General features: G+C 44.4%; 1 protein-coding gene across 1 annotated transcript; it reads right to left on the bottom strand.

The window, feature by feature from the left end:
* Nucleotides 1–35743: 35743 nt before the first annotated feature.
* LOC137320601 (neuronal acetylcholine receptor subunit alpha-7-like) lies at nucleotides 35744–126323 on the bottom strand. Its single transcript, XM_067982285.1, has 5 exons — nucleotides 126269–126323; nucleotides 107517–107711; nucleotides 94267–94353; nucleotides 76123–76232; nucleotides 35744–36265 (listed from the first exon to the last, which is right to left on the bottom strand). The coding sequence occupies exons 1-5, from the start codon at nucleotides 126321–126323 to the stop codon at nucleotides 35744–35746; spliced, it is 969 nt and encodes a 322-aa protein (XP_067838386.1).
* Between the last annotated feature and the right edge of the window lie 17856 nt (nucleotides 126324–144179).

Below are 144179 nucleotides of genomic sequence, written 5' to 3'. Positions count from 1 at the left end.
GCGGAGTGTAGAAAGCCATGCCAGGAATAGCACCAGGCATACCTTAGAATGAGGTACCATCATTAATGAAGCTACCATACAGGGCTCCCTGCATGCTAAACACCAAAAGCAGCAGACTATAGACAAAGCTAATGGATCAGAGTAAATCTCTGTAGCCCTACCACATCTAGTCAAGAATGATAGTGGACAATGAGGCAACTAACAGGAGGAAGAGACTCCATGAACAACCACATCCTCAAACATTATGGAGCCCAGCACGTATGTGTAAGAGATAATTTTCAACTTCACTGCCTGGGCAGTAACCTGACAGAGCAAATCACCCGCCCGCTGCAGAATCCACCTGACTTTTGTTGCGTATATTTTCACATCTGAGTGTACTTGTGTAATCCAGATGTGATAAAACAGTATGGGGCCAATTTTCGGATGGCCGAGCGGGTGCGTTGGGGGCTCGTAAAATGGGGGAATCCCGGAGGGGGTCCAGAGCCCGGCTCCAACTCGCCCACTTCCGGGTTCCCAAATGACGCGTTCGGGTCCACGCACAGCTCCCGCATGCGGGACTCCAACCGGCAATTAAAGCCGGCTGGATGACAATTCACATACTTACTTAGATAGTTGAGGTCCTTGACAGACCTCATTGACAGGAGATTTTGGCAGGGGTGCAATTTTCAAGGATCCTCAGCATGTTTTCCGTGCTGTGGGAAACATTCCCTGTTGGAGCAGACGTGTTTCAGCCAGCAGCCAGTGGGAGATGCAAAGGATTATTTGACAGTTGGGGGGAATACCTCATTTATTGCAGCAGGGCACTCTGTCACTTCAGACAAAGTTTTGGCTGCAACACCTTTCTCTTTCCACTCAAAATTATTCATTTATACCCTAAACTCTGCTGTGCAAACACAGTTACCTACTTTGCGGACCCCCTCAAACTCACACCATCAGGATGGGGAGCGCCATGGCTCCATTCATCACTTCATCCGAGGACGAGCAACATCACCAGCCTCGCCAGGCATGCCGTCCACCTCCGCCATGTGGAGATCCACAACATACTGCTGTGCCGCATGCACTTGCTCAACAGCACAGAGGGCAACAACAGAGATGCGTCGCAGGAGGCACTACCCTCGCCACAGGGTCTACAGACCGAGGCTCAGTTTCCTGGACCTTTCTGAGGAGCAGTGCATACGGAGGCTCAGACTCAGTCGCCAGGTAGTCGCGGACATCTGCAGCCTCCTTCATGCCGAGCTGCTCCCGGCTGGCCCGAGCAGCATCTCCTTACCTGTCGCTGCCAAAGTCGCCATTGCCCTCAACTTCTTCGCCTCCGGATCGTTCCAGGGTGCCACTGGGGACATTGCCGGGGTCTCTCAGTCGTCTGCACACAAGTGCATAAGGCAGGTCACCGACGGCTTGTTTTGCAAGGCCTCGCACTATATCAACTTCCCCATGGATGACCTCAGCCAGACGGAGAGGGCAGTGGGATTCCACGCTGTGACTAGCTTCCCACGGGTGCAGGGTATAATCGATTGCACACATATAGCAATACGAGCACCTCCACACGAGCCAGGACTGTTCATCAACAGGAAGGGCTATCACTCCATCAACACTCAGCTCATCTGTGACCACCGCAAGAGATTCCTTCACATGTGCGCCAGATACCCTGGCAGCTGCCACGATCCCTTCATCCTCTGGGAGTCCAACATCCCGCCCCTCTTCCACCCACCCAACACCCGCAAGGGCTGGCTTCTCGGGGTCAAGGGATACCCTCTGCACATGTGGCTCATGACACCTCTGAGGAACCCCACCACCAAGCAACAGCGTTGATATAACGACAACCACATCACTATCAGGTCCACAATTAAGCATGCGATAGGGCTGCTCAAGATGCACTTCAGGTGCCTTGATCATTCTGGGGGAACACTTCAATACGCACCAGACAGAGTGGGACGCATTATAGTTGTGCCCTGCACAACATGGCACAACAGAGAGGGGTGCCGCTGGAGGAGGCCCCATCCACATCTGCTACCCATATTGAGGAGGAGGAGGAGGATGTCGAGGAGGAGGAGGATCCCATGGGCTGCTCGTGAGGCCAGGGAGTCACTGATATGTGAACGGTTCTCCTAACATCAGATAGTGTGAAGCGTCCTGTCCTCACGACCTGGACAGAGGAGCGGCCACACCAGCCCCCTCCCCCGCTCCCTGCACAAAACAGACCTGCAACTACACCTACACCCAACTGTAGAGTGACCCAATGGGTGGCATTAAGTGTGGGTGTTCATGGTGAACCCCATGAAAGGGACTTATTGCACAAGCCAGTCAAGAATGGACAAGACATGGCAGTAGTGGTGATAATAATAAGATTTATTGTGAGTGGAAAAAAAAATCAAATATAAATAATAAACATGACAAACCGTCAAACACCCTTGTGCATCCCCTTTGTGCTTACAAAACCTTTGCCTTACGCTTCCGGCTACTCCTACATGGTGCATCCCCTGTGGCTGCAGCAGAGGCAGTGGCAGGTTGCTCTTGTTCATGCCCTGACCGATTAGATGCTTTGGGCCTACACCCTCTGGGTTTCGGTGCCCATGAGGACCCCTCCAAAGACTGCTCCACCTGAACCTGCGCAGGGGCAGACTCGGCCACCCGGAGAGGAGGCAGCATTGCGGGTACTCGTTGAGGGGGGCAACGGGTGAGACGTGGAAGCGCTTTGAGTGGCGTCCTCACTTCCATGCCCCCTTTCGCCATCATCCCTCTCCTGGGCCAGGCCCACATCAGTCCTACCACCCTGCTGGACGACAGTTTGGAGGACATGTGTGAAGCCTTGTAACAACAGTGCTAGTGTATCTGCCTGCCTGTTTAAGGCGGCAGAAAGTTGCTCACCCTGAGTCCGAACGGCCGTTGTCAGGGCCTCAGTGGCCTCATTGATGAGCCGTGCTCGAAGCACCCATTTTTCAGGCGCTATGCAGCCTCCTAAGGCCTCAAAATGGCAGGCAGGAAACGTGGGGACACTTCCAACTGGAAGTGTGCCACCTGCCATAATGGGTAAGGACCAACAGGAGGCGTCCTTTACCCATGCCTGAAGCAGGCATTTGGCCCTTTCCATATGCAAATAAGGAACCGAATGCCTGCTTCAGGTCCCTGCTGCAACATTGGTTTGCCCTGAGATAGCCAACTCCAAAAATAAATGCTCCAGAATTTCTCCCCCATCAGGTTTGCCCTTTTCCTATTTTGCTGACTATCGGAGCCAGGGAGCAGGCAGAGCAGCTGGCAGGGTAATATTCGATTATCTGGAACACAACATGTGGCTTCTGTACTTGCCACAGAAGACTACTTCTGTCTCTAAGAAAGGACCACTTGTTTCAGTATTTTTTTCCCAAATGCCAATAAGATCATCTAATTGATTATACTTCACGGGCACACTGTGACCTTTTCAGTCATTTGGGACATCAGCATGTTGAAAGTGAATGGCATTCTTTTTCATTTTCTTTGGGAGGGGGTTGAAGGGTGAGATTCTCAGCCTTCCCTCCGGGAGCATTGAACAAAACACCCACACGTGGCTGCCTGGAGCTGCCTCTAAAGTTTAGGGCAAAATACCACGGATGCTGGAAATCTGAAATAAAAACAGAAAATGCTGGGGAAGCTCAGCAAGTGAGGCGGTATCTGCAGAGCGAGCAAGGTTGGGTTAACGTTTCAGGTCGATGACCTTTCGTCAGAACTCTGAAACATTAACTCTGTTTCTTTCTCCACAGATGCTGCCTCACTTGCTGAGCTTCTCCAGCATTTTCTGTTCTTATTTCTAAAGTCTAGCTTGTATGAACTTAACATGGGCCTTCAGCACAACTTTACACCCAAAAGGAAAAGAATGGGTTTCTGCGGTCATTCAATAACAAAGAAGCATGCATTTTTAAATTAAAAAATCTCTTTTCTCCCCCATCCACATGCAAAGCCTGCCACAGCAATCTCCCAGTTTGTCTACTGCTTCAAAAGTAACATCACTATAACTGTTGGGAGCGACCAAAGAGAAATTTGGTGGATTGATGCCATCCATTTTGTCCCATTCTGAATGAGAGCAGGTTAAGATGATGCAAAATATTTGTGTCATTTAACATGCAGTGCTTTGTGTGTACCTTTATCCAGTATGAGTCGACTGCAAATGATTTCTGCTCAGCCAGCTATGACACCTAAAGCATTGGGTAAAACACCAAAAAAAGGCATTTATTTATTATATGCAATACCTATAAATTAGACTGTGTGATCCCTGTAGGGATCAATATCCAGTTTACAGACAGCTCAATTCAATTTGAGTCGGTTCATTGCAATGGTGCAGAATGGATTATTATTATTATACTTCTGGTATATTTTGTACCGATCAGTCATTTTGTTCAGTCATTTTGTTCAGGTTCATACAATGGAAAGCAGATTCAGTCAGTTGTGCTGTATTTGGACTCTGCTGCTTAAAGCGGTCTCCTGCTGAACTGAGTGCCCCACACTGAGAAGAGTGAATGTTATCCTGTTACACAAGCAATTGAATTCACTTCAGATCTATTAATGTGAGCTGGCTTCAATCTTCCAATATTTTCACAGCACCTTTTCTCTCCAGCAATGCAGGCAATGGACTATGGTAAATAAACTAGTCTGAGGCATCTACTAAGGCAAGGAAGGATAAAGAGTGGAACAACATAAGCATTTGAATCAAGCTGTTTACTCACCGTTCATTTGAATCGCTTTTACTTTGCAGTAAGAACAGATTAAATTTGGACACTTTCATATGGTTCATTTTAAACTAATAAAAGAAGATTTTGTACAAAATGATTTTAAACCAATAATTCAATCTATTATCAATCTGGCTGAATTAGTGCCTAAAAAACTAATTCTATTCAAGAATACCTCAAAATCTTTCAATTCATATTTTTGTGCAGTTGATGCAGCCCCTCTTCCTGCACCTGATTTACATCTGGTTTAGTTGGTAGCAGAGACCTAAGTCAACAAAAGAAAATGTCAATGACTCTGCCACTGGGATGAAGATGATGGAAATGCCAGGAATGTGGAACCTGACCTGAACATTATAAAAGTGGCTAAAGAAAAGTCAGGAATTCTCCGGGCGTTATCGCCAATATTCCTCTTTCAACCAACAGCACCAAAAGTAGATTAACTGGTCAGCCATCTCATTGCTGTTTGTGGGGTCCCACTGTGTGCAAAAAAGCTACCATTTTTTCCCACATCACAGACACTGCACTTCAAAGTAATTCAGTGTGAAGCACCTTGAAATGTTTCTGAGGTATAATAAGGCACTATATAAATAACAAGTCTTTCTGATCTGAAGAGGACACATAGAAGAAAGCTACCCAGAACCAAAAGGAAACAATAGGAACAGTGATGGAAGAGTACATTAATAGATTTTCTGTAACCTCATCACACTCCTATTTTGATCAAAGTTGGAATTCTTTACAAGTACTCTATGCTTTGCAGGCTTTCTGACAGATCAATCAGAAGCAGTATGCAAGTGTATAGACTTGTCACAGATCTGATAATGATTTGTAAGAGGCAAACAGAATACCCAGAATGGAAGCCAGATTTTCAGATGAAGCAACTGATATTTTGGTGAAGGGAAGACTCAAGCGGGATTAGATATCGAAATTCATACAGAAGTGCATAAATTACAGAGCAAGACATATACATTCTTTATTATAGAAATGTGAGTGCATGTTAATGAAATATATAGTGAACTATCCACTGTAGAATTGTTTATATTCACCAGAGGAAAAGTCTGCGACCACATGCCTGTTCATGGAAACTTAACATGGCACTATACACACCATCCCACATACTGTATACAGATCCATAATATTCTAGGGTGAGAACATTTTTGTGGGTCAGGACGTCCTATGAAAAGTGCAAAAATCTCCCTATTGTTAATATAATAAGACATGCCAACCTAGAAAACTAGAAAAAGCTGACATGTACTCAAAAAGAACAGCAATTCAAAAATGACCCTGAATATGGGCTCTGACATGTGAAAATGATTGATTACACTGAAAGGGCAGTGGGACACGGGATTGTTGTACCTCCAGTGTCCTTCACTCATATTGGAAGAAAAACATATGTGAAAGCCTGAAGTGTTGGGAGCACAAAATTGATTTTCTCAGGAGATCTGTGGAAAATGTTGATTTTCAATTCCTTATTTAATGGATCTTCCAGCATTTTGGAGTCGACAGTGGATCAACTGATCCATTGCTCCTTTCCTTGTGGAATTGCCTCCCCAATCTTCCTGGTTTGATACATTATTATGAATAAATAATGGTTAACTTTAATTAAATAACATTTAAATATTAAAAGTGATAAAGTTTAATCAAACTAATAAATGTTCATGTTTTCTAAAATAAAACAAAACCAAAAAATTTAAAATATGCTTATCTGAACTATCAGCACTTTTAAATATATGGTTATGATTTATTGCTCTTTTCCTAATATTTTTGTTAGAATTATCAGCAAATCTGATTAGATGGTGCAATTATTAAATTGAGTATTTCTTCCTGATTAATGGGGTTGTGGGAACCCTCTCCTTCTCCACTCTGTGCTAAATGCTCAGGGAAGAGCTGCACTTGGCAAAGAGAGAGGTGACTCCCCTAAATCCATTAAGCACTCCAAGGCAGGAGAGTTTTAGTCCTGATGATGTTTCTGTTTCAGCTTGGCCTTCTGCTGGTGCTCGTGGGTTGCTTTCTGCCTTAGTCCTCCGCAATCCAAAGGTACTGGGGGCACGGGCAGTGCTGTCAGCCAGATACCTTGTGCCTCTTCTGCCACGCCTCAAATCCGTATTGCTTGTGCCGTGCACACTTGGGATCCAAGGACTAACTGCTACCCAACTTCTCTCTCTGTGCCTTCAATTCCCATGTCCCCCCAGCAGCACCTTCCATTCCTAGAAGCAGAAATTACCATTGAGATGCACGAACCAGAGGAGGCTCGTGTGGAGCATAAATACTGGCATAGACCTGTTGAGCCGAGTGGCCTGATTGTGTGCTGTAAAATTATATGTAATTCTATGTATCTCACCTGCTGACAGAATTATTATACCCACATCCATTTTCATATAAATTGTAACTTTTCCTTAGTGCCAAAAAGTTGACAAATTCATAGCAGCCAAAGAAAAACAACTTTTATGCTGTAGACACCAGCCTTATCTACAACCATGTTGTTAGGGAAATCCAATCCTGATCCTCACTGAGTGTGGGAGTCATAGGAAGTGGCAGGAATGTGCATTGCAAATGAGCAATGATGGCTCATAGACCTATTTCTACAGAGCACAGGAAGTTTGAATCCACACCGATTTTCACCGCACATGTCAACAAGCAGGCATTAGGTCTGAAATGTTGAATTTTGCATAAAATGCAGACTATTGGTATGTATGGATCCTGTAGCTCTTACCTGTGACAACTTCAGCTTGACACGTTTTCTAAGAAGAGATTTTTAACAAAATCAGGATGACCTGGAGATGCTTTCCCCTCTGACATTCGATTAGCTCTGGCCAAGTTACTAATTATTGACTAGGTTATTATTATTCCACAACTTCCTAATGGTACTTTTCTCATACAACTTTTGATCTCTCCTTTGAGTTATGTTTCAAGGATCTGCTTCCTACTTGAATCCGGTAGATTTTAGCCCTCGGCCTGTCTTGCACATCAAAACTTTTGGCACAATATTGCGACACAGACCTACCGAAAATAAATACCAAACAATATTGTGATCTTTCACCGTTCTTCCAAATGACTTTCCCTGTCTATTGATCTGTTCCATGACATACAGGAAACACGCAATGTTTTGCACCTGTGCAGAAGAGTTGAACCATGGAAACTCATGTTAACTCATGGGACAACTTAGGAAACGTGCAGGAATTTTGAATTCCTGTTTTTTACAAGCCACAAGCTTGAATACAGGGTCCACACATTGATTGTCCATGGAAAAAGCAGACAGTTTCCATTTATTAACTAGTTCTAGGGCAACTTGCTTTGCCCCAAGTGCTACCAAAAAGATAACTAATTTTGATGAAGAGCAGGCATTTTGCACTTCCTGAACTCAAATACTACCTGCAACTATACTGCAACAGTTAACTGTTTACATTGGAAATTCCCATTAAAAATGTTTTCATAGGCAGATTCAGTTATGAATGTTGGCATAAAAGCATTATCAAAAATTGTAACAATAGGAAGTTGAACAAGTTGTATGCAGGATGTGTGTGCATAAGCAAGGCTTTTATACATACATTTTTGAGCCTCAAAACATTTGAGGTAAGACATTTATTTTTTTAAATGGCCCACTTACCATGTCATGTATGTAGCCATCCTTAAGTCTCAAAATGACCATCCAAGTCAGAGTCTTATCTCTAGGTTGTCCTATGATTTCTTTGGTTTCTCCCTTATTGCTTCTAGGAGCATAGGAACTTAGGAAGAGGAGTAGGCCATTCAGCCCCTTGAGCCTTTTCTGCCATTCAATTAGATCATGGCCAATCTGTATCTTAACTCCATCTACCCACTTTGGCTCTATAACCCTTGCCTAAAAAAAAATTATCAATCACAGTTTTGAAATTTTCAATTGACCCCCCAGCCTCAACAGATTTTTGGGGGAGAGAGTTCCAGATTTCCACTACCTTTGTGCAAAGAAGAGCTTTCTGACATCACCCCTGAACAGCCTGGCTCTAATTTTAAGGTTATGCCCCCTTGTTCTGGACTCTCCCACCAGAGGAAATAGTTTCTCTCTATCTACCCTAGCAAATCCTTTAATAATCCTGAGCACCGCAAATAGATCATCCCTTAATCTTCTATATTCACGGGAATACAAGCATCGTCTGTGTAACATGTCCTCATAACTTAACCCTTTTAGCCCCTGGTCTCCTGACCAGTTTTCTGGCTTGCTAGCCTTTACATATGCTTTATGTCAGTATCTGACAAATATGAGACACACTGTCATATAACATCAGGTGTCAGTGAATAAGCTTCTACTGCAAATAGAAACATATTTCTGGTGAATATCAAAGGTTAAAGAAGCACAGCCCTCATGAAAACAGTATATTAGTAAAGGAGGGATAAGAACCAGAAGAACTGCATATTATTTTTTGTTATGATGAGTTGCATTGATGTGTTTCAATGTCGTTTATGATCATGTCGTCATGGCTTTGTAAACAAAGCAGAACAAGGTTTGCCGAATGGTTTGCTGTGGACAATGGCTCTTTAAATAAAGAGGTAAAAAATATTTTTTTTGATTACTGATACTTCAGTTCAAAACATTGCATCCGAACATTGTTAATATAACTGAATATGACATTTCTATTAAAATTAAAATAATACGATACATTTCTAAGTTTGTTCATTAGCAATCATAACTCCATAAATATTATGATTCCTTTGTATTTATAACTCACAGTCTGTTTGACACATTGGCAAGGGTTGGTTAAGACTTTTTTCTCTGATTTTGCAAAGACTACAGATTTGTCTGGATTTAAACATCTGTGTTGCCTCTTTTCCTTGACATTTTCTGTTTTATGCCCCTTTTTACTGTACATTAAATTTCCGCATTCAGCACTGATGCCTCACTTCATGTGAAATGAGGTGTAGATGACTGAAAGCATGCTTTGCGATAAGCTTCCAAGCTTAGTGCTGTTGGTGCAAAGACTGAAAAATCTTTATTATAACATTTCAGTGGTAAATCTGTTAACACCATTCCACAATACAATAAAAGTAATCATTTCGGAATAGTATAAGATAGCAATGAACTGACAGAAAATGGATAAAGGCACTTTGTTAATGCGAAAACATGATTACTTCCATATTATCTTGAGATACTTCCAATCATTTTCTATGTTCCACTGAAGCAAATATTGCAAAATGGCACAAACCCACCCAATGGGCTTCCATTTGTTAAAAATAATGGATGGAAAATCACAGGCTGGCTGTGCAAATCTGCGATATAAGCTTTCTGCATACGCTGGGAGAACAGAAGTGGAATTTTTACCTCATGAAAATTGAGTGGGTTCTGCAACATGCGGACAATACGTTCTGCCAGATTATAGCCCTGGCGGTGAAGGTGAAAATTATCCTCAAATTCTTTGACTGATGCGTACTGATAGCTGGTGTTAATATTTTACTCCTTTGAATCATAGAATCACAGAAAGATTACAGCACAGAAGGAGACCATTCAGTCCATCAAATCCGTACTGGCTCCATGCAAGAGCAATCCAGCTAGTCACACTCCCCCGCCCTATCCCCGTAACCCTGCAATTTTTTTCCTTTCAGGTACTTATCCAGTTCCATTTTGAAGGCCATGATTGAATCTGCCTCCACCACTCCCTCGGGCAGTGCATTCCAGATCCTAACCACTCGCTGCGTGAAAAAGTTTTTCCTCATGTCATCTTAAATCTATGTGCTCTGGTTCTTGACCCTTCCACCAATGGGAACAGTTTCTCTATATCTACTCTGTCTAGACCCGTCATGATTTTGAATACCTCGATCAAATCTCCTCACAACCGTCTCTGTTCCAAGGAAAACAACCCCAGCTTCTCCAGTCAATCGATGTAACTAAAGTCCCTCATCCCTGGAACCATTCTAGTAAATCTCTTCTGCACCGTCTCTGAGGTCTTCACATCTTTCCTAAAGTGCATGCCCAGAACTGGACACAATACTCCAGTTGTGGCCGAACCAGTGTATTATAAAGGTTCATCATGACTTCCATACTTTTGTACTCCATGGGCTCGATTTTCGCGTCGGGTTCCCTGCGGGTTTCCAGCGAGGGGGCCCCGAAAATCCCGATAACCGGTCACGTGACCGGATCGCGCCGAAATCCCGCCCACTTCCGGGTACCGCGCTGACGTGCGGGGCTGCGCGCGCAAGCCCGGCTGGTGGGAATCCCGCAGGAAATTAAAGCCAGCGGGGTTCCACTTGAGAGTACTTACCTTGCTTGTTGTGGTCAGTTAATGAGCTGAAGCAGCTGTCAAAAGAGGAAGTGTGGGATTTTGGGATCAAGGCAGTGAGTTTCCCACACTGGGGGAAACAGTCTCTCTCCAACCAGGCGTGTTGCAGCCAGCAGCCTGTGGCAGGTGCCAAGGTGCACTCCACGGGGGAGAGCCCTCACCCACGCAGGAGGCCACCGTGTCACATAGGGCAACCCCTGCCCTCCACCACCCCCCGCCAAGCCAGAGGACAGACCGACACGAAACCGCAGCCCCAGTCCGAGGAACCACCCACCTACCCTGCACAACCCCTCAGACCAACACCTGCCAGATGGGTGGTGCGTGGACACCCTCGGAGGACGAAGAGCATGACCAGCCCCAGCAGCCTCGCAGTCCACGCCGTCCGCCGCAGAGACGTGGAGCCCCCCAACACGGTGTTGTTGCACGCCCACCTGCACAGCAGGAGGGAGGGCTACCGCAGGGAGAGACGCATCGCAGAGGGCACTACCCTCGCCGCAGGGTCCACAGACCGAGGCGCAGCTCCCCGGACCTCTCCGAGCAGCAGTGCACAGGGAGGCGCAGATTCGCTCAACATGTAGTCGTGGAGATCTGCAGGCTCTTTCATGCCGAGCTGCTCCTGGCTGGCCCCAGCACCAACTGCTTACCTGTCGCTGTCAAAGTCACCACTGCCCTCCACAACTTCTCCGCATCCTTCCAGGGTGCAGCCGGCTGCACCGCCGATGTCTCTCAGTCGTCTGCGCGGAAGAGCCCTGCAAATACACCTGCACCTACTCTGCAGTAACACGATGGGTGGCATCAGTGGTGGGTCCTCATAGTGATACCCAGGAGCGGGCATTATTGGACACAACGGACAGGATTCGCGGAGACATGGCAGTGGTGGTGTCAATATAATGTGTGCTGTTTGTTGCTCTGAAATTCAATATAGGTAACACCCAGGACAAACCCTCAGACACCCTTGTGCACCCCCTTCATGCTCACGACACGTTTGCCTTACGCTGCCTACTGCACATATGTGATGCATGCCCTGTGGCTGCAGCACAGGTGGTGGCAGGTTGAGTGAGGCTGGCCGTGAGGGAGATGCACGAGAGGGTGAGTATGGGATGGAGCAATGAGATTGTATGAGGATTGGGCCGCGTGTTAGTGGCAGGATGAGTACTGGCGAGGTGAGTAGGTGGAGGTAAGATGAGGATGGGGTTTGAGTGGGTATGAAGGGTGATGTGACAGAGTAGTGTTGGCGGTGCCGAAGGAGATGTGGGGTGGGGGCAGTGTTGTGGCAGACGGAGTGTAGGGGAAAGACTTCGTGTTCTCACTGTGGCTGACCTACTGCGGTCATTGCAGCGCCTCCTGCACTGTATGCAGGTGGGCGATATGTTGGTGGCGCAGGTGACCCCCTCTGCCACCTCGAGCCAGGCCTTCTTGGTGGCAGAGGCAGGCCGCTTCCTCCCGCCCGCCGGGGGGAAGATCTGTGTCCTCCCCCTCCTCCTCACCCCATCTGATGATACCTGGGGTTGAGGCATCATTAAACTGGGAGCAGCCTTCCCCCTGGGCTGCTCCATGCTGCAATTTGTCCCATTGGTTGCAGCATCTGTCAGTGGAGGACTGCCCCTTTAACTAGAGAGCCTCCAGCTGACTGATCTTACTGCGCATGCGCAGCCCGCCCGACGCGCAGACCAGCGGCGTGGACTCCGGAGGAGCAGGTAATTGATTCCTATTAGTGTGTTGCCTGCTACGATCGCGCGGGCAACCCACTAATTTCGCCGAGCGTGTTGACCACGCTCCCGGGGGACCACCCGCTGGGAACCCGCAGGCCTGCTAAATTCGAGCCCTATGCCTCTATTTATAAAGCTCAGGATCCCGTATGCTTTTTTAACCACTTTCTCAACCTGCCCTGCCACCTTCAATGATTTGTGCACATATACCCCCAGATCTCTCTATTCCTGTACCCCTTTTAGAATTGTGCCCTCTAGTTTATATTGCCTCTCCTCGTTCTTCCTACCAAAATGTATCACTTCGCAATTTTCTGCGTTAAATTTCATCTACCACGTGTCCGCCCATGCCACCAGCCTGTCTATATCCTCTTGAAGTCTATCACTATCCTCCTCCTTCCAAGATTTGTGTCATCTGCTGATTTTGAAATTGTGCCCTATACATCCAAGTCCAAGTCATTAATATATATCAAGAAAAGCAGAGGTCCCAACACCGACCCCTGGGGAACACCACTGTACACCTTCCTCTAGTCCGAAAAACAACCGTTCACCACTACTCTCAGTTTCCTGTCCCTTAGCCAATTCTGTATCCATGTTGCTACTGCCCCCTTTTATTCTATGGGCCGCAATCTTGATGATAAGCCTACCATGTGGCACTTTATCAAATGCCTTTTGGGAGTCTATATACACCACATTAACTGCATTGCCCTCATCTACCCTCTCTGTTACTTCATCAAAAAACTCTATCAGGTTAGTTAATGTAAGAATTCTGGGAATTCCACCTTTTCCCTGAGTATGTAAAACTTTGGCCATTGACCAAAATCCTAAGATGGAAGGATAGGTGAGAGGTCACCAGACGAATCAACAACACACACAGTGGAATGTGGGAGAATTACTGCTTCAGACATGTCTCTGTTGTAATGCAAAACCTACAGCAGGTGGTCAACACTCGGCACTAATTCGAGAGGCAGTCGGCCATTGAGAGAGGCAACTGCTCCAGACATGGCGGAGCCATGCCTCGGTTCTGATGCAAAACCAATCGACACCTAGGACATGGGATGAAAAGTGAGCCTTGTGTGGCAAGTGCTCGACCGTCGGAATGAATTCGTAGAACAACGACCCATCGAGAGAAGCAATTGCAACATGATGAGAGACCATCAAAAGCCATCAAGGACTCTTAAGGACTTTGTAAGAACTGTTTAAACAGACATGGAATGACGAAAACTATTGTGAGAGGGGTATATAAGTGGAAGCTCAAAACCTCTCTTGTTTTGCTCTCTTGCTTTTGGTCTCTGGTTCTTGCTGTCTTGCTTCTTATCTCTTTTCCAGCTCTCTCTCTCTCTCTTCCTCTTAGTTCCTGTTCTTCTTTCCTTTTTTTTCACCCGAGTTCTCCAGGGAGGAGAGCAGCTTCCAGTGAAACCAACCAACCCTATGTGAGAGAACCGGTTGGCCAGACCTGCAAGTGCAAAGGATTGGTGAGCCTCGACCATACGTGTGTGTGTGTGTGTGTGATAGGTATCTCCACGGTCCCCACCAACCTCTTAGTTTGGCGGGATAAAGTTCTGTAGTGGGTGTGTGTAACTCAATGTACTATGTAGGACCATTTTTATCATTATTTTCTTCGTGCTGACGGTATAATAAAACCAACATTCCAATTCAATTCAAACACCGAGTTTGTGTGTTCTCTGTGCTATTCGGCTATGTGATCCATCACCAGGCGCGTTAGCATAAGTCCTGTTTTCCTGAAACCCCGATCCGTGAGGTATAAGTATTCCTTGGCTAGACCAGGGACCAGATATCTGCACTGATCAATAGGGTGAGAACAACCCCAAAACACCCTACATTAAACACGATTTGCCTTTAACAAATCCCTGCTGGCTTTCCCTAATCAATCCACACCCAATTAACAGAGTGACTGTTAATTCTGTCCCAGATTATCGTTTCTAAAAGTTTCCCCACCATTGAGGTTAAACTGATTGGCCTGTAGTTGCTGGCTTTATCCTTACACCCTTTTTTGAACAAGGGTGTAACATTTGCAATTCTCCAGTCCTCTGGCACCACCCCCGTATCTACGGATGTTTGGAAGATTATGGCCAGAACCTCCACAATTTCCACCCTTACTTACCTCACCAACCTAGGATGCATCCCATCCGGACCAGGTGACTTATCTACTTTAAGTACAGCTAGCCTTTTAAGTACCTCTTCTTTATCAATTTTAGCCTTTACTGAGACTCTGGCAGCATCTTCTTCTTTGGTAAAGACAGATGCAAAGTATTCATTTAGTACCTCGGCCATCCCCTCTGCCTCCTTGAATAGATCTCCTTTACAGTCTCTAATCAGCCCCACCCCTCCTCTTATCACCTGTTTACTGTTTACATGCCTGTAGAAGGGCTTTTGGATTCCCTTTTATGTTGGCTGCCAGTCTATTCTCATACTCTCTCTTTGCCCCTCTTATTTCCTTTTTCACTTCCCCTCTGAACTTTTTATTTTCTGCCTGGTTCTCACTTGTGTTATCAACCTGACATCTGTCATACGCCCCTTTTTTCCGTTTCATCTTACTCTCTATCTCTTTTGTCATCCAGGGAGCTCTGGCTTTAGTTGCCCTACCTTTCTCCCTCGTGAGAATGTACCTAGACTGTACCTGAACCGTCTCCTTAAAGGCCGCCCACTGTTCAATTACAGTTTTGCCCACCTGTCTTTGATTCCAATTTACCCGGGCCAGATCTGTTCTCATCCCATTGAAATTGCCTCTCCTCCAATTGAGTATTTTTACTTTAGAATGGTCCGTGTCCTTTTCCATATCTATTCTAAACCTTTTGATAATATGATCGCTGTTCCCTAAATGCTTCTCCACTGATACTTGCTCCACTTGGCACCTCGATCCCCAGAACCAAGTCCAGCAATGCCTCCTTCCTTGTTGGGCCGGAAACATACTGGTTAAGAAAGTTATCCTGAGCACATTTCAAAAATTCTTCCCCCTCTTTGCCCCTTATATTATTACTATCCTAGTCTATATTAGGATAAATGTAAGGAATCTTACAACACCAGGTTATAGTCCAACAATTTTATTTTCAAATCACAAGCTTTCGGAGATTATCCCCTTCGTCAGGTGAATGAGTGAAAGGTTCTCAAATCGCATATCTTATATTAGGCTGGGACATCATCACACCAATCAAAAGGTGTCGTTGGTGTTCAAACAGGCCAGTCACGGAGAACAGCACGTCCCAGTACACTGAATATACATTGTGTCAATTACACAGACAGAGAGAAAGAGACCCAAAAGGCAGAGAGAGAGAGAGAGAATTAAAAACAGATAACTTTTTTTTCCCCTTGCTGGTGGGGTTACGTGCAGCGTGACATGAACCCAAGATCCCGGTTGAGGCCGTCCTCATGGGTGCGGAGCTTGGCTATCAACTTCTGCTCGACGATTTTGCGTTGTCGTGTGTCTCGAAGGCCGCCTTGGAGAACGCTTACCCGAAGATCAGTGGCTGAATGTCCTTGACTGCTAAAGTGTTCCCCGACTGGGAGGGAACCCTCCTGTCTGGCGATTGTTGCGCGGTGTCCGTTCATCCGTTGTCGCAGTGTCTGCATGGTCTCGCCAATGTACCATGCTCTGGGGCATCCTTTCCTGCAACGTATGAGGTAGACAACGTTGGCCGAGTCACAGGAGTATGAACCATGTACCTGGTGGGTGGTGTCCTCTCGTGTGATGGTGGTATCTGTGTCGATGATCTGGCATGTCTTGCAGAGGTTGCCGTGGCAGGGTTGCGTGGTGTCGTGGACGCTGTTCTCCACATCATATATTAGGATAGTTGAAGTCCCCTGTTATCACTACTCTATGGCTTTTGCACCCCTCTGTAATTTCCCTGCAAATTTGCTCCTCTATATCCTTCCCACTAGTTGGTGGCCTATAGAATACACCCAGTAGTGTAATGGCACCTCTATTGTTTCTTAACTCTAACCAAATAGATTCTGTCCTGAACCCCTCCAGGACACCCTCTGTCTCCAGCACTGCAATATTCTCCTTAATCAATACTGACATCCCCCCCCTTCTTCCCTTCCCTATCTTTCCTGAACACCTTGTATCCAGGAACATTTAGTACCCAATCCTTTCCTTTTTTGAGCCAGTTCTCCGTTATCGCCACAACATCGTATTCCCATGTGGCTAATTGTGCCTGCAGCTCTCCAACATTGTTTAACACGCTTTGTGCGTTTACACACATGCACTGCAAACCAGCCTTAGACTTTCTCGTACTCTCTCTTAGTCTGATCCCACCTAATACTACACTATTACTTGTTCTAGTGCTATCTTTCTCCCACGATCCTTTGTACCCCTTGTTTCTCCTTTCCATTGATACACCCTGGTGCCCATCTCCCTGCCAAATTAGTTTAAACCCCCCCCCCCCCACAGCACTACGAACCTCCCCGCGAGGACATTGGTCACAGCTCCGTTGAGGTGCAACCCGTCCAGCCTGTACAGGTTCCACCTTCCCCAGAACTGGCCCCAATGCCCCAGGAATCTAAAGCCCTCCCTCCTGCACCATCTCTCCAGCCACGCATTCATCTGCTCTATCCTCCTATTTCTATGCTCACCAGCACGTGGCACCGGGAGTAATCATAGATTACTACCTTTGAGGTCCTGCTTCTTAATCTCTTTCCTAACTCCTTAAAATCTGCCTTTGGTCTGTTTATAGGATGCAAAATGAAGAAAAAATATATTACCTACCTGGTAAGACTCCTTAATTCATCCTCCACACACCATGATCTACCCATCCATCACCTCAATGATGCAGTACTTTGGGGAGGGAATTATAGTAAATTACGTGTTGGCTTCAGGTCAAAATGAATTGGTGCAATAGCGTAGGCCCTGGGGCTTTAAGCAATGCAGGGTTACGCGTTTGCAGCATCTGCAGTACCATCTATCTGCAACATCGTGACAAGCTGAGCACATGGTTCCCAAAAATCTGTCAAACAAGGCTATACTCCTATGCTGTATGGAGAATGCATATCATTCAAAGAATGAATTAGACCGTACCAGATAGACAAAAGTATCTGCCCGTGCACTTCAGATATGAACAGTTTACCCAGGAAGGGCTTGACGTCCTGTCAAACTTGTTTGCAGGTAGCAGGCACATTGTAATCTCTTTTCTAATTGAGATTATCAGGACATGTTAGAATAACTGGCATGGGAACATCAACAATGTGCTGAGCCAGTTAACAAATAAAATTGGATTGTGTGTATTTACCTGACCATTTGCTGTGGTCACTGGTGCGGCCTTCTGTGTAACAGTCAGGGATAATTAGCAATCTGATAGACTATGACACAAAGAACCAGCAGAGAATGGAAGTAGTAGAGGGTAATATGACACCACAGTATGAATAGTCCTTCTGCTCTCCAGCTGACAAGTCTATGCAGATAGCTGGGAATTAGTGCTATTTTTCTATTAGCCATTTCAAAGCAATGTTTGAAAGATGCTGGATCAGATGTAATAGCGATCTATTCTTTGAGACAGATTAATATATTAGCCTCAAAATTGTAAGACTCTACTTCAGTCCTAATCCCTCATCTATCCGGATAATTTTTGTGTCACCAAGTAAAACCACCTGAACATATATCCATATGCTTGTGCAAAGATCCACAAGTGAATAATTGTGACCGGTTAGCCTAACATCAGTAGCAGGGAAAATACTAGAGTCTATTACAAAGGATGCGATAACAGGACACTTAGAAAATATCAACGGGATTAGACAAAGTCAACATGGATTTATTAAAGGGAAATCATGTTTGACAAACCAGTGAATGTGGTGTATTTGGATTTTCAGATGCCTTTGATAAAGTCCCACATAAGAGGTTAGTGTGCAAAATTAAAGCACATGGGATTGGGGGTAATATACTGGCATTGATTGAAAATTGGTTAACAGACAGGAAACAGAGAGTAGGAATAAATGGGTCTTTTTCGGAGTGGCAGGCGGTGACTAGTGGGGTACTGCAGGGATCAGTGCTTGGGCCCCAGCTATTCACAATATATATCAATGATTTGGATGAGGGAACTAAATGTAATATTTCCAAGTTTGCTGACGACACAAAAGTAGGTGGGATTGTGAGTTATGAAGAGGATGCAAAGAGGCTTCAAGGTGATTTAGACAAGTTGAGTGAGTGGGCAAATACATGGCAGATGCAGTATTACGTGGATAAATGTGAAGTTATCCACTTCAGAAGGAAAAACAGAAAGGCAGAGTATTATTTAAATGGTGATAGATTGGGAAATGTTGATGTACAAAGAGACCTGGGTGTCCTTGTACACCAGCCACTGAAAGTAAACATGGAGGTGCAGCAAGCAGTTAGGAAGGCAAATGGTATGTTGGCCTTCATTGCAAGAGGATTTGAATACAGGAGCAAGGATGTCTTACTGCATTTATACAGGGCCTTAGTGAGATCACACCTAGAATATTGTGTGCAGTTTTGGTCTCCTTACCTAAGAAAAGATATACTTGCCAGAGAAGGAGTGCAGCAAAGGTTCACCAGACTGATTCCTGGGATGACAGGACTGTCTTTTGAGGATAGATTGGGTCGACTCGGCCTGTATTCACTTGAGTTTAGAAGAATGAGAGGGGATCTCATTGAAACGTATAAAATTCTGACAGGGCTAGACAGACTGGATGCAGGGAGGATGTTTCCCCTGGCTGGGGGGTCTAGAACGAGGGCTCACAGTCTCAGAATACGGGATAGGACATTTAGGACTTAGATGAAGAGAAATTTCTTCACACAGAGGGTGGTGAACCTGTGGAATTCTCTAAGACAGAAGGCTGTGGAGGTCAAATCACTGAATGTATTTAAGAAGGAGCTAGATAGATTTCAAGACACAAAAGGCATCAAGGGGTATGGGGAGAGAGTGGGAAATGGTATTGAGATAGAGGATCAGCCATGATCATATTGAATGGCGGAGCAGGCTTGAAGGGCCAAATGGCCTACTCCTGCTCCTATTTTCTATGTTTCTATGTGAGCACATATGCTTTGTAATGTACTGAAGCTATAATGGGACACTTTAGGGCAGATAATATGGTCCTGATGCAATGCCTCTAGAACTGTTGCTCCCCAGGCCTTACACGAGCAGTGAGCTCACCTCACTAGATAATGCAAGGGCAGTTCATTTAAATATTTTTGTGGAGTGTAGTGCATAATACATTCAGAGCACCACATGGGTTGGGGCTGTAATGTCAGATGCCATTGGCCAGAGAATGGCTACTGGCTGCCTTTATAGTACCGCCATTTAAAAAAAAAATTAAGGCAGTGCGGACCAATGTTCCCTTTCAAGGTTTGACCTTTGGAGACCCTAAAAACCAAGGCCAACAAAGTAAGATGGCCCTTTAACAAAGAGGGGGACACCCAGGAGCAAATGCTGGCCTCCCCTGAAACACCAATCCAAATGAGTGCTTGGCATCTGAAGTATCACTCAGGTGCTTGAGCTGCACTATGGGGAGGCCCTTTAATTTGCCTGGAATTCAGGGATGTGAGCCGAGTGTACAGTGTGTGCGCTGGCTCCCAGTGCACCACACACTAGCTAACCACATAGGCAAGTGCTGAGCACATCGGGGATGTAGTAGGCGTCAGGCATCTGTGCCTGATAATATCAGGCCTTAACTCGCTTTATCGTCCCCTTTATGTAAAAGTAACCCTCTCTTGAAGGGTGCATTTACACTACAACTGCTGAATGAGTATAAAGTTGCAGTTACAACATAAATACAGCCTGAATCCTGTGTCAGAGACTGTCCTAACACTGGTGGATGGCGTCTTACTAGGATTTGCTTTGCACCATCATACCAAATTTACACTCCAAGTTTAGCATCGGTGCAAAGTGGTTTTGACTGTTGCATAATAGATGGTTGTGAGGCATCCAAGTTGAAATAACCTGTTGGCACTCACTGTGTAGGTTCTGGAGATCTTCCAGTGTTGATCGAACTGTACCCCAATATGAGTGAGCCTTTCAGGTAGAGGGAAAAAAAAGAACATATATAAATACATATACAAGGCTACGGACCAAATGCTGGAATATGGGATTAGAGTAGACAGGGCTGATGGCCGGCGCGGACACGATGGGCCGAAGGGCCTCTATCCGTGCTGTATAACTCTATGACTCTATGACTCTAAATGTTTCTTACACATAAGGGCTATAGGGCATCATTAGGCTTTGCTGTAAATCAGTGTTTTATGCATTGAAATGATATTAAAGTTTATTAACTTGTTTGATATGCATCAGCCTTCAATTTTTGTATTAAGTTATGGTGGTATTAATATGATCTTGACAGTGACTAAATAATAGGATACCTTTATGGATTTTTAATATCTTTGATCAATTTAAACTTAATTATCCTTCGACGTCGGCTAATCAGCCTGTGACTAGAGATAGGAGCTTCTAACGACAGTAAATGTTGAGCAATGTACTGCGATATCTGTCACCTTGGTCCATATCCCTCGCAAGCTACCTGGAAAATCAAAGGCTGAGCACAAGGAGCTGACCGATTGAACTGAGAAAAATAATCACGTATTTTGCATGTTGGAGTTCATTCTATCCAAAATAAATTTGCGTTAATATAACAGCGGTGCTGCCTGTGGATCTTTCCTCAATGACCAGCAGTGTTGATAGTAGATTCCAGTACTCCTTGGAACAGAGAAGGTTGCGAGGAGATTTGATAGAGGTATTCAAAACCATGAATGGTCCAGATAGAGTAGATAGAGAGAAACTGTTCCCATTGGCAGAAGGGTCAAGAACCAAAGGACATAGATTAAAGGTGATTGGCAAAAGAACCAAAGGTGACATGAGGAAAAACTTTTTTACACAGCAAATGGTTAGGATCTGGAATGCACTGCCAGAGGGTGTGGTGGAGGCAGATTCAATCATAGCCTTCGAAAGGGAACTGGATAAGTACTTGAAAGGAAAAAAATTGCAGGGCTATGGGGATAGGGCGGGGGAGTGGGACTAGCTGGATTGCTCGTGCATAGAGCTGGCGCAGACTCGATGGGCCGAATGGCCTCCTTCCGTGCTGTAATCTTTCTATGATTCCATGATTCTACTTGGCACACAGGAATGTGAGGACTGCCATCTGATTTTTTTATGCCTGACTATTTCTTTCAAAGAGCTTAGATCTTCTAAAAATAGTATTTAATGGAACTCCCTCCAAGGTGTCCCCTGTAGTGTAACTCAATTAAGCAGTAAAGTCCATAATGAGATGGAGTACAAGGCAGTAAAAGGCCAATTGTGCTTGATAGGACTGCAAACTGAATTCAGGAATCTTTTATCCTATAAACTTGATTACATTCAATTGGGAAGAAACAAATATTGCTCTACTCCATAAATCAAGAAAAATTTACCAGTTTATTCCTGTTGTATGACGTAAGATATTCCATGAAAACTTAGTGAACGCTTAAGGGCATTCAGTGGACTGGCTTCTCATGGAAATCAGGAGGTTTGGTTGCACTAATATGCAGAGAGGGAGTGGCCTTAGATAATGGAGAATATTACTGTCCTGCTGGGTCCATCAGAGCAGAGGGGGGACCACCAACAGGGGAAGGGTGAAAAATTAAAGAACTGGACCTCAGTTGGGAAGAAATTTCAAGGCAAGAGATTTGAGCTTGTTGCTATGCTCACATCTGAGAACAGTTACACCATGAGATCAGCACCGCTAAAAATTTAGAAGAGTGCATTTCGTGTCAATATTTCTACCAGAATCCCAAGTTCTTTTCATTTTTCTTGACTTGTGTGCTCTTCCTTAGTTGGAATGAGGTCGAACAAGTGGCAGACACACAACTTATTTTAAAGGGCACTTTTGCCTAGTGAATCATATTTTGCCTTATTTACAAACAGGAGTGGAATTAAGTGAGCAACAATAATGACAACTTGGGCAGAATTTTCATTTCCAGCCGGGAAGGGAGCGGTGGGGTGGGGGGCGGGGGGAAGATTTCCGGGAGCGAAACCCGGAAGGTAAGTTGGCGCTAAATGAGGCCAATAAATTTTACTTCTGGGTTTCGCACCCGGCAGCCAGCCTGATTGACAGGGGGCCGGGGAGGAGTTTGGTGGGCCAGGAAGAAGATTGGGGGGCCGGGAAGAAGCTTGGAGGTCACTGGAGGTCAAGTGAAGAGTCGGAGGTAGGTGGGGGTCTACCATGGGGTGGGGGCTCCACCGTCAATGTGGGGGGGGAGGCAGAACTGGGGGAGGGGTTCCTGTCGGCCAAGTGAGCTTGTTGGGCCTGGATGAAGCATTCCTGCTCCTCCGGGCCCACAAGCAGTGCAATAAAAGCACTTACCTCATGGATCCGGCCCTTCTCACCTGCTTTCACCTGACGTGAATCAGAAGCGATGGGAAACCCAAACAGGTAAGGTTAAATTCACTTTAATTTTCCAATACACAAGATATTAAATACCTCAAGTGTTTCAATGAGTTAAATTGGGGTAAATTTAACACCCAAGAATGGGTTGGAGATTAAAATAACAGGTTTTTGGAGCTGGATCGCACACACTAGGAAGCCCCACCCCCTATTTAAAGCCGACGGGCCGACACTTAAAATGGCAATGTACCTCATTGAAATACTTGAGGTATATTTTGTGTCTATCAGGCTGGCTGCCAGACGCGGAACCCGGCAGTAAAATTTATTGGCCTCATTAAGCGCTAACTTACCTTTTGGGTTTCGCTCCCGGAAATCATCCCGGCTGGAAGTGAAAATTCTGCCCATTGCCCTTTTAAGTATCGGCCCGCCAGCTTTAAGTAGGGGCGGGGCTTCCTGGTGGCTTAACAGCAATGAGAGGAAAATCTGCCTTTTTTATCTGCTGTGCCTGCGGAAGCCAATATAATGGGCTCGATTTTGAATGGGTGGCGGGATGGCAGTGGGGCGAGCAATGGGCCCGCGGGTAGCCCGACTAATAAAATCCTACTGTTTCCCATGCGATCGCAATTTAATTGGTGGCCCTTTCTGGGTTTGCCGTCGGAAAGCTGCGCAGTGGGCGGACTGCGCACCCGCATGACGGACTGTCAGCTGGAGCGGCTCTATTTAAAGGGCCATTGCTCCAATGGCTTTTGCTGCAGCAAAGACCAAAAACACACAATATGGAGCAGCACAGGGGCAAGGCTGCTCCAAGGTCCAGTGATGCCTCACTGCAGCAGCTACTGGATGGGGTGAGGAGTAGGAAGGAAGTCTTTTACCCTGCGGACGGAAGGAAGCGCCCTGCCTCTGCCACCAAGAAGGCCTGGCTCGAGGTGGCAGAGGAGGTCACCAGCAGCAGCAACATCTGCCGCACCTGGATCCAGTGCAGGAAGCGTTTCAATGACCTAACTAGGTCAGCCAAAGTGAGTACACTTACTGATTCTCCTGCATTCCGTGTTCCACATCACCGTGCCCCCACCCAACTCATTCTGCACTGCCAAGACTACTCCATCACATCACTCCTCACACCCACTTAAGGCTCATCCTCAACTTACCTGCACTTCCTCACCTCCCCATTAGTCACCCCACCACTACCACTCAACCCAATCCTCATCCAATGTCATGGCTCTGTCTCATACTCACCCTCTGATGAATCTCTTTCATGGTCAGCCTCACCCAAAGCAATGCATTCACGGGCTGGCTACTTCACCATCCCTCACTCACACGTCTGTACTTTCTCCTCGTCTAGAAGAGAGCGCAAAATGCATGCATGAGGACGAGGACTGGAGGGGGGCCACAACAAATAGTGGTCCTCACAGACGCGGAGCAGGAGGCCCTGCAGATCAGCCATGCCCTCGAGTGCCAGTCCCTCGGGGACGCTGAGACTGGCACCCCACAAACGTCCAGTGACACAACTTTAACATTCATCACACACAACATGAATTGACGTTAACAATGATTGGCATGTTGATCACCTCAGTATGCTCATCGCAACATTACATATCTGTGATGATGCTTAATATTCTTCTGTTCTATTACGGGCCCTTCAACGACCACAATGACGGCAGTGGGCGATTCCTCAGAGGAGCTCCAGGCCTCTGAGGGTGCACCATCACATCTTAGCGAGCCATCCACCAGTGCAGATACTCACACCACGGTGAGTCCTAGTAGTCAGTTAGTTGGGTTGGCAACTGGTGAGTCACCACACACAAGTGATCACGAGCAGACACTGGTGGCAGGGGCAGCTGTGGAGAGTCAGCGTCGGTGGGCGCACTCCTCTCCAGGCTCTGCACAGCTGGACACAGATGCTGAACCCTGGGGGCCATCCTTTAAAAGGAGAATGATTGAGGGACAGCAGCACATTTGCGAGGTATTGGAACAGATGCCACGCGCACTCTCCACAATAACACAGAGGATGGAGGAGTCCAATTCCTGCATGAGTGCAAAGGTGGCACAGATACGGGAGGGAATCTCTGAGATAGTGTCGCAGGGACGTGAGCAACTGTCTGGGATAGTGTTGCATGTAACTGCTGATATGTCTGAGATAGTGTCGAAGGTAAGTGCGGGAATGTCTGCGATTGAGAGAATGGCAGCCTCCGTTGAGCTTCAATCACGGCTCACAAATGGGTCCATTCAGGCCCTGTCAACGGCGTTTGGACTCAGGGTGAACAACATTCTGCCACCTTAAACAGGCTGACACGTACTTTAGAAGTGGCCTTCCAAGGCATCGCATATGTCCTCCAAACTGTTGTCCAACAGGGTGGTAGGAGTGATGTGGGCCTGGGCCAGGAGAGGAGTAATGGCGAAAGGGGACAAGGAAGTGGGGACGCCACTCAAACGTTCCCATGTCTCACCCATTGACCCCCTCGCAACAAGTTCGCGCAATGCTGCCTCCTCTCCAGGTGGCCGAGTCTGCCCCTGCACAGGTGCAGGTGGAGCAGTCTTTGGAGGGGCCTTCATGGTCTCCAAAACCCAAGAGCGTAGGCCGAAAGCATCTAAACAGTCCAGGTATGAACATGAGCAACCTGCCACTCCCTCTGCTGCAGCCACAGGGGATGCACCACGTAAAAGTAATAGGAAGAGAAAGGCTAAGGTTTTGTGATCACGAAGGGTATGCACAAGGGTGTCTGACTGATTGTTATGATTTTCATTTATATTTTTAGTTTTTGTTATATTCACATTAAATGTGATTCTCACCACTACTGCCACGTCTTGCCCATTCTTGACTGGCTTTTGTGATTGGGCCCTTTCATGAAGTTCACCATGAACGGCGACATTTGATGCCACCCAGTGGGTCACTTTACAGTGGGTGTATGTGTAGTTGAAGGACTGTTTTGTGCAGGAGGGGAGGGGGCTGGTGTTGGTGCTGCTCTTTCCAGGTGGTGAGGACTGGACACTTCAGACTTTCTGATATTAGGAGAACCGTTCATATATGAGTGATTCCCTGGCTTCATGAGCAGCCAGGTGAGCCACTGCTCCGGCCATGGGTTCCTCCACCTCCGCCTCCTCTGCCCCCTGCTCCTCAATGTGGATGGCAGATGTGGATGGGGCCTCCTCAAACGGCACCCCTCTCTTTTGTGCCATGTTGTGCACGGCACTAAACTCGACTATAATGTGTCCCACTCTGTCTGGTGCGTATTGAAGCGTTCCCTCAGAACGATCAAGGCACCTAAATTGCATCTTGAGCAGCCCTATAGCATGCTAATTGTACACATGGTGGTGATGTGGCTGTCGTTATATCGACGCTGTTGCTCGGTGATGGGGTTCCTCAGCAATGTCATGAGCCACATGTGCAGGGGGTATCCCTTGTCCCTGAGCAGCCAGCCCTTAAGGGTGTTCAGTGCATGGAAGAGGCCTGGGATTTAGATTCCCTCAGAATGAAGGAATCGTGGCAGCTTCCAGTGAATAGAAACATAGAAAATAGGAGCAAGAGTAGGCCATTCGGCCCTTCGGGCCTGCTCCACCATTCAAAGTGATCATGACTGATCGTCTAACTCAGTAACCTGTTCCCGCTTTTTCCCCCTATCCCTTGATCCCTTTAGCGTTAAGAAATATATCTATCTCCTTCTTGAATATATTTAATGACTTGGCCTCCACTGCCTTGTGTAGTAGAGAATTCCACAGGTTCACCACCCTCTGAGTGAAGAAATCTCTCCTCATCTCATTTCTAAATGGCATACCCCGTATCCTGAGACTGTGACCCCTGGTTCTGGACTCCCCAGCCATCGAGAACATCCTCCCTGCATCTAGTCTGACTAGTCCTGTTAGAATTTTATATGTTTAGATGAGATCACCTCTCATTCTTCAAAACTCTAGTGAATATAGGCCTAGTCGACCCAATCTCTCCTCATATGTCAGTCCTGCCATCCCAGGAATCAGTCTGGTAAACTTTCGTTGCACTCCCTCCATGGCAAGGATATCCTTCCTCAGATAAGGAGACCAAAACTGCGCACAATACTCCAGGTGTGGTCTCACCAAGGCCCTGTACAACTGCAGTAAGACATTTCTGCTCCTCTACTCAAATCCTCTTGCAATAAAGGCCAACATACCATTTGCCTTCCTAACTGCTTGCTGCACCTGAATGCTCGCTTTCAGAGACTGGTGTACAAGGACACCCAGGTCTCGTTGCACCTCCCCTTTTTCCAATCTATCACCATTCAGATAATAATCTGTCTTTCTGTTTTTACAACCAAAGTGGATAACCTCACATTTATCCACGTTATACTGCATCTGCCAAGTTCTTGCCCACTCACCCAACTTGTCCAAATCATATTGGAGCCTCTTTGCATCCTCCTCACAGCTCACATTCCACTCCAGCTTTGTGTCGTCTGCAAACTTGGAAATGTTACATTTAGTTCCCTCAACCAAATCATTGATATATATTGTGAATAGCTGGGGCCCAAGCACTGATCCCTGCGGTACCCCACGGGTCACTGCCTGCCATCCGGAAAAAGACCCGTTTATTCCTACTCTCTGTTTCCTGTCTGTCAACCAATTCTCAATCCATGCCAGTATATTCCCCCCAATCCCATGTGCTTTAATTCTGCACACTAACCTCTTGTGTGGGACCTTATCAAAAGCCTTCTGAAAATCCAAATACACCACATCCACTGGTTCTGCCCTATCTATTCTACTAGTTACATCCTCAAAAAACTCCAGTAGATTTGTTAAGCATGATTTCCCTTTCATAAACCCATGCTGACTTTGTCCAATCCTGTTAATGCCCTCCAAGTGTTCTGTTATCACATCATTTATAATAGACTCTAGCATTTTCCCCACTACTGATGTTAGGCTAACTGGTCTGTAATTCCCTGTTTTTTCTCTCCCTCCTTTTTTAAATAGTGGGGTTACATTTGCCACCCTCCAATCTGTAGGAACTGTTCCAGAGTCTTTAGAATTTTGGAAGATGATCACCAATGCATCCACTATTTCCAGGGCGACTTCCTTTAGTACTCTGGGATATAGATTATCAGGCCCTGGGGATTTGTCAGCCTTTGGCCCCATTAATTTCCCTAGCACTATTTTTTTTTACTAATACTGATTTCCTTCAGTTCCTCCCTCTCACTAGACCCTTGGTTCCCTAACATTTCTGGGAGGTTATTTGTGTCCTCCTTTGTGAAGACAGAACCAAAGTATGTGTTTAATTGTTCTGCCATTTCTTTGTTCCTCATTATAATTTTCCCCATTTCTGACTGTAAGGGACCTACATTTGTCTTCACTAATCTTTTTCTCTTGACATATTTATAGAAGCTTTTACAGTCAGTTTTTATGTTCCCTGCTAGTTTACTCTCATACTCTATTTTTCCCCACTTAATCAATCTCTTTGCCCTCCTTTGCTGAATTCTGAACTGCTCCCAATCCTCAGGCTTGCCGCTTTTTCTGGCAATTTTATATGTCTCCTCTTTGGATCTAGGACTGTCCCTAATTTCTTTTGTAAGCCACGGTTGAGCCACCTTTCCTGTTTTATTTTTGCGCCAGACAGGAATGAATAATTGTTGTCATTCCTGCACACGTTCTTTAAATATTAGCCATTGCCTATCCACCGTCATCCCTTTTAGTAAAGTTCCCCAATCTATCATAGCCAACTCGCACCTCATACTTTCGTAATTTCCTTAATTTAGATTCAGGACCCTAGTTTCTGATTCAACTACTTCACTCTCCATCCTAATGAGAAATTCTATCATGTTATAGTCGCTCTTCCCTAAGGGACCCCGCACAACAAGATTGTTAATTAATTCTTTCTCATTGCACAATACCCAATCTAGGATCGCCTGTTCTCTAGTTGGTTCCACAATGTATTGGTCTAGAAAACCATCGCATACACACTCCAGGAATTCCTCCCCCACAGTATTATTGCTAATTTGGTTTCACCAATCTATATGTAAATTAAAGTCACCCATGATTATAGTTGTACCCTTCTTGCATGTGTCTCTAATTTCCTGTTTAATGCCCTCCCCTACATCTCCACTACTGTTTGGGGGCCTATAGACAACCCCCACCAATGTTTTCTGCCCCTTGGTGTTTCTTAGCTCCACCCATACAGATTCCACATCGTGATTTTCCGAGCCAATATCCTTCCTCACTATTGCATTGATTTCCTGCTTTACTGAAAACGCTACCCCACCTCCTTTCCTTTTTTGCCTGTCCTTCCTAAATATTGAATACCCCTGGATGTTCAGTTCCCATTCTTGGTCACCCTGCAACCATGTCTCCATAATTGCAACTATATCATACCCGTTAATAGCTATCTGCTCTGTTAATTCATCTACCTTATTGCGAATTCTCCGCGCATTAAGACACAATGCCTTTAGACTTGTCTTTTTAAGATTGCTAGTCATCTTAGTATTATCTTGCACTATGGCCCTATTTGTTTTTTGCCCTTGTTTTCTCTTCCTTCCACTATTGCTTCTTCCCTTTCTGTCTTTTGTTTCTATCCTTGTTTCCCCCTCCTCTGTCTCCCTGCTCAGGTTCCCATCCTTCTGCCATTCTAGTTTAAACCTTCCCCAACAGCAGTAGCAAACACCCCTGCGAGGACATTGGTCCCAGTCCTGCTCGGGTGTAACCCATCCCGCTTGTACAGGTCCCACCTTCCCCAGAACCTGTCCCAATGTCCCAGGAATCTAAATTCCTCTCTCCTACACCATCCCTGCAGCCACACATTTATCTGGTCTATTCTCCTGTTCCTATACTCACTAGCATGTGGCACTGGTAGTAATCCTGAGATCACTACCTTTGAGGTCCTGCTTTTTAATTTATCTCCTAACTCCTTAAATTTACCTTGCAGGACCTCATCCCTTTTTTTACGTATGTCGTTGGTACCGATATGGACCACGACTACTGGCTGTTCACCCTCCCCCTCCAGATTGTCCTGCAGCCGCTCCGTGACATCTTTGACCCTAGCACCAGGGAGGCAACATACCATCCTGGAGTCACGCTTGCGGCCGCAGAAACGCCTATCTGTTCCCCTTACAATTGAATCCACTATCACTATAGCCCTGCCACTCTTATTCCTCCCCTCCTGTGCAACAGACCCACCCATGGTGCCACGAGCTTGGCTCTTGCTGTTTTCCCCTGATAAGCCATCTCCCCCAACAGTATCCAAAGCGGTATATCTGTTTGAGAGGGAGATGGCCCCAGGGGAGTCCTGCTCTACAGTCCTTCTACTCTTCCTGGCGGTCACCCATTCTTTTTCCTGCGTAATCTGGCGCACGCGTGAAGGAATCTTTTGCGATGGGTCACAAATGAGCTGAGTGTTGATGGAGTGATACTCCGTTCTGTTGATGAACATTCCTGGCTCGTGTGGAGGTGCTCATATTGCTATATGGGTGCAATCGATTCAACCCTTTACCCGTGGAAACCAGCCACAGAGTGGAATCCCACTGCCCTCTCCATCTGGCTGAGGTCGTCCATTGGGAATTTGACGTACTGTGAGGCTTTGCGTAACAAGCCGTTGGTGACCTGCCTTATGCACTTGTGTGCAGATGACTGAGAGACTCCGGCGATGTCCTCAGTGGCACCCTGGAATGATCTGGAGGCGAAGAAGTTGAGGGCAGTGGTGACTTTGACAGCGTCAGATAATGAGGTTCCACCAGGTCCAGCTGGGAGCAGCTCGGCATGAAGGAGGCTGCAATTGTCTGCAACCACCTGGCGACTGACTCTGAGCCTCCGTATACACTGCTCCTCAAAGAGGCCCAGGAAGCTGAGCCTTGGTCTGTGGACCCTCTGGCGAGGGTAATGCCTCCTGCGACGTCGGTCCCACTGTTGTTCCCCTCTGTGCTCTTGTGCAGGCCCCTGTGCTGTAGCACTGTGGTGTGGAGCTGCAAGTGGTGGAAGTGCACACCGTGCCTGGCGAGGACGGTGATTTTTTTTTTGTTCGTTCATGGGATGTGGGTGTCGCTGGCAAGGTCAGCATTTATTGCCCATCCCTAATTGCCCTTGAGAAGGTGGTGGTGAGCCGCCTTCTTGAACCGCTGTTAGGAAGGGAGTTCCAGGATTTTGACCCAGCGACGATGAAGGAACGGCGATATATTTCCAAGTCAGGATGGTGTGTGACTTGGAGGGGAACGTGCAGGTGGTGTTGTTCCCATGTGCCTGCTACCCTTGTCCTTCTAGGTGGTAGAGGTTGTGGGTTTGGGAGGTGCTGTTGCTCATCCTCGGATCTACTGGTGAATGCAGCCATTGCGCCCCCCACTATCCTGATGGTGTCAGTTTGGGGGGTCCAAAAAGTTGTTAATTATGTGTGAACGGACGAATTCTGAGTGTAAACCAAGAATTTTCAGTCTAAACACAAAGATCTCTCAGCCAAAAGTTTGTCTGAGAGAACTGAGTGCCCTGCTGCAATAACTCACCTTTTATCCCCATCTGTCAAACAGGCATTTAAATGTCCAACTGGCTGCTGCCTGAAACACGTCTCCTTGAATATGGAGTGTTTCCCACAGCACGGGAAACACGCTGAGGTTGAATTGAAATCTCACCCCTGCCTCGATCTCCACAAAATTAACGACTTCAACAAAATTAACGATGTGAATAAGTGGTTTAAGTATCGTCCCGCCGGCTTTAATTACTGGTGGGACTTCAGGATTCGTGAAGGTGCGCACACAGGTGCGTCTGTGGCAACCCCGGAAGTCGACAGGTTGGAGCCGACTTCCGAACCTGCTCGGGATTTTTGCCATTTTCGCAGCCCCCAACGCACCCGCAATTTGATTTTAAAATTGTGCCCAATGACTATCCTACTGAGTGTTCAGGACATCCTACTCTAGGAACTGAGCCTGCCTGAGAACTTGCTCATATTTGGAATACTGTGCGCAGGTTTGGATGTTGATACTTTGAAGGTTCAAAGAACTGATACAAGAATGATTCTGGAACTTAGAGCTTCAAGTTATGAATAGAACAAAAGAATGAAAACAATCGCATTGATATCACACCTCAAGTCTGAGAGTGGATCTTGTTTCTACAATTTTCTGGCTTTGAAGCAAGCTTGCAACCCAAGTGAGCCAAACTGACAACTTGAGACTTCCTGTTTTTAATCAGAGCAAAGACTGAGAGGTTTCATTATAAATGCTGAGAGGAATAATAGCATAGACGTATGCAGATTATTCGACTTTAATTGCAGATGAGGATGAGGAACAGTAGACATGGGAAGTGGACTGTCATCAAAAGCAGTTTATGCTTTGTAGTTAGGAACATGTTCAAAGGAAAGGTTAAAGGACAAATATAGGCAGAGATATTCAAATACACTGGGACCACACATATGTCATGTCATGCTTTGAGCGCAACTGGTCAAAGATAGATGGTGAGAATTAAATTTGGATTAATATCCTAGGGTTTTGCACAATTACATTTATAGATCAGAAACAGGGCAATTTGAGCAATTTATTGCTGTTTTTAGTTCCCAACTGCCAAAATGTGTATGAAAAATGATTTACCTTATTCTCCCGATGCACCGTTGTTCCCATCTTTGGAAAATGTTCCCATTTTTAGTCTCCTGGTAAATGTTTACCGGGGCTATTTTGACTCCTTCAGGAAACTGAGTGAGTTGCGCAGAGCCCAGGATTAAGAAATTGTCCGTGAGGGAGTAGTCTTGATAGGGTAAATCATCTTTTAGCATTGCATGCTTCCTTAGGTTAAAAAAACATCACTACCCTATAAAAATGGAATGAAAAGCTGTAGGCCACTGTATGTGCTAATCAAACCATTTATCATGGGAAGGATTCCTGCAGCCCGTGGTATTCAAGTGTAGTGAGATGTTCAGTGGATCTGACACGCGTCTTAACTTTTACCGACAGATCCTCACCAAAACCAAGTAAAAGTTAAAACCATTCAAAATGAATCCTTTTACTTGATTTTCATTTACACAAAACATTAAGCAGCAATAGGTGTCACTTGTTAACTTTAATTGAACATTGAAATAATGATATACCAAATACAAATGAAACTCACAGTACTTTTAAATCCTGCTTACTAGATGAGGCACTCATTAAATGGTACATATTACTTGCCAGTCACTATGTAAAGCAGCCAATCGTTTTTTTTAAATCTACCTGAGACTATTTCTTAAATGAAGTGGTTTATTATTATACCAGCACATTGCATGAACAAACACCTTTAGAGCCAAGTGAGTTAGATAGAAACAAAGGGACCAATTAGCTTTAACAATGCACAAGCTTATAGTCTGCTAGATAATTAAGTAAAACTTTTATATGACACCTATACACAGTCACATTAACTGGAAGAAGTGGACAGAAAGAAGTCGGCAAATACATGAAACTTCCAGCACAATTACCAGAAATCTAAACACCACCAAAGGTTTAGCAGTTTGTTAGGAGTTGATCAACACAGTACATAAGATTAGCATTCAATGTAGTGAAATCGCACAGAGGGTCAGAGTGGCACCAGGTCTTCAGCTCGACATGAGAGTGAGAGTGAAAGAAAACACAACTAAATGTAATGAAGTGTAGATGACAACACAATTCCAGCAGCTGCTGAGTGTCAGCAGTGCAATGCTTGTGGCTAAAGACAGATCTTGGCTATAATGCAACACTATTCATCAAATGAATGGACACCAAGGACTTTCTCAGTGTATTTTTTCATTCAAACAAATGATGAAATAAAATGCACATTACAAGAGAAACCTACTCTCACACTTTGTAACACTATGGATTTTGACAGGTGTCACACCAGACCAGATGAATTACTACAGTGACAACAGGTTTATTTGATCAGAAGCATGAATATGAAGTATTAACCAACCTTTAAAGTGGTCAGTTGCCCCTATACATGACAATTACCTGTGTGCTAACAATGTGCACTTCATTTACTGCCATCTTTAATGAACGCTTCAAAATCTTACTTTAGATTTTCACAGAAGGATATATGGTTCGAGAACTACACCACATTGGTCACTATAGCACAAACTAGCTACTAATCAGGACTGGATCAGTTCACTCTGTAACTAGCTGAAGGCCAATTACTTTCTAGCTGCTAGAAATAGAAAAAACAGTTTGAAAATGTAAGTAATATGAATGTGTCTTTTTAGCCCCTTACAGCTCTTCTCCATCCCATCTGATGCTCATTCATCATTCAAAGATACGTTATTCCTTTTTTTAAGGAGTTTGCACCCTCTGGTTTAAGTAATTATTCTTTTAAGGACTTTTTGCAGAAATTGTAATGGGAAAATAGGAAAGTGCTGAATTCAGATGCACATATTTGTTCAAATTATATGATAGTTACTGTAGAGAAAGAAAGAACATGCATTTATATAACACCATTCACAACCTCAGGGTGTCTTAAAGCACTTTACAGCCAATTAAGTATTTCTAAAATGTACTCATTGTTGTAATGGAGGAAACGCAGCAGCCAACATGCACATAGCAAGGTCCCACAAACAGCAATGAGATAATGATTAGGTAATCGGTTTTAATGATGTTGGTTGAGGGATAAATATTGGCCAGAGCACTGGGGAGAACTCCCCTGCTCTTTTTCGAATAATGAGATGGGATCTTTTACGTCTACCTGACAGGGCAGATGGGGCAGACCTCAGTTTAATGTCTCACCCTAGAATATATATATCTACATATATTGGATTGATGTATGAGTTGTACTCCACTTTCAATCATCAATTTGGTAAGACTCCCATAACATTTCATGTAATTTAGTTCATTCTCTGGGTTTGATGGACTGTTTCTCTCCCTATTGATTGTTTTAGATCGGCCATATCCAAAGTACTACATCTCACCAGCCACGGTCAGTCCCAAATGCTCTTATCAGTCGCATTAAACTCCCCAATAGCTCAATTGTATCTGCAGCACGTACAAATTGCAGGTCCTTCTCAGTCACCGTCAGTCACTCACCTCTGCCAAACAGCCTTTTATATATTAATATATTTAAAGACAATATTACATATTCCATCAAGACGACTATATTCCCTCCTTGAAGGATCAAATATTGACTAAGGAAAGATACCTTGGGAGAAAGGGACTATATTGGGAATATAATTACTCTCACGAATATTTTCAATATGGAATTTAGCCATTTCCCAGTATCACTGTGTATTTTTTCTTTCTCTTTTCCTATTCTCAAATGTTTCAGTCCAGAAGTTCCTTCTTTAACCAAAAAAGGAGCATGTTTGTCTTTCTCTGTAATTAGCTATCCACTGATGAAATTGTTTTGAAACATGCAGTTTTTATTTATTTGATTTTTTTAATGGTTATAGAGAAAAATAGACATCCCCTGTTTTTCGGTAATGGAAGAATTTCATCTCCAAATTGCATTGGTCAGGTTCTTGTTGTCATTATAATTACAGTGGGGAGTAGACGAGTCCTGGCAGTTGCAAATTAGCAAGTGATTACAGAATGGTAACATTATTAGGCCATGTCACCAAAATCTTTTCTGGAAACACAAGTATGTTTGAAAATCGTTAAAATGTGCCAATAGGCAAGCAATTGTTTTCACAACAAATGTGCCTGCTTTAAATGCAAGTGTAAAATGAATGGCCATTACATTAAAAAGACACGGTGAGAAGAATGAAGGGACTGTGTGTTGGGCTTTCTGTGGAATGACTTCCCTTAACATCCTTTGTTCAGTAATGGTGCATCCAGCTCAGCATTTTTCAAAATTTTGTGTTAGCTGACCTCTGAAGGTTTGCTGAGAAATACATCTTACTGATTTAAATCATGCCTCATGCAAAATCTTTCGAAACCGCTTCTATGAAATTAGGGGCTGACATTAAAATGGCAAATGTACAAACTATAGAAAAAACTGTAAATGCCATGAGGCACAGTCTGTCAACCACGGCGGCAGCAAACTTCCACTCGCTGCAGATGGCTTCGCCCTCGTCCTGATCCTTGAAGCGCCTGGTGATGAACTGAAGCTCCTCCAGGATGTTCATCACCTCGGGAGGGCTGCAAACCAGAGGTCTGCTCTGAGCGATGCCGTTGTCCTTGGTGGGCGAGCAAGTGATCCGGCCGCACATCAGGCCCGCGTCGCTGCTGGGAGGGCAGCAGGGGTTCTCCACGGTGTGGTAGCCTAAGTAGATCATGTTGCCATTGCTGGACCGGTGCCCGGGAAGTCCGCTCATCTCCATGCTGCTGACGCTCTGTTGCTGTTGCTGATTGTACCTGTAGGGCATGCCATCCTTTCCTTCACCGGGCTTCTTCATTCGGAGAAACCAAGCACACCAGTTCAACAATACCACTCGCACCTGTCAGGAAGTCATGAGAAGAATGTTTAAAAAGAAAGAACTTGTACAGCGCCTATCATGACTGCAGGACATCCCAAAGCGCTTTACAGCCATTAACGTACTTTTTGAAGTGTAGTCACTGTTGTAATGTAGGAAACGCGGCAGCCAATTTGTGCACAGCAAGCTCCCACAAACAGCAATGTGATAATGATCAGGTTATCTGTTTTAGCGAAGTTGGTTGAGGGATAAATATTGGCTAGGACACCAAGGAGAATTCCCCTGCAAATTAGTGCCATGGGATCTTTTATGTCAATCGGTTTACTTACATTAATTGGCATCACCAGTTTATTACATTGCAAATTTACATAATACCAACTGAACTTAACCAAGCGATACATAGGAATATAATTCCTTTTCTCAAGAGGCACTCCTTTTAAAAGGTCTTTTTGACTCTTTATCTTTCTTAGACTTTTTGCGATAGTGTAAAATGGGTGACAGCGAATCGGCAGCCCATTTTACATCTCTCCATTTTTATTACCATTGAATTCAATGCCACAAGGCCACCCCTGTGAAAGAAACATAAGAAACATACATAAGAAATAGGAGCAGGAGTAGGCCATGTGGCCCCTCAAGCTTGCTCTGCCATTCAATAAGATCATGGCTGATCTTGTACCTCAACTCCAGTTTCCCCCCTATCCCTTGATTCCCTTAGTGTCCAAATATCCATCGATGTCGGTCTTGTATATACTCAATGACTGAGTATCCACAGCCCTCTGGGGTAGAGAATTCCAAAGATTCACAACCCTCTGAGTGGAGAAATGTTTCCTCATTCTAGATGGCCGACTCAAATGGCCTCATCTTGGTCTTAAATGGCTGAAAGGAACGCATTCATGTGATAGAGTTCTGATGAAAGGTCATCGACTTGAAACATCGAGAATTAGAGAAAAAAGAGAATAAAACAGAGAAGAAGGAAAAACAAAAGAGGAAAAAGATCAATAATCGTGTGCTGTGGAATTGTAAACCAGTTGCACGTGTTTATTGAGGGCTCAAGCATCATGTCTATGACCCAGATTTTGCTGAAAAAAATAACGGTGTCTGAACGACGCACACCATTATTAATGTGCAAATCGGCCAGCAACTTGTGGCAAGGAAGAGATACCCTGTGAATTGCGAATCGCCACAAGTTGCTGGCTGATCTGCGTCACTCCGTTAGCTTCACGAAAACGGCATCACGCCCTTGACCTCCGCGCGAGTTTCATGAAGTTGCTGCATTTGCACATTAAACTCGCCGTGGAAAGTTAACTCTGGTAATTAACAGCATACGTACCTTTTTAACGACGTGATAATTGCTAATGACCACCAATCAACCTCTCTTACCCAGAAAGTGAACAACTAAAAGTGTGAAGTCTCATTCCTTCAGGTTGTGAATTGTTGTTGGAGATTTTAAAAATGTCAAATTGTAAGTTTTTCTTTTCTTATTTTTCCTTTCTGTCTCTTTTGCTTCTCTCTCTCTTTCGATCCAATTTCTCTTTCTGTACCTGATTTGACCTCGAATTCACCCACTCTAATTCACCCTTCTTCTAAGTCCTTCCTCTGTTTATTTCTCAATCCTTTAATCTCACCGGTTAAGGAGATACACCGTTTGTCACGTTGTTCACCAAGGTCCCAGATGCTCCCGTTGCCCTCGCTGTGCTGTTACCAGTTCACACTTCCAGCAACATTGTGGGCAAAACATCTTTAAAACCTAAACATGCACGAACAGGTCTAACTAACAGGGCACGTTGCGAGACACCCTGCTCCAACAAAATCTGGGCCTCTGTTTCTCCCTCCACAGATGCTGCCTGACCTGCTGAGTGTTTCCAGCGTTAACTGTGATTATTTTAGGTGGTAACATTCCTTCAATTAGATCAAAGGTCTTTATTGGTCCACTGATTTTACCACTCAAGGTTATTTGTTTTGTAACTTTTCTTCAGCACAATTGTTTAATTGGCAAGTGTGCTAAGAGTCACACAGCTGCTGGACTTAAATAAAGGGGCAGTTAGCAGCACAGTTGAGTCTGCACCCTTGAGATAAGTAAGCTGACAGCTACAGTTAGCTCCCAGATTTGGTCATTTTAAATCTGAGGCGTTGCTGGATGGGGAGCCAATGTAGGTCAGCGAGCATAGGATGATGTCCAAATCCCTGAGCTCAGTAACTGAACAAGCCCTTGAGCTGACCCTACAGTAGCTTGTGCCATCTATAATTGCATTTGTACTAGCTCCTCCTCAGTTGTGGTCTGTGCTTCAAGTACAGCCTTCGTTATATTAGAATCACACAGCCTAGATTAGACATAAAGAACAATGGATGTTTGGGAGCGATCAATGAGTTCAGAAACAGCAGGAGTAAAGCTTGAGTAGGTTTTATCTGTCATCTGAGATGAGATTATAGCATTGAACCACTTCCTGAGTATCTTTCTTAATATACTACATGGCTTTATTCACCTTTGGAGCTGTCACTTTGATTACAGCAGTCAAAGTGAATATCAGTGTTCAGCACAAACCGTCTTATTGATAAATTATGACAATCACCCTGAAGAATCAATCATTCTGTTGAAATCACTGAGATCTCATCATCTTGTTTGCTTAATAAGGAAATACTGCAAGTTTATTGAAAAATAATGTAGGGTTTATTAATAGGAAATAAAGTGGCTGGTATATATTAACGGACATTTGAGAAACGATATTCCAAAGTATTGGAATCCCTGGAGACTCCACAGCCCACTGAACAATTCAATATTTAATGTGCAAATATTTTGGAGCATATTAATTTGTTTTAATCAAAAACAGGTCAAACTGCATTTCAAATGTGCAGTCTCAATTAAATTATAATACTCTCCAAGGTGTTTATATGGAATTGTATGTCATTTTTCCTCGCTATTTCCCCTATGGCATCTTCTGCACTTGCAATGCTGTCCCAGTAAAATCCCACTGTATTCAATGGGTTTGCAAATATTCCATTGAGTCCCCCGTCCTCATTGTGATAATGAAGGAAAAAAGGAAATGAAAATGAAATTCTTCAGATTTATAAAGCAGTTCCAAGGAGCTGCATTCTAATATATTATTCATGCATTGAAATGGCAAAAATATAGTGAATTATGTTGCGTTTCCATAGAGTCCGTTTAACCCATGACAGTGTAATTAGTAATGAAGAATGTTACCAGACATGTGATAAATTCCCAATTAAGGTCATCACAAAGAGATTCTGTAATACATGGACTGTTACATTCATCGAACTGGAAATGATGGAACTGTGCTCAGATCTGTGCAGGGCTAACTACAACTGTGTCTCAGGAAGTTTAAAACTGCTGAGATAGCACAGTTCACAAAGTTTCATTGATGAGGGAATCTTGACGTTCAAAGCCTGAAACCATACACATAATCAAACACCACAGGACAGATCCGACTCACACAGAGGGTGGATTTTTTTTTGTTTACATGACACGATGCCGGGAATGTGCTGCAGCTCAGTTATTGTGAGCAGGCAGAGGACGCCATTATTAACGGTGTTCACCTCACGGTGCTGTGCTGGCAGCTTCACATCTCAGTGTTTCCCAATCACAAGTGTGAGGAGCTGGAGAAATGGACTGACAGATCTGGTGCAGAAGGGGAAATGATGTAGCACATCTTTTTTGCTGCAGTGGATAGGCTCACTAATTTTACGGAGGCATTAAACCATTTAAAATAAACGAGTTAATGCCTGTGTTAAAATAATGGAAGGAGGAAGGTCATACAAGCTCACTAAATGTTTGTCCACTAAGATCAGAAGGTCTCAAGATACTTACAGATGATGGAGGCCATTCGGCCCATCTTAATTCATCCATCCAGAACAACTCTGTACCTCCCCACCCCCCTGGCTGTATCATCAACAGTATCTTCTAAGCTACAATGTAAATTTAATGGATGTTGGCAGGCAATAGGTACCACTTTGGAGTACTAGAATGCTAATTCACAACTCAGTATCCTGGGGCTTAGGGCAATCAGTTAATGCACTTTGATATGTATAAACCAACCAGTGTTTTATTTACATGCTTCAATTAAATATTTCATTTGACTCTATGGGCTCGATATTGCCAGGGTGGCAGGTTCGCGGCGGGGGGGGGGGGGCTATTGGGCGTGTGGGTAACGCGCCTGGTGAAATCAGTCTGCCCCGTGCGCGATTTCAGCCTAATTGGATCCACTTACCTGGTCTTCCAGGTTCCCCACTGCTGATCTGCGCGTCGGGCGGGCTGCGCATGCACAGTAAGGTCTGTCAGCTGGAGGAGCTCTATTTAAAGGGGCAGTCCTCCACTGACTGATGCTGCAACAAATAGGAAAAAATACAGCATGGAGCAGCCCAGGGGGAAGGCTGCTCCCAGTTTAATGATGCCTCACTCCAGGTATCATTGGATGGGGTGAGGAGGAGGGGGAGGACAGAGATCTTCCCCCCGGCGGGCGGGAGGAAGTGGCCTGCCTCTGTCACCAGGAAGGCCTGGCTCGAGGTGGCAGAGGAGGTCACCTGCACCACCAACATATCGCGCACCTGCATACAGTGCAGGAGGCGCTGCAATGACCTAAGTAGGTCAGCCAAAGTGAGTACACTTACTCATTCCCCTACACTCCGTCTGCCACATCACCACCCCCACCCCACATCTCCTTCTGCACTGCCAACACTACTCTGTCACATCACCCCTCATACCCACTCAAACCTCATCCTCATCTTACCTGCACTTACTCACCTCGCCAGTACTCATCCCGCCACTACCACTCAACCCAATCCTCATACAAATCTCATGGCTCTATCTCATACTCACCCTCTCATGCATCTCATTCAGTCAGCCTCACTCAACCTGCCACTACCTGTGCTGCAGCCACAGGGCATGCATCACATATGTGCAGTAGGAAGCGTAAAGCAAACGTGTCGTGAGCATGAAGGGGATGCGCAAGGGTGTTTGAGGGTTTGTCATGGTTTTTACTTATATTTCATTTCTGAGCAACTCACATTACATATTATATTGGCATCACTACTGCCACATCTTTGCGAATCTTGTCTGGTTTGTGCAATAATGCCCTTTCCTGAGGATCACAATGAAGACCCACACCTGATGCCACCCATTGTGTCACTGCAGAGTGGGTGTAGGTGTATTTGCAGGGCTCTTTTGTGCAGACGACTGAGAGACATCGGCGATGTCCCCGGTGGCACCCTGGAAGGATGCGGAGGAGAAGTTGTTGAGGGCAGTGGTGACTTTGACAGCGATAGGTAAGAAGATGGTGCTCGGGCCAGCCGGGAGCAGCTCGGCATGAAGGAGGCTGCAGATGTCCACGACTACATGTTGCGTGACTCTGAGCCTCTGTGTGCACTGCTGCTCAGAGAGGTCCAGGAAGCTGAGCCTCGGTCTGTGGACCCTGTGGCGAGGGTAGTGCCCCCTGCGACGCATCTCTCTCTGCGGTTGCCCTCCCTCCTGCTGTGCAGGTGGATGTGTTACAGCACTGTGTTGTGGAGCTCCACGTGGCAGAGGTGGACGGCGTGGCCGGCGAGGCTGGTGATGCTGTTCGCCCTCTGAGGAGGTCATGACTGCAGCTACGGCGGCCCCCATCCGGAAGATGTACATCTGAGGGGGTCCGCAAGGTAGGTACATGTCTCTGGCCACCGGGGTAAGTGTGCAAGTTGGTGAATTTGATTGTCAGGAGGAGGGTGGTGGAGGCCAAACTTTGTCCCAAGTGACAGAGTGGCCTCCTGCAATGAGTGAGGGTCTCCTCCCCCCCCACCTGTCAAATGGACCTTTGCTGCTGCCACAGGCTGACAGCTGCAACACGTCCATTTCAACTGGGAGTGTTTCCCCCAGTACGGGAAAGAGTCCCACCCCTCCTCACATATTCCCTTAATCAGGTCTGTTAATGACCTGAAATACCTAAGTAAATAGTCTCAAGTGGCACCCCGCCGGCTTTAATTGCCTGCGGGAGTCCCACATGCGGGGGCTGCGCGCGCACGTCCGAGCGTCTGTGGGGAACCCGGAAGTGGGCGGGTTGGAGCCGGGCTCCCGACCCGCTCCGTGATTCTCCGATATTCGAAGCCCCCCCGCCAGGAACGCACCCGATAGCGGGTGCTAAAATGAAGCCTCATGTATATTTGCAAGGTAAGGAATCAGCAAATAATAGATATTTATGGTTGAATATAGTTTCCTGAAGCAGCATTCCCATATTATATTTCCTCTTTGTCTTTGTTAAGGCCCAATGATCCCAGATACAAATTGTGACAAATTGCAAGCTCTCTCAACTGAAAAGCGTTACAAGGAAATGGAATCCTTACCGCAAATTGTTTGGATCTCAGAAAGTCGCTTCAACTGTTTTTATTAAAATGCAAATGCTATTGGTGTTCTGACCCATTACTTTGTAAAATCACTTTATACCATCAATGAATCCAATTTATCCGCCCTATTTATATAACACAATATTGTGGAATGAAATTAAAGTTTGATTCAAGTGTGTAGATTTTTAATAGAATGTTTATCCAACAACAGCAATTTTCATTTATACAGCACCTTTATTGTAGATAAATGTCCCAAGGCACTTCAGAGAGGAGTAACCAGAAACAAAAATCCATGTCAAAATCTATTTGTACTGTAAGTTAGTGAACAATGAGATTGTCATCTGTGAGACCAAGAACAGTTCTAACTTGGAAATGCTGTATCTCTGCACCAGTGACTATGGAGGCGATTTTAACTCCTCCTGCCCAGTGCGTACTGGGCTATGGTGGAGTTAAAACTGCACCGGGAGTCTTACCGCCCCGTTCCCACTTGATCCCCACCTGCCGCCATCTTGACAACGTGGTTTTTTTTATGTGACTGAGGCGCCGGCTGGAAGCAGGTGGGATCCTCGTGAATACATGAAAATTGGTGTCCTATGATGTACTTAGGACTCCGGGTGTGATCTTAACGTATAAAAACCGAAGTCCTGCCCAGTGCTGAACCTGCTAAGTAAAACCTAGTGGGATTGGTTTCCAAAGGGCCACTGGAAGCAGTATTTAAAGGGGCACTCACCCACAAGCACTCAGGTCATAAGTGTCCGTTTGCTATTGCATTTTTTGGATTTCTACAGGAGAGTTTGTCTTGGACATTGCTTTTTCCTACATTTATTCTGCTTACTCATCCTCAATAAATACACAGCTTATAACGGGTATCTTTCTACTTTGATTTGGTTGTATGAAGGGGAGCAACAGGAGCAGGCTGCCCTGCCATGAGGAACAGCAGCTGGGCCTCTTAGGAGGCAACAGGAGAGGGGGACTGCTCGAAGAAGGCCTTACCAACCCATGAGGTGCACAGGTCCAGATTGAGTTTCCTAGATCGGTCTAAGGAGCAGTGTATGAGGGGGCTGCACTTCTCCAGACAGGCTGTCGCAGACCTCTGTGACCTCCTGCAACAAGGCCACTGCCTGCTGGGCCAGGTGGCCATGCAGTGAAAGTGACCACCACCCTTCACTCGATGGCCTCAGGCTCTTTCCAGGGTGCCACAGGGGACATTTCCCACATCTCTCCGTCTGTTGTTCATAAATTAATTCAGCAGGTCACCAATGCCCTCTTTGCCAGGGCCAACGATGACATAGTCTTGCCAATGGACACCACCAGCCAAACGAAAGGGCTCTGGGATTTGCTGCAGTGGCTGGCTTCCCTCATGTGCAGGGGGAATCATAGACTGCACACATGTAGCCATCAAGGCAGCAGGAAACCAGCTAGCAGCATTCGTTAACAGGAAAGGAGTCCACTTCATCAATGTGCAGCATTCACCGTCCGCAGGCCCACCGGAAATCCCGCCCTACACATGGGCAGCTGCCCATCACTGACACAACTGGGCGGGCAGTCTGCCAATCATATGATAATGAGGCCCTGCAGTTAAAATCCACTGGGCCGTAGAATGATCTTTCCAAGATCCCTGCTTTTGCTCATGTTGTTTAGTCAAGTTAATTGTTGACTGGATGTCTTGAAATAGATAAATGGCCTTTAATTCCCTAGTCACAAATAATTGTATTATACTGTTTAATTCAGTCATTTGCCACAGATCTTCCAGATGTCTTTAGGATAAAATGAGTTTATTGGCATTTCTTCAAGAGAGATTCCTGACATATCGGAATCCCTGACATTAATGAATGAAATCTCCATTGGAATGTTTCTCTCGCAACATAAAAACAAGTAATTTGCCATGAATTGAGCACTAATTGGCCCAACTTACTCAGAGAAACCGGAAGGATATCTGATGTGATGAATGGAATGTCATAGCAACATAGGAACATAGAAACAGGAGTAGGTCATATAGCCCCTCGAGCCTGTTCCGTCATTCAATGAGATCATGGCTGATCTGTGACCTAACTCCATATACCCTCCTTAGCCCCATATCCCTTAATACCTTTGGTTACCAAAAATCTATTAATTTCAGATTTAAAATTAACAATTGAGCTAACATCCAGTTTGTGGAAGAGAGTTCCAAACTTCTATCACTCTTTGCGTGTACAAGTATTTCCTAACTTCACTCCTGAAAGTCCTGGCTCTAATTTTTAGGCTATGTCCCCTAGTCCTAGACTCCCCAACCAGGGGAAATAGTTTCTCTCTATCTACCCTATCAGTTCCCCTTAAGATCTTGAAAACTTCGATCAAATCTACTCTTAATCTTCTAAATTCCAAGGAATACAACCTTAGTTTGTGTAATCTCTCCTCGTAATTTAACCCTTGGAGTCCAGGTATTATTCTAGTAAACCTACGCTGCACTCCCTCCAAGGCCAATATATCCTTCCTAAGATGCGATGCCCAGAACTGAACACAATACTCCCGATATGGTCTAACCAGGGCTTTATATAGTTGTGGCATAACTTCTACCCCCTTGTATTCTAGTCCTTTAGATATAAAGGCCAGCATTCTATTAGCTTTTTTGATTATTTTCTCTACCTTTCCATGACATTTTAATGATCTATGTACATGGACCCCTAAGTTTCTTTGGACCTCCACTGTTTTGAGCTTTTCACCATTTAGAAAGTACTCTGATCTATCCTTTTTAGGTTCAAAGTGGATGACCTCACACTTGCCTACACTGAAATCCATTTGCCACAGTTTTGCCTATTCAATGGACATGAAAAAATACTGGCAAGTAAAATTAAGGAAAACCCAAAAATATTTTATAAATACATAAAGAGCATGAGGATAACTAAGGAAAGAGTAGGGCCTATTAGAGATCAAAAAGATAACCTTTGTGTGGAGGTGGATAATATGAGTAGGCAGAGTCAACATGGTTTTAAGAAAGGGAAATCATGTTTGACAAATTTATTAGAGTTTTTTGAGGATGTAACTAGCAGGGTAGATAAAGGGGAGCCTGTGGATGAAGTATATTTGGATTTTCAAAAGGCATTCGATAAGGTGCCACATAAAAGATTGTTACACAAGGTAAGGGCTCATGGGGTTGGAGGTAATGTACTAAAATGGATAGAGGACAGAAAACAGAGAGTAGGGATAAACAGGTCATTCTCAGGTTGGCAGGCTGTAACTAGTGGGGTGCTGGAAGGATCGGTGCTTGGGCATCAGCTATTTACAATCTATATTAATTGTAATATACTGTTTCATTCAGTCATTTGCCACAGATTTTCCAGATGTCTTTAGGATAAAATGAGTTTATTGGCATTTCTTCAAGAGAGATTCCTGACATATCGGAATCCCTGACATTAATGAATGAAATCTCCATGGAATGTTTCTCTCGCAACATAAAAACAAGTCATTTGCCATTAATTGGGCCAGCTTACTCAGAGAAACCGGAAGGATATCTGATGTGATGAATGGAATGTCATAGCAACATAGGAACATAGAAACAGGAGTAGGCCACTTAGATGAAGGGACCGAGTGTGATGTATCCAAGTTTGCTGACGATACAAAACTAGGTGGGAAAGTAAGATGTGAGGTGTCTGCAAAGGGATATAGACAGATTAAGTGAGTGGGCAAGAAGGTGGCAGATGGAGTATAATGTGGGGAAATGTGAGGTTATTCACTTTGATAGGAAGAATAGAAAAACAGAATATTTTTAAATGGTGAGAAACTATTAAATGTTGGTGTTCAGAGAGATTTGGGTGTCCTCATACAAGAAACACAAAAAGTTAGTATGCAGGCAATTAAGAAAGCAAATGGCATGTTGGCCTTTATTGCAAGAGGGTTGGAATACAAGAGTAAGGAAGTCTTACTACACTTGCTTACATTAGTTATGGTGAGTCCCCATCCTTGATTCAAAATTAGTTTCCTTGGGGTGTCTGACATGTTATCCTCCTCTTCCTGACACAAAGTAATTATTTAACATGTCCGCCATTTCCTTATTTTCATTTACAATATTACCATTATCAGTTTTAAAGGGGCCCATGTTGCTCTTGACTGCCCTCTTTTTCCTAATATAATTGTAAACATTTTTTGTGTTGCTTTTGATATCCCTTACAAGTTTCTTTTCATACTCCCTTTTTGTAGCTCTTACTATCTGTTTTGTCACCCTTTGTTGTTCTTTCTATCTCTCCCAGTCACCAGGATCTGTGCTTTTTATTGCATTTTTGTATTCTTTTTCTTTTAGTTTTATGTTGTCCCTTACCTCTTTTATCATCCATGGCTTTTTTTTTGGCAAGTAGAGCTCTTGGCCCTTAGGGGTATAAACTGGTTCTATATCACGTTAAATTCTTCTTTGAACACCTCCCGCCGATCTACTGTTGTTTTACCCATTAACAGATTTGCCCAGTTTACTGTGGACAGTCTCTGTCTCATCTCGTTGAAGTTGGCCTTACCTAAATTTAGAATCTTAGTGGCTGATATGGGTTTCTTCCTTTCAAACACAATGTTGAACTCAATTATATTATAATCGCTATTAGATAAATGTTGGAGTAGTGGGTACATTCTGAACTGGGGTGAGGTTAGAGACATTAGGATATATGTTACAAATCGGCTCGCCCTATGAAGTGGGGTAAATCAGGTAAACCTAATTGGAAAATTCGGCCAAGATCCATAATCCTGGATATCTGTACGCTTTATGCATTTCTGGCATTAAAAACAATGAGGTTGGCCGATTTCATTTCAACATACATGCAATTTCCCAACTTTCCAACACTCATTATGCTGAGAGGACTACATTCCCTTATATAATGGGTGTCCAGGGTGGTTAGGGAATGAGCTCTATACAGAAGTAAGCTTAAAAGGTCTAGTCATTTCTGCACTGCTTTTCTTGATTTTTTTTTCTGCCTCCACTTTTGGTTTTCAGGAAATTTTGTGGCAATACATTTTGCTTCTGCCTTTTTCTGCCCTACATCTCTGCTTTTTTGGAGGAAGTATTTTTCCTTCCTGTTTTCTTCCCTTCTCTCCTGCAGATGTTGCCTTGCGCTGGGGAAGAGTTCCATGGGTTTTGGAGTGCCTCTCAAAAAAGAAAAAAAAGACTTGCAATTTACATAGTGCCTTTCATGACCTCAGGTCGTACCAAAGCACTTTACAGCCAATGAAATACTTTCTGAAGTGTAGTCTCTGTTGTAATATAGTGAACACAGCAGCCAATACACAGCAAGGTCCCAAAAACAGCAATGTGATAATGACCAGATAATTTGTCTTTTAGTGATGTTGGTTGAGGGATAAATATTGGCCAGGACTCTCCGGTTCAAAAGGACACCATGTTGCCTACCTGCAGTTTCAGTTCAAGCAACAGATGGAAAGGAAGATGAAAAGTTTCTGGTGGGAACCAAATATAATGGCTTCAGACTTGATGACTTTCAGCTGAAGAAAATTCTGGCTCATACAGCATGGCAACCACCATAGAATCAAGGAGGAGGCTGAGAGGTCGAATTGGGCATCATTGATGTACATGTGGAAGCTGACCCCATGTTTTTCAATGGCATTGAGGGGAAACATATGAAGAATAGGGCAGGAAGCATATGGAAGCATATAGATAAAGCATTGGAACAGACCTAGTATGGAGCCTTAATTACGGATGAGCAGAAATTTCCTCCAACTAAATACTGGGAAGACCAAAGCCACTGTCTTCGGTCCCCGCCACAAACTCCATTCCCTAGCCACTGATTCCGACCCTCTCCCTGGCCACTGTCTGAGGCTGAACCAGCTGTTCACAACCTTGGCATCCTATTTCACCCTGAGATGAGCTTCTGACCACATATCCGCTCCATCACCAAGACTGCCTACTTCCACCTCTGTAACGTTGCCAGTCTCTGCCCCTGCCTCGGCTCATCTGCTGCTGAAACCCTCATCCATGCCTTTGTTACCTCTAGACTTGACTATTCCAACGCTCTCTTGGCTGGCCTCCCATCTTCCACCCTCCATAGACTTAAGCTCATCCAAAACTCTGCTGCCCATATCCTAACTCGCAACAAGTCCCGTTCAGCTATCACCCGTGCTCGCTGGCCTACATTGGCTCCCTGACCGAGAACACTTCGATTTTAAAATTTTCATCCTTGTTTTCAAATCCCTCCATGGCTTCACCCTTCCCTATCTCTGTAATCTCCTCCAGCCCTACAACCCTCCAAGATTTCTGAGCTCCTCCAATTCTTGCCTCTTGCACATCCCCAATTTTAATTGCTCCACCATTGGTGGCCGTGCCTTCAACTGTCTAGGCCCTAAGCTCTGGAATTCCCTCCCTAAACCTCTCTACTTCTCTCTCCTCCTTTAAGACGCTCCTTAAAAACTACCTCTTTGACCAAACTTTTGGTCACCTGTCCTAATATCTCCTTTTGTGGCTCTATGTCCAATTTTGATTGATAACGCTCCTGTGAAACACATTGGGACATTTTACTACGTTAAAGATGCTATATAATTGCAAGTTGTTGTTATTATTGTTGGTAATAACTCAACATCAACGTGTTTCATTTTCCATTACATGAATGCTACTCATCAAAATCTGCTTTTATGCTTCAAAGGGTGCCTTAAAATAGCCTTTTGTCATTTATAATGATATATTATTTTGTTTTACTTTGATCAATATTATAAGTTTGTGTCAGAGGTTAATACATCTTAGCCTGATTGCAGCATATACAACCTTTCATTCACTTCAAGTAATTGCCTGTAAATGTAATCCAATAACTGTAAATGTAGTAAAATATTAATAAAACACTTGGCTGCCATGATTTTAACTATAATATAATAAATATCAGTTCCACATGACTGTAAATGTTATGGACTAACCACATGTGCGATAAAACTGAAATATGCTAATCTAATAATGTTGTCAACCAAAATTCTAACAAGATTTTTTAATTATATGTCCACAGGGCACGGAAAAGTGTTGCTCGGGAGTGGGAAAATGACTGACGACTCCGCTGACTACAAAGCATGCCAATTGGTTCAAATTTCACGTTCGCTAAAAAGCAACAAATGAAGAAAGCAAATAAAAATCCCATTCATAAAAAAGGGAACCAATCACATCCCTGACAAAAAAATTAAACTCTTTGAGCACCCATGCTAGCTCTCCACCCAACCTATAGCATATCCATAAAAATAACATTTATAAACTGATAGCGATTTCCTGGGCCTGCGCCCAGTTGCACTGGACTGCCTAGACGCAGTGAATATTGCAAATCGGATGGGTCAAAGTACACACCTGCAAAGAAACCCGCCCAATTTTCCTCCATTCCACAGACATGTGGAGAGACTGGAGAAGCTGGGATTGTTCTCCTGAGAACAGAGAAGGTTAAGGGGAGATTTAATAGAAGTGTTTGAAATCATGAAGGGTTTTGATAGAGTAAATAAGGAGAAACTGTTTCCACTGGCAGGAGGGTCGGTAACCAAAGGACACAGATTTAAGGTAATTGGCAAAGGAACCGGGAGGTTGGGGGGGGTGGAAGATGAGGAGCCTTTTTTTTTACACAGCGAGTTATGATGATCTGGAATGCACTGCCTGAAAGGGCGGTGGAAGCAGATTCAATAGTAACTTTCAAAAGGGAACTGGATATATACTTGAAAAGGAAAAATTTGCAGGGCTATGGGGAAGAAGCAGGGCTGTGGACTAATTGGATAGCTCTTTCAAAGAGCCGACACAGGCATGATGGGCCGAAGGGCCTCCTTCTCTGCTATAAGATTCTATGATCCCTAGCTGCCCGGACAAGGTGGTGGTTGGTCTTCTGCTTAAACCACTGTAGTCTGTTGTAGCAGTTTTTGATACAACTGAGTGACTTGCTAGGCCACTTCAGAGGGCAGGTGAGAGTTAACCACGTTGGTGTTGGACTAGAGTCACAGACTGAGTAAGGACAGCAGGATACTTTCCCTAAAGGACATCAGTGAACCAGTAGGGTTTTTATGACAAAACCATAGCTTCGTGGTCATTTTTACCGATACCAACTTTTTATGTTTTAAACTGAATTCAAAATCTCATGGCGGGATTTGAATTCACATTCTCTGGATTGTTAGTCCAGGCCTCTGGGTTAATAACCGCTACACTACCGTACCCATATATCATCTGGGATCTAAGATTCCCACAAGGTGTAAGATGACAATTTTCTATCTGTACCCTAGCTCCAGGACACCACAACAATCCAATCAGTCAGTGTCTACATAAAGCAGAAGATCGCTGGTCTTACAGTATCCTTATTTGGTGACGACTCTGACTTGGAGCTGTTCATTCATAATCCCACAGATGGTGGTTTCATACCATTGGCTCCTCAACCAAGCACAAGCACCAAATGCCTCAACCTGCTGTTCTACTTTGCTGAGTGTAATTCGATCATATTAGTGCAGCAAAATGAACTCATCCACTGGTGAACTAAACTCAATTTGTGATCCTTGCTAATGACTTTTGGTGGATGCATTCTTCCACTTCTTCACAGCAGAAACAACTCACTGAGTAAATTGGGTACTTTTCATTCACGATCTGAACACGGACTTAAGCATATTGTTCACCAGTATCACTAGACAGTCACTTGATCGGTTGGTTGGAATGCTCAGTGGCACCATAACATCACTAGAACCCTCTCCATCCAAGTTTCCTGTTGGTCTGTTTTACTTCTGTCTTGTCCGTGTCAACACCAAGCCCAGTTTATGAGGAAGGGTATTTGACGGTAACCTGTCAAAGGTAAGTCGCCCAAGGAGGAAGAAATTACTGGATTATAGTCTTAGGCCCAGGTAGAGAAAGTCATAGTGTCGCCCAGTAGCTCCAGGCTACTAAACTATTAGCCAGCCTGCCAAATTTCAGACACTAGAAGGTTAGTTGGCTACCATTTTACTATGCTGAATTCTTGGGCCCGATTTTAACTGCCCACGGGTCCATGGCTGCGGCCTTCTGCCGTAAATTGCCGCTCCCGCCCGCCAGCCAGGTAGTCAATCGTTCATGGGATGTGGGCGTCACTGGCGAGGCGGGCATTTATTGCCCATCCCTAATTGCCCTTGAGAAGGTGATGGTGAGTCGCCTTCTTGAACCGCCGCAGTCCGTGTGGTGAAGGTTCTCCCACAGTGCTGTTAGGAAGGGAGTTCCAGGATTTTGACCCAGCGACGACGAAGGAACGGCGATATATTTCCAAGTCGGGATGGTGTGTGACTTGGAGGGGAATGTGCAGGTGGTGTTGTTCCCGTGTGCCTGCTGCTCTTGTCCTTCTAGGTGGTAGAGGTCGCGGGTTTGGGAGGTGTTGTAAAGGGCAACAGCACCTGCTGTCCGAAAAAATGGGATCAGTGGTTATGATCCAAAAGAAGTTGGATCTCTAACTTCTTCCAGTTCTGATGAAAGGTCATCGACCTGAAACATGGCCACGATTTTAACTTCAAAGTGTGGGTCGTTAGGGGTTGGGGGGGGCAAACAAAATTGGGCATTTCTGGAGCGGGAAGGAATCCTGGCTCCAAGCCGCTGAAAAACACGCACGGCCCAGAGCCATCGGGGTGCCCGAACCCGGAAGTCCCGCTGACTATTAAAGCCGGCAGGACAATATTTAAACCAGCAATTGAAGTACTTAAAGTACTTGAAATCTGCCTTAATGTAATTAATCATGCTGGCAAACAATTGCAACGCTGCCTCAATGCGTTTCCTGCGCTGACTGAACGCCATGGGAAACTGGGCGGGTTGCAGCCGGCAGCCATTTGGCCATTTAAATCCCTGTTTGACAGATGGGGATAAAAGGTGAGTTATTGCAGCAGGGCACTCAGTTCTCTCAGATAAAGTTTTAGCTGGGAGATCTTTGGGTTTAGACTGAAAATTCTTGGTTCACACTCAGAATTGTTCTGTTTACACATATTTACCTACTTTTCGGACCCCCTCAAACTGACACCATCAGGATTGGGGCAGGGGGGCGCAATGGCTGCATTCACCAGTACATCCGAGGAGGAGGAATGTCACCAGCCTCGCCAGGCACGGCATCCACCTCCGCCACGTGGAGCTCCACAACACAGTGCTGCGCCATAGGCACCTGCACAAGAGCTGAGAGGGAAACAACAGAGGGACCAATGTCGCAGGAGGCACTACCCTCATGAGAGGATTAACAGACCGAGCCTGAGCTTCCTGGACCTCTCTGAGGAGTAGTGCCTACGGAGGCTGAGAGTGAGCCGCCAGGTGGTCGCAGACATCTGCTGCCTTCTTCATGTCGAGCTGCTCCCGGCTGGGCCTGGTGGCATCACATTGCCCGTGGCAGTTAAAGTCACCACTGCCCTCAACTTCTTCACTTCCAGATCATTCCAGGGTGCCACTGGTGACATCGCCGGGGTCTCTCAGTCGTCTGCCCACAAGTGCATAAGGCAGGTCACCGATGGTTTGTTTTGCAGGACGTCCCACTAAGTCAACTTCCCCATGGACGACCTCAGCCAGGCGGAGAGGGCAGTGGGATTCCACTCTATGGCTGGCTTCCCACGAGTACAGAATGCAATTGATTGCACCCATATAGCAATCCGAGCACCTCCACACGAGCCAGGACTGTTCATCAACAGAAAGGGCAATCACTCCATCAACACTCAGCTCATTTGTGACCACTGCAAAAGATTCCTTCACGTGTGCGCCAGATTCCCTGGCAGCTGCCATGGTTCGTTCATTCTGAGGGAACCTAACATCCCGTCCCTTTTCCATGCACCGAACAGCCTTAAGGGCTGGCTCCTCGGAACCAAGGGATACCCCCTGCACACGTGGCTCATGACACCTCTGAGGAACTCCATCAATGAGGAACAGCGTCGATACAACGACAGTCACATCGCCACCAGGTCTGTCACTGAACATGCGACAGGACTGCTGAAGATGCGATTTTGGTGCATGGTTTGGACTGGGGGAGCACTTCAATACGCACCAGTGAGAGTGGGTCGAATTATAGTCGTCTGTTGTGTCCTGCACAATGTGGCGCAACAGAGAGGGGTACCGATTGATGAAGTCCCATACCCTCACCCAGCATCCACATCTGCCATCAACATGGATGAGGAGGAGGGAGAGGACGAGGAGGAGGAGGAGCAGGAGGACGAGCAGCAGCTCACCTGGCTTCTCGTGAGGCCAGGGAGTCACTAACATTTAAACGATTCTCATAAAGAGGTCTCAAAGTGAGATTAGTCCAGTCCTCAGACCACCTAGAAAGAGCTGCGCCATCATCAGCAGCTCCCCCCCCGACCCCTGCAGAAAACAGTCCTACAACTGCATATGCACCCCTGTAAACTCACCCAATGGGTGGCATCAAGTCTCGCCATTCATGATGGCGAAAGGGTACATGGAAGTGGGCACGCCACTCAAAGCGCTCCCACTTTTCACCGTTGCTCCCTTCACTACCTTACCCGCAATGCTGCCTCCTCTCCAGGTGGCCAAGTCTGCACCTGCACAAATTTAGGTGGAGCAGTTTATGGCGGTAAAAGGATACTATCACAAAAGGTACTCATGAATGGGCAAGATGTGGCAGCAGTGGGAAGTATAATATTTAATGTGAATTTAACAAAAAACAAATATAAATGAAAAACATGAGAGTCTGTCAGACCCTTCGTGATCACAAAACCTTCACCTTTCTCTTCTGCATGGTGCATCCCCTGTGGCTGCAGCACAGGTAGTGGCGGGTTGCTCATGTTCATGCCCTGACTGCTAAGATGCTTTCGGCCTACGCCCGCTATGTTCTGGAGCCCGTGAGGGCCCCTCCAAAGACTGCTCCACCTGCACCTGTGGAGAAGAGGCAGCACTGCGGGAACTGGTTGAGAGGGGGGCAACGGGTAATACATGGGAGTGCTCTGAGTGGCATCCCCATTTCCATGACCCCCTTTGCCATTATCCTGTCCTGGGCCAGGCCCACATCACTCCTACCACCCGACTGGAGAACAGTTTGGACGACATGTGTGATGCCTTGGAAGCCCAGTTGTAAAGTTTCTGTCTGCCTGTTTAGGGCGGCAGAATGTTGTTCACCCTGAGTCCGATCAGCCATTGTCAGGGCCTGAATGGACTCATTTGTGAGCCGTGCTTGAAGCTCAATGGAGGCTAGCCTTCTCTCCATCATAGACATTCCCGAACTTACCTGCGACACTTTCTCAGACATTCCCACATGTGCCTGTGCCACCATCCCACTCATGCAGGAGTTGGACTCCTCCATCCTCTGCGCTATTGTAGAGAGTGCACGTGGCACCTGTTCCAGCACCTCGCAAATGTGCTGCTGCCCCTCGATCATTCTCCTTTTAAAGGATGGTCTCCAGGGTTCAGCATCTGCGACCGGCAGAGCAGAGCCTGGAGAGGAGTGCGCCCACCGACATGGACTCTCCACAGCTGCCCCTGCCACCAGTGTTTGTTCGTGCTCACTTTTGTGTGGTGACTCACCAGCTGCCAACCCAACCAACTGAGGACTCGGACCGACCGAGGTGTGAGTATCTGCGCTGGTGGATGGCTCACTAAGATGTGACGGTGCACCCTCAGAGATCTGGAGCTCCTCTGAGGAATCGCCCTCTCCTGTCACTTTGGTCATTGAAGGCCCTGTAAGAGAACAGAAGGCAATATTAAGCATCATCAAAGATGTGTCATGTTGCGATGAGCACACTGAGGTGCTGAACATGCCAATCATTGTTAACATCAATTCATGTTGTGTGTGATGAATGTTAAAGTTGTGTCTTCAGATATTTGTGGGGTGCCAGTCTCAGCGTCTCCGACGGACAGGCACTCGAGGGCCTCCTGCTCCGCATCTGTGAGGACCACTATTTTTTGTGGCCCCCCTCCTGTCCTCGCCCTCTCCCGTGCATTTTGCGCTCTATACTCCTACAAGGGGAGAAAGTACAGGCGTGTGAGTGAGTGAGGGTGAAGTGGTCAGCCAATGAATGCATTGGTTTGGGTGAGGCTGACCGTGAAAGAGATGCATCAGAGGGTGAGTGTGAGACAGAGACATCACATTGGATCAGGATTGGGGCGAGTGGTAGTGGTGGGGTCACAAATGGGGAGGTGAGGAAGTGCTCAGGAAGTGAAGGTAAGTTGAGGATGAGCCTTAAGTGGGTGTGAGGAGTGATGTGATGGAGTAGTGTTGGCAGTGCGCAATGTGGTGGGTGGGGGGGACGCTGCGGTGGGTGATGTGCACCACGGAATGCAGGAGAATCAGTAAGTGTACTCACTTTTGCTGACCTAGTTAGGTCATTGAAACACTTCCTGCACTGGATCCAAGTGCGGGAGATGTTGCTCCTGCTGGTGACCTCCTCTGCCACCCCGAGCCAGGCCTTCTTGGTGGCAGAGGCAGGGCGCTTCCTTCTCCTCCCCCAGGCCACCTCAAGTGAGGCGTCACTGAATCTTGGAGCTGGCTTACCCCTCTGCTGCTCCATTCTGTCTCCTTGCTCCTTGCTCCAACAAAAGCCATTGGTGCAACGGCCCTTGAAATCCAGATGCTTTAGCTGACAGCAGGTCATGCGGGTGCGCAGTCCGACCGCTGCGCAGCTTTCGGACGGCGAACCCGGAAACAACGTTAAGGGGCACCAATTCAATCGCGGTCGCGCGGGGAACGGTTAGATTTTATTATTTGGGTTACTCGTGCGCCCATTGACTCCCCCCCCCCCGCTGCCATCCCGCCGGCATTTTAAAATCGTGTCCATTAACTCTGTTTCTCTCTCCACAGATGTTGCCTGACCTGCTGAGTATTTCCAGCATTTTCTGTTTTTACTTCAGTTTTCCAGCATCTGCAGTATTTTGCTTTTGTTCTTGAACTAATAGTTCTGTATCCTCTTTCTTCATAGGAATTCACCCAGTCCTTTTTCAAAATGGTTTTCTGTTTCACTATCCCAACTGGTAATCTGCACCACAATTCCATAACTAGCTTAATTTTTAGAAAGTTTCCATAAATGTCCTATTTTCTTTTGACCCCCTTATCTTTAAACGAAGCTCTCTCTTGAATCCTGTTCACTGACAGAGGAACTTTTCTAGATCCAAAATCTTCATACCCATGCAAATCTAAAAGACCTCTCTGCAGCTTCTCATTCTGCTCTTTGCCAGCTTTCTCCGAATCATTGCAGACTACAACAGACATTTTGTTAATTTAATGAGAGGTCAATTCTGGAGGAAAAAACAGGCATCAGAATGTTACCGTTTTATCATACAGAGATTGGTGCTCATTTCTAACACACACCCGGGAAGAAGATTAGGACTGACTGTAAATAGAGTCATAGAGTCATAGAGTTATACAGCACGGATAGAGGCCCTTCGGCCCATCGTGTCCGCGCCGGCCATCAAGCCCTGTCTACTCTAATCCCATATTCCAGCATTTGGTCCGTAGCCTTGTATGCTATGGCATTTCAAGTGCTCATCCAAATGCTTCTTGAATGTTGTGAGGGTTCCTGCCTCCACAACCCTTTCAGGCAGTGAGTTCCAGACTCCAACCACCCTCTGGGTGAAAAAGTTCTTTCTCAAATCCCCTCTAAACCTCCCGCCTTTTACCTTGAATCTATGCCCCCTTGTTATAGAACCCTCAACGAAGGGAAAAAGCTCCTTAGTATCCATCCTATCTGTGCCCCTCATAATTTTGTACACCTCAATCATGTCCCCCCTCAGCCTCCTCTGCTCCAAGGAAAACAAACCCAATCTTCCCAGTAACTCTTCATAGCTGAAGCGCTCCAGCCCTGGTAACATCCTGGTGAATCTCCTCTGCACCCTCTCCAAAGCGATCACATCCTTCCTGTAGTGTGGCGACCAGAACTGCACACAGTACTCCAGCTGTGGCCTAACCAGTGTTTTATACAGCTCCATCATAACCTCCTTGCTCTTATATTCTATGCCTCGGCTAATAAAGGCAAGTATCCCATATGCCTTCTTTACCACCTTATCTACCTGTTCCGCCGCCTTCAGGGATCTGTGAACTTGCACACCAAGATCCCTCTGACCCTCTGTCTTGCCTAGGGTCCTCCCATTCATTGTGTATTCCCTTGCCTTGTTAGTCCCTCCAAAGTGCATCATGATGGCCAATGATGACTAGAAACTTGTTACCAAATTTGATGGGTAAATAATCTCAGCGGCTACCAACAAATGAGGATAAATAGGGGGCAAAATTGGTCTTTAGCAGTAGTGTGAAACACACTCAGTGAATCAGCTTTACACCACGCGCGATTTTATTTTCTATTCAATGGTTCCGTATCCTTTTTCTTAATCGGAATTCACCCAGTCCTTTTTCAAAATGGTTTCCCAACAGGTATTCTGTACTACAATTCTATAACTATCTTAATTTAATTTTTTTTTTAAATGGGCAGCCGATTCGCTATGAGTGTATTTCACCCCCATAATTTCAACAGTTTTTTGGAATTGAAATTTTACCAGTCAGCTTAAGGTTCATTTTGAATCATGCAGCAGGCCGACGCCACAAAGCTTCATTCGAGGAAATCAAAGCCTATGGCTGCCACGTGGACTGGCTATCAACAAGGACGTTATAAAAAGGAATCATTCTTTTCAACTGCACAGAATACCCAGTCAGCTGAACTTAATTCTATCATCAGTTTCACAATGTAATCAGGTCGTACAAAACCTGACCTAAAAACGCTTGAAGAAACAATGAATAATTTATGCTGCGAAAGGCAGAATGCAGATCATCACAAATCCCAACAGTCTAACTTCTTTCTCCATTAAAGAGCTTTTCAGTTTAACTACACCAAACCTGATTTCATGGTTCTATGATTAGTGAGACAGGCGAAGATAAGTTTTCATGTAGTATTCTAAAAGTGTTACTTTAAATGGTAGACAATAATCGCTCATTATTCCCCAAGAATGATGGGATAACGATTCCTCTCACTGCTATGTGTAGCAATATCATAAATGTGTCCATGAACATTGCACCTGTTTGATATTTAGCAAAATGGTAAACAAATTGAAAGAGAATGCTTGCAATTTTGGTAGAAATTCTGAACAAATGAACATTTTTGTCATAAAGATGTCCGGCATAAGTATCAAGACTAATTTTTTAATAAAAATTGATTATATTTCTGACTCATAGGGGGAGAAATTGGTTTAGGCCCACTTTCAGGCCCGAGATGGGCGAGGCGTTCAATACGTGTGCCAGAAGCCGGGGGCCCAATGCTCGTCGGGCCTTAGGCCTCATCTGGTTAGCTACGAATGGAAATCGGGTATCCAGAGGCAGCTCGCTGGTATGCTCCAGACCAATTCGGGCCAGCTGCGATGCCGGCAGCAGCCCCACAGGTAGGTTCTATGGGGGTGGGGGGAAGTGGGGATGTCGAGGGGGAATGGGTGAATGGGAATGAGGCAAACTGGCAATGGCCCGCAATGTTGCTGTAGAGCCAGGAGGTGCACTCCTGCTCCCACTGGCTCCGCATTAATGTAAGTTAGAAGCAAAAAAAACTTCCCGTTTTGTTGGCAGCCTCCAGCGGTCCCTTTATAGAGCAGCAGAAATAAATTATTTGCTTTTTTCATCTCATTATTGTTTGTGGAACATTGCTGCATTCATATAATATTATAACTGTTAATGTCTCACTATAGAACTGAATTATGTAGTGCGTAAATGTTGATGACATTCGCACCGGCAGAGGACAGAAACTTCGTGTAGCAGGATGTGGGGAACACAATTAAAATTCTACAACTGACGTTATGAGTAAATATACTGGATGGTTTCTAACTCTACGATAGCTAATCACAGTGCACAGATTGAATCCGCGATGATCTTAACAACCTGGTTTTTCAGTATTAATTTCTTTTATAGAATGACCTCCATTTTCATAAGGTGATTTTCACTGTCTAAATACCAAGATAAACAACTCCTCTTAATCTGCGTAATTAGATTTTGGAAGATTGTAAATATTCCTTTTTATACATTAAATCCTCCACAAATTCTGGCTGCTATTTGCTTGTTTACAGAAAAGGATTACGATGCGGGTGGAGTCTGAGCTGCTTATTACCCAAATCCTTTCTTCTCTATCTTCCACATGCTCTGGCCTTAGGAATTTGGGCGCGGCCATTTTTGGAAATTAGGCTGTAGTTTCAGTGTTTGTTATAAACGTGAACGTTTGCAGTATTCCCTTCTGCACCTTCTCATATTCTGCATTGCTACCAGATGACTAGAATTTGTTGACAGTTTACTGTCGCTTGAACAAAAACATAGACATTTGATGAGGTTGTTACCCATCAAAAGATCTATCAGCCATAGCTTCCAATCCGTGTTCAATTGCTAGGTTTCATGGAGAGGCTCAGAGCCAAATTTCTTCTCATTCAAGAAAACATGATTTAGAGGCGATGTGATCCGGATCTTTAAAAGCAAAGAGGTGTCTATCATGTAAAGAAAGGAGAAAAGAACTAGTATTTATATAGCGCCTTATCAAATCTCTGAGAAATGTCCCATCGTGCTTCATAGGCAATAAGTTTGTTTGAAGTGCAGCCACTGTTGCTATCAGGTGAACATGGCGGCCATTTTGCATGCAGCAACATTCCACAAACAGTAATGAGGTGAAAAAGCAAATAATTTATTGCTGGTGCTCTATAAACACAAATATCCTAAAGCACACTGATACACCATGGTTTATATGGTCCTGTGGGTTGAAATTGTACTGTATAATATGAGTAACAAATGTGTTAATGCATTTATTCGTAATTCCTTTGTCCAATATTTCCGTAAAAGTGGAGAGAGTAGAGAAGCTGGGATTATTTCTTTAGAGCAGAGAAAGTTAAGGGAAGATTTAATAGAGGTGTTCAAAATTCTGAAGGGTTTTGATAGAGTAGATAGGGAGAAACTGTTTCCATTGACAGGAGGGTCGATAACCAGAGGACACAGATATAACGCAACTGGTAAAAGAACCAGAGAGGAGGTGAGAGAATTTTTCTTAAGCAGCAAGTTGTTATGATCTGGAATGCACTGCCTGAAAGGGTGGTGGAAGCAGATTCAATAGTAACTTTCAAAAGGGAATTGGATAAATACTTAGAATAGAATCATAGAATCATAGAAAGGTTACAGCAAGGAAGGAGGTCATTCGGCTCATTGAGTCCCTGCTGGCTCTTTGCAAGAGCAATACAACTAGTTCCACTCCCCCGCCTTTTCCCCGTAGCCCTGCAAATTTTTTCCTTTCAAGTACTTATCCAGTTTCCTTTTGAAGGCCAGGATTGAATCTGCCTCCACCATCCCCTCAGGCAGTGAATACCAGATCATCACAACTTGCTGCGTAACAAAATTTTTCCTCTTGTCACCTTTGGTTCTTTTGCCAATCGGCTTAAATCCTCTGGTTCTTGACCCTTCCGCCAATGGGAACAGTTTCTCTCTATCTACTCTGTCTAGACCCTTCATGATTTTGAATACCTCTATCAAATCTCCTCGCAACCGTCTCTGTTCCAAGGAGAACAACCCCAGCTTCTCCAGTCTATCCACGTAACTAAAGTCCCTCATCCCTGGAATCATTCTAATAAATCTCTTCTGCACCCTCTCTAAAGCCTTCACATCTTTCCTAAAGTGCGGTGCCCAGAACTGGACACAATACTCCAGTTGTGGCCGAACCAGTATTTTATAAAGGTTCATCATAACTTCCATACTTTTGTACTCTATACCTGTATTTATAAAGTCCAGGATCCCGTATGCTTTTTGAACCGCTTTCTCAACCTGCCCTGCCACCTTCAACGATTTGTGCACATAAACCCCCAGATCTCTCTGTTCCTGTACCTCTTTTAGAGTCGTGTCCCCTAGATTATATTGCCTCTCCTCGTTCTTCCTACTAAAATGTATCACTTCACATTTTTCTGCGTTAAATTTCATCTGCCACATGTCCGCCCATGCCACAAGCCTGTCTATATCCTCTTGAAGTCTATCTCTATCCTCCTCACTGTTTACCACCCTTCCAAGTTTTGTGTCATCTGCAAATTTGTAATTGTGCCCTGTACACCCAAGTCCAAGTCATTAATATATATCAAGAAAAGCAGTGGTCCCAGCATTGATCCCTGGGGAACACCACTGGACACCTCCCTCCAGTCCGAAAAACAACTGTTCACCAGTACTCTCTGTTTCCTGTCCCTTAGCCAATTCTGTATCCATATTGCTATTGTCCCCTTTATTCTGAAATCTTGATGATAAGCCTACCCTGCGGCACTTTATCAATCGCCTTTTGAAATTCCATATACACCACATCAACTGCATTGCCCTCATTTACCCTCCCTGTTATCTCATCAAAAAATTCTATCAGGTTAGTTAACCACGATTTTCCTTTAACAAATCCGTGCTGGCTTTCCCTAATCAATCCACCCTCGTCCAAGTGACTGTTAATTCTGTCCCGGATTATTGTTTCTAAAAATTTCTCCACCGCTAAGGTTAAAGTGACTGGCCTATAGTCGCTGGGAAGGAAAACGAAAAATGTGCAGGGCTATGGGGAAAGAGTAGGGGAGCGGAACTAATTGGAAACCTCCATCGAAGAGTCAGACTGGGATGGCGGGGGGGGGTTTGGCTGGGGATAGCGGGATGTATTGATTGATTTGCCTCCAAAGATGATTCTCCAGCACGGAGTTGCCTCACTTTACTGTATGATCAGTAAAGTGAGGGATGTCCATGATTGAGAGTAGAATATTTTCCACCATTTTTTGCATTCAGTATCAGTATAAAGTATTCCTAAATCATATTCAGGACAGTATAACATTGCCTATTCTATCACCACAAAAACTCTAAAAAAAACAAATATGTATATACCTTTATGCAAGTCTGCATTGGCCTTCAAAGCAAAAAATCCTTATTATACTTCCATAATTTGAACTGACAAGAACATAAGAAATAGGAGTAGGAGTAGGCCATACGGCCCTCGAGCCTGCTCCGCCATTCAATAAGATTATGGCTGATCTTCGACCTCAACTCCTCTTTCCCACCCGATCCCCATATCCCTTGATTCCCCGAGAGTCCAAAAATCCATCTCTCTCAGCCCTGAATATACTCAACATCTGAGCATCCACAGTCATCTGGAGTAGAGAATTCCAAAGATTCACAACTCTCTGAGTGAAGAAATTCCTCCTCATCTCAGTCCTAAATGGCCGACCCCTTATCCTGAGACTATGTCCCCTAGTTCTAGGTTCTCCAGCCAGGGGAAACAATCTCTCAGCATTTACCCTGTCAAGCCCCCTCAGAATCTTATATGTTTCAATGAGATCACCTCTCATTCTTCTAAACTCGAGAGAGTACAGGCCCATTCTACTCAATCTCTCCTCATAGGACAACCCTCTCAACCCAGGATTCAATCTAATGAGCCTTCGTTGCACTGCCTCGAAGGCAAATATATCCTTCCTTAGACAAGGAGACCAAAACTGTACACAGTACTCCAGATGAGGTCTCACTAAAACCCTGTACAATTGTAGTAAGACTTCCTTACTCTTGTACTCCAACCCCCAAGCAATAAAGGCCAACATGACATTTGCTTTCTTAATTGCTTGCTGTACCTGCATATTAACTTTTTGTGTTTCTTGTACGAGGATACCCAAATCTCTCTAAATAAGTTTCTCACCATCAGGTCCAGGAGATTCATCGGCTTTTAGTCCCATTAGTTTCTCCAGTGCTTTTTCTCTACTGATATTAATTGCTTTAAGATCCTCACTCTCATTAGCCCCTTGGTTCCCCACTATTTCTGGTGTGCTTTTCGTGTCTTCTACTGTGAAGATAGATACCAAATATTTGTTTAATGTCTCTTCCATTTCCTTATTCCCCATTATAATTTCTCCTGTCTCAGCCTCTAAGGGACCAACGTTTACTTTTGCTACTCTCTTCCTTTTTACATACTTGTAGAAGCTCATACAATCCGTTTTTATATTTCTTGCTAGTTTTCTTTCATTTTATTTTCTCCCTTTTTATCAATTTTTCGGTCATCCTTTGTTGGTTTCTAAAACTCTCTCAATCCTCAGACTTACTACTCTTCTTGGCAACAGTATATGCCTCTCGTTTTAATCTAATATGATCCTTAACTTCTTTAGTTAGATCTGGATGAACCGTTTTTCCCATGGAATTTTTATTTCTCGATGAATTTTGAAATATTTCTTTAAATGTTTGCCATTGCTTATCTACTGTCATACCCTTTAATCTAATTTCCCAACCTACCTTTGCCAACTCGCCCCTCATACCTTTGTAATTGGCTTTAATTAACTTTAAGGGTCCGATATTACCAGGGCTGCGGGTTCGCGGCGGCGGGGGGTGGGGGGGGGGGGGCGACTGGGCGCCTGGGTAACGCACCCGGTGAAATCAGTCTGCCCCGCGCACGATCGCAGCCTAATTGGATCCACTTACCTGGTCTTCCGGGTTCCCCACTGCTGATCTGCGCGTCGGGCGGGCTGCGCATGCGCAGTAAGGTCTGTCAGCTGGAGGAGCTCTGTTTAAAGGGGCAGTCCTCCACTGACAGATGCTGCAACAAATAGGAAAAGTTACAGCATGGAGCAGCCCAGGGGAAAGGCTGCTCCCAGTTTAATGATGCCTCACTCTAGGTATCATTAGATGGGGTGAGGAGGAGGGGGAGGACAGAGACCTTCCCCCCGGCGGGCAGGAGGAAGCGGCCTGCCTCTGCCACCAAGAAGGCCTGGCTCGAGGTGGCAGAGGAGGTCACCTGCACCACCAACATATCGCCCACCTGCATACAGTGCAGGAGGCGCTGCAATGACCTAAGTAGGTCAGCCTAAGTGAGTACACTTACTCATTCCCCTACACTCCGTCTGCCACATCAGAACCCGGAAGTGGGCGGGTTGGAACCGGGCTCCCGACCCACTCCGGGATTCCCCGATTTTCGGAGCCCCCCCCGCCAGGAAAGCACCCGATAGCGTGTGCTAATATCGGGCGCTAAGACTCTAGTTTCGGACTTAAGTACGCCTCTCTTAAACTCAATGTGAAATTTTATGATATTATGATCACTCTTCCCAGAGGATGCTTTGCAACTCACATTTTTATAAATTATATACACTGGACTGCAATATCCCATTTAATATGGCCCCTTGTAAACATGCCATATGCTGAGTACCCATTACTGACAACGCAGAGGTTGGTATGCATATATAATGATTGCTTAATTTTAACTTCACAAAGTTGTCCTGAAGCTGACAGTGAGCCAACGTCATTAAAAAGGATGTTGTAGCTTTAATGCTTTTGTCAGTATCTCTCATATAATCTCTGATTTGCACTGATTAATCTTCTCTGACTCCTACCACCCACATCTACTTCTTATCACCAGTCATTGTCCTCACTGCCCTACAAAATCTCTATTAATTCTCTTGTCAGACACATTTGTAAAATGTTCTCTGTTGCATGTGTTTTTCCAGCCACTATCACAAAGTAGCATCACTTATCCAGAATTTCTGGAAACAAGCAAAAAATTGACCATTGCCTGAAGTGAATACTGGGTTGAACTACGATATAAAGAATTCACTTGAAGCACATGTTTAGAGACCTCGTTATAAACAAAGCAGGTGCTGAGTTATGAATAAGACGGTATGTGTACCAGATGCATCCCCCGAGCCGTGAACATTTTGGCGCAGGGCAAGGCTGAATTTTAAAGCAAATAGAGCCATGATGGTAACATGTAGGTACAGCAAGCAATTAAGAAGGCAAATGGTATGTTCACCTTTATTGCAATGGAGTTGGAGTATAAGAGTAAGAAAGTCTTGCTGCAATTATATAGGGCTCTGGTGAGACCACACCTGGAGTACCCTGTACAGTTTTGGTCTCCTTACCCAGGGAAGGATATACATGCCTAAGAGGGGTTGCAACGAAGGTTCACTAGATTGATTCCTGGGATGAGAGCGTTGTCCTGTGAGGAGAGATTGAGTAAACTGGGTCAATATTCTCTGGAGTTTAAAAGAATGAGAGATATTGAAACATATAAAATTCTTAGAGGGCTTGACAGGGTAAATGCTGAGAGGCTGTTTCCCCTAACTGGAGAAACTACAACTAGGGGTCATAGTCTCAAGATAAGGGGTTGGCCATTTAGGACCGAGATGAGGAAAAATTTCTTCACTCAGAGGGTTGTGAATCTTTGGAATTCTCTACCCCAGAGGGCTGTGGATGTTCAGTCATTGAGTGTATTCAAGACTGAGATCGATGGATATTTGAACACTAAGGAAGTCAAGGGATATGGGGATAGGACGGCAAAGTGGGGTTGAGGTCAAAGATCAGCCATGATCTTATTGAATGGCGGAGCAGGCTAGAGGGGCCATATGGCCTACTCCTGCTCCTATTTCTTATGTTCTTAAGATACTTATACTTATTCTTCATTATTGTACTTGTATCTTATTCACTGATCTGTAAGTAAAAACAAATGGATATACTTATAATCTTCTTTACAAAATTGTAAATAAGGTGTGTATATATTATATCATAGCTGCCTAACTATGGGCTCGATTTTGGCGTCGGGTTTCCGGTGGGTTTCCAGCGGGGGGGCCCGGAAAATCCCGATATCCGGTCACATGACCGGATCGCGACGAAATCCCGGCCACTTCCGGGTACCGCGCTGACGTGCGGGGCTGCGCGCGCAAGCCCCGCTGGTGGGAATCCCGCAGGCAATTAAAGCCAGCGGGGTTCCACTTGAGAGTACTTACCTTGCTTGTTGAGGTCAGTTAATGAGCTGAATCAGCTGTCAAAAGAGGAAGTGTGGGATTTTAGGTTCAAGGCAGTGAGCTTCACACACTGGGGGAAACAGTCTCTCTCCAACCAGGCGTGTTGCAGCCAGCAGCCTGTGGCAGGTGCCAAGGTGCACTCCACGGGGGACAGCCCTCACCCACGCAGGAGGCCACCGCGTCACATAGGGCAACCCCTGCCCCCCACCACCCCCTGCCAAGCCAGAGGACAGACCGACACGAAACCGCAGCCCCAGTCCGAGGAACCACCCACCTACCCTGCACAACCCCTCAGACCAACACCTGCCAGATGGGTGGTGTGTGGACACCCTCGGAGGACGAAGAGCATGACCAGCCCCAGCAGCCTCGCAGTCCACGCCGTCCGCCGCAGAGACGTGGATCCCCCCAACACAGTGTTGTTGCACGCCCACCTGCACAGCAGGAGGGAGGGCTACCGCAGAGAGAGACGCATCGCAGAGGGCACTACCCTCGCCACAGGGTCCACAGACCGAGGCGCAGCTCCCCGGACCTCTCCGAGCAGCAGTGCACAAGCAGGCGCAGATTCGCTCGACATGTAGTCGTGGAGATCTGCAGCCTCTTTCATGCCGAGCTGCTCCTGCCTGGCCCCAGCACCAACTGCTTACCTGTCGCTGGCAAAGTCACCACTGCCCTCCACACCTTCTCCTCCGCATCCTTCCAGGGTGCAGCCGGCTGCACCGCCGATGTCTCTCAGTCGTATGCGCGGACGAGCCCTGCAAATACACCTGCACCTACTCTGCAGTAACACGATGGGTGGCATCAGTGGTGGGTCCTCATAGTGATACCCAGGAGCGGGCATTATTGGACACAACGGACAGGATTCGCGGAGACATGGCAGTGGTGGTGTCAATATAATATGTGCTGTTTGTTGCTCTGAAATTCAATATGGGTAACACCCATGACAAACCCTCAGACACCCTTGTGCACCCCCTTCATGCTCACGACACGTTTGCCTTACGCTGCCTACTGCACATATGTGATGCATGCCCTGTGGCTGCAGCACAGGTGGTGGCAGGTTGAGTGAGGCTGGCCGTGAGGGAGATGCACGAGAGGGTGAGTATGGGATGGAGCAATGAGATTGTATGAAGATTGGGCCGCGTGGTAGTGGCAGGATGAGTACTGGCGAGGTGAGTAGGTGATACTCACCTCGCCGCCCGCCGGGGGGAGGATCTGTGTCCTCCTCCTCCTCCTCACCCCATCTGATGATACCTGGGGTGAGGCATCATTAAACTGGGAGCAGCCTTCCCCCTGGGCTGCTCCATGCTGCAATTTGTCCCATTGGTTGCAGCATCTGTCAGTGGAGGACTGCCCCTTTAACTAGAGAGCCTCCAGCTGACAGATCGTACTGCGCATGCGCAGCCCGCCCGACGCGCAGGCCAGCGCCGTGGACCCCGGAGGAGCAGGTAATTGATTCCTATTAGTGGGTTGCCTGCTACGATCGCGCGGGCAACCCACTAATTTCGCCGAGCGTGTTGACCACCCTCCCGGAGGACCACCCGCTGGGAACCCGCAGGCCTGCTAAATTCGAGCCCTATAGATCTAAATTAATTTTCAAATAATGCATAAATGTTGATGACATTCACACCTGCAGAGGACAGAGCCTCCATGTAGCAGGATGTGGAGAACACAATTAAAATTCTACAATTGATGTTCTGAGTAAATATACTAGATGGTTTCTAATTCTAGGGTAGCTAATCACAGTGCACAGATTGAATCTGGCTTTTTCAGTATTAATTTCTTTTATGGAATGACCTCCAATTTTATGAGGTGATTATTACTGTCTAAATACGAAGATAAACAATTCCTCTTAATCTGAGTAATTAGATATTGGAAGATTGTAAATATTCCTTTAGATCCGTTAAAAACTGCTATTTGCTTGTTTACAGAAAAGGATTATGGTGCAGAAGGAATCTGAGCTGTTTATTATCCAAATGTTCTCTTCTCGATTTTCATACTCTCCATATCAGGACTGCACAAGCAGGGCTGGGCAGACTGGGTTATATTCTCCTCCCAACAAAGTTCATGTAAATGAGCATACATTACTAGTAGCACACAGAGAGATGTAGTACGTCTGTATTAAGTGTTCATAAATGGACTTTGCTGATTGGAAAACATTTTCCAATTGCTATAATTCACTGTGCTTAACAGGAGAGTTTGACAGATCCAAGTCAGGTTTGAACACAAGTAATTGGCTCAGTCTAGTTAAACCTGGCCAGAAATAGTTATTTCTTTATTGAAATGGTTTTTCCATAAGTCTCATTTAATATAGAGACAAATATTGAGTACTGGTGAATAATCACTACAAACACATGGGGTTCAATTTTAAAAGTGAAAATCGGGTGGGTTGGGGGCGGGGAGCATTGAAAATTGCCACCATTTCAGACCCGTCTCCAACCCGTCCATTTCCGGTTTTCACCGGGGCAGGAAGAGGGGCGGGCGACCAACCCGCTCCCAGGAGGCGGTTTGGACCTTAAAGCCTTTTAAGGAGGCTTCAGGCCTTCATTTTTCTGGACTTCCCAATTTCAACCCCATGGGGCTTGGATTCCCGGGCCTTCTGTTTTACGCCTCGTGAAAGGAGGTGAGACTCAGAGGTAGGTGCTTAGAAAAGCAGAGTTTGTGGGCCCGGAGGAGCAGGAGTGCTTCCCCCAGGCCCAACAAGCCTACCTGCACGACCCCCCAACCATCGCGGACACCCGACCCCCGACCCCGATACTCCCCCCACCCCAATCCCCGACCCCGAGCCTTCCCCCCCCCCCCGACCCCCGACCCTGATCCTTCCACCCACTCCGATCCTCCGGCCCTCCCACCCCGACCCCGATCCTCCCCTTCAACGATTGCGGACCCCCGCGATGACCCCCGATCCCTCCCCCCATAACTCATGACCCTTGTGCCAACCCGTGCCCACCCATGCCAACCTATGCCCATCCCCACTCCATACAAACAAAGACTTACCTGCAGACTTACCTAAACAAATCCTCTCCCTGGCTGGTCTCCCGTCCGAAATCGTAAGTCTTTATACATGAGTTTACAATTTTGCTATAAATGTCTGGGTTACTAATGGGTTTCTCAGACTGAATTCGCCCCCTTCCAGGCTCGGTTTTAAAATTGAGCCCAGGGTGATTGGGAAAAGACTGGTATAGGGCTTGTTGTGAACCTTGGGATAGCTCGTTCATTGGAAGGAGCTGCAGTCTGGCAGAGATGAGTAAAAATTGTGGCCAAGTATCTATTGCGTCCAGTTAAGACAGCAGAGCATAATTTATACAGCGCAAGCTGTGGCCTTGGATAACTCAGGTTTTATTTTAAATTCTGTAATTGCCACATTCCTATTCCCAGCAAGAAGAAAAACCCAGACATTTACAGCAAAATTGTAAACTCACGTATAAAGAATGGGTTTATGATTTCATTACAAATAGCAGAAATCTTCCCCTGTTATTTTCAAAGGAAAATCATACGTTGAGGCTTGTATATCAAATAACTGGATAGGGAGCTATCATGGGCGAAAGACCAAAATGAATGCCTAAAGCATTCAAAAATTAAATGGTGGTAACTGGTAATTATTCAGTCAAAGAATCTCAGAGACATGGTTAACCCAGGGAGATGGAACTAATTATAACTTACAAAGGTGCAGGGTACGCAGGAAGGAATCGGGCAGGAATAGGATAGGTGGAAGGGATGACTAATATCTAAGTGACTGTTGGGTAGTTAGGGTACTCAAACAACTACTCCAGGAAAAGCCAAGCTATGAAATTATCTGGCTGGTTGCCTTTAATGAGAAGACGGCCACGACTTTTGAGGCTTGCTGACTGAAACTGGCAGGCCAAGATAAGGAGAATAATTGGTCATTTTACCATGATATTAAAAGGATGATCAAGGTAAAAATAACATTTTACTGATTTAGGATATCAACCAGCCCAGCATAAACTGGGAACACCCAAGTGGTGAATACTATAAGCTTGTCAATGTTATGCATTAATACTCCTTAGTTCAGTGCAACAGAGAGCACAGGAAAAGTAACTGTTCTAGACTTAGTTCTTGTAAGTGATCCTGACATCATTAGGGTGGAGACGTACCTGCAACGCTAGGAGCAAATAACCAGAGTACCCTCATTTTTAATCTTGCTTGAGAAACAGTGCTGGCATATGATCACATCCATGAATGCAACTACATGTGGGCAAATTGTGTCTATCAATGAGGCCTAGAGGGAGTGGTGTCAAAATTTGAACATGGTGCCAAAATAGGAGGTATTGTAATTCTTTAGCGGACCAAAGGGAGCTGCAAAGGGATATTGATAAGATGGGGGAATGGGCTAAAAAGTGACAAATGGAATTCAATGTCTGTAAACGCGAGATGATACATTTTGGTAAAAAGTAACAGCAGTAATTATATTCCGAATGGAAGTAGGCTCAGTGTTGTAGAAGAGCAGGGGGATTTGGGGGCATGGGTTCACAGAACATTAAAGACAACGGGGGAAAAATTCGATAGGGGCCGTTTTTGGATGCGGGTAGCGTAATGTCCTATTACCCGGTGCCCAATGGCCCCGACGCAGACAGGACCCAAGTTTTGGAGCACTTACCTGCAATCAGCGTTCCATTCCAGGCCTTGCACGTGGAATCAATGCAATTCGCACTTTCCACCACCAGAGGGAGCTCAATCTCTTAAAGGGAGGATGTTTCTTAGAAATCTCTTAAAGGTAGCTGGTACCTGTTATTTGCTGAAAATAACAGTCTACTGTCTGCATGGAGTCTGAACAGAGATCAGACATTGCACACGTAAAACACAGATGCAGGTCCCATCCCTTTGTTTACACACTGATGAGTTATGTTAAAACATTTAATAAAGGTTGCGCACTACTAAATCCCACTTCCTCCAATCTGCACGCCAGACCTCACCAATCTGCCGATCTGAGTTGGTACCAGGCCTGCGAGAATGCATGCATCAAGGTTCTCTGCTGATGCACAAGAGACCTTGGTGCAAGAGGTGGACAGAAGGAGGGACATCCTATATCCGCTGGGGGGGCGGTGGGGGGGTAGCTGGGGGGGCAAGATGCCCTCCAGACATATATCCAAAAGGCAGTGGGAGGCAGTGGGTGACGAAGTCAATGCCAGGCGCACAGCATCATGAACATGGATGCAGTGCAGGAAGAAGTTCAATGCCTTGACATGAGTGGTCAAAGTGAGTGAGGTCAACTGTCAAGTGGCGTCTCCTACCAACTGCACCATGCACTACACCCCCCATCACCCACATACCAACAAACTCTTTCCATCAGTACTCAACTCTTCCAATCAGATGCTTCCTCTCACCCTTACACATTACTACTGTTTCAAGCTGCTCACCCACAACTCACAGGCCACACGCACTGGCAGCTACTCAACCATGACAGGCACATCACCCAGACACACGTCCCGCTTTCTTGAAGGAGAAGGTGGCGCATATCAAGAGACAGCAAGTGGCCGTGGCATTTAACCTGTCGAGCCTGTTCTGCCATTCAATGTGATCATGGTGGACCTGTGACCTAACTCCATATACCTGCCTTAGCCCCATATCCCTTAATACTCTTGGTTCACAGAAATCTATCAATCTCAGATTTAACATTCACAAGTGAGCTAGCATCAACTGTCAACTGTAGAAGAGCGTTCCAAACGTCTCCCACCCTTTGCGTGTAGAAGCATTTCCTAACTTCACTCCTGCACGTCCTGACTCTCAATGTTAGGCTATGTCCCCGTGTCCTAGTATTGAAGTCCACGAGACCTACAAAAACTGTTACAGATGTCTCGGCAGCCAGAGGCAATAATCCAGCCACTAAACTGTAAACCCTGCATGGTCCCTTTAAATAGCACCGGTGGGGGGTCCTCCAGGCACTCTGAGACACGTTCAGATGGTCGGGGTTAAGACTGTGCGTTGAGTTAAGCGCTAAGTCTCAAAATGGTGTCTATCACTTTAAATCAGCGTTGCAGACTGATTGAAGCCATTTTCTCCCTACTTTACATAATCCCAGTGTTCGTTATCTGCGCCTGCACTAAATCCTATACCAAGATGGCGGTCTGGCGCACGTCACGCAGGAAATGTGCGTGCGCATCCAAGACGCCATCTTGGGTGTCGGAGAGGCCGTGTAGCACCGCAATAATAGGCGCTACACGGCCCAATTTAGCGCCCATAATCTCAGGTTGATAAGGCCATAAAAAAAGGTAATTAAATTCTAGGTCTTATCACAACAGGCATAGAATATAAAAGCTGAGAATTAATGATAAGCCCGTATGAAACCTTAATGAGGCCTCATCGTACTCTGTGCAGTATTGGGCCCACACTATAGGAAGGATATTGAGGCTTTAGAGAGGGGATAACACAAGTTCATTAGGATGGTGCCTGATATGAGGAAATACAAATATAAAGAAAGGCTTGAAATATTGGGGATTGTTTTGTTACAACAACACAGATTACGGGGCAATATAATGGAAGTGTTTAAACTCTGAAAGGGTGGGACAGGGTGAATAGAAGCAGAGTGTTTCTAGTAGTTATGGGATCAAGGATGAGAGGCTACAGATACTTGAGATTTAGGATAGAGAGCAAGAGAGACTTCTCTGCACAGAATGTTGCGAGACTGTCGAATTCATTTCCAGGTTAGTGGTTGAGGCAGAAACTAGATTAGATTGGATGAGTGGATGAAGAAAAAGGGGATAAAGAGATATGGGAACCAGATCATGAAATATAATTAGGATTATTTGCTCATGTAATGATACAAAAATGATGCAAATGCTACACTACCCTACTCCAATGGGTCATCTACTTAGATTAATCAGGCAACTCTTTTGCATTCTGTCCTGCAGTCTAGGGCAGAACCTTCCCTTCCTGCGGTCCCCTGTTATTTTCTGAACCTGCCTTTGGTGCCTGGCTGCCTGGACAGCATCACATTGCCCTCAAGAGGCCTTCTCTCTCTCCCTTTTTTATCTCTCTCTTCACAGACAGAAACTGAAAGGCTTTCCAACACAATGATAGTGAGGTGGTTTTTCTGATTATGCAGATGAGGTAAAGAATTACTTATTATTCAACCTCTGGGGAAAACAACTTTCAACTGAGGAAGGAGGAAGCCTCCGAAAGCTTGTGAATTTAAAATAAAATTGCTGGACTATAACTTGGTGTTGTAAAATTGTTTACAATTGTCAACCCCAGTCCATCACCGGCATCTCCACATCATAACTTTCAACTAATATAATAACCACCTTTTTTCCAGGTGCCTTTTATTCCATCCTTGTGAGAATACACATTTGCTTACAAAAAAATTTGCAAGTGATTTGCCTGGGAAAGAAAGAAACAATTGCATATATATAGCACCTTTCACAGCCTCAGGACATCCCAAAGTACTTTACAGCCAATTAATTTCTTTTGAAGTGTGGTCACTGTTGTAATGTAGCAGCCAATTTGCGCACAGGAAGGTCTCATAAACAGCAATGTGATAATGACCAAATAATTGGTTTTAGTGATGAACTCCCCTGCTCTTCGAAACAGTGCAATGGGATCTTTTACATCCACCTGAGAGGGCAGACGGGGCCTCGGTTTAAGTGATAGGCGGCACTCCCTCAGTACAGCACTGGAGCGTGAGCCTAGATTGTGTGCTCAGGTTTCTGGAGTGGGATTTGAACCCACAACCTTCTGACTCAGAACTGTGACTTTGGGAGAAGATCGGTAGATACTCTGGAGAAATGGTGCAAACAGCCAATCACCTTACCGTGTAGTAAAGCAGTCAAATGATTCATATCAAGCGTGGCCTCACCTAATGGTAACTTGCTGTTTCTCTGAAGTTGTGGCAGGAGATTAAGAAATTCTCATTAAAAACTCTACTCCATTAAACGTAGCACATTTTCAAACCTTTTCTGTGAAAAAATGGTCAGAACATCCTGAAATGTAAAAGTGGCCCTCTCCTGGTAGGGTCACCTACCTCCTATTGAAAGGCCAATCCTCGAAAGGAGCTATTTTGCCCCAGGCTATTTATCTTGCAAAAAAAAAAGGCACATTTTAAAGGCAGTCAACAACCCTTTAATAGCTGGAAGTGCCCAGTGACAGGGTACCAGATGCTCAGGGCACTGTCAGACGATCTTGAGTTATCGGGTGAAGTCAGCTATGTGACACTGTGGTAGAATCATGTTATTGACCCCTCTACATCAGACAGATTAAATGTCAGAAAAGATTACTAATGTAGACATGAGACAGGGGATTTACAGACTATACACAAAGAGCAATGCTTAGCAAGTTTTATACATTAATAGTTAGAAAACCAGTTTTTATTTAACATTCTGAATGATTTATGACTTAGCTATGAATAACCACTGGTATGTACAGGAATTGCAAATATTAATGAATTTTCTTCCGTTTCCTTCCCATTTCATGCGGCCAAATCCAGCATCATCTTCATGGTAGGAACAGTGGCAGTCAAATCATTGTAACCAGGGGAGCATGGTGTCACAGGGGAATGTCAGAAAGTGTAATCACACCCACCATTCTACACTGAGGGAGTTCCTAATCTTGACTTGATCATCAGGGGAAGCATGGAGCTGAGGTGAGGTATTTCTCCACAGGGAGAGAAATAGTGAAAATCAGATGGTGAATAACCCTGGGGTTAATTTTAACCCTACCCGCCCGGGAGAAACCAGGGACTTTATTTACCCATTCAGAACACCAACCACTTATGACCATTTGCGATGTTAAACTGCAGGGTTTTACAGGCAGATAAGGCGCCCGCCTGAAGCAGGTGGAAGCCTCATAAAGTTTTACTAATCAGCGTCCTGTCACGTCACTAGGACCCCGATGCAATTTTAACCAGGGCTGGAGTGGGGGAAGCCACTGCTGCATTCCCGCTAGGCAGAAGCAGGTCTGAAGCTGGTCTGGAGACAGAAGAAGCCCTTCTGGTAAGTCTAAAACATTCCTTTGTGGAGCCAGGAGGAGCAGCAGTGCTTTATCGGGCCCCACGAGGACAATTGCGGCATCCCCTGCCCCTTGGATACCACCCCCCACTGCCCACGCTCCTTCCCTCTTGTAACACCCTCCTGAAACCCCCTCCCCGCCACTTACCTGGAAGCCGGCGAGCGCCTAAGGACTGCCCAATCATCGCCTACCGGCAACCGCTCGCACCCTCTTTACGCCCGTTCTGGGCGGGAAGTGGGCCGGTGGCATATAAAATCGCTGTGGTCTCCTGCTGCCTCTGGTGGGCGGCAAATAAACCCGCCAGAAACCCACTCTGAGTTGAAATCCATCCCCCTCCCCCACCATTTCTCCCATCTTGCTCTTGTGTATCTCCTGGTGGCTGGTTACAAAGTGCCTTTGGATGAAATAAGTGAGCAGGTCGTCCACTTGGTCTCTTAGCTGGGGAATAGTACATGACATAGCCAACTAACGCTGGGGATCAAAATTGCACCAAAATAATTTTCCCTACCACTTCTGTAGGTGTTACAACTCCATAACTGCCTTCTGGTATTTGCCACAAAAAGGCCATTCTTCATGTGTGAGCCTTGACAACAAGGGTCGAATGGCTCTGGACTATGGAACTGCAGAGGCACATAGCTGAGCCCAATGTTGGCCTCAATTGATGTTAACACAGGTGCACTTTTAGCAGGGGTCAACAGATACCGATTAGAAAATGGGAATCCTGGCAGATTTGCTTTTGCTCCCAAATCCAGAGATGCTGAGCCCAGTTGCAGTGCTCCCACTGCCACCTCAAGTGAGATCCACTAAAAGCCAATGCAGACTCGGGGGTCGAACCTCAGACTTTCACAGTTTGTATGGCTCAGCTATTGAAACTTGTTGAGGAGCAAACAAAAAACTATTGATGCTGTTTGGCATCCCTCCACTACAAATCTATTAAACCAGAATTTTTCTCATAGTGTTGCTGCTAACTTACCCACTTGGGCATTTTTCCTGCATGAGGATCATGGTGATGAAACTGAAGTACCAGCACAGTGACGACGACAGACAGGCCCACGATGAACATCGTGCTTGCGAAGTACTGAGCTGAAACAACAACACATGTTATCAGTGTGATACTGGTCTTACAGCAAGTTTCAAGTGATTACTTCCTCATTATTTTTGGCCGATTTCCTCGCTCCTCTCCTGAAAGGATTGACTTGTGCTGGGGACTATGGCTTCACATACATTAGCAACCCCTTTTTATCTCACCCAAGTGTAAGATGTAATAGTATGTCTAAAAATGCAACAAGGATGCTAAAATGAATCACAATAACTTTATTTGTTTGATAATCAGCCTCCCCCCAAATACCTCGGATTTTTTTTTTAAGTTTTAAGATATATTTATTGAGCATATAGAGAATAAAGGAAGATAGAGGTTGAATAAAATCCATGGCAGATTAATAATTAGGGATATTTTAATCTTGCTTACTCTTAAAAGAGCTAAATTGCTCCACTATATCAAGATAGTGGGTGATTTAACAGACCACGTGGTCACAGCAACTAATACAGGTGACACAAGATGACAGTAGAGTGGGGAGAACGGGATCCAATATTTTCAACCTTACAATTCATGTGATTGGGAGAACATATAAGATGAAACTGAAGTACTAGAACTAGGGGGCATAATCTTAGAATAAGGGGCTGCTCTTTCAAAACTGAGATGAGGAGAAACTTCTTCACTCAGAGGGTGGTCGGTCTGTGGAATTTGCTGCCCCAGGAAGCTGTGGAAGCTACATCATTAGATAAATTTAAAACAGAAATAGACAGTTTCCTAGAAGTAAAGGGAATTAGGGGTTATGGGGAGCGGGCAGGAAATTTGACATTAAGCTGAGTTCGGATCGGTCAATGCCCTGTGGGTGGCGGAGAGGGCCCAGGGGCTATGTGGCCGGGTCCTGCTCCGACTTCTTGTGTTCTTTAGATTTGTGGTTGGGATCAGATCAGCCATGATCTTATTGAATGGCGGAGCAGGCTCGAGGGGCCGATTGGCCTACTCCTGCTCCTATTTCTTATGTTCTTATGTTCTTAAATGGCAGATACAATCAATTCTATCATTGATTCTACCACACTTATTTAGTCTGTCAAGGGAAAGTTCTGTAAAACAAAGGATAATGGAATGTCGGCCTTTATCTCAAGGGGACTGGAATACAAAGGGGAGGATAAGACACTGTTGTACAGAGCCTTGGTCAGACCCCATCTGGAGCACTGCGTTCAGTTCTGGGCACCGCACCTCAGGAATGATATATTGGCCTTGGAGGGGGAGCAGCGCAGATTCTCCAGCATGTTACCAGAGCTTAGAGGATTAAATTATGAGGACAGGTTGCATAAACTTGGCTTGTATTCGCTTGAGTATAGAAGATAGAGGGGTAATCTGATCGAGGTGTTTAAAATGGAAAAAGGATTTGATAAGGTAGATACAGAGAAACTATTTCCTCTGGTGGGAGAATTAAGAACGAGGGGACATAATCTTAAAATTAAAGCTAGGCCACTCGGGAGCGAAATCAGGAATCTCTTTTTCACACAAAGGGTAGTCTTGAACTCTCTCCCCAAAAGGCTGTGGATGCTGGGACAATTGGAGTTTTCAAGACTGAGAGCGATAGATTTTGGTTAGGTAAGAGTATCATGAGATATGGAGCAAAGGCGGGAAAATGGAGTTGAGGTGTAGGTCAGCCATGATCTAATTGAATGACGGAGCAGGCTCGAGGGGCTAAATGAGCTACTCCTGTTTCTAATGTTCCTATTTGGTATCGAGCGGTGTTTTTAATTGAAATCATTATAGAACGTAAAGATTATACCTGACAATTGCATCATCCATGAATGACAGAGCTATATACAATCTGCAAATCTACAAACATTGTGTAGAATTAAACAGAAAAAAAGGTTTGGTGAAAGTGATTCTAGGGTTTGGTAGCCTCATGCATTCAGAGGGTACTTTTCTGAGTACTCGCGGCAGGGAGATTCGCACATATCAGAAAACCGCGGTGTAGATTTTAACTTTCACCGCCGGGCAGTATACTGGCTGCAGTGGATCGGCTGCCTGTTATACACCCCGCTGGACTTTCCTTTCCGTTGAATTCAGGTTCCCTGCCGCTGGCATGTACTCCGAAAATTTAAAAGATAAACAACGAAAGACGTGCGTTTATATAATGCCTTTCACGACATCAGGACGCCCCAAAGTGCTTTACAGCCAATTAAGCACTTTTGAAGTGTAGTCACTGTTGTAATGTGGGGAAATGTGGCAGCCAATTTGCACACAGCAAGGTCCCACTAACAATAATGTGATGATGATCAGATAATCTGTTTTAGTGATGTTGGTTGAGGGATAAATATTGGACACCAGGGAGAACTCTGCTGTTCTTCTTTGAAATAGTGCCTTGGGATCTTTTACATCCACCTGAGAGGGCAGATTGGACCTCAGTTTAACATCTCATCTGAAAGACGGCACACTCTAACAGTGCAGCACTAAGGAAGTGCTGCACTGAAGTGTCAGCCTGGATTATGTGCTCAAGTCTCAGGAGTGGGACCTGAACCCTCAACCCTCTGACTCAGAAGGCAAGAGTGCTACCCACTGAGCCAAGGCTGACCCCTATTGTATTTTGGGTCATGCAGTCACAAAAGTCTTCAACCACCATTACATCCTATCCCACGAACGTTCTGTAATTGAAGCTGACATTTTTTTGCATGTGAATTCCAGGTTTGCTTCATGCATAATCGTCATTAAGCTTTGCTCAGTTGAGGATCAGATTTGAGCTAGAGAGTTTACATTATGCAACTTGCACTAGCACCCCCACACAAACACACTCTCACACAATTTACACATTTAACGCCTGATTGTTTAACATTACTTTAGCAGTTCACTTTGTCTGAAATTTGCATAAGCCTACAAGTGAAATCATGCAGTATTAATGAACAAATTAATAAAACATACACTTTGCAATTATTACAGGATACACTTTCAAGGCTCCTGTTAACTCAGCAGCTGAGCAATCATTACAAAACCTTGAAAAAAATGATTACCGTGCAACAAATTTCAGTGACCAAGGAGCAAGGTCTTGAATTATTACCCTTTCTAATTCTTTTATTTAATCTTTAATCTTTATTAAGGTTGAATTAAAATATTCAAGAACGTATGAAATGCGAGAGAGTCAGGTGATATACAGTTGGTAAGTACTTTCAACACTAGAGAAGAACGCTACAGATTTGTTTCGGTCATCGCCATTTTGGAGACTGACAAGGACCATGACAGCCTGTATCATTGTACATCATTTTGAAGCCACATTATGATATTTTTAAGATCAACTAACATCATCATTGTGACATGTATCACACGGCAGAGTCACTTTGTTTCCAAGTACTCTTCCAACAGTGCTTGCAGATACATTTTGATGTCCATAGAGATGACGACACCAGAGCATGAAAGGTGTGCAGTGGCACAGCAAATATTTATATGATGTGAAGCAGATACATTAAAATGTGATCTACATCATCACCAACATGTATGGTAATCAGTTAAAAAATAAATTTGCCAAACACATGTTTTCGTGGAGACACTACCCCTTTAAATTTAAGAAATTGACTTAATCGTAGACTGCAATAGTCTGTCACCATGGAAACTGCACAACCTTTAAATACGAATGTTCCGTTTAATTAGCATAGTGGGCCACTGGAATAATTAAAGAAAGGTATCTCATACTGAAAAATTCCCAAGACTGTCACGCGGAGAGGCCTTGAGGAACTCTTATTTGTTTTCTTACTGTTTCTGCCTGGAGCTGGGGAAATAAACTGTTCGGCATTCATTTATGCAGAACGATATTGCAATGTATCTCTCGTCCATTTGTATTCAGTCTCACTGCCACAAATTCTGAGGGGCTTGTAGATAAGCTACATTATTCCTTACTTCCATTTCAATGCAGTCGCTATGGTGGGCTCATTTTTAACTCTTCGAAGCAATGAACCTTCCTGCTGACCAGTCATGATGGAGAAGTTCTGAAATTCACTTAAAAGAATGCATGCATAGAATTATAGACTAAAAAAAAAGATATTTACTTTTTAATGCAAAATATATTTGCAGAACTTTGTGCTTTGTAGTTTTAAATACACACTTTGCATGACAACTAAGAATTGAGCATCAAGTGGAAAATTTCCAACATGCTAATTTTTTTATTTTCTAGCTATCCGATGTCTGATGAGATGTCATGAGCAATTCAATCAAGGTGAAATCTAACGTACTGAGGTCACAAGTCAGTGTTTATGGATGTGCCATTCTATATAGGCACTGTTTTCAGCTTGCCCAAAAATAAAAGCAAGCAAGCAAATCTAATTCTCCACAACGACAACTTTCATTTATATAGTGCCTTTCAAGTAGAAAAATGCCCCAAGGCGATTCAGAGAAGTTTAAGGGAAAATGGATTCTGAGCCAAGAAAGGGATGATTCAGAGGGGTGATCAAAAGCTCGATCAAAGAGGTGGGTTTTGAGGAAGGCCTTAAAGAAGGAGAGGAAGGTGGAGAGGCAGAATGAATTCCAGGGTGTGGGGCCTAGGCAGCTGAAAGCACAACTGGCAATGGTGAGTCAAAGGGAGGAGGGGAGACACACAAGAGACTGGAGTCAGAGGACAGAGAGTTTAGGAGGGGTGTTAGGGCCGGAGGAGGAAGGAAAGAAGGAAGAAAACTTTAAATTTGGGGTAAATGAGAGCCAATGCTGGTTACTGACGACAAGAAACACAAAAAGTTAACATGCAGGTACAGCAAGCAATTAGTAAGGCAAATGGCACGTTGGTCTTTATTGCAAGGGGGTTGGAGTACAAGAGTAAGGAAGTCTTACTACAATTGTACAGGGCTTTGGTGAGACCTCACCTGGAGTACTGCGTACAGTTTTGGTCTCCTTATCTAAGGAAGGATATACTTGCCTTAGAGGTGGTGCAACAAAGGTTCACTAGATTAATTGCTGGGATGACAGGGTTGTCCTATTAGGAGAGGTTGAGTAGAATGGGCCTATACTCTCTGGAGTTTAGAAGATTGAGAGGTGATCTCATTGAAACACGTAAGATTCTAAGGAGGCTTGACAAGGTAAATGCTGAGAGGTTGTTTCCCCTGGCTGGAGAGTCTAGAACTAGGGGGCATAGTCGCAGGATAAGTGGTCGGCCATTTAAGACTGATATGAGGAGGAATTTCTTCCTTCAGGGGGTTGTGAATCTTTGGAATTCTCTACCCCAGAGGGCTGTGGATGCTGAGCTGTTGAATATATTCAAGATGTGGAGATGCCGGTGATGGACTGGGGTTGACAATTGTAAACAATTTTACAGCACCAAGTTATAGTCCAGCAATTTTATTTTAAATTCACAAGCTTTCGGAGGCTACCTCCTTCCTCAGGTGAACGATGTGGAAATGTCCACATCGTTCACCTGAGGAAGGAGGTAGCCTCCGAAAGCTTGTGAATTTAAAATAAAATTGCTGGACTATAACTTGGTGCTGTAAAATTGGTTACGAATATATTCAAGGCTGAGATAGACAGATTTTTGGACTCTAGGGGAATCAAGAGATATGGGGATCAGGCAGGAAAGTGGAGTTGAGGTCGAAGATCAGCCATGATCTGATTGAATGGCGGACCAAGCTCGAGGGGCAGTATGACCTACTCCTGCTCCTATTTCTTATGTTCTTATGACAGGGGCGATGGGTGAGTGGGAGTTGGAGCGGACGGGATACGGGTAGCAGGATTTGGATGAGCTGAAATTTACAGAGGGTATAAGATAGGAGGCCAAGTAGGAGAGTATTGATGTACTTGAGTCTGAAGGTGACAATGGTATGAATGAGCATTTTAGAGGGGTAGATGAGTTGAGCTCGAGGCACAGTTGGACATTGTTACAGAGATGGAAGTAGGCAATCTTTGTGAAGGTGAGGTTACAGGGTTGTAAACTCAGCTCAGGGTGTAACAGAACACTGAAATTGTGAACAGTCTGATTCAGGATTGAGGCAGTGGCAGGGGAGGGTGATGGGGCTGATGGCAAGGGTATGGAATTTGTGCTGGGGGCTATGGCCTTCCAAAGCTTTAGTGGGAGGGAATTACAGCTCATCCAAGAATGGATGTTATACAAGCAGTCTGATATCATAGAGGCAGTGGAGGGGTAGAGGGAACGGAGGGAGAGGTGTCATCAGCATACACGTGGAAGCTGACCTCACATCTGTGGACGATGTAACCAATGGGCAGCAAATAGATGGCAAAGAGGAAGGAGCCTAGGATTGATTCTTGGGGTTAGTGTGGAGGTGAGAATAAAAGCTATTGCTAGAGATGTCAAGGCTACAATCAGATAGGTAGCAATGAACCAAGTGAGGACAGAGGTGGAGACGCTCTGGAGGAGGATGGTGTGATTGACCATGCCAAAGGCTCCAGAGAGCTTGAGGAGGATGAGGGGGGATTAATGCACCACAGTCACAGAGAATGTCATTCATGACTTTGGTTAGGGCCGTTTCAGCATCTTGGGAGGAGCATAAACCTGATTGGAGAGATTTAAACACAGAGTTGCAGGAGAGATGGGCACGGATCTGGGAGGCAAAACATGTTTAAGGATGTTGGAGAGGAAAGGGTGGTTGGAGACAGAGATTTCCCATTGAAGATAGTGGTACTTCCACTCTTGGTAATGCAACTTTATACCCAAAAGTACCATTTGTCATTAAATCCTCCTGTCATTTAAGTTTCAGAGCAGGGAGCTACCACCAGAGTTACAGATGGAGAAGATCAGGCAGATGATCAATCCAATGCCGCTTTATTTTGTTATCTGTGACACCACTGAAAAGTCAATTGTCTCTGCTGATCAAACTACAATTCTGACCAGATCTATCTCATTGGCAGAACTATTACATACCATCCCCTTCCCTAGTTCTCCCCAACTTTACCACTGAACTGCCAGTCAGAAAGTTTTGTGAGATGGAAACTCTCATCCACCATACATGAAGAGGAGAAACTAACTGCAGGATCAGTAGAACGGTAAACTCTACAGGCAGCAGAAAATGTCAATCTAAATGAAAATTAACTGGTAAATGCTCAATTTGGGGGGTTGTGGGATATGAATTCAGATTGGCTCTCAACCTTAACGGATGGACAGTGCCACAATATAAATGTTCTACTCATATTGGTCGAAAATATCAAAAACAAGTGTCTGTTCCTCCAAGGTGTTGAGTTGCCTCTCATTAATCAATGGGGGTAATTTTGACTTTGGGCGATAGTGTAAAACGGGTGATATCGATTCAACCGCCCGTTATTTATCTCTCCCAATTTTCATTTCTATTGAAGTCAATGGTAATGACAATCAGGAGAGATGAACAACAGGCGGCTGAATCCATATCACCTGTTTTACACTATCGCCCAAAGTCAAAATTCCCCCAATGAATGCTACTGGCAACTGCACAGTTTCTGTAGAACCAGCAAATCAGGTTGATGCCCCATTCTTGCTTTTCTCAACAACAACAACAACTTGCATTTATATAGCACCTTTAACGTAGTAAAACGTCCCAAGGCATTTCACAGGAGCGATTATCAAACAAAATTTGACACCGAGCCACATAGGGAGATATTAGGACAGGTGACCAAAAGCTTGGTCAAAGAGCTAGGTTTAAAGGAGCATCTTAAGGGAGGAGAGAGAGGTAGAGAGGCGGAGGGATTTAGGGAGGGAATTCTAGAGTTTAGGGCCTAGGCACCTGAAGGCACGGCCGCCAATGATGGAGCGATTAAAATCGGGGATGCACAAGATGTCAGAATTGGAGGAGTGCATAGATCTCGGAGGGTTGAAGGGCTGGAGGAGGTTACAGAGATAGGGAGGAGTGAGGCCATGGAGGGATTTGAAAGCAAGGATGCGAATTTAAAAATCGAAGCATTGCCAGACCAAGAGCTAATGTAGGTCAGCGAGCACATGGGTGATGGGTGAACGGGACTTGGTGCGAGTTAGAATAGTTCTCAACTGTTCTATCTAATGTTGGGGAATCTTGATTGAAAGAGCACAGTTGAGAGTCAAGCAACTGGTGTCAAACCAGACCTTATGATAATTATTGCAACTCTGTATAGTCCATATACAATTAAAGACTAATTTAATGGATTAAATTAGTCTTTAATTGTATATGGACTAAAATGCTTAATAAATTTAATTCTTAAGACTGCATCTCATTATAGTAATTCATCATCTTGCTTTACCTTGCGATGGTAAAAAATGTTCCATGTCAAATTGGAAGTAGCATTTAATACCTGTCACTGCCTTGCCCTGAGATCTGCACATTGATGTCACTTTAATTTATGCCTAAATGTGAGCCGCTTGATTCCAGGACTTTATCAAACTCCAAATATGATGCATTCTAGTTACTTTAATTAATGGTTGTCCTTCTTAAAACTATATAATTTGGATTTCATTACCCATTATAGCTGGCTTAAAGGTCAGTCATAATATTAACATAATTTAGTATTTCATATCATGCAACAAATTAAATAAAATAATTGGCACCAGGAAACTCTTTTGTTCATGGACCTATTAACAAAACCAGGGTACAGGGGATAATAGACAACCGCTGGAAAAGGTACTGAATGCAGAAATGATCAGAAAAACGATGGCGTAGTTATGGCGATAGAATGGGAGCAGCCATGATCTTGCTGAAATGAATCCCATTATTGCATACCATTATGTTACAATTACGAATGCAAATCTTGTCCCAAAATTTGACAAAATTAAATGTTAAACTCCTCACACTTTCTGTTGTCCTATTGCAGGTCTTTTAACAGTGAATTAAGTTTAAAATTGCAATATCTTGCAGTTATATAGCATCTTTAACGTTTTAAACAGCCCATGGCACTTTACCGAGTGATAAGATGAACGGAACGCTGAGCAAGGGAAGAGAGTTCAGGAGGAATGACCAAAGGCTTGAGCCAAAAATTGGGTTGTGAGAAGGTTTTTATAGAAGGACAGAGAGGTAGAGAAGCAGAGGAATTTAAGAAGGGAGTTCCAGAGAGCAGAGCCTAGGCGGTTGAAATCTCTGTCTCTAGTGGTGGGGCAAAGGGAGGATGGTGTGTACAGGAGACGGGAGTCAGAAGACCAAAGAGTCCAGGCAGGGATGTAAGCCTGGAGCGGGCTGCAGAGGGAAGGTGGAGTGCGGTAATGAGCCATTTAAAGACAAGGATGAGAATTTTAAATTTAATGAGCTTAGGTTCGCAAGGATGGAGATGATGGGCGAGTGGATTTTAGTGCTGGACAGGATACTTGCAGCCACTATTTGGACAAGTTGGAGTTTATGAAGGGTTGATAAAGAAAGGCCCATGAGAACAGCATTGGAATAACCAACTCTGGTGGTGATAAAAGCATGGATAAGGATTTCAGCAGCAGAGGGGTTGCTGTAGAGACAAAGGTGGGCAATGCTTTTGAGGTGGAAACAAGCACTCTTGATGATGGAGAGGATGTGGGGTTAGAAACTCAGCTCAGGGTTAAAGAGGACACTAAGATTTTACATGTTGTTGTTCAGCCTGAGCAAGTAGTCAGGGACTGATATGGAGTCAGTGGCGAGGGAGCAGATTTTATGGTGGTGCCAAGAGCGATGGCCTTGGTTTTTTCAATGTTCAGCTGAAGCACGATTGAGTCATCCATGACTTGGCGTCGGGCAAGCACTCTGAGCATGGAGGAAGTTGTGGGGTCGGGAGAGGTGGTGGAGAGTTACAGCTGTGTGTTGTCAGCGTACATATAGAAGCTGATCCTGTGCCTGCAGATGCAGTCACTGAGGGACAGCATGTAGATGAGAAAAAGGAGGGGTGTCAAGGATAGATCCTCGGAGGGTCTCTAAGGCAAGTAGCCCTCTCAAAGGCCTTTGTCAATGCTATTGTGCAACAGTTAGCATTCGGGGTGATTTGTCATCCAAATTCCCTTCCCACTCTTGACTATGCTCAATGCTTCCTGTTGACAGTACAGCTGAGACTGGGGGTTCACATAGAAATCATGACCCCCTGTCCTAGGACTATATAAACAAAGTGATTCGCAGGGCTAATGTAATACATTGTAGGGTGTCTGAGTGATTTAGACAATCACAATGAAGTTTTCTTTAAATATTAATGCTGGGCATGACATTCTGGAGGCTAAATTGTAATTCTTCTGGTTATAATATAATTAGCTTATACATTCTATTGGGCTACTAACCGGAGTTTATTTGCATCATTTCACCTCTTACCATGACATTCAGTTTTCCTTATTATGTCCATTTTACAATTAAAATCAGTAAAACATTTTAGACCCCATCAATAATCTTATGTTAAAACAAAAGCAAAATATTGCAGATGCTGGAAATCTGAAATAAAAACAGAAAATGCTGGAAAACACTCAACAGGCCGGGCAGCATCTGTGGAGAGAGAAACAGAGTTAAGGACCCCGATATTTAAGGGGAGGTGGGGAGGGTGTGGATGAGGCCAAAAACGGCCGAAGAACACGGCAAGGCCAGGGGACGCAGAGTTCCTGCCGAACTTAACGGCAGGACCTCATTATCATTTTTTGGACGCATTTCCCGTGTAACAGCCGGCCAAATTGGCAGCCTGGTCGGCGGCCGGGAGGGAAAATCAGGGGCAGGAGGCCGCAGCCGAGAACCCTTGGGGGGACGATCCCCGGCAATCGGGAGAGGGGAAAGGTTGGCGATCGGGGCTGGGGGGGGGGGGGGGGTAAAGTCGGCGATCGCGACTTAGGGGTAGAAGAGAGGACATTGCAGCTGGGGGGAGGAGGGGGAAGTCGGCGATCAGGAATGGGGAGAGAGAAAGGCCACAATCGGCAGTAGGGAGGCTGAAGGCTTTCTTGAGGGGCCTGGGGGGGGGTGGGGGGAGCACTCCTGCTTCTCCCGGTCCACAAGGAGTGCTGAAAAAGTGCACTTACTCTGTGGATCCGGCAGCTCCCAGCTCCCTTTCACTGCCGGGACTCCCGACCCCCGGGAAACCCACCGAGGAGCAGTTAATTTTAAATCAGGTTCCCTATTGCACTGTGGGAGTAAAAACGGCAATGGGCGCACGCACGGCAGGTTGGAATCACGTTTTACGCATTTGACGGCTTAAAGCCCCGCCCCGACCCTCTCCCGCCCATTGTGGGGAGGGTTAATATCGAGGCCAACGTCTCAGGTCGATGACCTTTCATCAGAGCTGGTGAAACTGGTGAGCTACTTTCAGCAGTTCTGTTGAAAGGCCCGTCGTCCGAGCCGCCCGACTCTGCGGGGGCCTAGAGCCAGCGAGCACCAACGGAACTCGTCCAGGGTGCGTAGCTCGCTGGCGGGATGTAAATGAGGTCCCAGTTCAAATTGGCTGGGGCTTCCTTGCCGACTTGACAGGCAGACGGGCTTCACGCTCCCAAAAGTGAAAATCAGCCCCCGTGTCTTTGAAGAATTGGAAGAGTCGGATCATGTCTATAGGAGGTCACTGATATAAAGAAGGAACATACTAGTAGAGAAGACAGAGGATATCTATGAGTTAATGGAAGAAGAGTCAGAGGGTGTACCATCAGCTCCAGCATAGATGTAGTGATCAGAGATAAATGCAGATAGCCATGAACATAAGATGGCCATTTGTTTAGAATGCATGGTGCCAGACCCTGCAAAGGCCGTGAAGATTTCCGTAGCAATAATAAGATCTAAACCAAAGTGTTCAAGGGCAGAGTTTCAGAGCTGTGTGACAGAGGCTAGGCGATCGCCAGCCATGCTAAGAGAAACACTGGCCAGAACATTTAAGGTGATGGATAATTGGAGAGCCAATAGTACCTTCCATCTCATAAATAGGGCGTTAGAGTAAGAAGGATTTCCTTTCTATGGAATTTGGTAAATGTGAGCAAGTTTTCAAGGAGAAAGCGCGGTGGATGGGAGCAAGCAAGATAGAAGAGATGGCATATGGCAGGGGTAAGTTCAGAGGCACACAACCAGAGGATGATAGGAGCCAGGACCCAGGCCTGAACCTGCAGACGGGCCCCACCTCTGCCACTGAAATGGCCCACACGCTGGGTTCTTCCCGGCATCCGGGTCGCTGGCCGGTAGAGAAGTCAGGGCCGAGGAAATTCCTGGCGGGGTAAATTCCCTCCTCTTGGCTCTGTCTCCAGATGTCAGGGGCCATGTTTGGGGGCGGTGGGCAAATTACTAGCTGGTGGGATTCTGTACAGGGAGCTGACATGCCCAAGTCCCACTAGAAATCCCGGCTCCATCGTGTCTCCAAGGCCAGACTTGTGCCACAGGAACGTCACTGGGGCTGAGGAATTTCGGCACCAGTGATTCTAGGCAAGGCGAAAATGAGGGAAGTGAATGAAAATAAGACAGAATCACAGAGAGGACTGCACATAATATAGGGAAGAGGACAAAATTGCATGCGGTTGTTAAAAAAGTAGGTGACAAGAATATTGGCTGCCCGTTTATCAACTATAGAAGGGCAATAGGTGAATGGAGGGAAAGTATGCTGGAGGTGCTGAATTGGTGCTCTGCTTCTATTTACATGATCTTTAATATAGTCCTAACTTATTTGATGCTGCAATAGCTCGAGTTAAAGACGTAATACATGAGTTTTTTTTTGTCTGATAAGATTGTAAACTCTCAGTCACAACAAGAAATTAAACAAATCATTGAGGATATTATTCATGGGTTTTAAGTTTATACTGAAGTGTCATTTCCTGTATTTCTTTCCTTTCTTTACTGCTGAGTCAATGGATGTCGTGGCACAATAAGATTTCAATAGAGATTGGGAGGGCAGTTCTTCTTTAAAATGTAGAGATCATTTTGTTATTATTTTTGGGTTACGATTTTAAAGGATTTTCAATCTTTCAGTATTCAAAGAAAACATTTAAAAAAAAATAGGAGAGACGAGGAGAATTTTTTTTACGCAGTAAATTGTTATGATCTAGAACGCATTGCCTGAGAGGGTGGTGGAAGCAGATTCGATAGCAACTTTCGAAGGGGAATTGGATAAATACTTGAAAAGGAAAAATTTGCAGGGCTTTGGGGAAAGAGTGGGGGGAGAGGGACTAATTGGATAGCTCTTTCAAAGAGCCAGTACAGGCACGATGGGCTGAATGGCCTCCTTCTGTGCAGTAAGATTCTACGAGTATGCTTATTAAAACACTGCAATTTATTTTTGCTAAATAGATTTCACTGCCGAAAAATTATACAGAAAAGAATTTCCAGGAATTCCTCCGTTAAGTAAACCTTTGCTAAGCTGCCTTTACCGCATAGCTCTTTTACATTCTTCGGATACTAATCACAGCATTGAATTCAATAAATCTGGCAACTTGTGGGCTGGCAGCAGAAAAAACGACCATGAAAGCTGCTTGATTGTCATAAAACATGGGGTTATGGGGATCGGGTGGGAAAGTGGAGTTGAGGTAGAAGTTCAGCCATGATCTGATTGAATGGTGGAGCAGGCTCAAGGGGCCTTACGGCCTACTCCTGCTCCTATTTTTAATATTCTTATGCTTTTAAAAACCCAACTGGTTCGCTAAAGTCCTTCAGGGAAAGGAACTTGTAACTACTCAGGCTGACCTACATGTCACTCAGGTCTGAAATTATGTAATTGGCTCTTAAGCCCTCTGAAGTGGCCTAGAAAGCCAACCGGTAGTACAAAACAAATCTGTTTCACCTTCTCATTAGAATGTGGCCTTGCCAACGTCGCCACACGCTGAGGGTAGGAAATTGGTTTGGAGGTTGGGGGCCGAGAGTAGGGATAATGGATATGTCCCCAAATTGGCAGGGTATGACTTGTGTCCCCCAAGGATCTGTACTGAGGCCTCAGCTTTTCACTATATTTATAAATGACTTAGGTGGAGGAATAGAGAGCCATATATCCAAGTTTGCTGATGAAACCAAGTTTAGGTGGCACAGTAAATAGTGTAAATGGGAGCAGAAAGTTGCAGAGGGACATTGATCGATTAAGTGAGTGGGCAAAACTTGGCAGATGGAGTTCAATGTGGGGAAGTGTGAGGTAATCCATTTTGGACCTAAGAAAGATAGAACGGAGTATTTTCTAAATGGTGAGAAGCTAGGAACTGTGGAGGAGCAGAGAGATTTGGGGTCCATGAACCTAAATCACTAAAATCTAGTGGACAGGTACAAAAAAATCATTTAAAAAGCTAATGGAATGTTGGCCTTTATCTCAAGGGGGCGGGAATACAAAGGGGTGGAAGTTATCTTACAGTTGGAAAAAGCTCTGGTTGGAACCCATTTAGAGTACTGTATTCAGTTCTGGGCATTGGACCTCAGGAAGAATATAATGGACTTGGAGGGGGTGCAGCGTAGATTCACCAGAATGATACCTGGGCTAAATGTGTTAAATTTTGAGGACAGATTGCACAGACTAAGCTTGTATTCCCTTGACTATAGAATATTAAGGGGTGATCTAATTGAGGTGTTTAAGATGATTAAAGGCGTTGATGGGGTAGATAGAGAGAAACTATTTCCTCCGGTGGGGGAGTCCAGAACAAGGGGGCATAACCTTAAAATTAGAGCTAGGTTTTTCAAGGGTGATGTCAGGAAGCACTTCTTCACACGGAAGAAAAGCCAGCCTTCGGGACCAGCACAAACCATGCATCAACCTTGGAATATTCCTGAAAGCTCAGAGCTATACCATATGCTATATGTACCCACCCGTTCTCTATACTGCATCATTAAAGACGAATTCTGTTAACTGATTTGTAGCTGAAATGCATTATAATTAAGCCAAATGTATCTCCATCAGGCCATCTGTTCCTCATTTACGTGTCCCACTACGGGAGGTAATGAGCACACTGCTGGTGCTCAGGATTGCTCAGTAGTGCATGTCTAGACAATATGGACTCTCAAAGAAACTTCTGCACAATGTTAGTTGAGAATACATGCACTGCATTGCTAATGAATACATTTTTTTTATTCATTCATGGGATGTGGGTATCGCTGGCAAGGCCAGCATTTATTACCCATCCCTAATTGCCCTTGAGATGGTGGTGGTGAGCCGCCTTCTTGAACTGCTGTAGTCCGTGTGTTGAAGGTTCTCTCTCAGTGCTGTTAGGTAGGGAGTTCCAGGATTTTCACCCAGCGATGATGAAGGAACGGCGATATATTTCCAAGCCAGGGTGGTGTGTGACTTGGAGGGGAACGTGCAGGTGGTAGTGTTCCCATGCATCTGCTGCCCTTGTCCTTCTAGGTGGTAGAGGTCACGGGTTTGGGAGGTGCTGTCAAAGAAGCCTTGGCGAGTTGCTGCAGTGCATCTTGTAGATGGTACACACTGCAGCCACGGTGGTGGAGGGAGTGAATGTTTAGGGTGGTGGATGGGATGTCAATTAAGCAGGCTGCTTTGTCCTGGATGGTGTCGAGCTTCTTGAGTGTTGTTAGATCTGCACTCATCCAGGCAAGTGGAGAGTATTCCATCTCATTCCTGACTTGTGCCTTGTCGATGGTGGAAAGGCTTTGGGGAGTCAGGAGGAAAGTCACTTGCTGCAGAATACCCAGCCTCTGACCTGCTCTTGTAGCCACAGTATATATGTGGCTGGTCTAGTTTAGTTTCTGGTCAATTGTGACCCCCAGGATGTTGATGGTGGGGGATTCGGCGATGGCAATGCCATTGAATGTCAAGGGGAGGTGGTTAGACTCTCTCTTGTTGGAGATGGTCATAACGGTGGGCCATTACTTACAGAGAACAATGCACTCCATCGATTATTTTCTTTTTAAAAAGTCGTTTCAACCCCTTGTGTAAAGATTTGTGATTCTGAATGGAAGATTAGGTAGGATTCAACCGCAACAGTCCATTTTACTTGTTGAGGTAAATTCCCTGATCCTATGTTCCCAGTAGGAGCTGTGCTTGAAGGGAGAGCAGGTCAGAGGTAGGACAACAATGTAGCCCCGATTCTCCATGATCCATTCAAGTGCAGCCCGCCCACTGGGAACGTGGGATTGGGGAATTTACCTTCATATTCTCTATTTACTCCATCTGAGCCAAGAATACAGGTATCCATCCATTCCTTAGACTAATGCAGTTTGAAATTTTTTCTATAAAGGCTTTGTTTTGTTAATATGGTGTTTCTTTAAGGATTTGTAATCTCGTTAATAAATAAAAGCTTAATTTATCAAAATCTATTGTTTAAAAGGTATCACTCATCAATAATACGTGCCTAGAATCAGATGAAAGAAATAATGCTGGCAGAATTAGGTCAGGCTGCTTGAAGTACAGGGATTAGATATTCATGCTCAGCATTTAATGTACTGGGAGCATACACTGGCATGTGCTCAAATTTCAGAGATGTGCTTCCAGTACATGAAAGGCCCTGCGACAGTTGAACTGAAGATGAAAATTGACCTTATCATCATTTCACGCTCAAAGCGCATTAACAAACCCTAGCTAATGGTTGGATTAATAGTATTTCAAGCATTCTGCATGGTTCCTTTCTGGGACTTGTTTAGTCTAGTTCAGTGAACATTATAAACTGTCAGGTGCAATGAATGTTTTTAAAAATATCTCCGCACTGGTTTAATGTTTCCCTTTTATTACATACAGTGAGCCCGAAAGTGCTGAGATATAACTCACACAATCTCCAACAGTTTTATCGATTGCGTATTATAAAGAAATATGTTTTAACGCATTGAAATAGTTGAACACCTCTCTTCAAAAACAGTTTGATAAACATAATTGAGTTGATATTGAATTAAACTAAACGCTCAACTAAGCTGAAAAGCGCAACCAAAAAAGGATTTGATCACAGTCTGACAGCTTCTCGATATTCTGCATGGTCTCGTGACCTGAATTTTAGCTCAGTTTCCTAAAACTGCCAATTGTTCAACAGCGTTTTTCCCTTTCATCTTTGGCTCCTGCCTCGATAAATTCACAACTCACTTTTTAACTCATTTGATTTAATTCGGGATGAGCTTGCATGCTAGGTTTTGAAATAATGAGACACATTTTCAACCAAATGCCAATTTTTCAGAATGATTTTGCTATTACAACCACCACATAAAAAAAACAGATAATCTGGTCATTATTACATTGCTGTTTGTGGGACCTTGCTGTGCGCAAATTGACTGCCGCAATTCCTAAATTACAAGTGATTACACTTCGAAAGTACTTCATTGGCTGTAAAGCCCTTTGGGACGTCCTGAGGTCATGAAAGCCACCTACTTCCAATTTTAACGGAGGAGGATTGGGGGACAGGGGACTGACCTGCTCTCCAGAGGCGGGTCTGTAATTTAAATATTTTAATGAGGCTGCGTGCCTCAAATTTTAGCAGGCTTTTAGAGTTAACGGCAGCGGGCCGGGTTTCCCAGGGCTCAGAGAGCCAGACATCTAGAGGGAGGTGAGAATGGCAGGATCCAGCAGGTACGTGCCTTTCCAGCACTGCTGGTGGGCCAGGAGGAGCAGGAGTGCTTCCCCCCGGCTTCTCAAGCAAACCTGCTTTCCTCCACGCGATCTGTCTCCCCCCTGCCCCCTGCAATCCCATCTCCCACCCTATATTTCCAATCTCCCCGCCCACCCCCCCCCAGCCTCCGTCATCTCTGCCTCTGCATCCGATCTCCCCTCCACCCGCGACCTCTATAATCTCTCCCTCGGCCTCCATGATCTCTCCCTCTCTCCCTCCCTCCTTCCTCTCCGCTCCCCTTTGCGGCCTTGTGCTGCAGGCCATCCCACCCACCACACACCCCCTCCCCACCCCAACTCCCCGAAAATATCAAGGCCCATTACTCTCAAAATGGTGAAAGACTTGCTGGATTGACAAAAGCTTTAGAAAACAAAAGTGAAACCTACCAATGATACAGTTCAGCTTGGCAACAAAAACTGAAAATTTCACATCAAATTTTTATTCTGCTGCAGTAAATGTACAGCCACTCTAACATACTGCAAGCAATGTGCAAAATGTACAATGACTTCACAAAATATGCCAATGTACGTAAAATACTGAATTTTATTTTTTAGAGACTTAAGCAAAAGTTCAATTTCAAAACTCTTAAAATTTCCCCTTTTTAAAACAGCTGTGGTGATGATAGGAAACTCACAACTCAATGCCTGTGCAATCTATTAAATTAAACGGATAAATTATATGTCTATTCTATTTACCCATGGAGTACAGATAGTCATAAGAGAGGACACACTTACCAATCAATGGGACAGAGTCTGACGTTGCTGGCATTATCTCAGCCACGAGCAGCATAAACACTGTTAAGGACAACAGCACAGTGATCCCTGCAGGACAGAAAGGAAATGTTGAGAAAATGAAATAGCATAGCATTTGAAAGTTATACAGTAGTTCAAAAAATAGTATTAATAGCGTTAGCTTGAAGTAACAGCTAAAACGAAAACCATCTGGGATTTCCCTTTTGTGCCAGTTGGACAGGGGGTGATGGGCTTTGAGGGATTTTCAAGGGCGTACAAGTTTCTTTCCAGGTTACTAGTGTTGTTGTTATTTTGGGGTATTTCTAAGAACATAAGAACATAAGAAATAGGAGCAGGAGTAGGCCATCCGGCCCCTCGAGCCTGCTCCACCATTCAACAAGATCATGGCTGATCTTGTACCTCAATGCCATTTTCCTGCAGCATCCCCAGATCCCTTGATGCCTTTAATATCTAGAAATCTATCGATCTCTGTTTTGAATGTACTCAATGACTGATCCTCCACAGCCCTCTGCGGTAGAGAATTCCAAAGATTCACCACCCTCTGAGTGAAGAAATTTCTCCTCATCTCAGCCCTAAATGGCCTACCCTTTATTCTGAGACTGTGACCCCTGGTTCTAGATTCCCCAGCCAGGGGAAAGATCCTCCCTGCATCTGCCCTGTCGAGCCTGTAAGAATTTTGTATGTTTCAATGAGATCACCTCTCATTCTTCTAAACTCTAGAGAATACAGGCCTAGTCTACTCAATCTCTCCTCATATGACAATCCTGCAATTCCAGGAATCAGTCTGGTGAACCTTCGTTGCACTCCATTTGTGGCAAGTATATCCTTTCTTAGGTAAGGAGACCAAAATTGTACACAATACTCCAGGTGCGGTCTCACCAAGGCCCTATATAATTGCAGTAAGACATCTTTACTCCTGTAGTCAAATCTTGTAATAATGGCCAACATACCATTGGCCTTCCTAATTGCTTGCTGCACCTGCATGTTAGTTTTCAGTGACTCATATACAAGGACACCCAGGTCCCTTTGAACATCACCATTTCCCAATCTCTTACCATTTAAAAAATACTCTGCATTTCTGTTTCTCCTACCAAAAAGGATGACTTCACATTTTTCCACATTATATTCCATCTGCCATGTTCTTGCCCACTCACTTAGCCTGTCTATATCCCCATGAAGTCTCTTTGCATCCTCCTCACAATTCACATTCTCACCTAGTTTTGTGTCATCAGCAAACTTGGAAATATTACATTTGGTCCCCTCATCCAAATCATTGATATAGATTGTGAATAGCTGGGGCCCAAGCACCGATCCCTGCGGTACCCCACTAGTCACAGTCTGCCAACCTGAAAATGACTCGTTTATTCCTACTCTCTGTTTTCTGTCTGTTAACCAATTCTCAATCCATGCCAGTATATTACCCCCAATTCCATGTGCTCTAACTTTGTTCACCAACCTCCTGTGTGGGACCTTATTGAAAGCCGTCTGAAAATCCAAATACACCACATCCACTGGTTCCCCCTTATCTATTCTACTAATTACATCCTCAAAGAACTCCAATAGGTTTGTCAAACATGATTTCCCTTTCATAAACCCATGTTGACTCTGCCAATTCCTATTATTATTTTCTAAGTGTTATGTCATCTCATCCTTTATGATAGATTCTAGCATTTTCCCTAATACTGATATCAGGCTAACAGGTCTGTAGTTCCCTGTTTTCTCTCTCCCTCCTTTCTTAAATAGTGGGGTTACATTTGTTATCTTCCAATCTGCAGGAATCGTTCCAGAATCTATACAATTTGGAAGATGACAACCAATGCATCCACTATCTCCGTAGCCACCTCTTCCAAAACCCTGGGATGTAGATCATCAGGTCCTTGGATTTTATCGACTTTCAGTCCCATTAATTTCTCTAGTACTATTTTTTTACTAATACTAATTTCCTACAGCTGCTGTCAGACTTCTCTGGGGATCTATGTTAGGCCAACTCTCTACCAAAAGCTGCAAGATGGATTTCACCTCACCCAGCACAACAAATGCTAGTAGGTCCAAACCAGCAATTTCCTCCAGGACTTAGCACAATCCAAAAACCTCAGTATGAATAGATCACCCCCTTGGAATTGTGCTGCTATTCCCTGCAAATCCCTTTTTACTCTTTGCACCATGTTCAAAAGTTAACACAGAATGCCTAGGAATGAGAAAGATTGCAGAGGAGCAGCGGAGAGAGGCATGGATCAGACCCTCATAAGAACCACCCACTGCCGAATATGTGAGGCTTAATTCAAGAGGTTACACTGGGGTGAATTTTCCCTTTTACCGCCTGGCAGAAAATGGACGGTAGCGAATTGGCCGCCCGTTTTACACAGCGCCCAATTTTAGTTTCCGCTGACTTCAATGTGCCAGTGATTTCTGCTGCCATTGTGGGTTTGACCAAACTGTACAATATGAGTAGGCCTCCCGTGGCATTGCTCACTGTGAGTCGGAGGATTCACTCAGGGCCATTGATTAACAGTGAGTGAATAAGTCAAATTCTGTTCTGTCAAATTAACAAAGTGTGATGGGAACGTGTTACAGGGAAGTCCACACCATAAGCTACACTTTCTAAATAAAATTAAAAAGAAAAACCACAACTGCTGGGAATCTGAAATAAAAACAGAAAAAAAGTGGAAATCCATAACAGGTCAACTAGCATCTGAAGGAGAAAGATAGGGTAATATTTCAGGTTCTGGTGAAGGGACACAAGTGAAAAGTTAACCTATCTTCCTTTCAGCTGCTGACATACCTGGTGTGCATTTCTCATTTTCTCTATTTTTCATCAGCTTAGAAAAATGGAGCAGAGTTCCGACCGTCCAAATCGATAAATGCATCAGTCAGCCTCTAAACTGTATTTTCTCTTGTGACCCATCCAGCAGAGAAGGTCCATGGGCAAACGTGACAGTCGTAATTTGCAACTTTCAAACAAAGTTGTGTTTGTCTGTGTCTCTGTGGGGGGGGGGAAGGGGGGATGGGCGGGAAATGGGGGGTTTCCAACAGCAGGGGCTGCAGCATATTAATGAATCATTTATACCACAACAACGATTTGCATTTATAGAGCGCCCTTAACATAGTAAAACAGCTCAAGGCACTTCACATGAGCGTAATCAGACAATTATGCGATATAAAAGGGAAATAGGGAACAGAGACTTAAAAGAGGAAGGCACATCAACTCGTTCTCAGTTGACTAATTCGGCTACAGCTTATTTAAATACTAAACTCTAATTAACTGAAATGCATCCTCAATTGTTATCTCAGGTTAAAATGTATTAATAATGCTGTAATGCTGCCTTAATAAGGCACAGGCAGTATTTGGGGGTGTGTGAGTGGGAGAGAGATATAAACACTTTTTTGATAAATATATAGTAAACTATGACTATGAAAGTGAAACATATGCTGCTAACATGGTCGCTATCAATGTTAATTGTACTATTTGAACTTTTTCTCCCAATTCTCTTTATTTGTGTTCACAGCAAAATACTTTTCTTCACAAGCACACTGTGAGAATAATGAAGCATTTTTGTTTAAGATTTAGCATGGTATCGGTTTCTTTAATTCCATCATGATACAGAAAGGATTAAAAACCAGCTTCTCTCACAGAAAAACAATCTGTCCTAGTTAATTTTGATTATAGATTTTACTCATTTTATCTCATCCTGGTGTCCAACTGAGAAGCAAAGCCATTCAATTCAAATACAAACATCCTGTGGGACTTGTTCAAAGATCTATTTGATCAGCAGCTTTTATTAAATTTAACAGGGAGTTATTTAAATTTGTTTGATGTCTTTAGCTGCTGGCAATATTTCTCAGCATGGCTGATTGAAATCAAAGAGTCTGCCTGAATACACTCAGGAGTACTGTGCACAGTTTTGGTCTCCATATTATAAAAAGGGTATAAAGGCACTAGAAAAAGTGCAAAAAAGATTTATAAGGATGATTCCAGAACTGAAAGGGTACAACTATCAGGAAAGACTGAACAGGCTGAGGCTCTTTTCTCTAGAAAAGAGAAGACTGAGAGGTGACCTGATAGAGGTCTTTAAAATTATGAAGGGGTTCGATAGGGTCGACGTAGCGAATACGTTTCCACTTGTGGGGGACTCCAAAACTAGGGGCCGTAAATATAAGATAGTCACTGATAAATCCAATAAGGAATTCAGGAGAAACTTTTTTTTTCTCAGAGAGTGGTGAGAATGTGGAACTCGCTACCGCAAGGAATAGTTGAGGCGAATAGCATAGATGCATTTAAGGGGAAGCTAGATAAGTACATGAGGGAGAATGGAATAGAAGGATATGCTGACAGGGTGAGATGAAGTAAGGTGGGAGGAGGCTCGTGTGGAGTATAAACACAGGCAGAGACCTGTTGGGCCGAATGGCCTGTTTCTGTGCTGCAAATTCAATGTAATTCTATAATCATATGATCCTTTATGTCTGCCATGAATGGGAGTAGTGTGTCACAGGGTTAGCAATTACTCTTTTACCATGTTAATCTGTGTCGGAAGCTGATGGACAGCTCACCAGGCACACCTGTCCTTTCCGAAAGGTGGAAAATACTATGCTATAAGGCTGTATTGTTCATGCTAAAACTAGAAGCTTAATTTATTTGCAAGATTTATAATCAGACAAAAGCAAAAGGAATGCAGCAAGTAAACAACAATGTACTATTCCTTACACACTACTTTGACAAGTAGTAAAGTACTCAAAACCCTAAGAGTTGTTTTCAGACTCATTTAGTTTGGACTTTAATGAAGCTAATAATGGCTGTGTCTCTGCCTCCTTGGGCTTGTCTCTCTGCTATGATGGGGAAGTCAATGATCAAAACTCCAGATCAGGAAGAGCCAGCCATTCTTTTACTTACCAACGCAGATCCAAGCTGTCCTTTCACCTGGACAGGCAATTTGTTATCAATCAATTTTCTTTTTCAGACGAACTGCAGCTTCTGACTTTGATAGGTTTGGTTTTGACAGCTGACTTGATAGTTTGATCCCGAGGACAACTGTCCGTGACCATTACGCATCTGGAAACTTTGCGTGCAGCCAACATTTGAAGGCCAGGAGAGAACTCCTGATGTAATTACTTCTCCTCAGGCGAGCAGCTGGAGAGATACCTTCCAAAGAAATATATATATATCCCTCGACGGTATTTGTGTTTTGCTTAACTTACTTCCCCCCTTCCTCACACAAAGGCAGAATAATTCATTTCAGAAAGCAGATGACAGTGTTTCATTTTAAACTCACATCAATTCATAGGTGAAATCTAATATGGATCTTACAGACTGAAACAAGGTAGGGGCTCTGCTCCTGTCAAGCAGCTCTGGTTTAAATGGAAATGCTCTGAGCTAAGAGCATCGCTACTTGTGAAAACTCGAGAGGTGAGTTTTGCCAGTGCCTCTGTAGGCAGCAGTACATGCACAGCTAAATGGTCTATAATTCGGTCGCTAGGATAAGGGAGGGGGCTTTAGTAGTGTAAATGGGTTATGGTACATGGGCACTGTTATCCTGGAATCCAATCTAGACAAGTGACGTTTGATTTCAGGCCACAGACTTCCCCGAAAGACTGGACCCCCCGCCACTGCCAAAAAAAAGTTATTGACTGAGGTGGAAGGTGCTATCTTTTCAGTGGCTAGACCTGAGTGAACAGGCAGGTGATGTAATTTTATCCTCTCTGGTCTTAAGATATATCCCCCAGTCCGAGGAAGGTGCAGCAGCCAGAGGCACGGTAATAAATCACAACTGCATGGTTGTTCTTCTGCTATACTGGTTCTGTGCATTCCATATATAATACATTTAATATAAATAGAGTGGATTGTACAACAACGAGACCCTCAGATAATATTGCAGAACCATTTCTGAGATAAATAATCACTTGCAGTCATGTGGTTCTCTAGATTATGTGACTGTGATATTCTTTTGTTTTGAATAAAATAAAATTTTCCTCTCCGATTCATCTCCTCCAATTTGCTCTCCTCTCAAGGCACTGGTTCCCTTGCTGGGATACGGTCCCATAGAGAACAATCACCCTCTGGTATCTCATTCGAGTATCTCACATTTGAAGTGGACTCCAGTTGAACCCAACACTGAATGCTCCACTAACTGTCAGGTACTTCTTGCAACAAGTTCAAGCCAAGGGAATTGTAGGGATACCTACTCCTGTATAATTGTGTTTTTTGACCTTATAGATACACCTGACCCAGGGCAATTCTGTTGATAACACGCAGAACGATAAGGTGATTGTAAGATGATGTGTCTGCAACCAGTGTGCGCCCTCAGAGAAAGTGATGTACTCATTAAAATCTCATCTGGAGTCTAGTGCCCGAACATATGAAACATTATTTCTGAAGACGTGCTGTAATTTATTTTAATGCTGTAACATTACAGAAAAAAGGAGAAGCTTGTGCTTTTCTAAAACCAATAAGATGTGATCTGATTACTTGCAAAATTAGGATTTATGAATCAGGCCATATTTTCTCATATAAGTTTTTCATGCAAGTTAAACATTACTACTCATTGGATACAGTTGGCAATTCATCATGACCATCATTTTAGAAAATCCGCAGTGCTGAACACGTGTGCCAACAATGGTGTATCGACCTTTGCATAACCTGTCTTGCACCTGGGTAAGAATAGTGAGTGACATGCCCACTAGTAAACAGCTAAATGAACATACCGACTTTATAGGGCAGAGTAACAGAGAAATTAGGAATGAGGAACGGGCCTGGTAAAACGCTTGACTAAATTCATTAGTCAGATGGTTTTCCTTATTTTTTCTTATTTATGTATATAATTTATTCAATGGGCCGGATCTTGTTGGAAAAATAACAGCATGTTAACGATGCACGTCGTTATTAAGGTGCAAATCGGCCAGCAAGTTCAGGGGATGAAGAGATACGCTATGAGTTGTGAATCTCCAGAACTGGCTGGTCGGTTTACGCTACTCTGCCGTTTGCTTTGCACAAGTGGCATCTCACTCTCAACCTCCCCGTTATTTTTAAGAACTTGCTGTATTTGCACATTAATGGCCCATTAAACTCGCTACAAAAATGAATTATTGGTCATTCATTTCTCATTAAAGTACCATGTGAGACCTGCTCAATTAGTTCTTTATTTTGTGTTAGCATCCAGTAAAACTAAGGTATGAAGAGAAGCTGAAATACCATTCAACATAGCATAGCATAGCTGTCTTTAATGGACCATAAGTTACAGGCTATTACGTTCATCCTCTGACATGTAATAACATCTCTTATTACTCTCAAAAAGGTTCTGTAGTTACCACAAAAAGTTGCTTGTCAACATAAAACAGCACAAATTGCTGTCAATGGAGATGTTGTAGGAGAATTTGCCAAAACTGCTTTATTACATTTAGTTACACAGTAAGGGTTGGTTTAGATCTACTGCATCATTTACAGTTCTGGCTGACAAAACAAAATATGGAATTTTTCAAAAGCCATTTTGTCCACCATAATTTAAGTTTGTTTTGAACATGTAAAGGTCATTAGGTCCTACAAGCCTATCCATTTTTCATAGATCAACTCCACCTCCTGAATTCTCAGAATATTTCTCAACCCTTCCTTGGTTCAGAAATGCATCTGCTGTTTCTTGAGTCTATTTATGCTGTTGCTTCAGTGGCCTTCACTTGTAGCTTATTCTACAACTCTGTTCTGTGAGTGAATTAAGTTCCACCTGAATTTCTTTCTTACTCCCAACTCACTAATTTTTGGCTGGAATACTCTTCATCATATGTAGGGAATAATTTGCCTGAATCAATTTTGTCAATTCTCTTCATAGTTTGTAAAATTTCAATTAGGTCACCTCAAGGTCTCCTTCAATAATCAATACTGGCCCTTTCCCCCAGTCTATAAGCAAGCCTGGGGTCCACATCATGCCCAATGCTGGTGGTGGGAGTCTGAAAGATATTCCATGATATTAAAAAGAAAACCAATCAAAATTTGGTTTCCAATTCCACACATCTATCACCTCAAGGTTGGATTTTTCCAATGCTGCTCCTTCATTCATTATGCCTCACTTTGGAACTCCTTCTCTCAGCACTTTGTCACTTCCCCTCCTGCCTTCAGAAGCCTCCTCTTCGAAAATGCTTTTACTGTTTCCTAATGCCTCTCTTCTCCTTCTTAAATGGAGTCAACTCATTGTCCACTGTCCTGTAAAGTACTTTGAGACATATGTGAGGAGTGCTATCGAATTGTACGTTGTTGTACAGACCTGCAAAATGAATGGGTGATGGGCCAGAGGGCATGAAAGTGTTAACACTACTCAAAGAAGATATGTGGAATTATTTGACTTGTAAAGTTTGGAGCAGGTGCAAGAAACTGAAGTGGATCTATCAGCCAGTGACGATGGTGCCTTTCTTATATTGCGCTTTCCCATGCACCAGACCAGTTTAGAAGTGTAACCTGATAAAAGTTGTCCTTCTTAATGGACAGTAGTAACTGTTGTGTAGTGGGTACACGAGTAATACTTTGGACTCTCACAGGATTCTGTCTGTACTGTAACCAAATATTATTTAAGTTCGTGTTATGACAACAACAACTTGTATTTATATAGCACCTTTAACGTAAAAAAGTTGCTTCACAGGAATGATTATCAAACAAAATTTGACATCGAGCCACAGAAGGAGATATTAGGACAGGTGACCAAAGGCTTGGTCAAGAGGTAGATTTTAAGGAGTATCTTAAAGGTAGAGAGGTGGAGAGGTTCAGGGAGGGAATTTCAAAGCTTAGGGCCTAGGCAGCTGAAGGCACGGCCACCAATAGTGGAGCAAAGAAAATCAGGGATGCGCAAGAGGCCAGAATTGGAGGAGTGCAGAGATCTAGGAGGGTTATAAGGCTGGAAGAGGTTATAGAGATAGGGAGGGGCGAGGCCATGGAGGGATTTGAAAACAAGGATGAAAATTTTTAAATCGAGGCATTTCCGGACCGGTAGCCAATGTAGATCAGCGAGCACAGGGGTGATGGGTGAACTGGACTTGGTGTGAGTTAGGATACGGGCAGCAGAGTTTTGGATGAGCACAAGTTTATGGAGGGTGCAAGGTGGGAGGCCGGCCTGGGGAGACACAGAGCTACCTCCACCTCCAGAACTAAGTAAGTCACCAGCATAGCAGCACTTACAGAGCATGGGGCAGGTAGAAGAGGCCAACGAGGTAAGTACAGAAATCATCAGGCCCACCTTCAAACTGAGAATGGTGGAACACCACAGCCAGATAGATAACAATATGGCCAACATGCATACTGTAATTAAAGTGAGACTGGGCAGGATGGAGCATCTGACTGCTGCTAAGTCTGACATGGGGTCTTCTATCCAAGAAGGCCTGATACTAGAACTAGATAGTTTTGGTGGAAGTCAACTTTAAGGAAGAATTCTTCTTACTTTATAGACACACATTGCCTTTGCCCTCAGACACATCCGTGGCCTAGGGAATTGCACCAGCAAGGTACTGCAGAAGTCAGATGTTATGAACAGTAGTATCTGTTGTGCAGTGGGTACACATAAGTAATACTTTGGACTCTCACAGGATTCTGCCTGTACTGTAACCAAACATTATTTAACTTTGTATTATGACACTTTGTGTTACTGCACACTGGCAGCATGATTCTTATCGATTACACCAACAGATTTGCAAGTTTTGCTCCTGCTGCTTCTGAAAATTTAAAGTAGAGAAGCAACAGGATCAGATCTCGAGGAATCAGCCAATCTGCCAGCCTGGTGCAGACTGAGCCTGTGTTCCCATTTACAATGTAGGCTGCCAGTCTACAGTGGCACCTCACTGTGCCTCACTCTTCAGATTCCAGCAATGTTTCTCTGGCCTCCAAATACAAAGAGACGAGCATCACAAAAGTTTTCACTCACCTCCCTTCTATCATTGCCCTCTGGCCTAGTTCCCCTCCCTTCCTACTTCAGCTCCAGGCCTTAGAACTCTGATGAAACGTCACTGACCTGAAACGTTAACTCTGTTTCTCTCTCCACAGATGCTGCCTGACTTACTGGGTATTTTCAGCATTTTGAGTTTTTATTTCAGATTTCCATCATCCGCAGTATTTTGCTTATGAAAGATGCATATAGACAAAGTGGGAAACACGCAGAAGAGAGAACACGCAGATGGAAGGACAGACTTCATAGAATCATAGAAAATTTACGGCACAGAAGGAGGCCATTCAGCCCATCGTGTCCGCGCTGGCCAAAAATGAGCCACCCAGCCTAATCCCACTTTCCAGCACTTGGTCCATAACCTTGTAGGTGATGGCACTTCAGGTGCACATTCAGGTACTTCTTAAATGAGTTGAGGGTTTCTGCCTCTACCACCCTCTCAGGCAGTGAGTTCCAGACCCCCACCACCCTCTGGGTAAAAACATTTTTCCTCAGCTCCCCTCTAACCCTTCTATCAATCCCTTTAAATCTATGCCCCCGGCTATTGATCTCTCTGCTAAGGGAAATAGGTCCTTCCTATCCACTCTATCTCCGCTCCTCATAATTTTGTACACCTCAGTCAAATCACCCCTCAGCCTCCACTGTTCCAAAGAGCACAACCCCAGCCTATCCAATCTTTCCTCATAGCTAAAATTCTCCAGTCCTGGCAACATCCTCGTAAATCTCCTCTGTACCCTCCCTAGTGCAATTACACCCTTCCTGTAATGTGGTGACCAGAACTGTACAGAGTACTCAAGCTGTGGCCTAATCAATGTTTTATACAGTTCCAGCATAACCTTCCTGCTCTTATATTCTATGCCTTGGCTAATAAAGGAAAGTATTCCATATGCCTTCTTAACCACCAATCTACCTGTCCTGCTACCTTCAGGGATCTATGGACATGGACTCCAAGGTCCCTCACTTCTTCTACACCTCTCAGTATCCTCCCATTTATTGTGTACTCCCTTGCTTTGTTTGCCCTTCCCAAATGCATTACCTCACACTTCTCTGGATTGAATTCCATTTGCCACTTTTCTGCCCACCTGACCAGTCCATTGATATCTTCCTGCAGTCTACAGCTTTCCTCCTCACTGTCAACCACAAGGCCAATTTTTGTATCATCTGCAAACGTCTTAATCATGCCCCCTCCAAATCATTTATATCACAAAAAGCAAGGGACCTAGTACTGAGCCCTGCAGAACCCCACTGGAAACAGCCTTCCAGTCACAAAAACACCCATCGACCATTACCCTTTGCTTCCTGCCACTGAACCAATTTTGGATCCAACTTGCCGCTCTCCCTTGGATCCCATGGGCTTGTACTTTTTTAACCAGTCTCCCATGTGGGACCTTGTCAAAAGCCTTGCTAAAATCCATGTAGGGTACGTCTAATACACTACCCTCATCGACCCTCCTTGTTACCTCCTCAAAAAATTCAATCAAATTAGTCAGACACGACCTTCCCTTAACAAATCCACGCTGACTGTCCTTGATTACTCCATGCCTTTCTAAGTGATGGTTTATCCTGTCCCTCAGAATTGATTCCGATAATTTGCCCATCACCGAGTTTAGACTGACTGGCCTGTAATTACTCGGCCTATCCCTCGCTCCCTTTTTAAACAATGGTACAATGATAGCAGTCCTCCAATCCTCTAGCACCATGCTTGCATCCAATGAGGATTGGAAAATGATGTTCAGAGCCTCCACTATTTCCTCCCTTGCTTCTTTTAACAGCCTGGGATACATTTCATCCAGCCCTGGTGATTTATCTACTGTCAAAGGTGATAATTCCCTTAATACTTCCTCTCTCATTCAGTTTATCCCATCTAATATTTCACACTCCCCCTCCTTAACTACAATGTCTGCATCGTCCCTCTCTTTTGTGAAGACAGACGCAAAGTATTCATTAAGAACCATACCAACATCTTCCGTCTCCACACATAGGTTTTTGGTCTCTAATGGGCCCTACTCTTTCCTTAGTTATCCTCTTGCTCTTAATGTATTTATAAAACATCTTTGGGTTTTCCTTGATTTTACTTGTCAATGTTTTTTCATGCCCTCTTTTCGCTTTCCTAATTTCCTTTTTAATTTCACCCCTGTACTTTTTATACTCCTCTAGGCTTTCTGTAGTATTGAGTTCTCGGTGTCTGACATAAGCTTTCCTTTTCTGCCTTATCTTACCCTGTATGCTCCTTCACATCCAGGGGGCTCTAGATTTGGCAGTCCCACCCTTTTTCTTTGTGGGAACATGTTTACTCTGCACCCCTTGAATCTTCCCCTTGAATGCCTCCCACTGCTCTGACATTGGTTTACCTTCAAGTAGCTGTTCAAAGAACGGAAAAAAGGATTGGAGGCAATTACCTTGGACGGTAGCATAAAACAAGCATTAACAAATCGTCGGCCTGACCTGCACTCCATCCAATTGACTTTTCCAGTGCCTTCAATTGAGTTTTTTGGGCGGAGTGTAAAATGGGCTTCTGATCTGCTACCATCCCAAAATGAATTTCACCCCCAAAGAAAGAGGTACAGAGACGACATTGAAAGAGAGTCGCACAGGTTGGACAGAAGATTGGCAGACAAATGGAAAGGCAGAGAAAGGTGGAGAAGTTGAGAAGAAAGGGACACAATTTTTTATTTTAGTCTATATACAATGTCAGTGGAGATGAACTAGTCATGATAAAATAATTTAAAATTATTGAGCAAGTTACGGAAACTGAAAACACAGTATTATTTTGCTGCCGGGTCTGACAATGTCAAAATCTTTGCTGCGCACTGGATGCAAGAGTGTTAAGTGAAGTTTGGACAGTCTCAACTTCATTACTGGGGGTTGTATCCGTCTGCACAAACTGGCTATTTCATTTGGCTGGTGTGAGAAATGGAAAAATTAGCGCTGGTGAGTGAGTGACGGCCTTGGAAGGATGCGATTACGGTAAATTGTTTGGTCGGAATATACAGCGTTTCTTTAATGTATTTGGCCTATGCTATAATTGACCCGATAGTGTTTGATTCAGACACTGCATGAGAAATGGAAAAACATTCTATCCCTCAGCTATGATATTGATCACTTCAATAAGCAGAAAATTCAAAACAAAATTGCACGAATCTATAAAAATAAAAAGTTTACCACAAGGTTCAATGGAATTATGTTGCTGCTATTTATAAGGGTTTCTGTATAAGGACCTCTCAGTTAAAGGCCTTACATTATCTTTTTCCACAACACAATTTCTACATTCTATCCGAGTGCCTCAAACACCAAGAAAAAGGATATTTATCAGTTAAGACCCACCTAATGAAATTTTCTCTCCAGAATCAGCTGGTAACAGGAATACAAGGAGTGCCAGTCCAGATATTAAGACGCATGGAATCAGTAGGTTTAGTCCATAATAGAGTGTTCGCCGACGCATCATCACTGTAAAGGTCACATCTGGATAGGGCTCTTCACAGCACTCATAATAGATTTCATTCCTCTTTCCTGGTACTCCTGCAATACAGTAATCGCATGCATATTGTACTTTTAGTAAAGACATAACCATGAATCGCTTTACATGGAACACTGCTTTAGAGTGGTCAGCAGAGAAAATATCCAAAGTTAATTGGCTTGGGATAGTGGGGGGTAATTTTGACTTTGTGCGATAGTGTAAAACAGGCAATAGCGAATCGGCAGCCCATTCTACATCTCTCTTGATTCAGGCTGCCAATTTGTTATCGCCAGTATTACACTTTTGCACAAAGTCAAAATGACCCCCAGTGAATTACATTTGAATAGAATAGAAAAGAATTACATTCTTTTGCGCCTGTCAAAATACTCACATTTTCTCCAACAAAATTCTGAATTTCATCAAATTATATTAAATGCATCAGAGTTAAATTAAAACTAGCTTGTAAGCTTTGCATTTCCCCATTACATAGTTGCCTGAGTTTTCCTCAGAGCCATTCACCTCTGCTGAGGCAACCCATGTTGCAGACTTTTCCACAATTGTTGCCCATACTGCCCATTGACTGTCCAACAGCAAGTTTACTTCTGCCAGGAGGAGCAAGAGCATGTCCGCATTCATTCCCTGCCTCAACCACCTTCAGATGAACTGCTCCATTATTAAGTATCACATCAAGTAGTCATGGGCATGTCTGTGAGCTAAATGGGGTTCAAATTTCACAGTCAGACACCAGGGACTTAAATCAATGGCACTTAGAACATTGGTCAGACATTTGCACCAAACTCAAGTCTCATCAGTTGTCTTGTTGCTCTATTTTCTGGTCACGGGTACATTGTTTGACAGTTTTATATTGTACCAGGAAGGTGGCTTAAGTACTTATTCCGAGGTAAACTTCTTGAAGTAATTAAATTTCATGTTAAATCAAATGATGCTTGCATTTTTGTAAATGACAGAAAACTGTTCTCTCTGGTTTTCCAGACATTTCGTATCAAAGCAATTAAATTTAAAGTCCAGATCATTTTCCACTTGAAGTACTGCAACCTTTTTTAGTCTACTGATTAGTTCAGCTACCACAATTAAATCAGAGAAAATTAATTATGCCCTTGTTGTTGGGGTTGTGTAGAATAGTCTAGATCAGAAAAGTTTTTGGGAGGGACGTTTAAAAGGACTAGAGGGGGTAGAGAGACAAATCTTTAAAAGTGGAAGGACAAAGCTGTAAAGAAAAGCATGTGGAGTCCTAGATTTTGTATATAGGATTATAGAGTTGAAAATCAAAACTTATTCAAATCATTAGTTACGCCACAGCTAAGGTACATTTTCAGCTTACCACCTAGGCATGAAATTGGCATTGCGAATCGGCCGGCCATTATAGAAACCGCCCGAGTTGTATTTACATTGAAATTGGCCGATTTCTATAACAGGTGGTTAATCGAGAATGCCAATGTCATGGCCGGGCAGTGTGTTGAAAATCGACCACTTAGTGTCCAGTTTTGGGCGTCTTACTTTAGGAAGGATGTCAACGCCATGGAGAGGGTGCAGAAGGGATTCATTACATCAATAATAGGGATCAGAGGCTTTTGTCATGAGAAGAAATTGGGGCTCTTCCCATTAGAGCAAAGAGCATTAAGAGGCGATGTCATAACAGTGTTCAATATTATACAGATTTTGATGAAGTAAGTCAGTGAGTCAGTGTCTAGAGGGCGTGAATTTAAGATCATTTCCACAAGAACAAGAGAAAGGTTATCAATTTTTTTTATGCAGAGGGCTGTTGTCCATGGAATGCCCTGTCAGAAAGAGCAATGGAATCCACAATAGACTTTAAAAGGGAAATTAATAAATGCTTGAAAAGAAAAAAAATTAAAAGGGTATGGGACCAAATGAATAGCTTTTTCAGAGAGCCAAGCACAATGGGCCAAGTGGCCTCCTTTTATGCGAGAAACACATCAGGTTCCACATGTACGCTGACGATACCCAGCTCTACCTCACCACCACCTCTCTTGATCCCTCCACTGCCAATGACTTGTCATGCTGTTTGTCTGACACCCAGTATTGGATGAGCAGAAATTTCCTCCAATTAAATATTGGGAAGAGCGAAGCCATTGTCTTCGACCTCACAAACTCACTGCTCCAGCCTCCTACTCCATCAATCTCCGTGGCCACTGTCTGAGGCTGAACCAGACAGTTTGCAAACTTAGTATCCTATTTGACCCCCTGAGCTGAGCTTCTGACCCCATGTCCTCTCCATCATTGAGACCACTTGGCTGCCTCAGGGCAAACCAATGTTCGAGCAGGGAACTCAAGCAGCATTAGGCCTCTTATTTGCATAATCAAAGGGCCCAACGGCTGTTTCAGCGTGGGTAAAGGATGCATCTTTTTTGTCCTTACCCAATAACAATGAAAAAAGACCTGATTTTACCAAGATACTGGATTATAATTTTCAGACCAAGTAAAAGCACTTTAAATTTACTCCCTCAGCCTATTTAACTGTTGTAAACAATTTTACAACACCAAGTTATAGTCCAGCAATTTTATTTTAAATTTAAAATAAAATTGCTGGACTATAACTTGGTGTTGTAAAATTGTTTACAATTGTCAACCCCAGTCCATCACCGGCATCTCCACATCATATTTAACTGTTCATTAAGGAGGAAGCACCATTTTCATGGTAAAGTATTTGGCAAACCCTTTTTTTGTTTGGGGTGAGAGCAGAGCCACATCTCACTTTCAACACAATAATATTGTGTGTTTAAGATGTGTGATGCATTTTGGGATTTTTTTTGCCATTGTGTAATTAAGCATTTAATCAGCTGCCCCTACTTTGGAATAGAAAAAATACCCTTAGTATTATTTACTGTCAATAACTGGAGAAAGATAATGGGCCAGATTTTGCTGTAGCGGGACATCTAACAGCGTCTGCCGTTAGTTAGACTGTACCTGCACCCTTCGGCTCAAAACATTTTTGCCCACGATGTTGCTGAGAGTGCGAGCTGCTAACGTTCGCAGCGAGGGAAACAGGAGATCTGGGACCTGAGTGAACAGGGCAAACAACAGGGTATCTCCTTAATCAATGGGATTTAAAGATTGGGAAATAAACAGTGGAAGGACTGAGAAGGAGGGTGAATTAAAGGGGGTGAATTCAAAGTTAAATCAGGTACAGAGAGAGAAATAAAGAGAGGAAATGAAAGATTGGATTGAGAGAGAGAGAAAAGAGACAGAAAGGAAAAGTAGGAAAAGAAAATTAAATTTGACATTTTTAAAATCTCCTAAAATAATTCACAACCTGAAGGAATGAGACTCCACACTTACATTAGTTAATTTTCAGTACCAGGGAGGTTGATTGGCCGTCATTATCACTTATCACATCGTTAAAAGGGTACTTACACTTGTAATTACCAGCCCTAAATATCTGCAGCGGGTTTAGTTCAGATGTACCGCGCAAAAAAGAGCAACTTCATGACATTCAATGCATTTCAATGGTGAGGTAGACAGCAATATGCCGTTATCGCGAAGCTAACGGCAGAGTGGAACAGCTCGGACAGCAGCTTTTGGATATTCACATTTAACCGTGCATCTGCCCCTCGTCTGAAGTTGCTGTACCATTTGCGCATAAATAACAGCGAGCGTTGTTAGCCTCACCGTTATTTTGACAGCAAAATCTGGCCCCTTACTTATTTTTAGCACAGTCTCTGTCTTCAAAGGGGCATCCTCCACACACTGCCAGAGTGAGTCAACAGCATGTTATGTTCATGAGGGGGAAGAAAATATACATGGGACAACCTTCCTTTAAGAGAATCTGTATTATCCTAACTCCAAGACATCAAAGGTGTCTCCCACGTAACTCCTTCCACTTTTACACTCAATATAAGGGAAAACCTGACCCGTTACACTTCAGTTTATTTTTCTTTACCCTCTGGTGAAATATTCCACCATTCACTCTCAATTTGAGAAAGAGAAAGGCTAAGCAACTGTAATTCACCAAGGGTATGCACAAGGGTGTTTGAAGAGCTGTCATGTTAATTTACATATTTTTTTGTTATAGCACATTAAATGTAATCATTATCATCACCACTGCCATGTCTTGGCCATTATTGAGTCCCTTTTGTGAATTCGTCCTTTCATTTGCTTCATCATGAATGCCAAGACATGACGACACCCATTGGGCGGGCGTGCAATGGGTGTATGCCTGGTTGAAGGACTGTTTTGTCCAAAGGGAGGGGTGGTGGTGGTTGTTCCAGGTGACCTGAGTAGCTCAAAGTCTTCAATTTCTACATCTCATTATGAGTACCTGTTAAGAGATGAGGGAATCCCTGGTATCACAGGCAGCAATGTGCTCCCATTCTCTGGCGATGGGTTCCCCATCTTCATTTTCCTCCTCCTCGTTCTCCTCGTTCTCCTTCTTTTCTTCTTCTTCAATGTTGCCGCCAGATGAGGATGCTTGATGAGAATATTCGGCCTCCTCTATTTGTAACCCTCTCTGCTGCATTAAGTTGTCCAGGACTCAGCACACAACAATTATTCTGTTCATCCTCGCTGGTATGTACTGAAGGGCTCCTCCAGATCTATCCAGGCACCTGAAGCGCATCTTCAACATTCCTATGGCTTGCTTAGTGACAGAGCTGGTGGTGATGTGGCTCTGGTTGTACTGCTGTGTGCTTCGTTGGTTGGGTTTCTCACAGGTGTCATGAGCCACGTCCGCAGGGGGTATCCCTTGTCTCCAGGGAGCCAGCCCTTAAGTCTAGTCTTCTGTGTGGAAGGGGTCCGGGATGTTGGACTCGCGCAAAATGAATGAATCATGTCAGCTGCCAGGGAATCAGGCAGAACCCGCAGAAATCTCTTCCAGTTGTCACACACCAGTTGTGCATTGATGGAGCGTAATCCCTTTCGGTTTATGAACAGTCCTGGCTCATGTGGAGGTCCTCGGATTGCTACGTGTGTGCAATCAATTGCGCCCTGCACCTGTGGGAAGCCAGCTAGAGTGGAAACCCACTGCCCTCTCAGTCTGGTTGGTGCTGTCACGGGGGAAGTTGACATAGTCAGATGCCTTGGAAAACAAGACACCCGTCACCTGTCATATACACTTATGTGCAGGCAGGCAACTGAGAGACCCTGGCGATGTCACCGATGATGCCCTGGAAGGATCCGGACGCAAAGAAATTGAGGGCACTGGTGACTTTAACTGCGACGGGCAATGCGTGGCCACCAGGCGCAGCCGAGAGCAGCTCTTCCTCAAGGAGTGTGCAGATGTCTGCGACCAGCTGCCGACTCAATCTGAGCCTGCGTAGGCACTGCTTCTCAGAGGTCCAGGAAGTTCAGCCACTGCCTGTTCACCCTCTCACGTGGGTAGTGCCTCCTACGACCTCCGCCCCTCCATTGGTCCCCTCTCTGCTCTTCTCCAGGTCCTTGTTACGCACCTCTGTCTTGTCCAACTGCAGATCCCAGAACTGCATGGCGTGCCTGCCACAGATGGTGATGTGCCTCCTCCTCAGATGTACTGTGGATAGATCCATTGCACCCCCCCATCCTGATCTTGTCAGTTTGAGGGGCTCCAAAATATAGGTAAATTTGTCTGAACACAAGAATTCTCCGTCTCAACAAAGAAATCTCAGTCTAAACACAAAGAACTCCCAACGATTGTCTGAGAGAACTGAGTGCCCAGCTACAATACCTCACCTTTTGAGGTGTGTCAATCACAAGATTAAAGGGCCAAATGAGCTTCGGCTGCAACTCACTTCCATTTCTATGGTGTGTTTCTGAAGCCTCGAGAGACACATTCAGGAGAAGTTATATCTGTTTCTGTTTCAGAATCCACAAAAAGTTAAATACCTAAAGTGTTTCAACGACCTGAATTGGCCCTTTAAATATCAGCCCGTTGGCTTTAAGTGGGGGCGGGACTTCCGGCTTTCTGTTGTGCGTGCGCATCCTGACGTGCCTGGGTTAAACCCAATGGGCACGTTGGAGCCCTAACCCTGACTCCCGTTCCCCCCCCCCACCCACATCCCGCCTCCTGGCCCTGAGCCCCGATCTCCCACCCCCCGCAACCCTAATTCCCGATCTCCCTCCCTCCGCGACTCCAGGCCCCCCACCCAATCCCAACCACCGGCCCAACCCGCGGCCCCACATTCTCTCGCCCCCCCCGCCCCCCCCCCCATCCATGATCGGACCCATTTACTTGAGGGCCGATGCAGTGCTAGTAGCAGCATGATTTTTCTTCACTCCTCTCCTCTCTTTGCAAACGGGCTGTAAAGCCATGCCAGCTCTATGACAATGTGGTGCGAGGCCCAATATCAGGGGTGTCTCGGACTTCACCATTCTGGCATAGGGTGCGCCCCTTAAGTGCCCAGAAATTTCTACGCCCATATATTTTGCCCCACAGACTTAATAGTGAGAGTTCTATGCTTTGTTATTGCACTACTCTGAGTACAGAAGTTAGATTCTGTCGTGTTATGTTAAAATGATCAAAGCTGAGACTGTGTTACTGTAATTTTGAAAGTTGGGCGTTTACTGTTTTGCCTTATATTGGCAATTGTATTTCTGCGGTATGCTGTAGAAGTGGTTAAATAACCATCTTGTTAGAGTTCAAAGTACATTATGTCAAGTCGTTAATGCATCTGAGACAAGGTAAGATTTAATTTTTACTTATGTTACAGTATAATAAGACAATACAAGGTGCTGGATGTGATCTGTTGGATATTTAAGCCAATATGCAGGATAAGCTTTGTAGCAAAGAATCAGTTTCACTCAAGATAACATTCTGGGCTCAATTTCAAAAGCAATGGGCTCAATTTTAAAATCAAATTGCGGGTGCGTTGGGGGCAAGGGGGCTGCGAAAATGGTGAAAATCCCGAGCGGGTTCGAAGCCGGCTCCAACCCGCCGACTTCCGGGGTTGCTACAGACGCACCTGTGTGTGCGCAGGCCTCACGAATCCATAAGTCCCGCCAGCAATTAAAGTCGGCGGAATGATAGTTAAAGAACCAAATGTACCTCATTGAGGTACTTAAGGTACTCTGTTTCTGATGTAGTGAAACCAGGCGTGAAGGGCCAGATCAGGCAAAAATAAACAAAATAAATTAAATAAAAAACCATTGCACAAAGTTAAAAAACAAAATAAACCTTCCTTTCCACCCTGCTCCGATGTCTCCCTCTCCAGTGTCTCTCTCTCAACCCCCGTTGTCTCTCTCTCCGATGTCCCTCTCAGCCCCTGATATCTCCCTCGCCCATGTCCCTCTCCCCCCGGCCGATGTCTCCCTCTTCAATCTCCCCAACTCACCCCCCAATGTCCCTCTCTGATCTCCCCCTCTCCCCCCGATCTTCCACTCTTACCGCCCCCCCCCCCCACCCCCGACCTTCCCCTCTCCCCACCCGATCTTCAGCGCTCTCCACTCTCCGTTCCAGTGCCGGATGACGTCTCGCTCTCTCTCTTTCTCTCCCCTCCTCGGCGTTGTAGCTCCTGTCGGCAGCCAGTCTGTCAATCAGACTGGCTGCCGGGCGCGAAACCCGGAAACAACTTTAATCACCATCAATTACATCGCGATTGCGTCGGAAAAGGTAAGTTTTGTTTATTCGGGTTTGCTACGCGCACCTTCACCACCCCCACCCCCCGCACTGCCCACCTGCCACCATTTCAAAATTAAGCCCAATGTTTCCATTCAAATTCAAAGTCAAATTAACAATTAATCCTTAGTGGGCATCACTGACAAGTATACTTGTTAGGCAGCATCCCTTCCTATTTGGAGACAGAAAAAGGCGTCCAAGATTGACATGATTGTGTCAGTGATGTGACCGAGCCAATCCTGCACTACTTACTCTTAGATTAGCTGAAAAAAAACAAGCTTCTCAGCTGGTTTTGGCCAATTAAAACTTTTTTCAAGCTTGCTTCCATCTCTAAAATGAACAGTAAAAGTCTACCAAAAACTCTTTTGTAAAGACTGGTCTTATAGAGTAGATTTAGATTCAGCCAAAGAAACACTTGGTTGGTCAACTTTGCCTACTGTTTCCCTAAATTCTCAAGAAACATTCTCAAGTACTGCTGTTGATTAGAGGTTTGTTTCCCCTCCCCAGTTTGCAGCATATGTTATTTTCAAACTTTAGAAACACTCCATATAAATACTTGGGGAGAAATTAGTCTGGTCCTGCTTTCTGGTCCAGACCCGGTGCTGGACAAGTAGCGCGCACCCGAACAGAGAGGCCCGAGGCCCTCCCGAAATTGGGCCTAGGTTCTCATCTACATCTTCGGAGTGAGCTACCGGCCTGTTGCACCTCTATGTTTAGTAGGACAGAACATAAGAAATCATGAAATGAGGAATAGCTGTCCAAACCCTTAAACTTGCTTCGACCCACCAAGCAGACAACCTGTGCTGTCATAGATTCTGCACAAGCCACCGAATTTTGTGAGAGGTGAATAATCATTCTCAAATGATTAAGAGCAGGGGAGTTCTCCCCGGTTGAGTCTTGGCCAATATTTATCCCTCAACCAACATCACTGAAACAGATTATCTGATCATTATCACATTGTCGTTTGTAGGACCTAGCTGTGGGCAAGTTGGCTGCTGTGTTTCCTACATTACAACAGTGATAACACTTCAAAAGTACTTCATTGGTTGTAAAGCCCCAGGACATTGCTGCAGGAGTTCCTCAGGGCAGTGTTCTAGGCTCAACCATCTTCAGCTGCTTCATCACTGACCTTCCCTCAATCATAAGGTCAGAAATGGGGATGTTCGCTGATGATTGCACAGTATTCGGTTCCACTCGCAACCCCTCAGATAATGAAGCAGTCCGTGCCCGCATGCAGCAAGACCTGGACAACATCCAGGCTTGGGCTGATAAGCGGCAAGTAACATTTGCACCAGACAAGTACCAGGCAATGACCATCTCCAACAAGAGAGAGTCTAACCATCTCCCCTTGACATTCAACAGCATTACCATCGCCGAATCCCCCACCATCAACATCCTGGGGGTCACCATTGACCAGAAACTTAACTGGACCAGCCATATAAATACTGTGGCTACGAGAGCAGGTCAGAGGCTGAGTATTCTGCGGCGAGTGACTCACCTCCTGACTCCCCAAAGCCTTTCCACCATCTACAAGGCACAGGTCAGGAGTGTGATGGAATACTCTCCACTTGCCTGGATGAGTTCAGCTCCAACAACACTCAAGAAGCTCGACACCATCAAGGACAAAGCAGCCCGCTTGATTGGCACCCCATCCACCACCCTACACCATCCCGACTTGGAAATACATCGCCGTTCCTTCATCGTCGCTGGGTCAAAATCCTGGAACTCCCTTCCTAACAGCACTGTGGGAGAACCTTCACCACACGGACTGCAGCGGTTCAAGAAGGCGGCTCACCACCACCTTCTCAAGGGCAATTAGGAATGGGCAATAAATGCTGGCCTTGCCAGCGACGTCCACATCCCACGAACGAACAAAAAAAAAAGCGCCTTTGGACGTCCTAAGTTCGTGAAAGGTGCTATATAAATGCAAGTTCTTTCTTTAATCACAGCTAAAACTCTCAGAAGCATAAATCTCCCTGAAATTTCTCCTCTATCCACAAAGATAATTCAGCAAAGATAATCCACCATATCAGTCTAACATTACAGTTAATATTACTCGATCATGGATGGCCGTATTCTTCAGATGACATTTCCACGTTCCAGCAGCATGACAAATATGATTTTCTAGAGTGTGATCATTTAAAGTTTGTACTTATCCTCATAATCTCTGCTCTGGTCCTTGGGCAGATACTTTTATTCAGTTCTTTTTTAAAGGAGTTAATTGATATGGTATTAGCTGATTCTGCTGGGAATCCATTCTACATACTCACTACTGAGCAAGGGAAAAGATCAGTTGAAAACTCCAAATTCACTTCAGGCTTGATAATTTCATATCCATGGCTTGTTCTGTGATCATAGTTGAAGTAAAATAACTTCCTTGCATCTATATTATTCATTCTTTTCAATATTTCAATGACACGGATTGTAACCTCTCTCAATCTTTTCTCTAGCGGAAAGAAATCAATTCCATGAACCTCTTTTCATAATTTAGGAATAATCTTTGTGGCACTTCTCTGATCACTGTCCAGTGCATTAAAAACAAAAACAAAAAAAATGGTGAAAATACACAACAGGTCCATCAGTATCTGAAAAAAGGACAGACAGGTTAATGTTTCTGGTGTAGAAATGGACCTGCCCTGTTCTTACCATATTTACCTTTTTATTTCAGAGGCCCAGCATTTACAGGGCTTTTATTTTATGTCGTAATGTTGATTTGAAGGTAGGATGCCCAAAATTGCTCATGAAATGCCAAATGTGACCTCACTAATGACTTGGGCGGGGTTAAAATGGTCTAATTTGACCCATAATCAAATGTTCTTGAGATGCATTGAGTCACCACCTGAGATCAAAAATGCTGTGTCACAAAATGTTCAAGCAATTGCACTCACAGAATGCTGCTCTGAATCACTTAGAATTATATAATCCTATAGCACAGAAGGAGGCCATTTGGCCCATCGTGCCTGTGCTGGCTTTGAAAGAGCTATCCAATTAGTCCCACTCCCCTACTCTTTCCCCATAGCCCTGCAAATGTTTCTCTTTCAAAGTTTTTGAAAGTTACTACTGAATCTGCTTGCATCACCCTTTCAGGCACTGCATTCCAGATCATAACAATTTGCTGCATAAAAAAAATTCTCCTCACCCCCCCTCTGGTTCTTTTGCCAATTATCTTGCACCTGTGTCTTAAATCTGGTTGTCGACCCACAAGCCAATGGAAACTGTTTACCCTTGTTTACTCTAATTTTGCTCTAAGGATAACAATCCCAGCTTCTCTAGTCTCTCCACTTAACTGAAGTCCCAAATCCCTGGTCGCATTCTGGTAAATCTCTTCTGCACCCTGTCCAAGGCCTTGACATCCTTCCTAAAGTGTGGTGTCCAGGCTCCAGCTGAGGCCTAACCAGTGATTTATAAAAGTTTACCATAACTTTCTTGCATTTGTACATTATGCCTCTATTTATAAAGCCAAGGATCCCACATTCCTTTTTTAACAGCTTTGTCACTTCATCTACACTCACCACTGACTCATTAGTGCACCTAGATTTTCATTAAAAATTTAATTGACCAGTTCACAGTTCCTAATCTCAGACTGAAAAATATGTGAAATTTGTCCGATTGGTCCAGTAAAAGCCCAAGTCATGTTTTAATGTTCAGCCTGGTAATTGGTTCCAAAAGATGAAATTCCACCTTTCTTTTTGTTTGTATTTTTGTCTAATTTTCTCCCCTCCTCTTCTTTCCTGAAGGTGTGGGCTTATGATAGGATATGTTTCTTATCATAAGCCTACACCTTCCCTCCAGTTACCCTCCAGTGCCCATTAGTCAGGCTTGAGTCTAGACAATGAGCTTTGGCAGACTATTTGACCATGGGGGAGCGTCATAACTGAGCTTGATCCTTACCTCGTCCACTATCCACCCAGCAGACGTCACTGGATAACAATCAGGAGCAGGAAGCCTAATCCAGGGGCAGTGAGGCCAACTGTAGCAACTTGACTGGAATCTTAGAATCACAGAAACTTGCAGCACAGAAGGAGGCCGTTCAGCCCTTCGAGCTTGTGCTGGCTCTTTGAAAGAGCTATCTAATTAGTCCCACACTCCTGCTCTTTTCCCATAGCCCTGCAAATTCTTCTTTTTCAAGTATATATTTAATTCCCTTTTGAAAGTTACTATTGAACTTGCTTCCATCACCCTTTCAGGCAGTGCATTCCAGATCATTACAACTCGCTGCAGAAAAAAAATTCTCCTCATCTCCCCTCAGTTCTTTTGCCAATCATCTTAAATCTGTGTCCTCTAATTACCGACTCTCCTGCCAGTGGAAACAAGTTCTCTCTATCTAGTCTATCAAAGCCCTTCATAATTTGGAACACCTCTATTAAATCTTATCGTAATCTTCTCTGCTCTAAGGAGAATAATCCCAGCTTCTATCGTCTCTCCACGCAACTGAAGTCCCTTATCCCTGGTACCATTCCAGTAAATCTCATCTGCACCGACTCCATAGTCTTGACATTGAGAATCCCTACGTGGTCAGTGTCCAGTAAAATAGTAAAGTGCCTACGTGGCAAAATAGCAGAAGTAGCAATGTGGTTAGAAAAGGGTTAATTAGTAGGCTGTTAGCTGGGAGTTAGGACAGTGGGCCTCTTTAGGCCATCTGTTCGCATGCTCATCTCTTTACCATAAGGCCTGCATTGTCTTATCAGTGTAGGAGTCTTTGGAGTCTTTGATGTGGGTCAAGGACTGGTCTGGGTGTCTCCATGTAGCTGGATCATCAATAACCTTAACGAGCTTAACGAGACCGAGAGACATTCCAAGCTAAGAGATAAGGAATGAGAGGGACAGGGGAGAACATTCCTAGTGAGAAGATAGGATACATCCATCAGTGTCTGTCACTGCCGCATGATCAGGCCATGGGCTACCTGTGATTGGCTTGAAATTAGGTAACCTCGCATGGCCAGTCTATGCCCGGCTTATGATTGGTGTTGACAAATGTTCCAACCCCTATTGATCTGTATAAACATTTGGATTTCTGTATGTTTCTTTGTCTTGCTCTGCCAGCATAGAGGGACTCTAACAGGATTCCAAATCGATGCTGCAGACCAAGTCCGGCTATTAAAGTTGTGTTGAACTTTAGATGTGTATTCGACTCAGTTTTTGCTGAACCAGACTGAGGGGGAAAAATAATCTGGTTCGTCAACATCTTTCCGAAAGCGTGGTGCCCAGAATTGGACGCAATACTCCAACATAGGCCTAACCAGTGATTTATAAAGATTTAGCATAACCTCCTTTTCTAATTGTAAACAATTTTACAACACCAAGTTATAGTCCAGCAATTTTATTTTAAATTCACAAGCTTTCGGAGACTTCCTCCTTCCTCAGGCAAATGTTTCAGGATCCTGAAACATTTGCCTGAGGAAGGAGGAAGTCTCCGAAAGCTTGTGAATTTAAAATAAAATTGCTGGACTATAACTTGGTGTTGTAAAATTGTTTACAATTGTCAACCCCAGTCCATCACCGGCATCTCCTTTTCTAAGGTTGCCTAATTCAGCACAGACCAGGAATTGAACCTGCGACGTTCTGGTCTGTATGGCTTCACCATATTGGCTTGATTAACTAAGCCATCAGAAAGCTCTTCTCAGCCTGTTTCAAGCAATCAGGGAACCAAATTTACTTCTATGGATTCCAGTAGATAAAAAATACTTGTCAGAAACAAGCAGGGTGTTACTTTTAAATAATAAAAATAAATAAAGTGAAATAAAAGTTAAAATAGCAAATATTGAAGAAAAAAAAGAATGGGGAAGAGTCAGCAGAGGAGAAGTTAACTCTGTATCAATGCGGCAATAATAAAATACTCCTAACTTCTCAGCAGCACCGTTGCTGTTATGGATGTTCAGCCTCATTATGCATGAGCAGAAGTCTTTAAAATGGCAGGCACAATAAATACAGGATTCCCTGGAGCTACGAACAGTGAGAGAGCTAATTCCCAGTTTTCACCAATAAAAACGTAATTTAAAATGAATCACGATTAGGGTGAATCATTTTCAGACATCTTTCTTTCCTGAACGTAGCCTCAGAATGTAAGCTATTTATTTGGCTCACTCTTTCAATTATTAAGAGGATGATCTTATAAGCTGCTAGCTCCTCTAATCACAATAAAGAAATGATAGATCAGCCAGCATCCATAATTAACACATATCCTCTTCGAGGAAGTGCTAATCTAATAGTAGGACTAAGAGCATTTGGTTGTAATTCAAAATAAGATTTTCTAACCTTGTATAGATCAATAGTGAGGCTACATCTGGATTAATGTGTGAAATTTCAGGCATTCTACCTTTAGAAGGATATCAATGCTTTGCTAAAGTTCAAAGAGTGACAAGCATGATTCTGTGGCTTAGGGGTCTAAGTTACGAGGAGAGACTAACAGAGCTGTCTCTTTGTAACTGGGTACTAGGGGTAAGAACAAAAGAACATAAGAAATAAGAGAAGGAGTAGGCCATATGGCCCCTCGAGCCTGCTCTGCCATTCAATAAGATCATGGCTGATCTTCTACCTCAACTCCAATTTCCCGCCCGATCACCATATCCCTTAATTCCCTTAGTGTACAAAAATCTATCGCTCTCAGTCTTGAATATACTCAACGACTGAGTATCCACAGCTCTCTGGGGTAGAGAATTCTAAAGATTCACAACCCTCTGAGTGAAGAAATATTTCCTCATCTTGATCCTAAATGACCGACCCCTTATCTTGAGACTATGACCCCCCTCTAAGGCAAGTATATCCTTCCTTAGGTAAGGAGACCAAAACTGTAGACAGTACTCCAGGTGTGGTCTCACCCGAGCCCTATATAATTGCAGCAAGACCTTCTTACTCTTATCGTGTCATCTAGGACTTCTTTCCTCATCAATCTGAGAATGTCTGTCTGTTATCATATAACCATATTTTGTATTTTCTCCTTGGCAAGCCAATAGCAACCTACATTTATATAATGTCTTTAACATAGAAAAATATCCCAAAGTGCTTTGCAGAGTCGCATCAGCTAAAAATGGATACTGAGCCAAAGAAGGAGGTCTTCGGCGGGGTGACCAAAAGCTTGGTTAAAGAGGTGGTTTTAAGGAGAGTCATAAAGGAGGAGAGGGAGATGGTGAGACAAAGGGAATTCCAAAGTGTGGGGCCTACGTGGCTGAAGGCACGGGCGCCAATGATGGAGAGAAGGGAGGGATGCACAAGAGGTAGAGTCAGAGTAACAGAGTTCCGGGAAGGTGTGTAGCTGTAGGAGGATACAGAGATAGGGAGGGGCAAGGCCATGAAGGGATTGAAACACAAGGATGAGAATTTTAAACTTGAGGCATTGGAGAACCGGGAGTAAATGTAGGATAGCAAGTACAGGAGTGATGGGTGAGCAGGACTTGGTGTAGGATAGGATACAGGCAACAGTGTTTTTGATGAGGTTAAATTTATGAAGATTTGAGGAAGGGAGGCTGGCCAGAAGAGCATTGGAATAGTTGAGTCTGGAGGTGACAAAGGCATGAATGTGGGTTTCAGCAGCAGATTGAACTGAGAAAGGGTCAGAGGCAGGCAATGTTATGGAGGTGGAAATAAGCAGTCTATCCTAAAATAGACTGGGATAGTAATAATATAAGGGGCAAAGAGGGGGAGGAATTTTTGAAATGTGTTCAGGAGAACTTTCTTGACCTGTACGTTTCCGGCCCAATGAGATAGGAGGCATTGCTGGACTTGGTTCTGGGGAATGAGGTGGGCCAAGTGGAGCAAGTGTCAGTGGGGGAACATTTAGGGAACAGCGATCATAGTATCATAAGGTTTAGAATAGCTATGGAAAAAGACATGGACCACTTTAAAGTAAAAATACTCAATTGGAGGAGGGCCAATTTCAGTGGGATGAGAACTGATCTGGCCCGGGTAAATTGGAATCAAAGATTGGCAGGCAAAACTGTAATTGAATAATGGGCGGCCTTTAAAGATGAGATGGTTCGGATACAATCTAGGTACATTCTCACAAGGGAGAAAGGTAGGGCAACTAAAGCCGGAGCTCCCTGGATGACAAAAGAGATATAGAGAGTAAGATGAAGCAGAAAAAAGGGGCATAGGACAGATGTCAGGTTGATAACACAAGTGAGAACCAGGCTGAATATAGAAAGTTCAGAGGGGAAGTGAAAAAGGAAATAAGAGGGGCAAAGAGAGAGTATGAGAATAGACTGGCAGCAAATATAAAAGGGAATCCAAAAGTCTTCTGTAGACATGTAAACAGTAAACGGATAGTAAGAGGAGAGGTGGGGCCGGTCAGGGACCAAAAAAGGAGATCTACTCATGGAGGCAGAGTGGCCGAGGTAATAAATAGGACTTTGCATCTGTCTTTACCAAGGAAAAAGATGCTGCCAGATTCTCAGTAAAGGAAGATGTAGTTGAGATACTGGATGGGCTAATAATTGATAAAGAGGAGGTACTAGAAAGGCTAGCTGTACTTAAAGTAGATAAATCATCCGGTCCGGATGGGATGCATCCTCGGTTGATGAGGGAAGTAAGAGTGGAAATTATGGAGGTACTGGCCATAATCTTCCAAACATCCTTAGATACGGGGTGGTGCCAGAGGACTGGAGAATTGCAAATGTTACACCCTTGTTCAACCAGCAGCCAGCAACAACAGGCCAGTCAGTTTAACCTTGGTGGTGGGGAAATGATAATCCGGGACAGAATTAGCAGTGACTTGGACAAGTGTGGATTGATTAGGGAAAGCCAGCATGGATTTATTAAAGGCAAATGGTGTTTAACTAATTTGATAGAGTTTTTTGATGAGGTAACAGAGAGGGTTGATGAGGGCAATGCAGTTGATGTGGTTTATATGGAGTTTCAAAAGGCATTTGATAAAGGTGCTGCATAATAGGCTTGTCATAGAGATTGAAGCCGATGGAATAAAAGGGGCAGTAGCAACATGGATACAGAATTGGCTAAGTAACAGGAAGCAGAGAGTAGTGGTGAATGGTTGTTTTTCAGACTGGAGGTAGGTGAACAGTGGTTTTTCCCAGGGGTCAGTACTAGGACCATTGCTTTTCTTGATATATATTAATGACTTGGACTTGGGTGTATAGGGCACAATTTCCAAACTTCCAGATGACACAAAACTTGGATGTGTAGTGAACAGTGAGGAGGATAGTGATAGACTTCAAGAGGATATAGACAGGCTGGTGGCATGGACGGACACGTGGCAGATGAAATCTAATACAGAAAAATGTGCAGTGATACATTTCGTTAAGAACGAGGAGAGGCAAAATAAACTAGAGGGCTCAATTCTAAAAAGGATACAAGAACAGAGAGATCTGGGGGTATATGTGCACAAATCGTTGAAAGTGGCACGGCAGATTGAGAAAGCGATTAAAAAAGCAGAGGCATAGAGTACAAAAGCAAGGAAGTCATGATGAACCTTTGTAAAACACTGGTTCGACCACAACTGGAGTATTGTGTCCAGTTCTGGGCACCGCACTTTAGGAAAGATGTGAAGGTGTTAGAGAGGGTGCAGAAAAGATTTACTAGAATGATTCCAGGGATGAGGGACTTTAGTTACGTGGATAGACTGGAGAAGCTGGGATTGTTCTCCTTGGAACAGAGACAGTTGCGAGGAGATTTGATAGAGGTATATCATGAAGGGTCTAGATGAGTAGATAGAGAGAAACTGTTCCCATTGGCAGAAGGGTCAAGAACCAGAGGACACAGATTTAAAGTGATTGGCAAAAGAACCAAAGGTGACATGAGGATAAACTTTTTTACGCAACGAGTGGTTAGGGTCTGGAATGCACTGCCCGAGGGGGTGGTGGAGGCAGATTCAATCGAGGCTTTCAAAAGGGAACTGGATACGTAGATGAATGGAAAAAATTTCAGGGCTACGGGGATAGGGCGGGGGAGTGGGCCTACCTGGATTGCTCTTGCATAGAGCCGGCACGGACTTGATAGGCCGAATGGCCTCCTTCTGTCATGTAACCTATGATTCCATGCGAGGAAATGGAGTTGGAAGCTCAGCTTGGGGTCGAATAGGACACCAAGGCTGTGAACAGACTGATTAATTCTGAGACAGTGGCCGGAGAGGGGAATGGAATCAGTGGCAAGGGTACAGAGTGTGTGGTGGGGGCTGCAGACAATGGCTATGGTCACCCCAATCTTTAATTGAAGGAAATTGCGGCTCATCTAGAACTAGATGTTGGACAAGCAGTCTGACAGCACAGAGGCAGCGGAAGGGTCGAGAGAGGTGATAGAGAGGTAGAGCTGGATGTTATAGAATCATAAAAATTTATAGCACAGGAGGAGGCCAGTCAGCCCATCATGTCTGTGCCAGCTGAAAAAGAGCTATCCAGCCTAATTCCACTTTCCTGCTTTTGGTCCGTAGCCGTGTAGGTTACGGCACTTCAGGTGCATATCCAAGTACTTTTTAAATGCGATGAGGGTTTCTGCCTCCACCACCCTTTCAGGCAGTGAGTTGCCAGTGTACATGTGGAAGTGGATCCCATGTATTCAGATGATGTCGTCAAAGGGCAGCATGTAGAGGAAGAAGAGGAGGGGGCCAACAATAGATCCTTGGGGAACTCCAGAGGTGAAGGCGCAGGGGCAGAAAGAGAAGCTATTTCCGGAGATGCACTGACTATGAACTGATTGATAAGGGTGGAACCTAGGGAAGGCAGTCCTACTGAGCTGGACAATGGAGGAGAGGCGTTGGAGGAAGATGGTGCATTCATCTATGTCAAAGGCTGCAGAGAGGTCAAGGAGGATGAGGAGGGAAAATGCACTAGAGTCATAGAGGATGTCATTTGTGACTTAGATTAGGGTCGTTTCAGTGCTCTGGCAGAGGCGGAAACCTGATTGGAGAGATTCAAACATTGAACATGGAAAGATGGGCATGGACTTGGGAGGTGACAACATGTTCAATGTTAGATAAAATACCCTTTGGAGCTACATAATTAGAACAAAATGTAAGATTTTTTCTCTCTTTCCCTCTCAGTTTATGTTGTTGATTTTGCACTCTTTTTATTTATCAATAAAATATTTACAGAAAATTAAGCTTACCAACTAGGTCCCATTCTCCATTTGGTAGATAGGTAGAAATATCAGCTTCCATCATCTGCAAGTCCAATAGCCAACCATTATGTGTCCAGGAGCCAAATTTTAACTTGCACTTTTGGACATCAAAAGGGAACCAGCGGACATCAACGTAGCATGTGCTCTTCAGAATACCTACATTAAAACATTAAAACAGATCATTTCAATTGCAATTTAAGATTTGGTTCGTTTCACAATCACAGTTCAGTTTTATTTTAAAAAAATCAGGTTTGAAGTTTTGACCCTCGGGGATGGAATTTAGTTGGATCCACTGAATTTCAGCCCCATGTATCTTGGCCCATGTAAATTCTGACTTGCGGAGTGGGGCAGGGCAGGAATAACTGCTGCTCACTCTACTTATGCCCCACAAGCATTTTGGGGACATTCCGGAGAACAGGCATGGGTTCCCTTGTGGACCTACAAAATACCCGAAGGTGAATATCTCCAAAGGTAATTGATCACCTTCTTAAGATGGGGCAAGTATTCTCTGCACAGAATAGTGACACATTTACTTGAATCTCTGGTTTGGTAAGGGTCCAGGGCTCCCGCTCTGAGATCCTGGAAGCACAGCAGGGCAGGAGCCTCTGTTGTCCCACTGCAGCCACACGTTGCCTTCTATCGATTGTTCTCAGGTCTCTGTTTCTGCGAAATAGGATGGGATCTTGGCAAGGCCAATGTGGCAGATAGATGTCTCACCCTGCCACACTTCTGTCAAGCTGAGCAGGTTGGCAGAAGTCCTAGGCTCTTAATTTAAAATGCTATGCTGTAAATGTAACTATTTTAAAGTGAACATACCTTCAAGACTGGAGTGTATTTGCACTGCAAAATTCACTTCAAGGATTATTTTACAAAATTGCTCACTTTGACTTCACAACGATGGAAAATCCTGAAGGGATGTGCACCTCAATTCCTGATAAGTATGCCCTGCAGGTGAAGTACTGCATCAGGAGTATAGTTTCATAACATTAGCCCTATGATCCCTGCTTGATGGTTCCTCCCTCATGCAACTGTTTAGTGATAAACATACAAACTGATCAGAAGCTGTTATCTCACCACTAGCATCCAAACTCTCTGCATTATAATCTTTTTATATATTGTTGGCAATATTGTAGCTGTTGTTCATTGCCACTTTCTTTGCTTGTTTCTCTTAAGCTCCAAATACACTGTACTATATGTGCTTTCTCCTCCTATCCACAAGCTCAATGTTGATTTCTAAATGCATTGCACCATCTTCTATTCTAACTCATTCTTTCCCAGGACCTCAAAACTGTGGAACCGCTTACCAGATTTTCCCTCCTTGCGACAATATACAGACATTTATGCTGACAACAACCAGCTCTCCCATCGCTCTTGACTCCTCAACTACCTCTGTACTTTCCAACCGTTTAACTGAAGTCAAATCCTGGATGAGCAAGTACTTCCTTCAACTCAGCATAAGCAAGACCGAAGTCAATCTGTTCGGCTCCACCAAAAACTCTTCACCTTAGCCCCTGACTTCATCCTTCCCCTTAGCAGCTCGCTAAGGCTGAGCTGGATGGTGTTCAACCTCAGTGCACTGTTTGACGCCAGTCTGAGTTTCAAAGCCCATCCTAACTATCACTAAGACCTCCAATTTTCAGCTCTGCAATATCGCCCGACTTTGTCCCATCTCACCTTCATTGCCATTGAAATGCTTTTCCTCACCTTTGTCATCTTTTGACTTGATTACTCTACGGCTGCCCTTGCCAGTTTCCTAAGCCATGCCATTGACAAATTGTAACTCCTCCAAAACTGTGCTACTGCACCAATCCCACACAAAACCCTGCTCCTTTATCACTTTGTCTTTGCCATTTTTCATTGGTTCCCCATCTCTCAACATATCAATTTTAAAATAATTTTCCTCCTCTACCAGTCCCTCCATGACCTTGTCCCTCTCCACCTCTGCAACCTCCTGTGGCTCTATATTCCACCCTCTGCTCTTCTGATTCTGCTTTCCTTTGCATCTCCTCTGCCCTCCACCTTTGGTTGCAGAGCCTTCAACGTATCAGCTCTGCACTCTGGAATATTTGCCCTAAGCTCCTTCATCTTGCTACCTCCCTCTCTTCTTTCAAAATCCTCCTTGAAACCTACCTCTTTGACCATGCCTTTGGTCACCCCTCTGATGTATCTCTCATCACAGCTTGGTGTTTCAGTTATTTTTGTCTCTTTGAATTGCTTTGGGACATCTTGTTATGTTAAAGGCACTATCGGTGCAAGTTGTTGTTGTTGAGGGCTGACTTAGGAAGGACAGCGTGATGTTGGGTGAGTTCAAGACTCATTGCTTCAGGGACTCAACTGGAAAATTTATTCTGCAAAATGTTGTTGCTATGGTTAAAGCTGATTGCCTACCATGATGGTATAGGGAAATGAAGTCTTATTGTGCATGACTAGTATTTCTTTTTTGGTAAAGGAGACAAGTACATTTAAATCTGAAGTATTCACCAGTGAATTAACCCAAAATAACCCAAGGCTGGTCAATTTAGGCTTGGAGCTCAGTTTAGTACTCAGCCTTAATCAGTGAGATGGACTACTTTTTTTGTAATGTAATCCATTGAAGCATTGCCTCATCATGTAATGGACAGATGGGTAACCATCTGCACTCTCCATCTTACACCTGGAAAGTATTCTTAAAATTTTGATAAAAAGCCTCATTGCTCGTTCGTGTGGGATAAGTTGGCATCATTCCATTCTTCCCCATTGTGTTACCAGGTGGTTGTTTCATAACCAAGGTCCAGATGTTGAGAGATTGTTGTGAATGCACCATATTAATAAAAAGTCAAGAGTCAGATTTTTCCTAATGTGCTGGAAATCCTACATTTAAAGGGCTTCCAATTGACTTTGTTGCTAGTGGAATTATTAAAAATTAATTTAGTGACATCAGCATTTACCAATGAAGTAGATGGATTCCTGGGAGTAAATACATAAAGTAGCAACATTGAAGAGTTTCGATGATTTTGTAAACCACAACAGCATTTTCAATTGTCTTCTGAACTCCAAGCTGAGGTTACTGCTTTACTAGCACTGTCAGGTATCGGCTACTTTTCTAATATATACTCTGAAGCTCATGGGGACAATCCTATTCTGTTCCCATTTCTTTCTTTTTTAGTCATGATAGCGAAAAATGCCCCATGTGTTTGCTGCATACTTATATCCTGCCTAAAGGATGAATGATCATGCGAGTTGTTATGATCCGGAATGCATTGCCTGGAAGGGTGGTGGAAGCCGATTCAATAATAACTTTTGAAAGGGAATTGGATAAATACTTGAAACGGAAAAATTTGCAGGGCTACGGGGAAAGTGCAGAGGAGAGGGACTAATTGGATAGCTCTTTCAAAGAGCCGGCACAGCCATGATGGGCCGAATGGCCTCCTTCTGTGCTGTATCGTTCTATGATTCTATAACATAGTCAGTATTTAATTGTGTGACATTCAACAATTGGTTACAGGAAAAGAATATGTTAACTTTAAAACAAAAATACAACCAAAGTACAACAGCTGTTAATCTATTGGAGCTGCCATTTTAAATTTGGTTGGAGTATCCCATGCAGCCCGACCCCATTCCTTGGGCAGCATGTAGTACAGTGAAGGATGTGAGAGTTTCACTATCAAGTTGGGACTGTATACTGCCCTGCATTACCTCCTGGCCATTCATGGTAAGTACTTGAAGAACTTCAAGCAAATAAAATCAAGGAAAACCCGAAGAAGTAATCCAAAAATAAATTAAAAGCAAGAGGGTAACTAAGGAAAGAGTAGGGTCTATTAGAGACCAAAATGTAACCTATGTGTGGAGGCGGAAGATGTTAGGATGGTTCTTAATGAATACTTTGCGTCTGTCTTCAAAAAAAAGAGACGATGCAGACATTGTAGTTAAGGAGGAGGAGTATGAAATATTGGATGGGATAAACTTAGTGAGAGAGGAAATATTAAGGGGATCAGCATCTTTGAAAGTGGATAAATCACCACTGCCCGGATGAAATGTATCCCAGGCTGTTAAAAGGAGCAAGGGAGGAAATAGTTTAGGCTCTGACCATCATTTTCCAATTCTCACTGGATACAGGAGTGGTGCCGGAGGATTGGAGGACTGCCAAAGTTGTACCATTGTTTAAAAAGGGAGCGAGGGATAGACTGAGTAATTACAGGCCAGTCAGTCTAACCTCGGTGGTGGGCAAATTACTGGAATCAATCCTGAGGGACAGGATAAACCGTCACTTAGAAAGGCACGGAGTAATCAAGGACAACCAGCATGGATTTGTGAAGGGAAGGTCGTGTCTGACTAACTTAATTGAATTTTTTGAGGAGGTAACAAGGAGGGTCAATGAGGGTAGTGCATTTGATGTAGTCTACATGGGTTTTAGCAAGGTTTTTGGTAAGGTCCCACATGGCAGACTGGTCAAAAAAGTACAAGTCCATGGGATCCAAGGGAGAGTGGCAAGTTGGATCCAAAATTGGTTCAGCGGCAAGAAGCAAAGGGTAATAGTCGACTGATGTTTTTGTGACTGGAAGGCTGTTTCCAGTGGGGTTCTGCAGGGCTCAGTACCAGTTATATTGCTTTTTGTGGTATATATTCATGATTTGCACTTAAATGTAGGGGGCATGATTAAGAAGTTTGCAGATGATACAAAAATTGGCCGTGTGGCTGATGGTGAGGAGGAAAGCTGTAGACTGCAGGAAGATATCAATGGACTGGTCAGGTGGGCAGAAAATGGAGCAAATGGAATTCAATCCGGAGAAGTGTGAGGTGATGCACTTGGGGAGGGCAAACAAGGCAAGGGAGTACACAATAAATGGGAGGACACTGAAAGGTGTAGAGGAAGTGAGGAGCCTTTGGGTGCATGTCCACAGATCCCTGAAGGTAGCAGGACAGGTAGATAAGGTGGTTAAGAAGGCATATGGAATACTTCCCTTTATTAGCCAAGGCATAGAATATAAGAGCCGGGAGGTTATTCTAGAACTGCATAAAACACTGGTTAGGCCACAGCTTGAGTACTGTGTACAGTTCTGGTCACCACATTACAGGAAGGATGTAATTGCACTAGGGAGGGTACAGAGGAGATTTACGAGGATGTTGCCAGGACTGGAGAATTTTAGCTATGAGAAAAGATTGGATAGGCTGGGGTTGTTCTCTTTGGAACAGAGGAGGCTGAGAGGTGATTTAATTGAGGTGTACAATATTATGAGGGGCCTAGATAGAGTGGATAGGAAGGACCTATTTCCCTTAGCAGAGGGGTCAATAACCAGGGGGCATAGGTTTAAAGTGATTGGTAGAAGGATTAGAGGGGAGCTGAGGAAAATGTTTTCACCCAGAAGGTGATAGTGGTCTGGAACTCACTGCCTGAAAGGGTGGTAGAGGCAGAAACCCTCAACTCATTTAAAAGGTACCTGGATGTGCACCTGAAGTGCCGTGACCTACAACGTTACGGACCAAGTGCTGGAAAGTGAGATTAGGCTGGGTGGCTCATTTTCGGCCAGCGCGGACACGATGGGCCAAATGGCCTCCTTCTGTGCCGTAAATTCTCTATGATTCTATGATTCTATGTTTCAACACAGGAGGAGGTGGTTGTGATTGGCACACAATTAGTACAGTGCATTAGTACAGTTATTAGTACAGTGCATTCTTGGCAGGTTTGACTGATTGCTCTTATCCTGTCTGATGTGGTAAAGTAGTTGAAGTTACATAGCATTACGTAGGATGTATAGCCCAACTGGTCCACGCTGGTGATTACCCTCCACATGAGCCTCCTCCCACCCCTCTTCATCTAACAGTATCAGCATAACCTTTTATTCCTTTCTCCCTCATGTGTTTATATAACTTCCCCTTAAATGCATCTAAGCTATTCGCCTCAACTACTCCATGTGGTGATGAGTTCCACATTCTAATAACCCTCCGGGTGAAGAAGCCACTCTCTGGGTAAACTTCTTAGAACATTTAGATGCACTGACTGCCCTTGTCACACCCTTCCATTGCACCTGAACGCTATCTTTTGGAAGCCTTCCTTACTCAGTCCCTCCTCTTCTGCCTATTCAGCAGCACTCCAATGGGACTGGAAGGTGGGGTGACTAGTTCTGTGAAGCAGTTAAAATATTTTTTTAAAAATAGCTTCCGGAGGGGAGGCGAGCAAATTATACTCCCATTTAAAATATATTTTTCCTTGTTCCTTTTTTAATTTCCTCTTTGTGTTAACAAGTCTGCAGAAACACAGCGCCCCTCAAAGCCCCTCTTGAGTTGAACTGAATAAGATGTTTCAAAAGTTTAAATTAATGAAGGATTTATTGCTTATTTATATTTCTCCTCTTACATTTCTCCCTGTGCTGAGCTCCGGTCAAGAGGAAGTGGCGCCAAACCAGCAGAGATGCACAACGGAACTCTGAGGTGACTTGTCTGAGGGCTTCTTTTAATATCCCCCTTGCTCATGGGGAAGTACTGTGCCTTCCATTCCGTACACCAGGAATCTGGAATGCTCCATGTGGAAATCTGCATCCTAGCACTCCATGCCGCAATAAACTGAAACTCCAACCCACTGTGCAACAACACTGCTGGAGGAAATTATATTTTGGAGAGATCACAGAGCTTGCTCCTGCAGGCAATACGGCTGACATAAAATTAGTTATAAAAATGTAATGTAGCAATGAGGCATTGCTGAACCCACTGGAAAAACTTACACGTCAGTCTTTAAAGATAATTAAAGGGGACCAATATTGCACGAGGGAAACAAAGCAGATCAGAGAAAGGGTAGAACACCATAAATGAAATTCTAGGACCAGTGGTCACCACTAGTGAGGCCCTGTGCTAGCAGCGGTCTTGTGAAATTATCCCTAAAGTGTTATTGCTCTCAAGGCCTTCACTCCATCCCCACAATAATATGTTACTTACTACAAATCATGCTCAGGATATGATCTGTTTCTATGATCATCACTTTGGAGGTGGGCTATAATGCAGGCTTTGTTTAGAAGCTGCTGTAACAGCCATTCAGTGCTGCCAATCTGCCAACCAAAGAGTGAGGAACAAGCTTCCACAGAGCAGAGGGCAGTACAATTTGTAAATGATATGCATGAAACAGGATTCTGTCTCTCCTAAGAGAGTAGAACAGTTTAGAATTACAGGCCCCGCCACTTACACCGTCCACACCACCTTTATCGGACAAATAGCGCTAGCCATTTGCCAGTACCATAGCAGTCAATTACAAAGGCGCTGCTTAAAATGTATTAAGCGCGCTGGCTATTTCGGGCAGTTCACGAAGTTCTTCTCACCTCGTTAATCCCCTGTACTAACAGATTTACAAATCGCTTCACAATACCCCTTTATCTATGTGATGGTAATTTGCTATGCACTGGTGATTTCTGTGTCAAACTGTGCCAAGTTAAACTGGAGTTGTATGGTCGTAGAAACGCAGATATCGGGGATTAAAATATCTTTAAAAAATTACGAGAACCTCGCGCGTTACAAAAGCCTGACCATACTTGTAGACGGTAGCACATATCCTGAAGTTACTTGAGCTGGCTATAATAGGATGCATGAAAATGAATGAAAATACAATGGTCTTTTAAGCTTGCTTTGTTTAAACTGTCTGCTGTTGGTCTCAAACATGAGGCAATGACGATCCATTTTTACATAATGAATCAAAGATTGGTTTTACCGTCCATCGCTTATAGTGGGTAAATCGGGTTAACACCAAGACGCTCGCTATAAGTGCTGGAGACTGTAGCTAGGATTCTAAATATAATTTATGGTATGTAGTACCCTTTAATTACTAAATTATTAAAGTGTACTAAATCCCTCAGCTGCCCTATCTGCCTGTTCGAATGGTTCAGGTGGGCATTAGGAAATCTTGGCCAACATTCCTCCCTCAATCAATACCATCCAAAAAATAGAATAAACTGTTTGTTCACCTCATTGCTGTTTTTGCTGTCCTGTTGTATGCAAAATGGCTGCCACATTTGCCTATTTAACAGTGACTGTACTTCAAAATAATTCATTGTCTGTAAAGTGCTTTGGGATGTTTTTGAGACACATGACAATGTGCTATATAAATTTTTGTTCTAAATTGAAAACAAGCCAATTTTATTTGTTGAGTGTTAAAGCTTTTAAGTCTTGCTTAAATTGAATGTCCAAAATATGTTTTGATGGGCTGATGACCCAGCACACAGGTGTATCATGAACTGTACTGCAGAGGGATTGACAGAGGACTACACCAGTGATTCCCTAAGTGCCAGCCTTCTGACCTCTTTCTCTCTCTCTCTCTCACACACATATGGCCATGGAATAGGATAGATGAGCAGTGCGCAATTCCTAACACAAAGCGAGGCAGAAAAAGCCAGGCGAGAAGTCACTCCATAATCTTGCACATTGTCTACTGGCAGGCCGGAAGTGATATTGGCACAGTAGCAGGTGACTGATGTGGGATGGAGAAGGGGAGGGATGGGCTCAAAGACAGGAGAAAATAACTTGAAAAGATTTAAAATGCTCTAAAATTGACCAGTGCTTTTCCCAGCTCCATTGAGGCACCACTCGGCAATGTTCAATTTGAGGCTCATTATTACTCACATAAAATTACACATTCTGACTGCATTCCCACGTAATGAGCACTCTTGAATACTGTGTTAATCACTATTGTGTATCTTAAGTTCAACGAAGCACAGTTGAAACCCACTCTAAGGGCTCAATTTTGAAATGGTGGCGGGTTGGCAGCGGGGCGGGGGGGGGTGAAGGTGACAAACCCGAATAAAAAAAACTTACCTTTTCCGACACGATCGCGATGTAATTGATAGTGGTTATAGTTATTTCCGGGTTTCGCGCCCGGCAGCCAGCCTGATTGATAGGCTGGCTGCCGACAGGAGATGCAATGCCGAGGAGGGGGGGAGAGAAAGAGAGAGAGCGAGATGTCATCGGGCACTGGAACAAAGAGTGGAGGATGTTGAAGATCGGGGGGGGGGGGGGGAGGGGGAGGGAAGAGGGGAAGATCGAGGGGGGGAGGGGGGAAGATCGGGGGGACATCAGTGGGGCAGAGGGGGAGATCGGGGAGGACATCGGGGGGAGAGGGGGAGATCAGAGAGGGACATGGGGGCTGAGAGGGACATCGGAGAGGGAGACATCGGACATCGTGGCAGGGTGGAAAGGTAGGTTTATTTCGGTTTTTTAACTTTGTGCAACGGTTTTTTATTTAATTTATTTAGTTTATTTTTGCCTGATCCGGCCCTTCGTGTCTGGTTTCACCATGCGTGAATCGGAAGCCGTGGGAAAGCCGCCCAGGTAAGTTTAAAATCATTTTAACTATCTATGGCATCAGAAATAAAGTACCTTAAGTACCTCAATGAGATACATTTGGTTCTTTAACTATCATCCCGCCAGCTTTAATTGCCGGCGGGACTTCCACATTCGGGAAGTGCGCGCACACAGGCGGGTCTGTGGCAACCCCGGAAGTCGGCGGGTTGGGGCTGGCTTCTGAACCCGCTCGGGATTTTCACCATTTTCGCAGTCCCCGCCCCTAATGCACCCGCAATTTGATTTTAAAATTGAGGTCTAATTTTGTAAGGAGAATGTTGATGCTAAAATGTGTCTAGTTAGAGTAGGTATAGGTTGCTTTTCATTATTTTCTGGAGTTTTGAATGAAGCTTGTGATTAAATGGATGATACTCCAGGTCACTGATTTATCGTGACCAAATAGGTCAAATTCCATTCTTATTATAAGGGATTCTGTGACTTTTACCAGCATTTAGGGGATTAAATTTCACGATTCCCATCATATTTCCATCAAAGTCAATGGTCTTGACGATAGTTGCTCAACAATCAGCATCAGCGACGTTACATATTGCATTTACATTGAGGCTATTTTTTAGTGAAAATTGTAAAGCACAATTTGTGAGAATACACATCTCTTGAAAGAGGAACAGCCACTGTTGTTTTGACATTTGCAAACTGTGCTGCAAGCGATGTTACACTTCCACTGTTGGGAATTATACCACTGTTAAGGGTACTGCATGCATGGCATAAAATCCTTTAATCCCTCTACACCTCATTCACAAAATCCCCTGCTGGAAAAGCTAAGAATGGAACTGGTCTTGGCTGTGATCCCCCCATGATCAAACAACCTGTCATTAACTCAATGTCCAGGATCACACATGAAGAATAGCCACTTGGACAAAGTACCAGAGACTGCAAGTGCCCCTGCAGCAGTTAACAAATTCAGGAGTGAAGGGGAGAAAATTGAAGAAAACAAACATGGTAAATTTGATCCATAAATTGTACTTGTCGATAATAGGCCTCCGCTGTCGTTATTTAGTTTGCTTTGTTCAACAGGCAAATAGCAATGTCAAGATGAACTATAATAATGAAAAATAATCTTTACTGCTGATGTCACTACATTACACAGTTAAGGTAAATAAATATTGTAACCATTCCTAAGAGCATGATGATTGGCAGGGGTTGTACAATGACATAATGCAAGAAAGCGAAGACAATTACTATTTCAGCTAAGATGTTGAGCAAACTCTCTCAGCATATCACACACTAACTATGAACTGCTTGGAGAAACATGGGAACACAAGAACATAGGAACAGGAGTAGGCCATTCAGCCCCTCGAGCCCGTTCCACCATTCAATTAGATCATGGATGATCTGTATCTGAACTCCATTTACCCGCCTTAGTTCTGTATCCCTTAAGGCCATTGCCTAACAAAAATCTATCAATCGCAGTTTTGACATTTTCAATTGGCCCCCAATTGGGGGATAGCATTCCAGATTATCAATTATGTCCCCCACTTCTATCTCAAATCTCTCTATATCTTTTTTGATCTTTTGTTCTAACATCAAGCCCACCATGTCAGTCTTCTTAGTGAACACTGAGGCAAAGTAATTATTTGATGTTTCTGCCATTTTGCTATCATTTACCGTGAGTTTATCGTGTGGTATCCCTTAGTGGCCCTATCCTTATCCTGATTTTTCTTATGTTATTTATGTGTCTGTCGAACACTATTTCTTTTTGTTTTCTTGATAATTTAATTTCGTAGTTTCTCTTTGTCTTCCTGATTGTGTTTTTTTACTTCTTTCCCAACCTTTTCGTATTCTCATGTGTCATCCTCTCCTTATTGTCTATGCACTTACTGTATGCCTTTTTCTTTAGTTTCAATTTTCCCCTTATTTATTTATTCATCCATGATGTGTCATTACCGACTAGTTTGTTCTTGCTTTTTTGTTGGATGTATTTCTCTTGGACTCGATTGATCATTGTTTTAAATGTTTTTTAAAAATTCGTTCATGGGATGTGGGCGTCGCTGGCGAGGCCGGCATTTATTGCCCTCCCTAATTGCCCTTGAGAAGGTGGTGGTGAGCCGCCTTCTTGAACCGCAGCAGTCCGTGTGGTGAAGGTTCCTCCCACAGCGCTGTTAGGGAGGGAGTTCCAGGATTTTGACCCAGCAATGATGAAGGAACGGCGATATATTTCCAAGTTGGGATGGTGTGTGACTTGGAGGGGAAGGTGCAGGTGGTGTTGTTCCCATGTGCCTGTTGCTCTTGTCCTTCTAGGTGGTAGAGGTCGCGGGTTTGGGAGGTGCCGTCGAAGAAGCCTTGGCGAGTTGCTGCAGTACATCCTGTGGATGGTACACACTGCAGCCACTGTGCGCCGGTGGTGAAGGGAGTGAATGTTTAGGGTGGTGGATGGGTTGCCAATCAAGCGGGCTGCTTTAACTTGGATGGTGTTGAGCTTCTTGAGTGTTGTTGGAGCTGCACTCATCCAGGCAAGTGGACAGTATTCCATCACACTCCTGACTTGTGCCTTGTAGATGGTGGAAAGGCTTTTGGGAGTCAGGAGGTGAGTCACTCACCGCAGAATACCCAGCCTCTGACCTGCTCTCGTAGCCACAGTATTTATATGGCTGGTCCAGTTACGTTTCTGGTCAATGGTGACCCCCAGGATGTTGATGATGGGGGATTCGGCGATGGTAATGCCGTTGAATGTCAAGGGGAGGTGGTTAGACCCTCTCTTGTTGGAGATGGTCATTGCCTGGCACTTGTCTGGCGCGAATGTTACTTGCCACTTATCAGCCCAAGCCTGGATGTTGTCCAGGTCTTGCTGCATGCGGGCTCGGACTGCTTCATTATCTGAGGGGTTGCAAATGGAACTGAACACTGTGCAATCATCAGCGAACATCCCCATTTCTGAACTTATGATGGAGGGAAGGTCATTGATGAGGCAGCTGAAGATGGTTGGGCCTAGGACACTGCCCTGAGGAACTCCTGCAGCAATGCCCTGGGGCTGAGATGATTGGCCTCCAACAACTACTATCATCTTCCTTTGTGCTAGGTATGACTCCAGCCACTGGAGAGTTTTCCCCCTGATTCCCATTGACTTCAATTTTACTAGGGCTCCTTGGTGCCACACTCGGTCAAATGCTGCCTTGATGTCAAGGGCAGTCACTCTCACCTCACCTCTGGAATTCAGCTCTTTTGTCCATGTTTGGACCAAGGCTGTAATGAGGTCTGGAGCCGAGTGGTCCTGGCGGAACCCAAACGGAGCATCGGTGAGCAGGTTATTGGTGAGTAAGTGCCGCTTGATTGTACTGTCAACGAACCTTCCATCACTTTGCTGATGATTGATGATTTCCCACTGCTGTTCTATTTCTTCATTTGTCAGTAAATTTTTCCATTTTATTTTCCCTAATTCCATTTTCATCCTCTTAAAATCAGTTTTTTCCCCAATTGGTCTTTGTCTTATCTATGTCCTCCTCAATCTTTATCTTAAATGTTATAATGTTGTGATTGCTATTGCCTAGATGTTCCCCTACATTTACTTCTCTTATCTGTTCTGGTTCATTCCCCATTGTTGGATCCAGCAGTGCTTCCTCTCGTGTTGGGCTTTTTATATTCTGGGTCACAAAGGAGCCCTGCACACATTGTAAAAACTCCATTCCCTGTACCCTTTTACCTACCTCTTCTTACCACTTTATTTGGGGGTAATTAAAGTCTCCAATTATTATTATTCTATGTCCTTTTGCTCATTTCACATATTTGCTTGCTTATTTTTTCCTCCACCTCCTTTCCACTATTAGCTGGTCTGTAATATACCCCTATTAGCGTGATTGATCCTTTCTTATCATTTATTTCAGTCCATATGGATTCTGTTTCTATCCTTCTGTCAGTTATGTCCCTTTTTTCTACTGCCATTATGTTATCTCTAATTAGTACAGCTACTCCAAACACCCTTCTTCCTTCCCTATCCTTTCTGATTATGGGCTGAATGGCCTTCTTCTGTGCTGTAACCTTTCTAACCTTTCTATGATATAGCCTGCAATATTTAGTTGCCAGTCCTGTTCTTTATGTAGCTATATTTCAGTTATTCCTAATATATCTGGTTCCTTGCCCACTTTATTTTGGATGCTGTGTACATTGCTGTACAGGCAGTTTAATTTGTCTTCAATAGTCGTTCCTTTTACTTTATGTTTAACAGTTCTTTTATAGTTCTGTTTACGAACTGTATTTGTTCCTTGAGTGTTAATATTATCTTTATTCCTTACCCTGGTCTGAACTTTACACTCATGTCTTGTTTCTTTTATCTTTAGGCTTTTGTTATTGCTACCAGATCCCTCCCCCCATCTTGCTAGCTAAATATTTAACAATTTCTGCCATTCCTTTATTCTCTGCTATAGCATTACATTCTTCATCTGTCACCCATCCTTGACTTTCCGTCTTTTTGATGTGCATATAAAACATCAACAACAAATTACATTTATATAGTGCCATCAATGAACAAAAAAAATTGTTTCGCAGAGGCGTAATCGGACAAAAACAGACACCGAGCCAAAGAAGGAAGGGTGACCAAAAGCTTGGATATTAAAGAGGGTGTTAAAGAGTAAAGGGAAGTGGAGAGTCAGGGGTGTTTATCGAGAAAATTCCAGAGTGTGGGGCCAACGCGACTGAAGGCAAGGCCGCCAATAGTGGGGGCAAAGGAAGGGAGGGATGAACAAGAGGTCAGAGTGAGAGGAACGGTCAGTTCATGGAGGGTCGGGGGGGATTGTTGGATGGATGAAGGAGGATAGAGAGATAGGGAGGGGCAAAGCTATGAAGGGATTAAACACGACAATGAGAATTTAAAAGTGGAGGTGTTGGGGACCAAGAGCCAATGTAGGTCACCAAGGACAGGTGAGTGGGATCTTTGTTATTACCCTTGATGTTGATAGCCAGTCTTTTTGCATACTTTCTTTTAACTATTGTAATCTATTTATGCTTCTATTCAACCCTTTTGGTATTTTGTTAAATTTTCTTCTGTGTTACTAGCCTTAATGTTATTGACTGCGTCTTCCGCAGATGTTATTTTTGGCCGAAATGTAACAATCCACAGAACTCTGGCACTTGCTGTACCATTTTACTTCTGGTTAGAATGCTTTTGGGCTGCATTCTGATCTGCCTATAGCCAGCAGTTGTAAAACAGGGCAGCAAAACATGCATCAGTCATAAATGGCATGGGGAACATGGCAGGAGTTAAGAGAGTGAAAGATGGGATTTGGAGGCACATCGTGGGCGGAGAGGTTAAAGGCATTGACAATTTATGGAGTGGGGAAATAAATCAATACTATCGTTTATTATTTTACTCAATGAATTAAGGATTCAAATATTATCCACTGTTGCTGTGTGCCCTCTTGAAAACCTTCCTCCATGTGCAACCAAAAGACCTCAGAAACTGGACCTCCCTTCCTGTCTCCACTAATTGCAATAGTTGCCTGCTCCAATAGGAAGTGCACACGAGCAGCTCAGTGATAACTCTACCTATTGCTTTCCCTCTGTCTAAACTTACCTTCGTAGGATACAGATAAGGATAAGTAGTCTGCATTTAAAATGATTCCTTTACACTGGCATTTCATTCTCATTGACAATGCAACAAGATAATGCTTCATTTAAGAGTAGATAGCTTGTTGCACAGTACCGAGTTGGACAGTGAAGGCATTCAGAAATTATCAGTTTATTACAAGCACGGCCTCACTACGACCTGAAACTTATTGAACCATTTCTTAGTCTGTCGGCAGCTCTCACCTGGTGGGAGGTATTGACTATGTCCACTGGAATTTACAAGAACATTGGTGTGGAAAGTTGCATCAAATCTTTCGTCGGCACTGCAAAAAAAGAAACAAATTCATTTAAAAACAACACAAGAAATAAACCCATTCTATATATTAAATAGTCCAAATCTAGGGTGCATAAATATAAGATAGTCACTAATAATTCCAATCAGGAATTCAGGAGAAGCTTCTTTACCCAGAGAGTGGGTAGAATGTGGAACATGTTAGCACAGGGAATAGTTGAGGCAAATAGCATGGATGCATTTAAGGAGAAGTTAGATAAGTACATGAGGGAGAAAGAAATAGAAGGATATGCTGATAGGGTGAGATAACGTAGGGAGGGAGGAGGCTCGTGCGGAGCATAAACACCGGCACAGACCAGCTGGGTGGAATGGCCTGTTTTTGTGCTATAAATTCTATTAAATCTATGTAATATGTAATTCTATGTGAAGCATTTTGTAACATTTCTTAAGAGGTGCTATCATTCACTGTATAAATGCAAGTCTTTTTCTTCTACTAAGCAAAAATAAAAACAACAAAAAAGATGTTAATGACTGAAAGAATCTTCAGAATCAAAGAACAATTGCAAACACCATTTGAGATTCCAGTCTCAGCACGTTTCAAAGCATGGATTATAGACCAGCACACAGGTTGTACGGGTTACAATGGATCTTTCAGTCACGAGAAAGATCACCAAAGACAGCTATGGTCTCAGTGCTTCCAGTGCTCGTGTTTGATGGATGCACTGCATAAAATGGATATTGTAAATGGAAAATTCCTGCTCTATACTGCAAATGATTCCCTGGTAAAATATTAGCATAAGAGCACTTAAAGCATTTGGATGGAATTCCTTTGCTTGCAAATGTGATAACCTAATTAAAATAAATGGGCTAACACTTCTGTTAAAATAGCAGACAAAGAAATTCTGTACAAACACGTTATGTGTTTGTGTGCTAACATTGCACAGCATGATTTCAAGCCCCCCACCCCACAGAAGTTTAAAAATGGCTGTTGTTTAACCAGGTTTCAGGTGATTAGCAGATTGTCATTTAAGTCCTGAAATTAGGGGCGTCATTTTAGCACCCGCTATCGGGTACGTTCCTGGCGGGGGGGCTCCGAAAATCGGAGAATCCCGGCGCGGGACCGGAGCCCGCCCCGAACCCGCGCACTTCCGGGTTCCCCGCTGACGCGCCGGCGTGCGCACGCAGCCCCCGCTGGTGGGAATCCCGCAGGCAATTAAAGCCAGCGGGATGCCACTTGAAAGTATTTACTTAGGTATTTCAGGTCATTAACTGACCTGATTAAGGGATTATGTGAGGAGGGGTGGGATTTTAGAGCAAACTGGGAGTGCTCCCAAACTGGGGGAAACACTCCCAGTTGAAATTGACATGTTGCAGCTGTCAGCCTGTGGCAGCTGCAAAGGTCCATTTGACAGGTGGGGTGGGGAGACCCTCACTCATGGCAGGAGGCCACTCTGTCACTTGGGACAAAGTTTGGCCTCCACCACCCTCCTCCTGACAATCAAATTCACCAACTTGCACACTTACCCCGGTGTCCAGAGACATGTACCTACCTTGCGGATGGGGGCCGCCGTAGCTGCAGTCATGACCTCCTTGGAGGGCGAACAGCATCACCATCCACGCCGTCCACCTCTGACACGTGGAGCTCCACAACAGAGTGCTGTGACACATCCACCTGTACAGCAGGAAGGAGGGCTACCGCAGAGAGAGATGCGTCGCAGAGGGCACTACCCTCGCCACAGGTTCCAAAGACCAAGGCTCAGCCTCCTGGACCTCTCTGAGCAGCAGTGCACACGGAGGCTCAGAGTCACTCGACATGTAGTCGTGGACATCTGCAGCCTCTTTCATGCCGAGCTGCTCCCGGCTGGCCCGAGCACCATCTTCTTACCTGTCGTTGTCAAAGTCACCACTGCCCTCAACAACTTCTCCTCCGCATCCTTCCAGGGTGCAACCGGGGACATTGCCGACGTCTCTCAGCCGTCTACACAAAAGAGCCCTGCAAATACACCTACACCCACTCTGCAGTGACACAATGGGTGGCATCAGTTGTGGGTCCTCATAGTGATCCTCAGGAGAGGGCATTATTGCACAAACCAGACAGGATTCGCGAAGACATGGCAGTAGTGGTGCCAATATAATATGTAATGTGAGTTGGTCAGAAATTCAATATAAGTAACAACCATGACAAACCCTCAAACACCCTTGTGCATCCCCTTCATGCTCACGACACGTTTACCTTACGCTGCCTACTGCACATATGTGATGCATGCCCTGTGGCTGCAGCACAGGTAGTGGCAGGTAGAGTGAGGCTGACTGTGAAAGAGATGCACGAGAGGGTGAGTATGAGATAGAGCCATGAGATTGTATGAGGATTGGGTTGAGTGGTAGTGGCGGGATGAGTACTGGCGAGGTGAGTAGGTGCAGGTAAGATGAGGATGAGGTTTGAGTGGGTATGAGGGGTGATGTAACAGAGTTGTGTTGGCAGTGCCGAAGGAGATGTGGGGTGGGGGCAGTGATGTGGCAGACGGAGTGTAGGGGAAAGACTACGTGTACTCACTGTGGCTGACCTACTGAGGTCATTGGAGCGCCTCCTGCACTGTATGCAGGTGGGCGATATGTTGGTTGCACTGGTGACCTCCTCTGCCACCTCGAGCCAGGTGGCAGAGGCAGGCCGCTTCCTCCCGCACGCCGGGTGGAAGATCTCTGTCCTCCCCCTCCTCCTCACCCCATCTATTGATACCTGGGGCCTGATTTTAGCAGGCCTGCGGGTTTCCAGCGGGTTGGGTTTCGGGTGCG

Source organism: Heptranchias perlo, chromosome 4 (genome assembly GCF_035084215.1).
Source record: "Heptranchias perlo isolate sHepPer1 chromosome 4, sHepPer1.hap1, whole genome shotgun sequence".
NCBI classification, from domain to species: domain Eukaryota; kingdom Metazoa; phylum Chordata; class Chondrichthyes; order Hexanchiformes; family Hexanchidae; genus Heptranchias; species Heptranchias perlo.
Note: the sequence above shows the minus strand (reverse complement) of the source record. Positions and strands in the feature narration are given on the sequence as shown.

Coding starts and splice junctions, on each gene's coding strand:
- LOC137320601 (XM_067982285.1), bottom strand. CDS start 126,323: ATGATGGAAGCTGATATTTCTACCTATCTACCAAATGGAGAATGGGAC. Junction 107,712..126,268: donor TGGAGAATGGGACCTAGTTG/GTAAGCTTAATT, acceptor ACTGTATTGCAG/GAGTACCAGGAAAGAGGAAT. Junction 76,233..94,266: donor AGACTCTGTCCCATTGATTG/GTAAGTGTGTCC, acceptor TTGTTGTTTCAG/CTCAGTACTTCGCAAGCACG.